The 144,179-nt window shown below is 38.2% G+C and overlaps 1 protein-coding gene and 1 long non-coding RNA gene across 3 annotated transcripts; one reads left to right on the top strand and one right to left on the bottom strand.

The window, feature by feature from the left end:
• Positions 1-1,454: 1,454 nt before the first annotated feature.
• LOC115618859 lies at positions 1,455-11,669 on the top strand. Its single transcript, XR_003994860.1, has 3 exons — positions 1,455-1,573; positions 5,732-5,736; positions 11,658-11,669. It is a non-coding gene; the product is annotated as an uncharacterized LOC115618859 (long non-coding RNA).
• A 1,560-nt stretch (positions 11,670-13,229) lies between these two features.
• HNF4G (hepatocyte nuclear factor 4 gamma) lies at positions 13,230-74,238 on the bottom strand. 2 transcript variants are annotated; one of them, XM_030485615.2, is made up of 11 exons: positions 74,171-74,238; positions 47,245-47,345; positions 30,783-30,951; positions 29,702-29,796; positions 26,065-26,171; positions 22,187-22,342; positions 19,858-19,945; positions 17,766-17,918; positions 17,349-17,585; positions 16,729-16,851; positions 13,230-16,339 (listed from the first exon to the last, which is right to left on the bottom strand). In XM_030485615.2, exons 3-11 carry the CDS (start codon positions 30,926-30,928, stop codon positions 16,221-16,223), a joined length of 1,224 nt encoding a protein of 407 aa, XP_030341475.1. In that variant the 5' UTR covers positions 30,929-30,951; positions 47,245-47,345; positions 74,171-74,238; the 3' UTR covers positions 13,230-16,220. The 2 variants fall into 2 exon arrangements, with proteins under 2 accessions (XP_030341475.1, XP_030341483.1); XM_030485623.2 differs by lacking the exon at positions 74,171-74,238 and adding an exon at positions 74,083-74,137.
• Positions 74,239-144,179: the final 69,941 nt, after the last annotated feature.

The raw sequence follows: 144,179 nt of genomic DNA on the forward strand, positions 1-144,179 counted from the left end.
CTTTATCACCATTTGGGGCACCAATACAAACCTATGCTCTGCGGAAAGATAAATAAGTGGAAAGAAAAGGATCTGTATCAAACTTTTTGTGGCACAGGTGAATACATCTAAAGAGGGAATGCCCAAATATAAAGAATCATAGAATGGTTAGGGTTGGGAAGGACGTTAGGATCATCTACTTCCAACCCCCCTGCCATGGGCACGGATGCCTCACACTAAACCATGTAATCCAAGCCTCTGTCCAGCCTGGCCCTGAACATTGCCAGGGATGGAGCATTCACCACATCTTTGGGCAACCTGTTCCAGTGCCTCACCACCCTCACAGTAAAGAACTTCCTTATATCCAGCCTGAACTTCTCCTGTTTAAGTTTGAGGCCATTACCCCCTGTTGTATCGTTACAGTCCCTGATGAAGAAGTGCTTGAATATGCATTAACTACTACCAAAAAAAAAAAAAAAAATTAAGGAAAGAAGGGATTATTTCAGTCATTATATACTTACTGGAAATTCAAGCCCACTAGTCAACTGAATATTTGTTGGAGTGATTCTGGCAGGGATGCTTTAAATCACCTTCTTGTTCCTTTTTTATCTCATCTTTCAAATATCCTTGGATTTAATAAATAATCATGAAGAAGATCATATACTGTTGTCTGCTATTTTTTCTATTACTAGCATGAGCTAGGGCATTTGAACAAGTAATTCACTGGGGAGTATTGTTCCTGGTTTGTTCTAAGTTCTGGTTTCTGCCCATTTGCATTGGTGCCCTGAAGCATATTGTAGTTTTGTTGTTTGAAAAAAATCAGCTGCAGCAGTATATTTACCTGATCACTCTCACAGAGGAAATTCAATCAGCAGAATTTATTCTGCAGCTACTTGTTTATATTTTGGTGGTGGTGGTCAATTACAGAATGACAATTGTCAGGACATGGGAACAAAACTGCGTTCCCTAACAGGGAGGTCAAATGATATTTCAGCTGGTAAGTAGTAGAAGCTCAATTAGTACATGAATCATTGAAAACCAAATTGAACACCACAGTCAATAACATTCTTTTGGGAGTAATCTTGTGCTTGCTGAGGGACCTGTCTACTTAGCAAGGTAACCTCAGGGCTGTTCTAACCTGTGCCTGAGGGCTGGCCCTGCACACAGCAGCCCCAGGATGAGGAGAGGGCTTAGGTTAGAGTTCTTCTTCCTCCCCAAACTGGACCATGCACTTAGCCATCGGACCTAGAGATCTGAACCATGCATTAGCAATTTATTCCCTAGCCACTTCACTATCCAGCTGCTTAAACCAAATGCCATGGGAACATGAAACTGAAACTATTTATTTTAATATCATTGCAAAGGCTTCCTTTTTCTTTTTTTCTCTTTTATTCTCCCCATAACTTTTGAACTGGCAGAACAAGTGCAACTGGGATGTTAACAGCAAGCTGGGACCAATTGCAGCCATCACTGCTCCAGCTTGGGTCCCTTCCATGCGGTGCAGCCCTTCAGGAACAGACTGCTCCAGTGTGGGTCCCTGCAGGGTCAGAAGTCCTGCAGCAAATCTGCTCCATGTGGACTCCTCTCTCCATAGGTCTACAGGTCCTGCCGGGAGCCTGCTCCAGTGTGGGCTTCCCATGGAGTCACAACCTCCTCTGGGCATCCCCTGATCTGATGTGAGGTCCTCCATGGGCTGCAGGTGGAGATCTGCTCCACCATGGACCTGCATGGGCTGCAGGGGCACAGCCTGCCTCACCATGGGCTGCACCACAGGCTGCAGGGGAACCTCTGCTCTGGTGCCTGGAGCACCTCCTCCCCTTGTTCTTCACTGGCCTTGGTGTCTGCAGAGCTGTTCCTCTCATATTCTCACTCCTCTCTCCAGCTGCAATAGCTCTGCACAGTAACTTTTTCTCTCTTCTTAAATATGTTATCCCACAGGCACTACCATTGTCACTGATGTGCTCAGCCTTGGCCAGTGGTGGGCCCATCTTGTAGCTGGCTGACACTGGCTCTATCAGGCATGGGGGAAGCTGCTCACAGCTTCTCACAGAAGCTGTAGTTCCCCTGTAGTTTCCCCACTCTCCAAACCTTGCCATGCAGACCCAACATATGCCTGCCCTGAAGCATAGGTGAAGAATGCCAAGTTAGCACAAACATACATGGAAATGCTAGCTTGGATCTGAAGGCAGTTTGGCCTGTTACAGGCCGCCTGATCAAGAGGACTCTGTGGATGAAGCGCTCTACAGACAGATAGGAACAGCCTCACGCTCGCAGGCCCTTGTCCTCATGGGGAACTTCAACAATCCTGACACCTGTTGGAGGGACGGTACAGCCCAGCACAAGCAATCCAGGAGGTTCCTCGATTGTGTGGAAGACAACTTCCTCTTTCAAGCAGTAGAGGAGCTGACGAGGAGAGGTGCCATGCTGGACCTCATGCTCACCAACAGGGAGGGACTGGTTGGAAATGTGACGCTCCAGGGCAGCCTTGGCTCTAGTGATCATGAGATGGTTGAGTTTGAGATCCTCAGGATAGTGAGAAGAGCGTGCAGCAAGATCTGCCCTGGACTTCAAGAAAGCAGACTTTGGCCTCTTCAGGAACCTCCTTAGTAAGGTTTCATGGGATATAGTCCTAGAGGGCAGGGGGGCCCGAGACTGCCGGTTGATATTCAAGGATCACCTGCTACGTGCTCAAGAGTGTTGCATCCCGACTAGAAGAAAGTACAGCAGGAGGGCCAGGAGACCTCCATGGATGGACAAGGAGCTGCTGAGGAAACTTAGAGGGAAAAAAAAAAGCTTATAGAAGGTGAAAGCGAGGACAGGCGGCCTGGGAAGAATGTAGGAGCATTGCCCGGGAAGCGAGGGACCAGGTTAGGAAAGCTAAGGCCCAGCTAGAATTAAGTTTGGCAAGGGATGTAAAAGATAACAGGAAAGGATTCTATAGATACGTAGCAAATAAAAGACAGACTAGGGACAACGTGGGCCCTCTCCGGAAGCTATCAGGAGAACTGGCTACTATGGATTTGGAGAAGGCTGAGGTTTTTAATGACTTCTTTGCCTCAGTCTTCACCAGCAAATGCTCTGACCACACCACCCAAGTCTTGGAAAGCAAATGCAGGGACTGTGAGAATGAAGACCTTAGGCTCACTGTAGGAGAGGATCAGGTTCGTGACCATCTTAAGAACCTGAACGTGCACAAGTCCGTGGGACCTGATGAAATCCATCCATGGGTCCTGAAGGAGCTGGCGAATGAAGTTGCTAAACCACTGTCCATCATATTCGAAAAATCCTGGCAGTCAGGTGAAGTTCCTGATGACTGGAAGAAGGGTAATATAACCCCCATTTTCAAGAAGGGGAAGGTGGAAGACCCACGGAACTACAGACCAGTCAGCCTCACCTGTGTGCCTGGCAAAATCTTGGAACAGTTTCTCCTGGAAAACATACTAAGGCACATGAAAAACAACGAGGTGGTTGGTGACAGCCAACATGGCTTCACTAAGGGGAAATCCTGCCTGACCAATTTGGTGGCCTTCTATGATGGAGCCACGGAACTGATGGACAGGGGCAGAGCAGTTGACGTCATCTACGTGGACTTGTGCAAGGCGTTTGACACTGTCCCGCACGACATCCTTGTCTCTAAATTGGCGAGACATCAATTTGATAGATGGACCACTCGGTGGATAAAAAACTGGCTCGATGGCTGCACGCAAAGAGTTGTGGCAAACGGCTCGATGTCCAGTTAGAAACCTGTAACGAGTGGTGTCTCTCAGGGATCGGTGTCGGGACCGGTCCTGTTCAACATCTTTGTCGGCGACTTGGACAGTGGGATTGAGTGCGCCCTCAGCAAGTTTGCCGACGACACCAAGCTGTGTGGTTTGGTTGATACGCTGGAGGGAAGGGATGCCATCCAGAGGGACCTGGACATGCTTCTGAGGTGGGCTGTTGCCAACCTTATGAAGTTTAACCAAGCCAAGTGTAAGGTCCTGCACCTGGGTCGGGGCAATCTCAGGCACTGCTACAGGTTGGGCAGAGAAGAGATTCAGAGCAGCCCTGCAGAGAAGGACTTGGGGGTGTTGGTTGATGAGAAGCTTAACATGAGCGGGCAGTGTGCGCTTGCAGCCCAGAAAGCCAACCGTGTCCTGGTCTGCATCAAACGACGCATGACCAGCAGGTCAAAGGAGGTGATCCTGCCCCTCTACTCTGCTCTCGTGAGACCTCACTTGGAGTACTGCGTACAGTTCTGGTGTCCTCAATGTAAAAAGGACATGGAGCTGTTGGAGCGAGTCCAGAGGAGGGCCACAAGGATGATAAGAGGGCTGGAGCACCTCCCGTATGACGACAGGCTGAGAAAGTTGGGGCTGTTCAGCCTGGAGAAGAGAAGGCTGCATGGAGACCTCATAGCAGCCTTCCAGTATCTGAAGGGGGCTTACAAGGATGCTGGGGAGGCACTCTTCCTTAGGGACTGTAGTGGTAGGACAAGGGGTAATGGCTTCAAACTTAAACAGGGGAAGTTTAGATTAGATATAAGGAAGAAGTTCTTTACAGTGAGGGTGGTGAAGCACTGGAATGAGTTGCCCAGGGAGGTTGTGGATGCTCCATCCCTGGTGGTGTTCAAGGCCAGGTTGGACAGCACCTTGGACCACGTGGTTTAGGGCAAGGTGTCCCTGCCCATGGCAGGGGGGCTGGAACTAGATGATCTTAAGGTCCTTTCCAACCCTTACGATTCTATGATTCTATATCAGTGCATTATATCTTCAAGCTTAATGTTGTGCTTGCAATAGGGCAGCTGGCATGCCAGTGAGAGCCCAGGGATGGCTCAGAGGCCACAGCATCATCCTGCATCACTGAATATAGAGAGAACCAAAGAGGAGCTGAGGTCCCAGCTGCCATCCTCAAAATTCTCCTCTGCCTAACACCAAGGCACCATAAAAAAGCTCTTACATTTTTACTTACATACACAGCCAGAAGCATCTTAGCCTCAATAGCTTTGAAATGGATCAAGTTTCCTCATGGAGATCTGCTGCCTGGTCAAGAAAAGAGGTGAAGAAAGAGGCAACGTTCTATTCTGCCTTTTAGTTGCTAGCTCAGTGGTTAGCATACTTGTGAATTCTCACGTGGTGGATATCTGGACTAGGAATGCTTAACTTTCTGGCTCACTGCTCACTGCTCAAATTCTCAGTCTTGATTTAGGGATTCTGTCCTTACCCTGCTTGGGGACATACTTTAAATGATAACTGTGGCAGTTAGTAAGCTAAATGATGAGTTGCCTGTGTTACCTAATAGTAAATGAAGACAAGAGGTTTCATGCTTGTTCCTCAATGGGTATTTGCTTAGAGAGACTGGGTATCTCTACTCAGGATGAATCCATTCCCAGGGCTGGGTGTTTGAGATAGGCCAGTCCCTTGAGCCGTGAGAGATTCTGTAGATACAAGATTGGGCTAAGGTTTCCACAAGGGAAAATATATCACTGCTACTATAAAGATCTCAGCTTACCCTTTTCAGTGATTTATATACTGCTAGTGTATAAACCTTTTTATCCCTCTATGAACTATAAATGGTAGCCACATTTTTTTCAGATATGACAGTCTGATGCAGTAGGCTATTTTTTTCCATTAGAACACGTGCCATTAAATCCATTATCCTTTCTAGTTTCTCTGTCAGTGCAATCTGTCTCTTTTCTTTGCTACAGTTAATGCCACTATTAATTAATTTTACCCTTAATTCATACTTCATATATTTTTTAAAGTAAATGTAGAGCTTGTAATGAGCTGGACTGACAGATTTTTAGATCAAAAGCACAGATCCTCAAAGATACCTGGGTACTTAATTACTATTTAGGTACCCAATTTCCATTGATTTCAGTAATATTTAGGTGCAAAAATATCTTGGAAAATTGGTGCCAAAGTTTAGATTCACATATTAGCTACAGTGTAAAGTTCCCATCGCTAGAACCATTTTGAGGAGGACTATGTCTAAAGGTGTTAGAAGATATTGCAGCCTCTCACAGTACATTCACTCACCAACCTTACTTCAAGTATGTGAGTGTAACTCTACTTGTGAGCACAGCTTTGCAATAAGACCAAAGTTTCTACACAGCTGGTGGCTGAGCAGTCATTTCCACCAACACTTCGTATGGAGGTGGACAGAGTTACTTCCTCCCTTCAAAACCAATGTCCAGGTATAAAAATCAGAATTTTCCATCTGTGATTAATTTGTATTCAAAATGATGAGATCTGTATTTTGTCTTCTTACATTGTTTCCTGTGTATAGGAGAGAGCATTCATTCTGCTGGTAGTGGTTGTGTTTTTTAAAATACTGTGGTTGAAGCAGCATTAATTTGTGTGATGGGCTGCAGCACTGCAGTATTTTCCATTCTGCAGGATGGCATGCAGCAGCATGCTGCCTTGTCCCTACGCAGCACATCATGCCAGAGTGCGTTCACATTTAAGCCTATAAGCAGCTGCAAGTCAGCCATGGCTCTGAAGTTAAGCACTGCTTAAGTGCTCTGTTGGATTGGGTCAGAGTGCTAAGCATTTTTTCAGATTGTATCTCAAATGTCTTAGCAGCCTGAGGAGATCTACCTCATGCTCGGAAGTTGCTTACTCTTACACACTGGGTTACACTAGCGAGTGATACCCAGATACTCCTACTTTATAGATGAACAGAGATAATAGAACCCCTTACTTATGCAGCAGAGTTTGAACAAACAAGCTCTTCTCTAACAAAATTTTTCTTCCATCATCATTTAACCTATGACATACTGCAATGTTTTGTATTGTGTCATAATACTACACTATAATATTTTTTATATAAAAAAGGAAAATGCCCGAGGCATGAATAAGAATCATTCCAATGGAGCAACAGCTTTAGTGGAGTCTGAGTTGTCTTGATTCCACGGAAAAAGAAGCTGAAGGTAACTCCCTTCAAGTACCGGGTGATGTAGCCCTACAGACATGCTGGAGCAGACACTCTGCTGCTGCCTTCTTATATTAGGGGTCATCTGCACCACTTAGCCTCATTACCATGGAGGACGTGAGTCACGTGGGACTGACCAAGCACTCTCAGTTGTGTTCCTCATCATCTGAAATGAAAGAATATTAAAGGAGCTTGACACTTTACTTCAAAGGTCAACAAATAGCTCTCAGTGTCTCCATATATAAAGCAAATGGCAGTGGACAATGGGCACAGCTTTGTCTCCTCTGCTGATTGTAGTTTAAAACAAAGCAACAGGAAATAATGAAGTTTAAATTGGTGAATTGGTTTGTGTGTACTGGGGATTAACCTGTAATACACATTGCACCCAAATTACAGAACTTCAGAGAAGAGCAGCTTTAAAGCATCGTAGCAGAAACTCTGACTGCAATGATGTCTCTTTTACAGATATACTGGTGTTCTTCATTACTGTCCTTCCATCACATGATGAACTTAGATTAAAATCTTAAACTACCTTGCAATAAAATTGAGTGGTAACAGAAGATGAACACTGCTGAAAGATGATTTTAGTAAAGTGAGTGGTAGAGAAAGTGCATCAGCTAAGATCTGGTCCAAATGTTACATTTTTACTAATACTTCAGGATCAGTATTTATGAATGAAATAAAGAGCAAAGAGGCAAAGGATGACTCATGCACTTCTGCTTTTTTAAAAAAAGAATGGGATAACTGTGCTGTTTACATCTTTCCAAATACTGCCCATAACAATCCAGAAGAAAATGAGTGGCAGCATATGGACCTTTTTGTCACCATATGCCTTCCTGTGATGTGAAGAACTACCATGCAGTCACTAACATGTTCAGAGGTTATAAACGGCCGGTAGTGAGTACAGCAGCAGCAAGTAACAGAAATGACAGGATGCTCTGCATCCTCCTAATTCTGCTGCTGTTTCCTCTTGCTCTTTCTAGTTATACTAGTATGTGCCTTTTTTTTGCCCCAGGAAACTCAGCCTGGGCTCACATGAAATGGGGCTAGCAGTGTGACAGCACAAGTGCTGTACGCTTGATGGGTTCGACGATTCTTACTCACAGGATTCAATACAAATTAAGCTGTAAATAAATAAGGACTCTTACTCTGGGAAAGATAAGATTCAGGTGAGAGAGGGGACAGAGCAATGCAATTAGTAGTTATTACACTAAAGAACCTTTATCACCAGCAAATTATATTATTAGGATTGAAGACAGTAATTTGAGCAAATAGTTCCATTCACATGCTTTAGTTAAAGTAGGTCCCACGAGTCTATCTAGTGTGCTGATAGAGGTGTATTCTTTGGGTCTGATAGTTCCTACTGCTTTGGCTTTTTTGTGGCCTTTTAATATCTTCATTCACTACCCTCACTCCCCCCTACCAGACAGAACATGAAGATGACATCTGACATAGCATGGTCAATTCCTAGCATTTAAAATCTGAAAAGAGCACTCAAAATACCAGTAAGATTGACTTGTATAAAAAATCAATACGCTGAATTATTTCCAAATCAAGATTATATGTCTTCTGATTTTTCTGCATGTAGGTTTCAGTGTTTGATAAGATTGTCTGTTAACCATGATGCCTTGAAGCTTGCTCTGACCATGACAAAAGAAAGATTCCTATTCACACACTCATATACCTCCAGAAGCTCAGACACTGGAAAAGGCAGTAGCACTGTGCTAGTTCCTTGGCTGACTGCCCTTCTGTGCTCATCAAGCCTTCTTGAATCTATCCTCTCTAATGAGGTACACTCAAGATTAACAACACTTTATTTTTTAAGGGATTTTTTTCCCACTATTACCCCTATCTTCAAAGTGAAAATTTCTCCTTAAGCAGGTGTTTCCTTAGCTGAAAGCTCCAACAGTGCCTTCCTCATGGTCAGGGAGATACGGATTCTTTTCCTGCCCTCTAGAAGGACTCCATCCCTATTTGCAGTTTCAAATTATTTGTTGGTTAATGAACAGTAGCTCAGGCTGTCAATCTCTGAAGAGGCACAATGTCACAGGGATGGAATATCTGCCTCTCTGTATTTAATCACACAATCCAGTTTTAATCAACCTGCAAAAAAGCCTGCATTAAAATAGAGGACAGATCATGCTACAGTTAAATTGTGATTTTGCTGTTGAGATAAAAAATGGAAATTAATGTTCATGTTGCAAAAGAAAAGTGTACTTCACAGTACATAAATTAAATATATAAGGTTTGTTATTTTATAATACATCTGTCTGCATATTTTAGAGTATTGTTCCATTTTATTACATTTCTGATCAAGTCTAATGCTCATTAAAAAATCTAATATGACAATGAAAAATTTTATATGGAAAATTCTTGTCCTCTATTACAATTGCTATCTGCTTCACTTTTTGGAAACCACAGCAAATTAGTCTAAGGCCATGGTAATCTTAATTATATCTTGGAATAGATGCTGTTGGAAATATATTGAATAAACTCTTTTGGTGAGATTGCCTTTGCCTCTTAATTCAAAATCTCTATGTTCATATGCTTACATTATTTAAATTACAAAAGGCAGGCATCTGAAAAATGGGATGCTTTGTTGGGCAGTCATATTCATGAAAATTCATTCAATTGTGAGGGAGTCAAAAAACAGCGGGGAAAAAACTGCTTGCTGATCAAAATGTAACATAAGCTGCACCATTTCATTTAGGCAGCAAAATGCGTAGACTAAACCTGAAAATTTTATATGATCTCAAAACTGTGTTTCTATGAATTTGGCATACTTTTAGTGAGCTAGAAGTTGTAACCGGGTTGTTTTATTTAAAAAAAGACATTAAATAGGGGCCATTCTAGTAAGTGACACAAGCGATTCTACAGATTGAGTAGCTGATGAGAAGGTAATAGATGAGAACATCCCAGCTCCAACACTTTTTTGTCCTCCAAAGTTGCATCAGATTGAAACGTTGCCTCTGTACCCAACTATAAACTTGACCAAATTTTTACCTCTTCTCAGTTAGCCTGTGAGAAGTATGAAATAAAGCATGAGTAATCATAACGCATCAGCTGCTACTACCACTTTGTAAGGTGGCTGACTGCAGACATCATAGCATTCACTGGGTGCTTGCTGTCCTGCAGTATTCCCAGAATAGGGGAACTTCCAGAGCTGCTCCAGGAAAAGTGGCTGGGACATGTGCGCATCTAGTGCAGGTGATGAAACTGGCAGGTTCAGCTGTGCCACATACGAGAAGACATGATGATAAAAAGGGATTGGTGACAGTAAGCACTGCCATGGGCTACGTGAAGGGTCCTATTTCACTCCCATGGCATTATAAGTTTTGTGAACTGCTCAAGAAAAATCATAAATTAATCAACTGTTCCAACTTCATTTGCTGTTTACAGTGTACACGTGATATACTGGACCACAAACCAAACTATATTGAGCAAAGCTGTTTAAACTTATACCTCCATTCCAGATGTTCTCAAACTCTCTTCATGAAACTGACAATTTTATCAGATTTTTGCAGGTCTTCCTTCCTTCCTCCTTTAGCTAAATTCCCTTCAAAGACTGTAGAACATCTTATTCTATACTCTATTAAAATATTTTTATCTAACCAATTACTGTCTTCTTAACTTCTTAAGGTAATCTCACGCTCAGAGACACATCTCCCTGCACAATCTTTGTCACTATGCTTCCTTGAAGACATTCAGGATTCTAAAACATCAACTGCTTTCTCTTTGGTCAACCTAATAACAAACTTGCAGAGGAGGTTATGTGGGAGTCCAAACCCCACAGAACCACTGAGCCTAATCAGACACCTGAGGTCCAAAACTGTTCAACTCTTGCTACAATAAGACTCAAAGAGACCAGCCAATGTTATTCAGATCCAAGCCAAAGAAATTTTAAGTGTGGATTTCTAGTCCTTCTCTAACCTTGGAGCACAGTGTCTAAGCTTTAGATGAAACTACACTTAATCAGGCTGGCTAAAGGAAAATCCTTAACATTTGCTGCTGTTCACCTGATAGAGCACACCTCATCATGTTAGACATCAGTGACATTCACCCTTGCAAAAGGAAAAAGTGGCATCACACCCCAAATCATTGGGTAATTAAGAGCTCTGTGCTGCTGCAAGGCTATGCCGCCTCAATGTGACCTGGAGCAGCTGTAACATCAGGCACTGTTAGTGAGGAGGGCACAACCCGCTCAACCCCACTAGTAAATCTAGTCTTGATGTGGCATCTCTGACTGCACTTGGCTCAGATGAACTACCAGATAATGTCAGTAATCATACCTCCCCCACAAATTAAGGAATAGAGATCATTGTCATAAGAACATTTTTTAGGCATAACATGCTTGCTCCCCCATCTTTATAAGATTCATGCCCATCCTGTTTGAAGGTAATTAAGATATTCTGGTGTTCAAAGACAATGATTTGCCTCTTTCATTTTGTGAAAGAAAATTAAGGTTCTCTTTCATTGTGTAAGCCTTTATATTTCATTTCTGCCTTTAAGTTTCTTAGCCTTTAATAGTAATGCTTCTAATTTTGAGTAGAAATCAGGCATGCATTTTAATTTTTATGGAAGATACTTTTGAAAATATATTTGCTGCAATTCAGCAGGAATTTACCTTTACTCCTTTCTGTAATCAAATTTAGATTTTGACTTCAGGCAGTGCTTCATTTACACATAGACTTTTCAATTAACAATAATATTTGGTTATGCCACAAGACAATAAGGAACCAGAAGGAAGCAGCAGTGATTGATTCCAGCCTTGATGACAACGATTACAAAAACAACAGAAGAGAGGGAAACACAATTGCAATGTTAATACAATTACTTTAAATTTGACAGTAAACTTTTTTTCATTTCTTTTTGGTTTTTTCCTATGGAGAATAAAGGGAAAGAAGAAAGCTAATGGCTCTACATCAGGGACAATATGAAAAATTTAGACATTTGCAAATCAATACAGAAGATTTTTGAAAACCTTACTGTAAAAGATGGAGCTAAATATTCTCTTACTATATAGTTTAGCATAAGTAACACAAATATAGGAGCTGAACAACTAGAAATGGTGTGTTGGAATGACATAAAAAATTTTAGTCAGTCATAGACTGACAGACATCCTTCTGGTGAAAATAAAACTGCCAGGTATATAAATATTAACCAAGAGCTGTAAGAGATTTTCGTATATTCTGAGAATGTTAAATTTTCTGTCACAGAACGTTCTTGGAGGTCATTAAATACCTTCACTCATATTCAAAATTCCTTACTTGGGAGGAATTTTGTATGGTGATTAGAACTGAAAGTTAATACATCCATCTCTCTCTTTAAAATATACACTTGTGATTCACCTACTGGAGCTAATTGTAAAGGTGATTTATGGAAATCCGTTGAGAAAAGTCTGTCAGCACTTCATACCATTGAAGATGCAGGGGGACTTCCATGTTTTCTCCATTGTAGGCTGAAAAAAACCCATCTCTTCTGTTCCTTAAAATCACAAATTTCCTTCACCCAAATCAGCATTTACAAGTAAAGGGCAAAGAAATCCTTTACCTAGAGTAATCAGCCACAAACACAAGTTCTTCAGAGGAACCTAAAGATCTCCAGCATTCAGAAGTGGAGCTCCTTCTTCCCCCCTTGGCAGCTTTGCCCTGCAGCTCCATACTCCAGAGTAGAGCATATATGAGCACATGATCAAAAGCAAACAGCCCAAGTCACCACGTGATCAAAAAATCCCCCAACTCTCCTCTATTCGAAATATACTCAAAGGAGACATACAACTGATCATAATTCTAAGATACTTGTTATCTTAAAAAAATTTATCTGAAAAAAAGTCTTTCCAAAGTTTTTGAAGTCTTTATCTACAAAATAAATAACTGCTTAGATGCAACTAAATTAACCTAAACAACAATGCACTACAGCAATGAAAGGGGATGATTTGTTAAGGTATCTCTACCTAGAAAAAAAAAAAAGGCTACGAAACATGCTTCATTTTAAACACAGATGGAATTAAGCATGTGCTTCAGTTCTTTTCTGAGTTAGAACTAAAAATTGAAAACCATAGCTATGTAATACTTTGCCGTGTTACAGTAGAATTAACTAAAATGTTGCCATCATGTTTTTTCCTATGAATTCAATATCCTGCTTGAGCAGGGGGGTAGATAAGATGACCTCCAGAGGTCCCTTCCAACCTCAGCCATTCTGTGATGCTGTGAATACTTAGAGATGAAAGCATGTTATAGTTTTATATTTATTCATAACATACACAATATAAAGCATTGTCATTGTTTATGTAAATAGTTTAAAAAAATTACCAAAAGGAAAATGTGTCATTTGGATCATTCATATTTCTTTATTCAGCTTTGATGAAAAACAGTCTATTTGAAATATTTCCAACAACCATTTCAATTCCAAATGCTCAACATAAAAACTTGGTATCAGAGCTCAAACATATAGTTACAACTCATTATAATTTAATATTTAACAAAGCTAATCACTTCTGATTTTTCATAATTAAGTTTACAAAAATAAGGTTACATTTATAAAATAAATCAGTTTTTCCCAATAAATTACAATGGTGTTATTATCCAAAAATGTAATATATCGTACAAAATAGATAACTTTTTGTCAGATAAAATACTAAAGCATATTTTCATTCAGTACATTTTGGCAGTGTTTGAAAACATTTTATTGTACACTTTATATCTAAAGTACAGTGTTAAAACTAAACCTAATAAGCTATTTATTCATATTGCTTATATTAAGCAAGAACGGCCAACTTGGGGACTACTTTTTATTTCCAGTTAAATGTTTTTGGTCAGACCAATACTGCCATGTTTATGCAACTGACTTAATTAACCTGGCCTGGTAAAGTCATGCAGATCCAACTTGAGCCCAACACTCTTTCTATGACAAGTCAATTTTTGGCCTGCTTAATATCTCTCATGCACGTTTTACCTTTGTGTTTCCCTACAAAGCTTTGGTGGCCAACTTGTAAAAATAGTACAGTACAGATTCCCCTAAAGTTAATGGCAAAATTTTCATACTCTATTCTGTCAGAAAAATGCATACTAAAAGGGACTTGTAAAAAGACAAATGAATTTATAAAAAAATAAACAGTAAACAGCAAAAAGAAAAACACTAAAAAGCAAAAGGTAAACATTAAGAGCTACTATCTGCAGACTTTACAAAAGCAACTACTTTAAAATAAGCAAGAAACAGCATCTACCTGGTGGTAGGTATATTCTCACTGAAGCCTTCTGAATGTTAAGGTCAGATCAGCATTTACTGTGTTGCATTCCCTGCCTGCAAAAATGTATCTGAAGAATCATATCAGTTTGAGCAACTTTTAAAAGCCAGAGGTTTAACTGCACCATTTTTGGATGCTGTGATTTATGCAGGTGTCTGGTTCAGGATGATCAACATCTCACCTTGCAGGATTTCTGACTCCACTATGTTTTCTCTTTGCAATAGTTCAGCAAACTGCAACATTTTATTCTCTGTTTTTCTGTTTCTCTCTTACGTATCTTCTGGGAAGAAAGTTTACTTTACAAGTATTAAAGGAAAATCAGTGCTGTCTGGAATAAATAAAATGTGCAAAGTAGTGATTTTCTTATGACATTGGTATTGTATGAACAACAGATCACTTCATATATCATAATAGATTATTTTCACAAATTGTAAATAAGTGAGTATATGCCCACGTAAGTATGTATCACAAGGTCCCCTTTGTGCAGATCCACAGAGGGTCCAAATCCAGATGGGTTATTATAGACTCCAGACACAAAACTTAGTTAATGCTGGATTCCCCCAGACTGGAAGAGGAGGAAGAAGAGGAGAAGGAAGCTTGTCATAGTAAATCAATTCACCCCAAGCTTCTGAAAACTCTTCAAAATCCAGAGGATAAGTATTTGGTGTGCTGACTGTCTTCTAGCTTGAAATACCATGGCTCAAACCAGGAAAATCTGGAGCTGAACTCAGGCACGTTTGCCACTTGAGTTAGCAAACTCTCCAGACACAGAGCTATCATATAACTACAACTTTTCTGCAGTTGAAGTCTGGAGTGATTCCAGAAACATTCTTTCACCAGCTAGTTAGACAAATAAACACAATTACTACATTTACACTAGGTAAATTAAATAGTACAAAGTCTATACTTCAGCCCTGAGGTCAAGTGACATGGTCTGGCCATATTGCTAATTATACTTTCTGTGCCCCAAATGAGAGATGGCCATATCCAAAGCACATGGTGAGAAGTCCCTCAACTGGACCTGTTCCCAACGTGTGCCCAGAAATTGTTAGGGAGAATACTAGTTAGTCCTGACCAAAAAGCATATGAGTCCTTGTTATAATCTATATTTAGCAATATAAACGTTAGCACCCATGCCTTGGCACTGTCCAATTGACTGATATAGACATTACGGTGTATACAGATTTTAAGAAGTCCTCAAACATATTTGTCCATGGTAAGCCCTCTGATTCATACAAACAAGTAAGCAGGGAGGATTCAATTCTTCCTTTGAAATTTTACTTGAAAGAGAATCAAGTCTTTTTTGTTAATGAGTTGAGTATTTCTGTCCATTAAGTATTTTCTCCTTTTTACTTAATGTGTGTATTTTGGTTGGTAGCCTACTGTTTTACTATTATTGGAATCTTGGATTTTGCCTGATTAACCTGCTTTTTAATGTCTACAATTCACAGCTAAACAAGCACTAACCAGTTCTGTCACAATGAAAAAATTATATACATATCTAAACCAATAATATTAAGACAACTAAAACAGGAAATAAAAAAGTAATCTGTGCAGTTACAAGTTCTAAAAATAATATCAACTTCTATACATATTTGTCAGACCGCAGTGTCCCACAGTTACAGGTGTATGCAGCGGTCAGAACAGTGAGTATCACTTTCCAAATCATGAGGTGTTTTAAAAAACACCCACAGTAGTGGCTGCTGAGGAATCACTTCCTTTATAATCCTGAGCTTTCAAATGTGCAAGTGTCCTACCAATTTATCTAGTGCGAAGGAAGGGAGGAAGGGAGGGAGGGAAGGAGGGAGGGAGGGAGGGAGGGAGCGAGGAGGAAGGAAGGAAGGAAGGAAGGGAGGAAGGGAGGGAGGGAGGAAGGGAGGGAGGGAGGGAGGGAGGGAGGAAGGAAGGAAGGAAGGAAGGAAGGAAGGAAGGAAGGAAGGAAGGAAGGAAGGAAGGAAGGAAGGAAGGAAGGAAGGAAGGAAGGAAGGAAGGAAGGAAGGAAGGAAGGAAGGAAGGAAGGAAGGAAGGAAGGAAGGAAGGAAGGAAGGAAGGAAGGACAAGCAAGGCAGTGACAGAAATATTATCACAATGGTTTTTGTTTCAAAATTGATTGCTGTGCAATGACTGAAGCCTGATTTGTGGACATTTTATATTCTTGCCCAGAGCCTTGAGGAGGGGAAGGTAATGGAGTTTCTGGAGTTGCTGAAAAAGAATATAGAAAGAATTACGTTTTTATATTCTGGACCACTCTGAATACACATATACATACTACTGCACTGAAATGAAGTTCTGTTACATTTAGCATGCTGGGGAAATAGGATACTTTAATTATCAAATTTTTAGTTTCTTAAAAATCATGCATGTGAAAACGATATATCAGGATGGTGCTGAATTTTTAAAATTAGATTAGATTCAGATCTAAGTGTCTTACTTAACACTGTTTATATACGCACATTCTTAATACAAAATTATTTTAATTTAGGAATGCTGATGAAATAACTCTACGAGCACTGACAGGCCACCATTCTAACTAATATTTTTAAATGTAGAAGTGAAATGTTATGACAGAAAGTTAACTTGCAATTACTTACAAATCTGTTCTGTATGTACAGGAGCAGACATGGAACTTATGAGGATAGTTTGGCCCGTTAATGGATCTTGGGCTAAGTGAGGATGTATTGGATGATGTAGATGACTGGCATCATTAGAAGTCCCTACAAAAATAACATGAGCATATAACAATTCTAAAGAGCATGTCATTGCAGAGACTTATACTTCAGTAATTACATTTCTGCGGAGCAAATATTTTGATTGGCAATTTGTATAATTGCCTCTGGGTATTCATTAAACAATTTAACCAGACTTCAACCAATTTAATCACTGTGTTTATTTTCACTGTTTTGACGGCATTAACAGTGGATTTTGTGAAGTATTTGTAACGATTCTTCCTTCTACCTGGGGGATCGTATGTCTAGATATCCAGCAATGATGGAGAAGTGCACAGTATAATCTGAGGCTGGAGGACTGAGTTAACAAGATGAGCAGCCAAGACAAGAAGGCTTTAGCTAACAGTTATAAGACCCAAAGCTCAGCCAGCAATGCAGTGGTCAAAGTGCTTGCTTACATCATGATTCCCTCAATGTCCCAGTAGGCCAAATTCAATATAATATGACATGTACAACATGGTAAATTTAACAAGTTGTTTGCTTACCTCCCAGTAACATTTCCTGAAGCAAACTGTCAATTTTAACAATTCCAAAGAGTTTAACCAGTTGTATTTGCTCAATCATTTGCCAAGTGATGCTCTGGAGTGTAGGCAGTAGGAGCAGAAGTTCTCCAAATCTTCCTCGGGAGTCATACTGACGGTCATTAATATAATCCTCTAAACTGACTTGGACTTGGAACCGCATGTTCTTAATCTTCATTGGATTACTCAGGCCTTTTGCATCTTAAAAAAATGACAAAATCTTAAAGTCAAAGCAGATTATTGTTTGGGAGGAGCATCTTACTATTTTTCATTTTATTCTTTTTCATCCATAGGTAACATGAGCAGATGCTACATCAACAAAAATTACTTTCAATATAATCACATGTAAAATAATTCTGAGACATATTTTCAAAAAGGTACCTGGATCAAAAAACACGATTGCTTTCAAGCAAGCGTATTCATTGTCGTCTATTTGAATTTCCTGGAAGGGTTGGACTAATTCATCTAGCACCCGATTTGCCACTCGGCTGATCTCTACTTCGGTACTGTTGCGATGGATTATGTAATTGTTGCCTTAAAGAGAAAGAATATCAACACATGGATTGATATAAAGACTATAATGTAATGTAGTATATGAAGCCCATTTTCAGAACATATTTTGTTTTGCTTAATCAAATCTTTTCGTATGTATCATACAAAACTGTTCTTTGTAAACAGAGTATGTGTGCAAAATATAGCTGTCACCCAGAAATAATCTGTGCATGTAAATATACCAACTCGTACAGATTCTGATTAGTCCACAGCTCTGATATCCATATTTGAATGCACAAGTATGGAGCAAGTCAGCCTTTATCTTTACATAATAGATAAATACAATGGTAAACTGATCTTAACGTTTCTTCTTTCCCCATTAAAATAATATGTTATAAGCTGAATGATCAGGATTTGTCAGTGGACAAAGAAGTCATCTTCTGGAGGAGGCATCAGAAACGCTTCTTTTCCCAACAGATGCTTCTGTTATTCCTAATCAAATTTAGAAGCACCATAAAATTTTCAGTAAAGAATGAACTTGCCCTGCTCTTTTAATTTTAAATTTCCATTTTGGAGAAGTCTCCATCATGGCATCTTAACTCACCTTCCATCCAGAAATAATCTAACATAAGTGGTGAAAACATTGAAAGCCACAGAGCTTCCAGAAGCCATCAAGCAATATTTGAAAGAAAAGCTCATGATTATATCACAAGAGATCTATGCCAAAGTGACTCATAAGCTTTACAGATATTTGCCTCTAAGTACTAGAAATTAGCCTTGGTGCCCCAAACTGTTTCTTTTGGTATAGATGCTGATGCTGGTGATACTGACTATAATTTTCTAGTTATTATTTTATCATTATTTTCCTTATTACCTACTAATCCCAATAAAACTACAAATATTTACTTTTAATTCCTGTAATTTTTGTCAGTAAAACTGTATCTAGAGAAAGACCTAGGTTAAGAAAGAAATTTGTATAGTTTTTAACTTGAAAGGATTGCTGGTGAGAGTAATATCTCCAGTTATAGTCCTGCTTGTCCTTTGAATGTTACGATATGTGTAAAAATAAAGTCAAGCTAATTTAGAGCTATAAGAAGGCGGGCCCAAAGAGAGGCCGTTTTTGGCAGGGTGTGCTTCAGCATGGCAGAGTGTTGTGTCAAACAATGCTAACAAATGCCTCATCATGTCACTATGCACACAGGCACCCATGTCATCTTATTACTGTGGCTCTCTGTTGTGTGAATGAAGGGAAGACATGTTTCTACCATGCAATGATGGCCCCTTCCCTAATAGCCATGGTCTCTTTAAATAATCCAGTGATGGAGCCATTTCAAGTGACCAAGAATATGCTTACGCAAGCATGACTCCTCACCATGCCATGGATGCACCCATCTCCCACATGGCAGGGGACAACAGGCATACTGTTTGCGTGGTGGCCATGTGGCAACTGTCAAGGCAGCAGTGAGTGGGCTCTTGGAAAAATGAGTTGCAGGGAACAGTCTATCCAGTTTTTCTAGCTAGTAGGGTCTTGTCTGACTATGTCTGAAGGGCTCTTGAGAAAACTCCAGATAAATGGTTTTTATGAAGACTGAAATTAATACATGGGCCACAGGTTGGTTGCTCCTCTCTTAAGCAAAGCAGGTTTATGTTGTTTCTTTGGTTGGTTTGTTTTGTTCTGTAGGGTGTTTTATGGGACAAAGATGCAGAAAAGATGGTAACGTAAGGAGACAATTTGGCATGAACTCCCTTAAATTATGGTTTCTGGTATCCAATAAACCTTTAGCCATAGTAACTCACAGGAAACTATCCACCTGCTTTAGCTGGAACAAGGCATGTGACATTATGTCATTAACAGCTATTTAGCATTCACAGAATGCATTGCTTCAATTGTGTCAGAACAGCTGTTCCACTTAAGTGATTACATGGTTGCTAATGTACTATAACATAATCATTATTAATTAAAACAAAAACCAATATTTACCTAAAAGTAAAATGTCCTTATACGCCATGGACCGTTTTGCTGCCCCAAGCAACAGGTGTTCCCCAGCATGTGCTCTTAGCAGGGCAACCTCAAGGAAAGAACAGCAGACTCATTAGATGATAAAGCAGTAAGTTCCAATAAGGGCAAAAGAAATAAGGATGCTTATTACCATAAGTGTATTCAGCTATAGGTATATGTTTAAAACTGTTAAGATTCTGATGTAAAATGTAAGTGAACATAAAAACCTTAACACTGGGCTTTGAGCAACCTGATCTAGTGGAAGTTGTCCCTGACCATGGCAGAGGGGTTGGAACTAGATGATCTTTAAGGTCCCTTTTGACCCAAACCATTCTGTGATTCTGTCTACTAACAGCACACTATAATTAAATTGTCAGCCTCTGTCACCTGTAGTATTTGATCTAGATTCTAAACCTACAGCTCTGCAAAATATTTCTCAATAAATACAATGCTTGTATTTATTTCCTAGTGAATTTCCTAATGACTATCCCCTTAACAAAGTTTTCTCTGGAATTTTAAGTTGATACTAAAGACTCTGGTGGGCTGGAATGAACTGTTACAGTAAATTTGGCATTATCAATGTTTCATTTTTCTCACCTTGAATAAAAAATTTATGTGGCACTTAAACCAGCTTTTTCTCCAGCAAAGCCAGATATGCTAAAACACCCACTACTGTCAACAAAGAAACCTGATTCATACAAGGAAGGCACTTAAAAATGTGGTCATTAGTTTACTCTTTGTCACCTGTTTACTTTCCTCTGTTTTTAACTTCTCTGCGAAACTTCAGCACTGACCTCTATTTCCTCAAGGAACTCCTCTCTTAGCAAGTAATTTTTTCTTACAAACCCAAGCCAATACTTTAGGATCGATGTAACGGCACACAGCACGTAGGAATACTTAATATGTTAAAGACTTTTCAGGCTCTCAGTAGGATTAACTTACCTGCTCTGGCCTGCTCTATGGTTTGTAAGTCAGGCTGATTCCCAGATCAGGAATAATTTGTTCAAAACCAGATGTTTGGTTATTTTATAACTAAATGTACAATGACTCTTAGAAACAGGCTATCAGAAATGCAGAAGTGTAATTTGTTTTAACTCCCAATACCTTTGTGACTACTCTTCCAGCGTACTTAAGGTTCTGCAGTATTTCTCAGTGCTCTCCAAGCACTGCACGGGTGTTTTCAGACTGGCTTTCTAAGCTGTTGGTTTTTTGGTTTTTTGTTTGTTTGTTTGTTTGTTTTTAATTTAAATACAGACAGGAACCTTTTAATGAAGTCTGATCCCTTCTCTTTTCTTTCATGCCATCTTAACAATAAAACCAGCAACAGTTTTGCTTGCCTTTGTTGCCCTTGAGAACATTAAGCTCCTATTTTGATGGGTCTCCTGTGGCCTGAAACACCTTCATATTCCAGAGGAAGATTACAAGAGGGAATGACTCAGTTTGAGCCTCAAATCCAACAATAACCTAAACCTCCTTTCAGGATTTTGTTCAAGAGACTGAAGGGGCAAAAGGAGAAATTAGACAATTTCACTTCAAAGAGTTGTTTTCAAGCTGAATCAGATTTTAGTGGACTGGAATCAAGAGATCCTGAACCATGAATTAACTTCCTGCCCAGGCAGCTGTTGAGAGAACCACAACATGGAGACACTAGTTTTGAGTGTGCCAGCACAACTTACTCTGAAACCCTGTGTTATATTAGGATATGTTACAGATGAGATGATAGACAAGACCTGTCATAAAAACTCTTAAGAATTTTCAAGGTTTGATGCTTTTTTCTTCTATACTCATTATATGCAACATATATGAAATATTATTTTGTATGGATTGTTATCAGTATGTTTGGCATTTGTTTGAGATTCAAACGACTTTCATATTTTACAAGTAGAGAAGATCTACTTCAAATTAAATTACATGCTGTCTTAAACCATATTCCAATGAAAGGTGAACATAAAATAAACACTTTGCAAGGTCAGAAAAAAGCGTGTTTTCTTTTACAAGTTTGGGGGTTTTTTTAATTTTTGTATGCGTGTTGCTATCTGTGCCTCCAAAACAATACAAAAAGTGCAAAACACTGAAAGACATACTGGTTTTCTGCTTCTTTTTGTTAATGTGCTGGACCCATATCAGTTTCATCTGTTTTTTAATTTTTTGTGGTGTTGCTATTTTAAAACTTTAGAAAAATTTAAGATGGTGGGTCTAGCATCTATCTCTATTTGATCAGAAAAAAAAATAAGTGTGTAATCATAACACTTAAATATCACAGAAATAACAGAACAATAATTAAAATTCTCTCTTTGGTCTCTTGTTATACCTGGTCATCCAGTGGCAATTCACAGAAGCCTGGAATATATTTAGCCCATTCCACCAGGACCAAAAGTTGTTGCTTCATAGATTCACAGACATCACTAATACCAGCAATTTTCTTAACATTTATGTCAGTGCTAGCACCGGGACTGGAGATTGAGATCTAGCCACAGTGAGAGAAAAAATTAACAATGTTAAATTTCATATAATTGCATTTTCACTGGTTAAGAGCGTATTTAAGAAAAAATCACAGCAGTAATCACACATACCCTTGAGAAATTCCTTGACATTATGGACCATTAGTCTGCATGTAAATTATAAAATTTTCTCATTATTACCAGTGTGTATTACAGTGTATTAAAAATTACACTATTCATATCATGTTACAATATCTTCTCATTCCAAAATACTATTTTAAAATATGCCAGAGTCCTCACTATTTGTAGGGAGGAGGTGAGTTTTTTAATTCCTTTGAAATGGTTGATATTTACTTCACTTCAGAAAAAAAAAGAGCTCATAGGGGCATGCAGCAACATTAAGGGCAAAGAAAGAGAGAGAGAAAGGGCTATCATCATGTTCTTCTAGTGAAAAGATAAGTATCATTAACTTTAGAAGGTAAAACAGGGTGGTTTTAGTGCCTGGAGGAGAACGGTTTCTAAGGATGAAACAGCAGTATAGGCAGAGGCCTGAGAACATTTCAGAGCAAATGTAAAGGATATGAGTGTGCATTGGATCACCTGCAGTGAACACTGTTCTGTGAAATAAGAAGAGAGCAGTATCTTTCTGGGCATGAAGCTGGGGCACTTTCACATAATCACTGAGCCAAATCCTGAAATTCTTAATGTCTTTTCAAGGAAATGAACAAAACCAAGCTTGCTCTTAAGTCAGGCAGGAAAGACAACTTAAGAGAAAACTGACTCTGAGAAGAAAGGTAAGTTTACAGCTGCTATCATACCAGGATAAAAAAGAAAAAGATACCAGAAGAAGAAGAAGAAGGAGGAGAAGAAGAAGAAAAAGAAACAGAAAAAGAAAAAGGAAAAGGAAAAGAAAAAGGAAAAGGAAAAGAAAAAGAGAAAGAAAAAGATAAGAAAAAGAAAAAGATAAAGGAAAAGGAAAAGGAAACGAAAATTTCGGGATGGTGAGTGCCATTTAGGTCGACTCCTACCAGATCCCCTTCATTCACAGATCCATGTTAAATCCCCCAGTGGGACCTGTGGTGAAACACCATTATCCTTGGGTGTTCAAAGGGAGTTGTACTTCTGAACTAAGGCTCAGTGCTTCCTATGTAATTCAGTAGTCTAAACCACTGAAAACAGCTTAGATATCAATGGCAGTTAACCACCTGAACACTAGTTCTCATGGAAATACAGCAGCTAGGCCAGTAAAAACTCCTCAGACACATAATTCAAAGACTGTCATGTAGGGAAAAGCTGAGAGCTATTGTCTCTTTGTAGACAGCTAATTTGTGAAATCCCTGCTGTAATCGTGAGTCCATTTCTGGCATGTTCTACAGATTGCTAGAAACGGCAGTTGAAAATACTGAGTGTCATTCAGGTGAGAGCTACCAGAATGATTGAGTCTAGAAAACCATCAGTACAGAAAGAGAGTAAAGAAATTCAACATACTTCTTTTTTTTCAGAAAAGTACGAGTAGTTAGACAGAGTTCTGATAGCAAGAGGCACTCTGATCTACCAGAAAAAGATACCACCATGCACCAACTAGAAATTAATTCAAGAAGGAAAAGAACAGGCAGATTGCTTAACTGTTAGACTTAATAACTCATGAACTTAATACATTGTCCTTCCTTCAATATCTTTTAATCAAAGCTATGCATCTTTATAAATTACGTGTTATAGAACAAACTATAGACTCTGTGCTGAAATTACTTAGTGAGCTTCTGCTAGGGATTCATGTGATGACTCCCATGGAGTTCATTATGAACTTCTAGGGTTGCATCTCTTTATAAGGCCATGAAGCTATGAATTTCTATTTCTTTATTGCTTTAACCTGCTTGTCATTTCAGGGGTGCAACACTGGAGTTGCTGACTTCATGGAATCATAGACTAGCCCAAGTTGGAAGAGACCTCAAAAGATCATCTCGTTCAACCTTTCGTGGTAAAAGAAGCCTATATAAGATTATCTAGCACCCTGTCCAATCACATCTTGAAAATCTCCCATAATGGAGACTTTGCCACATCCCTGGGAAGGTTGTTCTAGTGATTGATTTTTCTCACTGTAAAAAATTTCTGTCTTATATCAAGATGAAAGTGCAGCTTTCCTGGTACAACTTGTACCCATTAATGACCTGATGAACATGACAATATAACACTATATCCCTATTGTCCTGAGAACCACCAGACACACAAGTTTTCACTCCTACAAGAGTCCAGCATGTCTCTCTCATATTCACATAATCCTGGAAGCTCCTGGGTCTAAAGGAGAAAATTTGTACTTGGATAGTTTTCCCCTAGAAGGGATTTTCAGGGACAAAAGAATTCATTTTCCTTATTTCAATATGAAATTTTTAAAAGGGATGAATGCCACCTTCTTCCCCATTTCACAGCTGAAGGACATGGCCAATGATTTGTGACACTACTACATTCTCCAAGTATCTTCTCAGGACCGAACTTATCTTACAGACCCATTCGATCAAGGGACAACCAAGGACTTTTAAGTCTTTACTTTTCCATCATGTTAATGTAACCTCTTGGTCTTTAAGGCCAAGAGTGTATCTATCTTTGTATATGCTTGGCATAGCAGGAGCTATTCTCTTCTACAACAACATACCAAATAATAAGTGGAATAAACTTGTGTGTATACACAAGGTGATGTTTTAGACCAGGAATCTACCATATGAAAAGAACTTTGTGGCAGCAAGAGCTGGGGATGTGATTCTGTTTAAGGCAGCTTTTATTCCTGAATTGCATATACCAGCTGGAAATGATTAAGGGACTAACTCAAAAAAGCACAATAAGCAAGTTCAAAGAATTACTAAGGAGATAAAAATAGTTATATTTCTTATACTGTATAGGTAAGAAGGTAGGAAGGTCCATTATGTTCACCTAGTCTGCCCAGACATGAGATATGTGCCAAAGACTATCACCCAGTCATTCCTGCATCAATTCTTACAGATAGTTGCACCCAAAGAAAGATGCTGATAAAGGATGAGATTACAAAACATTTGGGGATGTATAAATCAGTCAGCACGAAATCTGACAGGTGGCAGTTAAATCCTAAGTAAGTTAGTAAGAGGTGCAAGAATGCAGAATCAATGACCATGATTTATCTGAGGTGCAGAAAAGGATTGGAGACTGTTCCATTCAGCAATTAATTGGATAGGGGGAAAAAAAAAAAAAAGAAAAAGAAAATTCAGTAATTAAGTTCAGATGAGACAAAGAAAATTTAAAAGTAAGATGTGAATAGACTTTGCAATTGGAACACTTTGTCATATTTGTAATGTCTAAGGATATTAAAAATGGGAATTTCAAAAGAATCTAAGGAAGTGAGCGTCCACACCCCTTTGACTATAACGGCTTTGGACAACTTTTTCCTTAATGTTTCATGGGAAAGCTAGCCTTAAGGATAGGCAGACGCCACCAGCTGCCTGAGACAGCAAGTCATTTAAAAGCAGTAAGAACCATAAAGCTTTATTAAGAAAGGCACCTAGAACATACTGTTCTCGACAAAACAGAACTTTTTTCTTATTGACTTTACTTTAAGAATGCATTCTATTACTGATTCTTTCATTGGGAAGAGAAAGCTGGGTACATTTTGGAAATAGGAAAAAAGTAGTCTCAATAATTACATTTAAGACAGTAAGAAACTGAAAAGTATTGAACTTTCAAAAAAATGGTCTTAAGTCTTCAAACAGTTTGATCGCAGTACCTGACGGGAGAGTGTCTCAGCTTGTGACAGTGTGCTAATAGAGGGGATGTTGCAGCCATCAAAAGTGTTTCTTCTTGTACTTATCCTGTCCCGTTCATTTTGTACAGCTGGAAAAGAATAATCATCTCATTTATTGACTTGTAGACATTGCCACACAGTATCATTTCAGAATTTTACTAAATAACTATAAGAATTGAAAGGTGTGACATTCAAAAAAGACCTTCCTTAAGCTCTGAGTAATGAGGAAGGATGACAATACATGTTTATGTTATCTGTACAGTTTGCCTATAAAAACTATGTATTACTAATTGTAGATAGATAGTGAATTATCAGCACTTTCATGACCAGGTGTATTACAATAAAACCTCTTTCTTCCCTTGAACTTGAATACATGCTGTCAGTTTTGTTATTTTAACCAATTTAATAAATGAGGTTTTATGATAAGGGTAGAAATGGACATCTCCAGACTGCTGAACAGGTCAAGTTGTACACCACCACCACTGCCAAAATGTCTCAGTCAGAGGAAGTCTGAAAGCCCTACTCCTGCTCTCCTGTGAGAAACCCTGAAACAGGAATGAATCATGAAGTTAAGCCACTAGTAAGGTAATTTTGAAACAAATCTCATGCTCCTCCTCAGTGACACTGCATTCCTAACCAGTTTACAGAACATTAAGTAAGTAATAAAAATAAATAAATGAAAAAAAAAGGCACCAAAAAAGTTTCAGGCCAGTAAGTTTTGTCTCATGGGGTCCAAAAAAAAAGGCAGTTGAAAGGGCTTTAGATAAGGAATCCTTTATGAGCACACACAAGGCTTATGAAGCAACAAGGCTAACTTTTGAACTGAAGGAAGAAGAAAAAATAAAAGTATCAATCAGATTTTTTGAAAACCTAGATCATGTCCAAGGTTAGGCCAAGGAGAAAGGAAAAAAAAAAAGAATTGTGATGATCAAATCTTTTTATTGCACAAGGAATCTCACCATCTTTTAAGAGCAGCAGCTTTATTTCCAAAGATGTTTGCTATTTTGTGGGAAACAATCTGCATTACAGAATTCAGGAGCAGTACCAAAAGCTTCAATAAAAAAAAAAAAAAAAAAAAATCTATTCACTTGATAGTTTTCACGGTTTATCTGAACAATTAACATAGTTTATTCCAGAGGTGTACTAACTTTCTGCCAAGGACACTCACTGATGGGCCTTTTACTAAGGTCACAGTAAGAAATGTTGTGCAGTGATAAACACAAAGCACTAAATGTTCATGTAGACAGAAGACAAAAAATATAACCTTTTTCAAAAGAATGGAAGAAAACCCTATTCACTGAGTCTCAGCAGCTGAAGTGCTACATAGATAATTAAAATAAGGTCAGGCCTGATTAGTATTAGAAAAAATAGTCAGCTCCTCTGACAATCACTGGTAAAAGTCACTGCTGGAGCACTTTAAAAATCATAGGGAAATGCTTCAGTTTTCTCCTGCATATGCATAATTTTGGATTATTAGACTGGATTGTCTGTCTTGCTAAAGCTCTTTTGTTGGTTCAGGCTAAAATTGCCTTAAACAGAGACTCCATGCGGAAGGGGGAATATTTGCTCAAAAGGGGTTTGCATAGCTGAAGCCTTTCTCACCTTTCTCCTGAAGAAAGCCATTTGCTAGAAACAAGCTGAGAAACTATCATATAGGCTCTGCTACACTTACACTATAAGACATCCTCTGATGGTGTAGAGAGGTATATAACAACACACAAGCAGCGAAATTTACAGTTCAGTGTTTTGAATTATTTTACCACTGGGAAGCCTTAAATAAACATTGTTTGGATGGAATGAAAAACTAAATTTATATAGGTAGTGGGACCAGAGGAGGCCATGTGGAGTATATTAGGTTAAAAGTTTTGTGCAGGATACATCTTCACTTCATAAACAAGAGTCAGCAATGTGCCTTATGGCAATGTCAGTTAGTATAAGTGATTATTTCTCTGGTTTTGAGCTCCCCAGTACATGAGGAAACTGGGCAGTGTTCAGCTGAGGGCTATGGAGATGTAACTCACAAGCTGCACAAGACAGAGGCATCTTTACTTATGTAGAAAAGACAGGACCGAGGCAAGAGGTGGGGGTCTTAATTTCTGTAGTTTACAGGAAATGGGGCCAGGTTCTTCTTAGATGCACAGTGAAAGAACCGGAGGCAATGGACACTACCCTAATTGCAGTAAGACACATTCTAATTATAAGGAAAAAAGGGTGGTCAAGCACTGGAAGAAGTTGCTGGGAGACGTTGTGGAATGTCTCCTCTCAAACAACCGTATAAATCTGGCTGGTCAGGGTCTCAAGCTACCTGACTGAACATAGAAGTTGGCCTTAAATGGGGGCCTACAGTAGATTACTTCCAGATGTCCCTTCTGAGCTAAACTATTCTTTAATCCTGGGGCTTGAAAGTCTCTGAAGCTTTGCATTTTGCAAAACTTTTAGAGCTGCTGTGCACACACAGGTTTCCCCTTTTTTTCATGTCAGATTGATAATATATATACAATATGTTACTGATTTTAATGGCTCAAATTCCAAAAGGCTAAACTGTATTCAAGAGAGTCACAAGAATTAGCAAATGCATTTCATGCATATGCAGTTTAACACTGTTTAAACTATCCCCATCCAGCTGTAAGGAGAAAATACGTTTTACCTCATACCAAAACTTGATCACTAGCAGAGCAGTACTATAGTATTGATGTAAAAGAGCATAAAGAAACAGCTTCCTTTTTCTTAGGGAAGCTATGTATAGACTAAAAATATTATAACCTAGTTACAGTACAGGAGAACTGCACACTCACATTGCAGACTGGCCTTCAGGCAGATACACCATGCTCCAAACAAAACAGGTAGCAAAGTTTATGATGAACCATTTCTGAGTGCTTATTGGAACCAGATCGGGATGTCTTTTGACTCTATATCGTAACTGCCAGTGAAGCAACAGCCCCAACAACCTGATACAAAAATCCTCTGATACTCCCACTGCCTTGCGTTCCCTATTGCTCTGCTCCGGTGGTCATCTGGTCCTTCCACTTCGACAGAAGGATCACTGTGACACTAGGAAGTAACAATCTTCCCATATTAAGTCCTAATGAGATTATAAAAATTTTTAATTAATGTGGAGAATTCACTGACAGCTACCACTACTGTTCTCACCACCACTTTTTTGCTTCCTCTGGCTTTAATGCTTCAAACATTTAAATTTGAGGCAATAACCAGTAAATTTGCACTATCATTACTTCAACTGGGTAGAAGCAAAATCCCAGACAGACATTTTATGACTCAAATTTGGTAGAAATTAAAATCTCACACTTTGAACTTTTCCGGGTGACGGCTCACCACTTCGAAATCAATTAATCTTGGTGCCAGGATTCATGGGTTAAACAATTGCAAATTTATTTTAAACCCATATATTTGCTAATGCTCAGTGTTGGAACTGCTTGCCCACCTGAAAATTAGATGATGCATATTCCACCTCAATGCAAAAGCATTTTTTCATCATGAAGGCATTATAGCAGACTTTCCATTGAATTATTCTGCTGGAGTTTTTTAGAATTTTTATTTCATTTTAAAACTAACTCAGGTTATTTCTCCTTTTATATCAAATAATAAATTACTCCATTACCTTCTTTTTTCATTCCTGCTCGAAAACACTTTTTTAAACGACAGTATCTGCATTGATTCCTTTTGTCCTTGTCAACAATACATTGCCGGTTAAATCTATCAGATACAAGAAGAGGTAAACGTATAAAGCATTAATAAAGCAGCACTCTGATTATGAAAAGGAAAAACTAAGTAGTCTCGCCTATCAGAATAATGTCTATAACCACAACTTTCTTCTTCTGTTGTTTAATTTTTTTTTTATTAATTAGTTTTGAGAGATATTTCATATCTGCTTAGTTTGCAGGAATATACGTGTGTGTATAGACACATATATGCATTGGAATGGGCAAGCATGGAAGATTTTGGAGTTATGTGCATTTACATTTAAGCTTATTTGTGAGATGTGTCGGTAACTGGCTGCATCAAATGGTGGTAGGGGAAAAAGGGAGGAAAAGCTATAAATAGAAAAAGGAAAGGACCATCAAGGAAGATGCCAAGTGTGGCTGGCATGGAGGAGCTCTAGCTGGCAAAGTTTACTCTTTCTGGGAGATATCAATGAACAAGCTACATGTTGTATCATTACAAATGACAACCTAAACAGGAAGTATTAAACTAATGCTAACATTGAACAATGAAGGAAAAGTGTAGCAAACAACATTTCCAGTCACAAGCCATTCTTACAAAAAGTTTTCTCCTGTAGTGATTTGTCTAAACTCACAGAGGTGCCCATATATTTTGTGCACAGTTTAAAACTAATGTTTTATGGACTTGTGCATGAACAGAGCAATTTGTCATAGTGCACAGACCTGTAGTGTGATAATTTGGGCAGCCAGACATCCAGAAATTAGCAGATTGCCATTCAGACTGACAGGGGGGACATCTCAACAGACATCTGGAATGTGTAATATCAAGTAGTCTTGAACAAAAGACTTTTTTTTCCCATTATAAGATCATAAGAATATACCATAAAACACATGCTCATCAAAAATGCTGGTTAGAATTCAGTAAGAAAAAAATGAATATACCCTGACATAGTTCTGAAAAGTCTGAAAGTAATATTTGCTTAAATTCATTAATTTAGTATCTCTGAACTTTTGAATTACCTGCATGTATACACGTGATTTTTCCGTATACTGCGTCTAAAGAATCCCTTGCATCCATCACAACTGGAAGCACCGTAATGTTTTCCGGTTGCTCGGTCTCCGCATATCGCACAGAGACTGCTGACCCCATTGTCAGTGGCATTCATGTTGACGGTGTCTCCTGAACTGTCTGAGGGAGGTAAGAGCAACATACGTAGTTATAGACATGACTTTCAACAACCACCCCATGAAAATTTGTACTTAAATGGAGGCTTTTTTTCTGGCCTTTTCTTTTTTAATTGCTACCTATTATTTATATAATACATTATATCCGATTACATCCAGTTCTTATCCAGATCAACACTTTCAAAGTTACAGAGATGTTAACAGAGTTTATGAAGTTCAAAATAGCAAGTAATTTTCTTCTAAATTCTTTCCAACTGAAAGGAGTTAAAAATTAAAGTGTAACTCTGCATGTATAATTACATACACATTCTTGCTAACATGAAGAGGAACTTTGGCACAAAGCAGTGCTGGCTAGTTAGCTGGCAAAGATCTCTTACATCAATTCTTATAGGAGCTGGTAATAACTGGCAACTATCATACAAAAGTACGTAGAATCATAGAATAGTTAGGGTTGGAAAGGATCTTAAGATCTCTAGTTCCAACCCCCCGCCATTGCCATGACAGAAAACAAAAAAAAAAAAAAAAAAAAAAAGACAAGACAAACCTTTTTTTTGCACAATACTTGATGAACAAAGATTGCATGTTAAAAAGACTGTTATTTCCTTGAACAAATTTTCAAAGGAACATTGGTGCAGACTTTACTTGTACAAAAGAATATTAGCTTCGTGATTAACAATTAGTCACTGAATATGGTAAACAGTACTGAAGAAATTCACCTGAAATCAAAAGAGACATATCTATTCTTCTTTGAGTCTCCGTGTTTAACAGATGAGTTCAAGGAAATAATTACAAAATAGCTTTTGCTGTTATGCTTCTGGTTTTAGAAAAGAAAAGCTGTTTGTATTATGCCCTAAACATTTGTAGTTTTTCTGTCAGGGAGAGGAAAGAGTGCCACATTAATTAGTTACTCAAACATGCATTCGAGAGTTGAGTACCTGAGTTCAGGAATAGCTGACACATCGAAAAATAAAACTGTTCACACTGATACATACTATTATTCATAAAGTACTACATCCAACTGAAATATATTATTATACAAATATATTATAAAATGTTCATTGTATCCCAAAAATCTTACAATTTAAACAGAATTCTTTAGACAAAGAGAGAAGAAGCCACATTTTTTTTTTATTTTACAAAGACATACTTGATAGGAATTATATTAAAAACTGACTAAATACAAATGAAAACTTAAAGGTAAGAATTCAGTTCTGTAAATATTTTATTTTAAACCTATGTTTTGTCATAACTAGACAATTAATTTTAAAAATGGGTTAGAGAATTACTTTAGCTAGAAAAATATAAACCCATTCTTTTGGAGTTTTGAAATTTTGATTCGTATGATACAGCAGAATAATTAAAAATACAATATATAAATTTTATGGTGAAATATTTCATAGCAACATAAGCTTGGTGTATATGTAAGGATATATTTATTTTTCTTGGCATTATTCAAAACAAAACATTTGGGAAATTCACCTGATTTTTCAAAATTCTTTGATTTCAGCAGAACTGCATAATCTGCCTGAATGTGGCTTTTTAAACTTCTCTGAATGTTAGCAGTTAATTTAGGCAGCTAGAAAAGACACATAGGAAGGTTCATAAGAGGCAGCTTTCAGTTCCAGATTAGCACTGTAGCTGCAGGACAATGTTTGTGTAAATTCTATAAGAAAATACTTAGGCTAAACTCAAAGGAAACTCTAAACAGGAAAAGGCTACACCTAATAACTAATAATTATTAAAGTAATCACTTACAGTGGATAATCACCAACATCTAATGTAAAACAGCATAATCTCCCTAATCTGCTTTCCCATTTTATGTATCAACAGATCTGAAAAAGTGATATTCAGCAAAAAAACAAATGACCAATGAATTCACCCATACTAGAAAAAAAAGCAGAGAAATAATCTAAAAGTTGCATAATCATTGTTGATAGCTTCAGAATCACTTCGGGCATAAAGGTCTGTTTTCTCTTCCTAAATCAATAATCAAATCTACCTTTCTGTTTACTAAGCTTGCTCTAAAGTAACATCAGAAATTCAGATAAAACTTCAAGCCTAACAATGAAAACAACTTAGAACGTAGGTTCTAAGTTAGGCAGGAATATGTGGAAATGCAGATAAGTATTTTCCCTGCAAATCAATAAATATTTGCTCTGCCTTTTAAAAATACCTATTACAATAGATCTATGAATTATACTTTATGATACAATAAACAAGTTTTTAAGTATGTTAGAAGTTTTGGAAAGCCATTTTAGAGTAGCTTAATTTTCCTGATACTATCTTCACTATAATAGACTGATATTTCCTTTTTTGTTTTTGGTTAGTACTTGATGGCAGAATAAAATGGTGTGCTTCCTATTTCAAGCATAATAATATTGATACAATTTCTCAAAAATGTATTGCATTAAAGATTCCACCTAAACTGTTATATTAGCTAAACACATATACTTTTTCTCAGCTAAACACTAGCCTTTAGAAAGACAATTTGATTTAAAAAAAAAAAAAATCACTGTAGTTCATATATACACATACCTAGAAAGGCTAGATTGACATTTAAATAGATAAAACATTAGTCCAACAATTAAAAACTAGACATCAAGAAACAGTAGCTAATTTTTTCCCCAAGTATCTGGATAATTTTGCGAGTCCTTCCAAGTGTTATATATGAAATATTCTTTCATGTCCAAGCTGTCAATACTAGTTATTCATTTGTCTTACAGTAAATAAAGCAACTGCTGAATACACAATTTTCTTCCTTTGATTAACTGACTAGTGACACTACAGTTCAGTTATTTTATTACCAAAAAACCCCCAAAACCCCTCTCTTTTATTTTCCTTAATGTTAAAGAATTATAATGTTATTAACTTAAAATTAGTGATGAAGTGTAAAAGAGCAGATTTGTAGTTTGAAGACAACCCCCAAATGCTTCACTAATAAAACATTTATCTAACACCATATAGCATTACTAAACTTCACTTTTTCTGTTAACTGCTTTGATTTTGCATCAGAGAGCAGAACTCACCATTGCTGTTATACAGGATCTGCATAGTTTCAAACTCCAGTGCCGTATACGTCGGATCTAAAACTTCACTGTAGTTAGCCGTTTCCATGTCTAGCATTGGTTCCGAAAGCCTCATCATTGAATGCAAAACCAGTGAAAAAGCTGCTCAAATGTATAACCCTCCCATTCTGTTTCACAGTGATTGATAATCCAAAGTTAACTATAACTGTGTCACTTTTGTGCTGCAATGGGAGGAGCTGGAAAACTGCTTCTGCATGCTATATTCTACCTGTGGGGTTTTTTTCTTTTATGATACAGTGCAACCCTTCTGATAATCTTGGAATGCTTTATGGAATAACCTTATCAGAAGTTGTACTGGTTCCAGCTCTTGAGTGAACTCAAGGACATGCAGGAAGCTTCCTATCTCCTATGCCCTGCTACACATTTTGCTGTCCATTGTGTGGTATAATCAGTCCTAAACAAAAAACTCTGCTTATTGTATGCAAGTAGGTTCAGATGCCATTTTGCTCTCTCTGTTCAGGACAATAATGAAGGGTGATAGGATTATGGACTATCCTCATACCCAAAACATCCATCATCATATTTTAAAAGACAGATGCAAGCCCTCTCATTTTTACAACTGGTAGCATTCTTTAACAGTGGCAATGAGCTGGCTGTGTAGGCACGCTTAACCAAGGCCTCGAGCAACACGAGCTCTACAGCAAGGCCAGTGTATAGATCCCCTCCACCACACACTGTATTGCTGCAATGGCTCTAGGCAGTGGACCTTGCACACTCTTAGAAGGCAGCTTCCTGCTCTAACCCTTCTTCACACAAGATGTGATAGCAGCATGTTGTTTTCAAGCACCATTCAGACACATAGGGAAAAAAAATAACATTCACCTTCTCTGAAAAGAAGAGTATCTCAGTAGGTCATCATTGTTCATCATCTGGTACACATGCCCTGTACAAATCCAGTTAAAAATGCTCCTGTAAAACTGCTTCAATCTGTGCAAAAGATAGCTGAATTTCACTTGCTAATCAGGTGCTTTTAAATGTTGGATAGCAGAACTTCAAATGTTATTACTTCTCAATAAATCGTTTACAGAAAACTACCCTTGACATTGCTGAACAACAGTTACATTAAAGTTTACATATATAGGAAAACTGCCCAGTTTATGTTTAATTAACAGGAGCTAGTAACTGTTTTTACATCATTGAAATGCGTATTTGAATGGAAAGAATGCCTGCAGTTGCTGTTCAGTGTAAGTAGCTGTAAAATGGCACAATAAAAGAACTCTTTGATTAAGAGATAGATGACAGACAAGCTACCAACGAAGAAGGAAAATTTACAGGAAGAGACCTAGAAAAAAAGCCTTTTGAAATTCATCCTTCCAATTTCCAAGTCCCCAGGGTAACCTGAGAGGCACAAATAATCCTATCTCCCTGTGGACACACAGATGCAGTCTCAGGCCAGTTCTCCTCCTGACTCCAGTGGATTCCAGTGACTTAATTATGACAACAGGGTTCTTGTCTAAGTCACAGTGGTATCCCCAAACCAAAAAGCATTTATAACCATGGTACTGCTTGCATAAATTCTCCACAGATTTTGGAGGGTTTCCACAGGGTCTGCTGTACTTTTCAACCTATTGTTATTCCCTTTCCTTTAAACCGTTCATTCATTATTATATTCAATATCAAAAAACTGAAAAACTTTGTACTTAAAAAATGACAAATCTATAAAGTTCTGCCTCCCTACGAATAGCACTTTTATTAAGAACCAATGTAACTACAAATACTTCCTATGCACTACAGAAGACATAACATGTGAATTTTATAATATACTTAAGTTTATGATTGAAATGTTAGAATATTTCATGCCTACAATCATGGAAAATATTCTACTCAGAAAGTATCATCTCACAGATCTCACAGTACTAGATATATTCAAAGTTGCCCTGTCCTTAACCATAGCTAATACTTTCTTATTTTTCTTAAGAAGCATATTAAACTAGACTGATGTAAAGTTATTTGCCAACAGCTCATATTTGTTTAGGAAATCACAGTAGCTTCATCACAAAAAGGAATAATTTTTATACTACCTAATGGCTAAGTTTGAAAAGTTTCTTCAGTAGCAGAATTTGTTGTATTTGCGACATTTTTGAATTTTTATAGTATTTGCTACAAAACTAGTTACTAATTACATGACAAAAGATTCATTGCATTAAATATGCTACTTAAAATAATATACAAATGTTTACATGTTAGAATTATCTTTTGTTTCTCAGTGCATATGGTTTGATAAGATTTTCTGTAAATAATCTCTGGCTTTTTCATACCAAAATTTTATGCTGCACAAATACAAACAAATCTAAAACTAGCTGACTTTTATTTCAAAACTCCAGTCCTGACAACATTCTGGCATATGAGTAAATTTAAGATAAGGGAATGAATGTAAGATGGAAGATATCATCTATGACATGATCAAATTCTGCTATTCCCTCTGGTCTTAGCAGAATTTCTTCAGTGCTGCCAAAACAGGCCCCTCAGTGACTACTAAAGAGAGGGAATGAATTGACTCTTCATACTTCTGTCATATAAAAACTCATTTCAATTGATTTTTTAATATGGAAAAATGTGCACTATAGGAAAGATGTTCTTTATACTATTTTTTTTCATGTTTTGCTAAGGAAATTTCTCATAGTGACATCTTACATTCATAAAAATCTGCTTTCTGGGGGATTTTTGGCACAATGATGTATATCATGAACAATTAATGTATACTAATGACTACTGCAAAGTATTAATATGCTTAATATGTATAATTAGTATTTCTGATTTAGGGGGATCAGAATGCAGTCCTGGAATTAGAGCAGTTGAAGAAAGAAGCTAATGATGAACACCTTTTGGTCCTATGTCAATCCAAGTTTTACAGTGTTCACTAGTATTCAGACCCCCCACACAGCATATTTCTCTTCATATTGGATACCTGCACTGATTTTTAAATTATGAATGATCTTGCAGCTTGTAGTATGAGACATTCTTTCAAATTCTAAGTTAAGTCATCTACTACTGGAGGCCAAGAAATATTAGACTTAGGTAAGCAGAAGTTTTAAAATTATATAATTAGTCAAACTGAGAAACATTCCTTTGAGATACGCGGTACTATAAACTCGAGTGAGAAATGATTTTTCAAAATAAATTTTTCAGTAATTGTGAAGAAAGACGAAGGTACACAATAATAGTTTTGCTCATGTTGTTTGTTGTGTTTTTTCTTTAAATCTGATGGCTTTACAATCACATACAGAAAGCATTCCTATTTTATCTGAAGACTATTAACTCTGTTAATTGCTCAGCTCTCCATAGTAAATGTAATCATTCTTTCTGGCTGTGCTATAAAACAGAACACAAGCTAATAAAATAAAGGTTATTTCCATAAAAAGTGTTCTTGTAAATAAAAACGAACCTCAAACTACTATCACTACTGAAAACAGTTTTGGTTTTCTTTTTTTTTTTCTTCTTTTAATAAGTAGCAATATGTCCTTTTACATTCCAGCTCAGTAAGAAATGTAGATCCCCAGAAGAAAGTCTTAATTTAAAGGGTTTTTTTTCTTGTTTCCATGTTTTCTAAGTGAGTAACACATCTTCACAATATTTCTTGCTTTGTAAGTACAATGAGTTAAGGTGGACATACTCAGAAGGCATCCTATTTTTGTCAGTAAACTAGCATATTTACCCAGTATGTTGATAAAACACACATTTTAATGTGTCTCCCATCCCATTTGCTGGCACATACCTGAGATGGGATACGCAGGAAGACTGTACTAACAAACCCTATTGAAACTGTATGAGCTGAGCCAGAACATCTCCTTACTAAAGTAAAAGTAGACAAAGATCTTCACATTAGAGAGTTCATTGGCCAAAAGCACAGAATCTCATCTTTGCCTTACAGAGATACACGCTCATGTAATACTAGATCAGGGATTCCTCTCCTGTAAAATACCCTCAGCACCAGGGAGAGCACTGACAGTCATCATTACATCAGCTCTGCTGCCACCCACACCCAAGTATTTCATAAATGGTCCATGAGTAATGACTGGGAAATGTTTGCTTGTATTCCAAAACATATAAAATTATGACGTTTGACATTAAAGGATTTGTAACACTGTAGTATTACTTTACTTAATAGAGATGGCTGGCTTTTTATTTTTTAAATAAAAATGTAAAAGTTGGATCAGATCTAAAAGTTAGTGATAAAATCTAACTGTCAATCACCAAATGTCTTAGAAATCTTGGAAAATAAATAGTCATTTGTGCTTAAGACCTAAATACCATGATGGAAACATGGCTACAATCCCTTACAACATTAAAACATTACAGCAAGCGTCTTAACACAGTCACTCCATGTCCACCCCACCAACACCCCCCAAAAAAAAAAAAAAAAAAATTCAGATCCAAACAAGGACAAAATTGCCTTTGAACTGGTTAATGTTAAAAGATTTTTCAGAACAATTTGTGAATCATGAGAGTAAATGTACAGCACAACTGCCTCCAGTAAGATGATCAAAGGCACCATCTCATATGCACTTCTCAAACCCAGCATCAACTATCAGCTTTACTGAGTAAATTTATGGCACTTAGAGGCTTCTGTGCCTTTTCAGTTTGCATCTTCCTTTTGACTTTTTCCTAAAAATCCAGTGGTTAAATAAAACCAGCAAAGCCAGTACCAGAACCGAGTAACAGGTTTTCATGGCACACTTATTAGGCAAGGTGGTAAGATAAGCTGCAACAAATCATGCCAGGTGGAACCTAAGTACAAACCTTTGTGGAAAGTCTAGGCTAAGCCTGTTTCTATTACACATGTTTCTAGACACTCAGACCACCTCAGGCATCCTATAAAAATGAGATTCGTACACATTGAATCTGCCCCTTTTTTCATTTGAATTGATGATTCATTATGTTGAGCTCCACTGTATCACACAGGAAAAATACATAGCTTTCTTTAATAAGTTATGATGAGGGTTGGGTTGTTTTTTTTATTTTTTCATTTTTGTATAACATGGAACAGACCAGTATTGCAAGGTCTGAATTGTCTTTATATTTATGCTTTGGGCTTCATAAAGTATCCATCTTTAAGAACACCCAGCTACAACATCAACTACCATGAATATGAATAAATGTAGAAAACAAAGAACATGCCTGGCTTCTGACTTGTCAAACACTATAGACCCACCCTATTCAGCACATTTTTCAAGCTGGAAACAGTCCCAAAATAGTTATGAAGATGTCAATAAGTAATCTACATCAGAGTTTCGAAAGGTAGTAAGAGATTTAATACTCCAAATTCTATGAAATGCAATTTACAATTTTAATCTTGTATCCACTAGGGTCTTTGCCCTGTCTGTACTTGAGGGGAAATATCAAAGGATTATGAAAGCTCTAAAATATTTTGAGCCTGAAGAATAGTTGCTGCAGGATAATTCTGAAGATAATTTACACTGGCTAAGGATATAGCCCACTTTAAGATCATCCAGCAGCTTATTCTAAAAGGATAGATGATTTATTCACTTTATATACCATACTGTCATTGAGGGGACATGCTACTAGCATAGCAACAGCAATATAACGGTGTCATATGCAAAGGGAAGATGTTACATCCAGTACTTAAGGTCAAGGTAAACAAATCTATCTGGTTTATCTGATTTTATTTATCACTTACACATGCACATATATATCAGTGAATACCTTGAGTAGCGCCTCCCAAGGTACAAGACACATACCAGTTTGCAAACTCTTAGTTGCATTCTCTCTTTAACAGAAAGGTGTGCTTTGAGGATGATTCTCATATTGCATTCATCCACTATCTGCATAGATCAAAATTATTAAGATAACATTTTCTGCAATTTCCAGATGGCTTGTGCGTGCTGTCATGAAACGAGTGGTGTAGCTATGTGCGGTGGTCCTGCAGCTGCACTCTCCAGTCCTTGATTACCTACCAGATTCAGGAAGATTTTTGCTATTTTTATTTCACATTATTATTATTATGTTGCACTGAATTTCTTCAACTAAGGAGAGCTGGATTACACCTATGAAAACTGTATGTCAGCATCTAATAACTTAAAAACTTTCTCCTGAGCTTTCTCGGCCTACAACTTAGCATAGGGCAGCCTTTCACTAATTAATACCATTGCTGAAGAATAGGAAATAGTCCAGAAAAAGACATCTCATAGTCAAGAGGTCATACACAGACCACTGTATACAGGTCACCACAAAACATCAACTAGTAGCTGTGCAAAGGCACTGATAGAGACCAGTGTGTCTCAGTGATGGAAGAGTCAAGGTTGTGATGGTGCCTACTGAAGAAACACATTTATAGAAGATTTAGAGGGATAGCTAATGGTGAAGTGGAAGCCTGATGACAGTGAGTCAAAAAGGAAGTTAAGGGGTCACCTCATTGCTCTCTACAGCTTCCTGAGGAGGGGAAGTGGAGAGATAGGGAGGTGCTGATCCACTGGGATCCACTGATAGGATGCATGGGAATGGTTCAAAGCTGCACCAGGTCATTAGGAAGCATTTATTCACTGAGAGAGTGGTCAAACACTGGAACAGGCTTCCTAGGGAGGTGGTCAATGCCCCAAGCCTGCCAGTGTTTAAAAGGCATTTGGAAAGTGCCCTTAATAACAGGCTTTAACTTGGTCAGCCCTGAAGTGGTCAGGCTGTTGGACTAGATGAAATTTGTTAAGTCCCTTCCAACAGAAATAGACTGCTCTGCTCTGCTGTGTTCTATTCTATTCAGTCAGAACACAGTACACCAGGTACAGGAGATTGGAGGTAAAGACTGAGGACACAGAGTAGATATATTCCTTTATCTAGCTGTTCCAGGAGGCTGTCTGCAGTAGACTGCAAGATACGTAGGTATCAAATGTTATGCAGATTTAAAATTTTGGTTTATGCATACATATGTATGTGTATATATGTACACACGGGAATTTATTGTGAGTGTTTTTCTGACAGCTGGATTTGCCTCCTGAATTGTCATTGAGTATACCTACAAAAACGGATTTGACAGGGGGAAACTCTCCCTTCTACATACTGGATCCTAGTAATTTTTGACACTGTATTGTCCATGTGCAGATTCTCTCCACAAGATAGTCACAAATCTGTATTTTTCCACTTCAATCCATTCCTGTGCTTGCTTTGTGTCCAGATTAACAGTAAATTTGCTAACCCTATCTGAGGTTAGCAAGCACTATTAGAAGATTGTGCATTTTCATGGAGAGGAAGCAAAAAAAATAGGATACTTCTGCTTTTTACATAGCAACAGATAAGGTATACTGTTAAGTATGTGACTTGCTATTAGGTAGACTTTAGTATTTAATATTTCTGTTTTAGCTTAATATTCTTTAGTTCATTTTATTCTTGAAAACTCACAATAGCCATGAAGTGTAGCCAGTTTAGATGGCTTAGAGGATTTTTGTAGCATAGTTTTGTAGTGACTTTTGCTGAGCTACAGTTAAATGACTGGAGTCACTTGTTACTTATTTGCTTAAATCAGGTAACTCATTATTTTCTGATATACAGAGGAAATTAACCAGACACTTGTCCTGCAGAACAGAATGAAATGAGAAGAAAAGAGGAAAGAGTCCAGGTGTAAGATAAAGCCAAACCATCGTGACACTGATAAGCAAGACTAAACACTCTTGTTCAGTCATCCCCAGGTGATTAGTAATTTCTTAATAAGATTCCTTGGCAGGTTTTTATGCAAACTTGCTCATAAACAATGTTTTATATAACCAGTTAGATAAATTTTACTTACGAATTATCTACATTTATCTTAAGAAATACCATATAATGATTTTTTTTTTCCCCCCACAGATAAACACCATTGCCTTTGTCATACACAATAAGAGTTCAAAAAAAGGTTAACCAGCATAAAGGTAAGGTTTGTTTGGCGCTTTTTTTTTTAAGTTTGCCTAGAATCTTTCTTTTCTATGTGATGAATTAACCACAGCAAGTCTTCAAATTTCTATATTCTATCCTCTTCTGAATTATATATTCTACATACTGTTTCAAAACAAACTCAGTACACTTCTGCCTGTGCTAGTGAGTATATAACTCTTGGTCCTATGTAAAAGGCTAATTAAATAACTAGGCAGAGAATTCCCATTATTTTCAGTTACTCTGTCTAAAATTAAAATTTTTAACTAGAGTCTACACTGACTCATCACATTCCTGCAGAAAGAACGTTGTGTCAACACACTTGACTTAACTCTTCTGAGACACTATCATGGTTATGCTTAGCTTGACAACTTCTCTCATTTTCATTCTTATGAAAATCAGTTAATGAGAAGTTCAGAGCATGTTAAAGTCTATGAGTTTAAACTGAAATTACAACAAAAGGACAGAAATTTCAAAATACTACCCCCACAAAGGAACAACACAAAAACATAAAGGCATGTATTCTGTTTCAATGATATTTGGGAACAGCTGTTTATAGTATTAAAATTACTCAATTTTATACATCGAATAAATATGAAGATTTTTTTAGAACAACTCATTTTCTGGGGAGCCATGCATGTTAAATACCCTGAATTTTAAAGGGATGCTTTCCCTTATGAGAACAATAATATATTATGGGATTGAGTACTGCTGGAAATACAGCTTGTAAATTATATCAAAACCAACAACCCAAAGCTTCTAAAAATCCTAAATTGGGCCAAAGAAACCATTACACTAGGTCATAAACCAAGAAATTTCATATTAAATTATATTTTCCTTAAGAGAACAACATCATTCTCGGTTTCAGCAAACATTAAATGACAACAGTATCTCCTTGGAAAATACGAACAGGGCTGTCCTGAGAATCATGGAGGACCTGGTCACTTGATACCTTTATGGAAAGAGGCATCTGCATTGTAAGTAAGTCCTATAAATTCAGATCCCAGAGCACACAGAATCTTCTGGAGGAGCTTAAGTCTGTTTTTTGCTGTGGACATACAGCTCCACTCTGCCATTGGACAGTGTTCCTCTTTATTTTAACACATTAGGTGTGTTCCCAGGCAGGAATAAAACATTAACTGTGACTTCCAAGAAATACAGACATATCTGCTCCAAACACATTTTTAACAGTGATTTCAATAGGCTCAAGATCAGTAAAAGTCCCTTTTAAAAGCTGATGATAAATATTAGAAAAATAAGGTGGGCTGCATCTCTCTGATTAATAAAGCCAGAGCACTGATCAAGCTGAGCAGGAAAAAATGCACTGGCATGGAAACTATGAAAGAAGGGGTCCTGTGAAGTTGTGCTTAGTATCTCTCTTAAAAGCAGGTAAGAGGAAACTTTGAGAAATGGACATAGGTGCAGTTATGAGTAAAACCACAATAAAAATTATCAAGATACAAACTGAAAAGTTATATGTAGCTGCAATAATGTAGGTTAAATGATCAGGTCTACCTTAAATATCATACATAACAGCTGTGTCCGAGTGGGTCTTATGGACATCAGCAATATCATGCGGACGTATTCCTTGGGTTTAATTTATTCATGTAGGTAGGCTCCATCATTTTATCAGAAAACTTTGCAGTCAGTAACATTACCTCCATATCTGTGACAGAGGGACGAACTATATTCCCCTTTGTATGAACAGAGAACCGAGGCAAAGGACAACTAAAGATAGTGTTTATGACAGTTGAGTCCACGTGTCTACAGTATAGTCATCTGCACGCAAACTAGATGTCTAAATTCCTTTGTATACTATGATCAGAAACAGGCACATCTAAACAGATTCATCATACCTATCTTTAATAGTAGGTTGAATTGAATCACCTCTCAAAGCATCCACTTCTTCTGACTGGTTGACTAACCAAAGTGCTCACACAAATGCACAGCCACCCAGAGTTAGGTGGAGTGAATCTACACAAATGACTCCCCAAAATCTGAGAGCTGAAGGTGGAGGCTCGCCTCCTGCACTTTTTGCCTGAGCACTTTCTCAAAACTGAAAGTATATCATATAGCCCCCCTGCTACAGGTTCTGAATGACAGAAAAAAACCATCCTTTATCATATTTTAAAACAAATTCAAAATATTGTTATACTCCTAGTTCACGTAATGAATGTTTGCTCCAACCTAAGATATGTTTCAGAGGGCCTGAGCTTCAGGAAAGGAGTCAGCCAAATTAACAATAGCCATGTGTACAATCATAAAATGATGAACGCTATCCCAAGTGAGGATTAACAGAATCAGGCCCAGGTAGCTCTGTGTTTATAAAAATTGAGATATATGTAGCATAATCCAAAACCAAGTTAGGTGAAGATCATTTCTCATAACAGAGAGCAACAAAGCAAATGTTAAGATACCGTGTCTAAATGTGAGACAGCTGTACTGCCTGATGCTGCCTGTAGTCCTGGTTTGTGAATGTGTACCCAAGAAAAAAAAGGAGGAAAATAATAATATAAAGAAATATTATTGTCTTGCTGTTATTTCCTGAAAGGGATCTGAATAAAAAGTTCAGTCAAGGAAGAAAAGATACAGAAGTGAAGTAAAAGGCTGGGCACCTGTATGCCACCCAATAATCAGTTTTATGAGCCCAAAACGAGGAACTATATGAAATACCACTATGGACATGAAGAATCCTGAATACATTCTTAATTACTAATTTCAAAGACATCAGAAGATCACTGAGTTCAACTTCCTTCTCAATGCAGGTCAGACTGGGTTGCTAGGGGCTTTATCCAGCCATATCTTGAACTACTTTGAAGGATGGAGACTGCCCAACCTCTCTGGGCACCCTGTTCCTTTCCTGGACATGGTCTTCCTTGCTTCTCAGAGCTTCCTTGCTTCTTCCTTACCCACAGCCTGAAATTCTCCTGTGTCAAATTACATCCACAGTCTCTTGTCCTTCCACCTGCACCACAGTGAAAAGCCTTGCTCCATCTTTTCACAAACCACCTTTAGGTAACAGAGGCTGTTATGAGGCCCCCTCCCCAAAGCCATCTCATCTCCAGGCTGAAACCGGGCAGGTGTTCAAGGCCCTGACCATCTTGATGGCCCTCCATTGGATTTGCTCCATTTTATCGATGCCTTTTCTTTAAGAAAGAAGGGGGCACAGGGGAAGGGAAGGGGCAAAACTGGATTCACTATTTTAGATGCCATCTAACAACTGCTGAGTAAAAGGGAGTAATCGCTTCCCTCAATCCTGCTAATACATCCCAGGATGCTGTCGGTCCTCTGCTCTCAGGACACACTGCTGGCTCATGCTCTGCACTCTGTCTACCAAGACCCCTTGCTTCTTCTCAGCAGAGCTTCTTTCCATCCAGCTCCCTAATTCTCCTCCCAGTACAGGATTGTTCCCCAACTGTCCCCCAGTTTTTCACTTAACTGAATTTTTATTCTTTCAGAAACGCAATACCTTTCTAGTCTGCATAAATTACTATGGCATTCCATATTTTTTTTTAGATATATACATAAATTAAATTACCATGAGGGACTTAGTTGGAAAAGACTCACTCAGCTGTCTCAAACAGTTTTAATTAAAATACTGCCATATATGTTCACTTAGCCAAAATAAGAAGTCAGCCAGTCTCTTCCACCAGTACTTCTGGACACATTTGACAGAGCCAGCAGAACTCATCTAAACCTCCTGCTGTCATTCATCCGACAATGAATGGCATTTCTGCTTCCATCTGCATGAGGGGGGAAGAGTTAAAAGCTGCCATTACAGCTGGAATTAAGGAGTACTAATGGCTTGACAGCCATGTTCAGGGCATGAGAATTTAGATCTTACAGAAGAAGACTAAAAGGAGTTGGTTTGCCCATCTCAGGGATGTAAAAAGTGAGAGGGAGTTTATTCCACAAATAAACTGTGCGTGGTCAACCTCATAGACGGGCAGGAATTATTTAGACGATAACAAAATGCTGCCATAAGAATGAAGGCATAAATTTGAGGCTGGCAAGTAGAAAGCCTCTAAACGTGGCAGGGTTACGGCACTGTAACAAACTTCCATTTAGGTATTGACGAGGAACCTAACTGGTTTTAAGACATGGAGAGAAATTTATGAAAGGGTTGGTGACATCAGCCAAATTGATGACTCAGGAGATCTTTTCTAGTCTTGCGTTGCTGAACAGTTACATCATGAGTATTTGTTTTAAAAGTGGTCAGTGAACTATATCAAGTGTGTTTTTCTAATTATGAATTAAACAAATATAAATGACAGCAAGTTAACCTTAGTGTAATAAGCAATTAAGAGAATTATGCTGTGACTGCAGCTGATACATAATTAGCAACTGCTGCAAATGATGTTATCCATCTAATTTGCCCAGATTGGAGTAGCATTATTCTTAGGCATGTTTAGCAAGTTCTGCAGTTATGTGCACTTGAGTGAAGTGCTCTTTACTAATGTGTTCAAATTCACAAAGCTGTTATTAGAATTGCAAATAAGATATACATCGGCATCATTTCCTCTGCCAATCATTTTCTCTTCTTTGGAACTATCCTTGACAGAAAATCAAACTGTAACATTTCCAAAGGATGTTTGCACGAATTGAGCAAAAGTGGTGTTATATAATTAAACAGGGAAAACGTGCAAAAACCATCCTGATAAACCAAACAGGACTGAATTCAAAACACATGAGCTGCTACTGAGTGGGAAGGAACAAGAACCATGGAGTTCACTGGGGGACTCCCAGGGAGGGAAACATTCACAACAGAATATACTTAAGAAGGTGGAAAAGGGAAAAATATTTTTTTGAAGTGTTGTATATTTAAGGCCCAGGATTGAAGTATACCTAGTCACTCAAATTCTAATGAAATCAGTAGAAAAAATCATCCCCTTTCAAGGACTGGGTCTTCAAGGTCAATACATGTTGGAGTTGCAAATCCTCAATTAGCTCATTAAAGCATTAAAAAAAAAAACAAAAAACAAAAAACAAAAAAAAGGGAACTAGCGGTTCACAGGTCTTCTGTTCATCTTTCCCAGAAGGATACTGGAAAATCTGGACAACTGGAGAAAGTCATAAGATATGATGAGGGAGCAATTGTCTGATAAGGAGCACACACAGCCTTGGGTGAATAACATAATTATACCATTTAACAAAAATCTTTGGGGTGTGCATACCTTCCAGCAAACTAGCAGGAATTTCTCCAATTTCATAGGTATTTATGTGGCTTTCAGGAGCACATGATTTTTCCAACAGCTGTGTCTCCAAATGGTCATCTTTTTCTGATAATGGCAGGTTGAAATAGGACAGCTAGCAAGCAAGGAGGTTGGTGAAGCATGCAGCAAAACTTTACTTACATTCAAAAAAGAACACAACAGAGTATAGAATCTTCAGTTCTCCACATACAGACGAGGGAAGGCTGATTTCCTAGGCTGTGTTTCCATCCTCTAGGTAATACCTGCAGCCAATAAGAGTAAAATAAATGGAATGCAAACCAACTATGCTCCTAAAGAAAATTCTTATTTGGATTATAAAGGTTGAGAACACAGTGCTTTCACTCAAGTTACAAAGGCATTTCTGAAGATTCAAGAAACTTCAAGAAAATGCTTAAGTCATCAGACAATGTTGATGCCAGATTTTCTTCCACTTGTAGAATAAAAAAGCATAGAATTTATACAATGTCTTAAAATACTATCTGGAAGGATTATATATAGGGAATAAGAGACAAAATGGTTTTTAAGACTGTGGAACTGTTGACATAGCAGCATATGAATAAAAGATTCCCTGCTCTTTGGATGACTCTAATGTTTAGGTACTGGGTAAACTACATAGTAAAACAGGAGTTGTAGTAGAACAGCCTGAAAGAAACAGAAGTTTAATTTGACTATGTGGAGAGGGTTTCAAGAAGGATGAAGGCACGAAGGACACAAAGGGACATTTTGTAGTAACCTTGAGAACTACTTTACAACTTTTGCAGCCTCATTGACTTTTCTTGGGTAAACTGCACTTTTAAATGCTAAGCTTTACCTGGGCAGTAACTATATTTCTTTTTTTACTTTATGCATATTTATGTCAATGCTACCTATTAATTCTACAGATACTGACCTGGTTTTGGCTGGGATAGAGTTAATTTTCTTCCTAAGTGAGAGGCTACGTGGTAGGTAGTTGCTGGCTGGGTTTAAACCACAACAACTCTTGTATATGTGTACTTTGTACATTTATGAGCAATTATTAAATACAAACAAAATATACACTGCCCACTCATAAAGTTCTGAAATATTTTTTTTCTGCATCCCAAATATAACTCCGTGCTATTAAGATCCAAATAAGAGCATGTAATTTTCAAGTTTTCCTATTAAAAAAATATATATCCACTAGCTTCAACTAAGACAATATTCCTTGCGTTGCTTTTTGCTTTACTAGAAACCTTTTGAGTCATACATCGTTCTTTCCCTTGGAAGAAACTGACAACACAGAAAATCACTTCTGGACACCAGGGATGAAGCTAACTCTCCTTATTTAGATACAATAGGACTTTAGTCAAGAACAAGAGATTCTTACAGTCTAAATTGTAGGTCTGCTGAGGCACTACATTCTTTATCAATCCTGTAAACTGCAGTGCATGCAAAATAGAAAGCAGTAAAATTATTAGCCCATCAGTACTTTCTATCCTCAGGAGTGATACTGCTACACCAATACACCAGATTGATTCTGGCAATATCAGAAATTAGAGTGTTTTATTTAATACTTAAATATGCATATAATTAATTCTTATCTGCATATTTTCACATGTAGACCCTGGTTAAGAAACATACTGTTTGACTAACTGTGAAGGAAAAAAGCACTACTTGTAATGACACAGCCTCTCCCACTGGGGCCACTATAAAGACACATAGAAATCATCAGGTGTACTAAAGTGAGGATGAAGCCTTGAAATGGATCTGTTCTTTAGGTCCCTGTGTGCCTCTCTCCCTACCCGTGCTTATCTATGCAAAGTAAATTAGTCTCTCCATCATCCATGATGAGGAAAAGTTGGAACGTCTATGGAAAGCACACACTTTTTTATATACCTTTTAGCTCTACATTTTCAGAACTCCCTTACACGCCTAATCCTATAGCCATTAGTAAGGCAATAAAATGACATAAAATGAGCAAAGAGCAATAAAGCAATCATATCCCAGCATGTTTATTTAGTCGTGGTCCTTAATGACAGAGACCTTCGTACCCACTGATACCTGGAGCTGCTACTAATTCTCCTGTCTCGAACCCCTGGCTGTCATTGCTCTCAGACTTCTGGCCAATGTTTTAAAGCCTGCTTCACACAAACTGTGAAGTAAAAAACCCTCACAGAAAGAAAGATTAGCTTTATAAATTCAGCCAAAATCCATTTTCTTTTAGAGCAACACTGAAAGAGTTGAATAAGGGAGGCAGAATGGTGGAAGTGGCCATCAGGTCTGCCTCACCAAGCAGGTACCAGCTGCACTTCTGCTGCCCATACGCTGACCTGCCTGGATGTGAGTTAGATGCCATGTAAAATTTGCACAGCTGCACTGAAGTTGAGTTAAAATATGTTTTAGTGTGACTTATCTTTTGAGTGTACTGTCCAAATTAGGTACATTAGATGGCTGAAACATCAAACAGAGTTTGGTGGCTATTATTAGACTGTAGAAATATGCTTAGTAGTAAGAAAGGTATTTAAAATCTAACTATGAACTTGTGAATCTGACAGCAAATCAGACTTTCCTCTCCTCCTGACAAGCAGTCAAATTTAAGTTGTACTAACTATATCATATTGTGATTATTTTTACAATAATTACTACATTGATCTGTTCCTTTACAACAGATCTTTTCAATTTAAAGAGCTATAATTATTTATCGAGTATTTAAGTAGAGTTTTCTTTGTCATTACCATTTATATTACTTTCTAAGAATCTTTAAGAAACATTGTTCCCATAAGAAGACACTGATAATCTGCACTGACTTCTGAATAACACAGAAAGGTGTAATTTGATCCAATTATTCCTAATGGGGATGGAGGATATGTGGTTGTCCTTCATAAGAACCCATTTTGATTTTGATTTAAAAATGGCCAATAACAATCTACCAAAAAAAAATCTAGGGACCAATCACAGCCCAGTGATTGGTTACAGTCACAGTTACACTCATAGCCAAAATCACAGAATTATGGAATGGTTAGGGTTAGAAAGGACCTTAAGATCATTTAGTTCCACCACCCCTTGCTATGGGCAGGGGCACCTGACTCAAGACCATGTTGCCCAAGGCTTTGTCCAACCTTGAACACTGCTGGGGATGGAGCATTTACGACTTTGGGCAACCCTTTCCAGTGCCTCACCACCCTCACAGTAAAGAATTTTTTCCTTATATCTAATCTGAACTTCTCCTGTTTAAGTTTAAACCCATTACTCCTTGTCTTATTACTACAGTCCCTGATGAAAAGTCCCTCTCCAGCACTCTTGTAGACCCCCTTCAGATATTGGAAACATTCTTCAAATAACATGCCTTAAGTAGAAAAATTGGTCAAAAAATACTCTGAGGGAAAATTTCCCCTTTACATTTGAATTTTCAAGTGTCCAAACAGTATGCAATTGTGTAAATATGTTAACTTACTTCCAGTTCAAATATTTCTACTTTCACCCTTCGACCATTCCTGGTTGATTGATTGATTTTTTCCTATTTGTGAAGAATAACCCATTTTACTTTTTTTAGGGTTGCCTCTTTATGTCATTTAAAATGTCTGCAGAGTAACTTTAGTTTCACCTCACCCATGTGCTGTCTATGTTCCAGTTTTTCTTTCCCAACATTTTTCTCTCCTTTCCTGTCCCACTTGCCCCTTTTCAGCTAATCTTTTCTCTCCTTGATTTTTTTAGTTTAATTAATTACTTGCATACAAAAATCACTTTAAAATAATTAAAATATATGTATCATGAAGCAACTAGACTTCTATTGAAATTAGAGAAATTCTTTAATGAAACCATTTTTCAGTATAAAAAAAAAATGTATCTGAACCTGAAAGAGGACATTGTTGGATTTCTTATTGCATTTACTAAAATGTCAGCAGATTTTACTTTTTCTTTTTCGAAACTTTCAGATGCTTATAAAATGCCCGTTAGTACAGTTACACATTTCCTGTGACAATTTGAATGTGACTGGTCTTTGAATCTCTTCCTTTTTAATCTGAAATAAAGATCTGGATTTTTTTTCTATTTTTTCTTCTTTCTTGTTTTTGGGTTTTTTTTTGGGGGGGAACAAAGGGGTAAACTGCATTTGCCCTGCTGTATGATACTCCTGTGGCATTACTTTGTTCTTCTTTTGCTCTCTCCATCTTCTCTAGACTTTTCCAGAGATACTCCAGTTAGCCTTTTGTCAGAGATATTTTTTTTTACTACAGATTTCAGCAGTGGTTTGTTCCTCTTCTTTTGCTCTGCGAACCTGTTATCTTTTGAATTGGGATGAGCTGCACAAATGTGAAAGCCCAGTTATAAACTAGCAACTGCTCAGAATAAACGAATTATGTCACCAAAATAACATGTGATGTTTCATTAATATTGTAAGCAAAACATACAACAGGTTGTGTTTGCACAAGCAAGGAAGTGCACACAATATACAGAAAACGCATATAGCTTGGCAACATTCTTCAAATAGCATGCTCTAAGTAGAAAAGTTGGTCAAAAACTACTCTGTGGGAAAAATTCCGCTTTTCATTTGAATTTTCAAGTGTCCAAACAGTATGCTATTGTGCAAAAAAATGGCCTGCTGAAATAAAAACACAATAAAAAAGACCTATGTATTGAATTATTTCATTGAGCTAGGAACCAAAGTAAAGCACTGTGATAAATCACACCATTTTGCTTAAAAGCAGGGGAGAACAAAACATGAACAGATACAGGAAGAAAAAAGAAAGAAGGAAATAATGGGAGAAAACCAAAACAAACCAGTGCCTGTTTCAGGATGATTGAATTTTGTTTAATACATATTTTACACTGCTACATAATTTTACACTCTTGACAAAGTGTCAGGCAATTGGAAGAGGGCAGGAAAAACATACACAGTTTTTTGTCAACTTTATGCCTCCTTAAATTTAGAAGATTTTTTTGAATAAAGAAACTAAAAATAAATCAGGAAACAGTGTCAATAATGGGGTCTGAATTATCCAGCAATAAAAAACATGAAACATTTTTAATATATTTACATAGAACTTTCACAAAATAAATAATGGCAATGAGACTTGACTGGCAATGAAAAAAAAAGAAGTGATTTGTAGCTGACTTATACAGATGACCTTTTAAAAAAAAAATTACACTGCTTATATATACTGTGGATTGTTTACTCACATGTTTAAACTACTGTAAAAACTCACAGTTAAAATGTGGCCGATGTACTTTACATAATCTTAACAGCAAAAGGTGGCACTGAAGTCTTGGGTAAGCAAATATATTCTCATTAATAGTTACAAATTTAGTTCCCAGAATGAAAATCAATGCCAACAAAATATACAGAAAAATGATTGCCTAGAGATATATATTATAATTTTATTTTTATCACACATATATGCTTTTGTTCATACAGAGAGACAGAAAGAGAAGATTATGCAGTTTGGCTTATGGACAAATTTATGATAGAGGCATGTTTAAATGCAATACCAATTATCCTTAACGAAATGTGTTTATAAGTTAAAAATTTGAAAAATTTATAAAAATCTGTTATATATAGATACAACAGATTTAAATCTGGATTTTCAAAGAAGAAAACTTTCAGAATTATGTAAACATTCACCATACTAATTCTTCGGTCATTAAAATAACACCATCAGAAAGACCTGACAATAATGATAACTACTAGGCTAAGTCAAATATTTGGTTAATATATACGAATTTTCTGAAGAAGCATCCACAAAATAATGGATGTGAAAAATGAAGAAAAAAGGAGGGAGCAAACTGGTTCTCAAATCAAGAAATTTTTCATTAATCCAATTATGAAAAATTATTAAACAAAGTTAAAGAAAGTTTTTTGAAACTTTTGCAATTTTTTTTTTTTTTTCTAACTAGCTTTAACAATAGTTAGATGCAATCCAGGTTCATATTTACATCCATTTCTGCCAATTCTTGACCTCTTCTCTACAAAATAACATATTAGGTGCACCAGCCTAACCAGCCAAGATTAATCTTTTTTCTCTTTGGGAACTTGTGACTAGTGAGCAGCAGAATGATCAACCAGCTTTTTTACAACCTCTGGATGAGATTAATCATGTTTCACCTTACAAGTCACTCAAGTCCCTGAAATTTTTCATTCTGTTACCCTTTCATGTGAGTCCTTGTGTTTCTTATCCTTTTCAGTCTTCTTCGGATTTTGTTTTCCTATGATGTTAATGAACATAGACTTTTACACTCACTTTGACAAGTTCATTAGTAAAACCACTGATTGTAAGTGGTATGTAAAAGTAAATGGCATTAATTCTACCAGAAGTGTTAGTAGACGGGTGCTTTATCAAGCCACTGTTCTTGATTTTCCAACATATCTGCATTAAGCCAAACAAATATGACCACACAATAAACTTCCAATATTTAACTGAATGTAGTCATAAAGCATACCACTCAGTAACCAAATCCACACACAAAACGTGCAAATTATTACAAAGCAGCACTACATCTGAAACAATAGCAACATGCAGTATCTCATAGATAGTACTACGGGACAAAGTACACAATTACTTTCAGTCTTAAAAAAAAGTTATATCATGTGGGATATTTGGTTCAAACAAGCCTGTGGGGAAAGCTATTTAAAACTCTTAGTAAAATGTAAAAATAGAAAATCAAATTTAAATCTAGAAATAGAAGTAAATCTAGAAATAGAAGCTCATATGAGTCTAAGGATGATCTTCACAGGAAAGTTTGATGGCAAGTCCAATAAAAGATAATTAAATTTTAGTCAGACCAAGAAAAGAAATTATGCAGTTGTTTTATGCCATAAAAGGGAAACTTTGTAATTGTTTATGCCACAAAAATATTTATTAATGTGTTTATGGGCTGCTATTGATTTTAGTTGAAACAGTCCATTAATTATTGAAAGACATGGTATAGAAAATATTGTAAAAAGCAGTAGCTAGTCTCCAGGAAACTGAATAAAATTATGAGATGAGAGGAGGTTAGATTAGATGAGACAAATAAAAACAAGGAGAAACAGTGAGAAACACCAGCCTAACAATGTTCTTTCATAGAGAACATTCTGCCCACACCAGTTCCAAACACTGAAGGTGGTAAGCAAAGAGATCTCAGAGCTGGTTAGACCTCAACAACTCATCTTTTCAACAAAATATCCGTGAACAAACTGAAATGAGAAGCACACAGAAACTATAAACCAGCAGAAGATCAAGTATCCCCATAAAAAGAAGTTGCAGAGATTTGTCAAAGTATTCAGGCACCTTACGATATAAATATGCACTCTGAGAGAACCCGTGGCTCCTGATAATGGCTGGCCTTACCCTGTTGGGAACCAGCATGCTGAAAAGCGTGATTCTCAACTGAAAGAGTGAAAAAAGGGAAGGACAAAATTGCTGGTATTCAGAAGAGGCTGAATAAGAGCAGGTATTTGTACAGTGACTTTTCCAAAGAGGATTCCCTCTTACACGTACACACACATACATGTAGCCACGATATTCACCCTTCTCAAGAGGAAAGAGAACCAGCAACCACAACTATTTACGTTGGTTTTGATCACCTCTTTTTTTTTGCTGGCAGAGAGGATAATGAATTTACAGACACCCCGTAGGATAAGGTAGGCTGTATTTCACTAGACATCTACTTGCACCTTTTGATTCATGAACCCCTTTGAAAATCTGACCCCAGCCCTAAATATTCCCTATAGAAGTATAATGATAAGACTTTGTATTGGCTAGACCTTTTTTTTGGTCTTGAGTTCATCGGTTTGCAATTAATTAACTAAATCATAAATGATAGCAGGCAAATCTTATTGCTCAGTTCCAGGTGAAAATGAAATCTGTTTTACCAAAGAAAGTCTTGGAAAGTACAAACATCAACTGAATAACCTTTAAATGGTTTTTTTGTAGTAGTCATGTCTTGAAAAAAGGGCCCAATTTTCTTTTTTTTTCTGCATGAATATGAATTTCATGGGCACTGTATGCAGATAACAAGTCTAAATAAATACATAAATTTTAATTTAAATGCCTTTAAATTAATTGAAATAACTGAAATTATTTTAAATATTTACAATTATTAATAAAACTCCTTTTTCCCCCAGATTGGTTTCCATGTATCTGAACTGCATGTGACTGTACTATCAGCCACATTCTACTATACTAAGACAACACAGCCAGTAGCAATTGAGAAAACACATTATACATAGCACTTAGTTCGCCATGAAATTCTAGATAAGTTAATGATAGATAATGGCCTACAATTCATGTGTGACTTATTTTAGCAAATCTCACTGATACAGCAATTCAAGCGCACTGCATCAAGACTGCACTAAGTATAATCAAATGGGCTTGCAGAAAAATCAGCAGAAATTACGAAACAATAAAAAAGAAAGTGACATGCTTAGAAGTCAGATGAACTCGTTCAACTATTTTAACACATCATCTGTTTTAAGATTTATGATGCGGAGTTTGTGGAAAAAAGAACTAAAGTGTCAGTGTTTGTTATTACCCTGCTCCTTATCCAAAGCTATTGAAATAGGTACAAAAATCTTTCCTGTATCCCTACAATGGCTGCCATCTTGACTGACATTAAAATGATGTGTAAAAGGCACTGATGGAATCTCTCTTTCAACTTTTTAAATGGGTTTCCAGGTCCACATCCAATACCTGAGATGCAGATGTACACTAGAGGTACCCTGTGCCAGTAGGTCTGCAGCAACAACAAATTTCACAGCCTCATGAATCAACTCTTTTAAAGAAGCCCTGATGAAGACATGGAACAACGGAAGTCTGAGGAATGTCTGTTTATCCGGACAAGTCTATGTGTGACTTCGTTAGCAATTTCCTTTCATTACGAAAGCTAACCTTAAACCTAATCCGAGCCCTACCCTTTGTTTTCTATTGAACAATCATTAATCCAGGAAAAAATCCCTCCATCTTAACCCTTGATAGCTTTGCTTCTTTAAGTGCATTTTTGAGGAAATTTGCCAAAGTCTTTTTGGAAAATTAACAATACTTTGATATGTTGTTAATTCAGATGTTAATGTCTAAAATCACAAGCAGAAAGCATTTCAAAGCTCCTGAGCCTGCCATACTCCATCCTTGCTACATATTGTATTGGGATAAGGTCTGGAAGGGCACCCCTTGTTCCCTCTCACTAGCCTTCCTGGCAGGAGAAGAGCTTTGGCGTATGCTTGCTCTTTCAAGACAGGACAATTGCAGACCAGGACAAGGGGAGCACACAACACCAGGAGGTCCACTGAGGCACACCCACCTCAATAACATATCCTTTGCCTATACCTAGTGACTCCTTGAAAAAACTGCAAGCTTATTGCTGTGTGCATTCCCACTGCAAAAAATGCTTTCTATTAGAGATTTAAACTTGTTTGGTTTATTTTTCATCAAGCTTACTCTGTATTTCCACAGATGCAGCCCTTTTTAGGAGAAAAAAAAAGATAAAAAAATTACATGGCATTTACCATTTTCCATGGCATTCTGGTCCTATGATACAGCGGTGCACGGTGACATAACAACAAAAGCCTAGCAAGACATATTAGTAAATATGAATAATTATGTAACATGATATTTGAAATAACAGTACTTGGGATCAGCATGAAAGTCCTGATTTACTAGTATTATGTGCAAGAACCAAATGTAGAAGAGCTGAACAGGTGAGACAGAAAATATTTAAGGTAGAGCAAGAAGAGTCCTGGTTTCCCACCTTCTGCTGTCCTGCAGATGGCTTCCACACCACCATAGGAAACCACCTCACTGCTGATCACTCTGAACGCAGCCCAGATGCCTTGGGCTTTAGATGGCAGCTCTCTCTGCAGCTGCTGCCAAACAGACTAGTGATAATGGACTTACTTACCTAAAACCAAAAAATCACTCTGCGATGAAAGAAACACAGGTCGCAAACAACAGATGCTGGAGCACAGTCAATAGAAACACAGCACGTCTGCATTCATTTGTGGTGGAAGGTCCATTTTTTTATATAGTGCATATTATTTAATTTGTGTTGTTTGAGGTAGTTTGGGAAACACTAAACCAAAATGAAGTAAAAATACACATGCAAAAACCTAGACAAATACTAGAGAACTTGAAACATCTTTTGCTACGAAAAATATTAATAAAAATTCAGGAAACACATAATGAGGCAGAAAAGATATTAGAATAAGATCTGTCTTAAGAGGTCTGGTGAAACTAGCCTAATTTCACAATAAAATATAGCCTGAAGCATAAATTTTCCATTATTTAGTTTTCTCAGCTATTTTTATTCACCTAACAGCAATACAAATCTGTGTAACTGTGTAGATACAGAGATCTCTTGTGTAATCATATTGCCTATGTATATGCTTTTAATTAACAAACAGCAAACAACAATTATCTAAAGCTGAATCACTGGTTTTACATGATACTACCTGTCCATCCTCTTCAACAAAAGTACACAGGAACAAGATGAATGTCTTTGCTCTTCTGCTCCTGTTTCAGTGGAAATCTAAAGATTCAGGGCTTTTTAGACTCACTTTTTAGAAGTTACATGGAGTTTGATATTATGTAGTTAATTCACATGCATGAAGATGGATCCTCTATAGACATGTCATCTTTGGTAGCAATGACTACTCCACAATAGGAAAAATGTACTTTAGATAAAGAGACTAAAACAATTCAAACTACCTTATTAGCAACAGCCCCAGCAAGTGCTATCAAAATCTAACACCAACACACTATTTCTTCCAAGACAAGACATTATTTTCACCAAAAGAAAATTATCTGTAAGGGTGTGTGTAACAGTGCCCTCTGGTGAGTATGTGCCTAAGCAAGATGCTTTCGTAATAAGGGTAGAGAGATTTCTGTGGCAGATAAATAATTTGGATAATTTTGCAAACTGAGTTAAGGTATAACTTTTCAAAACCAGCACCTAAGAGGTTAGATGTTTTGAGATTCTAATTACTTACATGCTCACTTTTTAAACATAAACTTGCATGAAGAAAAAGACAGTAGCCTTGACTAGGTGAAGATTTATGAGTGCTATAGGCAGCATAGCTACTTTTATGGTTGAGAATGTAATAGATCCTAAGCAAACACTGATAAGTCCTCTGTTCTTCTGAGAAGTATCCACCCACCAAGTGTCCTGACATTGGAAAGCCCCACAGTTTTGATAAGAATATAGGCAAACTAACTGTAGAAAACAACTTCATTTCTTAAGTCAGTAGAAAACGTTCATCAAATGTTTTGTGGGCAAGGGCTGTGTCTTCCTTCATTATTGGTCAATGACCACTGAATTTTCAATTCCACTGAAATGTGTAAATCCTCCTGAAATATGTGATATATATATATACGCACACTCCTAAAATACACTTCTATGTATATTTATACATGTATGTACATTTAAAATCAAGTTAAAATATTAGAGATACTTGTTATTGAACCAAGGAGTAAAATTCTACTTTCAAAAGGTTTGATTGTCAAACACATCAGAAGGTATGTCATTTAAAAAAAAAAAAGTAGATATGAAGTTGTGGTGGTAGTTGATGCCTGAAAATACAGTTCTTGTCTCGTTCATTACCTGCTATCTGGGGTGAAACCAAGAGTATCTTTACTGGGAATGTGATGCTCCTTCGTCAGTACCTCCCAGCGATCACATCTGCTCTGTGTCTGAAAGTACCCTGCCAGTTACTTCTAGCCTCCACAGTGCAACCTGAACTGTAACAGTGCTCTCGTAAAGACAGGAAGACCTAGGGAAATTACCAGAGCTCTTTGTATCTATGGTGTTTGTACTGTATAAGAATGAGAAAGTGAACTTAATGAAAATATCCTAGTCAACCTCTCTATATCTTACAACAATCACTCTTCTCACGCGTATTAAATATGCCTCATCACCATCTTTCTCTGATTGTGGTGACTAATTAACTTCACAGTTTGTAAGGAAGGAACTTGGCAGTCCCAGTTGGTTGTTTAACAAATAACCAGCTGTCCCCAGAGGACTCAAAGGAGTCACTTCCAGCCAAGTTCTTTTGGGCCACGTATAAACACCAAACAAAAACCCACCTCAGCAGATGGCAGCAAGAAGGAGTGGGGGACAGGATAGGTACAATGTCATCAGCAAATAAAAAATCTGACTTTTACATTTTTTCGTAATGTTTGGTCAATTTATTATAGAGACTGTGATAGCTACATTGGACACTGTAGGTCTTGATTATATCATATGGCTCATAGAATTTATGCTTTAGCCTCCTCTAATACATTTATTTAACACCTCCAAACATCCATCTATCAGATTTCCCAAAACAGCGGCAACAGGACTTTCAAAGGAGTACGAGCTAATTAATTTTAGACAAAAAAAAAAAATAGTGTGGTATGTTGTAAACAGCAACAACTAATTAAAATACTTTCAAAAAGTTAAAAGTTCTCCCTCCTTTGCAAATTGTCACACTGACAAGCAAGTAGATTGAGTAAACGCTTTCCAAAATCTAACCCAGTTTGCCAGCAAATTCTACATGTGGAAAATAAAAATTATTTGATTTATTTTGGCAAATAAAGAAGGAAATGGGCTGTGCAAGTCAGATCTGCAGTAGAAATATTAACTTTCCTAGTAATACTTTAGCAAGCACTAAAGATCCTAGAGCAAAGACTACTTTTTTATTATGGCATCAAATGGCATTCAGCCTCATGAAGCCAACAAGAATCACTGTAATATATGAAAAACATAGTAATGGTTCAAATCAGTTTAGGGTCTGCTCTGAAGCTCAGATGTAGGATAAGCTAGAAGTCAGCAAATTAAGTTACTGGCTTTTAAACCTTGCCATCGTATACTTCTGTATAGCTCAATAGATACTTCTAAATTAAGGCAGCTGTCAACAAAGGACTTTATTCAGCAGCAAAATAGAAGAGTGAAATTATAGTTTAAGATGTCATCATTTGCTTATGCAGGAGAAGTAAGAGCTCGGTAGTCACATAATGTTAAGCATTCGTCACTGGTGAAGTAATTGGTAGCTGAAAGTACTAGGATGAGAATGTGGTTACCAAGCTGATCATTTTGGTAGAGTAAAAAAAATGTATATCCAGGGTCTTTGTAAGCAATGCTGCATGGGAATCTAGAGGAAGTAATGCAGGAATTTAAAAACAAACAAACAGATATGAAACAGCACATTTCTGCAGAAAACCTTAGCAAAGTGACAAAACCTGAAAAATTTGTTACAGTTCTTGTAAATTCAAATAGATTTGACTGTAATGGACATTTGTTTCAGGTAATAAAAACAAGAACAGAATAAAGTTGGAAACACTGTCCTGCTTGGGGGTTCAGCCCAGGCTTGTTCCATTTGCTGCAAAGCTCCACTTTCCCTAAGGTGCAGCGCACTCCCTTGTGTGCCACCAAGGCTACTGACGAGCCTTTGTAAAAGAGTTAAAGGCAGCTTTACTGAAATGAACTCTTTATTAATCAAAGACAAAATAATTCTCCCTCTTCCAGCCACAGAGAGAAGGGGACTGTTATTTGGAAAGTGAAGAGCCCTGGCACTCCTGGCTTTTTTGGCTCAAAATGGTGCATCTCTCAGTGCTGTGCGGCATGATTGCATCAAGCTGGCTTTATTCTTCTGTTCACAAAGGGGTACTTCGCATGTCTTAGATCAGTCACAACTTGCCCCAGTGATTCTAAATGAAAAAAAAAAGGCAAAAAGCAAAAAGCAAAACAAACCCCAAACTTATTCTAGATAAAAAAAACAAAAAACAAAAAACAATGCCAACTGGCAGAACACATTGAGTGCTACCGATTTTCCTGTGCATTCCAATATCTCAAGGTGCTCTGAAAGCAATTTTGCATGGTAAATAAAGTAAAAAGAAATCCACTTTAATCTATTTATTCTTTCTTTAGCTGTGTTACATGGACAAAAGATGGTTTCCTTTCTTTGGGCTGTGGGATCACACCATTACTACCCTTCAACACAAAGTTATGAGAAAAAGCAGGATGAATTTTTTTTTTGTTTGTTTTATCAAGTTTTTATAGTGTCTACATTTTCCATCTCAACTGTTTTTGTTCAAACTAAATCTAGCTCAAGAAAAAAAAAGTTCCCACCTCATTTCCCTGAGAACCTAGTTATTTTATCTACCTCAACAACCAAGCTACTCTACCTTGTCATTTCAATTTTCACATATTTTCTCTTTGTGTATTTGTTCTATAATTCAATAAAATCTCATCTCTTCAGCCTACTGCCATAAACTACTGCCTGGAACAAAGCTCTCTCTCAAAATCAGTCTCAAACAAAATGAGAAAGAGAAAATCACAAATGAGAAAGTGGACCACAACCAATCCTATGGGTCCCATTCTCACAAGGTCTGCAAGTTATTTTGCTTCATCAAGTAAACCTGAACTACGGGAAGGTATTATCACCTCTCTCATTGCCGAATTAGAAAGTGTTAATAAAAACAAGACCTCCTTCCAGGGACATTGGAGTGTCAATGTTAACCACTGATTTGATTGAAATACACTTCTTGATCTTAAAAGTGATTACCAGATGAAATACAAACAGCTGATATTTTATTGTTTAAATAAATGAGGGGACAGACTGTCACACATCTGGTGGAATTACTGTTGCTAAACTATGATGACTATAAATAGTAATTATTTACTGTAATGGTAACACCTAGAAGTTCTTTGTGCTCATCCGAGTTTTCTCTCAGACATATAACAGCCCAAGTAAACAAGAAGGCAACAAAAACCTTTATGTTTATGTCATCTATACCTCTGCACAAAGCACTTAGCTGCAGAGGCTCTCACAGTTGAAAGAACTTTTAGCTAGAGATAATCTTATTTTTGTTTCAAAATTTAGGACATTTATTGCACTTTCTTATACTACCTGTTAAAAGCTTTGTAATTTCTGACTTTAAATCTCTGCATGTGTTTTTCTTCTCCTGTTCCTACAAAGCCTTGAATAGCTTTGTATAAGCCCCACATGCTAAAGCATCCCCAAGAAAGCTGTGATAGCTGTAACTCATAGGACTCCATTATGAAGCTTTCCCTTGAAACAAAAATTTGGCAAAAAAACCCAACAAAATTAAAGCACTTATATAGCAAACACAAATGCTGGAATTGAGCCACTATATGTGAAATTGTGACTTAAAAGGACTGAGCAAATAATCAACTAAGGTTCTCTACAGTTAGAAAATTCTTTGTCATATAATGGTGGCCTTAAGTAACTCCTGCAATCAAGAACAAGCAATTGTTTGTATCCATACTGTGCCATTGTTGAGATACAACCTAGGCAAGCCCATAAAATTGCTTCAATGAAACTACATGCAAAGGGAACTAGCACTGAATTAAAAAATCGGTTTCACACAGTGAAAGTGTGTTTTAATGAAAACAATGGAATTCATTTTTCCTTCTGTTACAGTGATTTTTAAATTGGTGTAACTCAATTAATTGAATTTCAGTCAGCAGAGAAATTAACGACAGAGTATGCAAAATATTCCCACATGCCATGTGATAGCAGTGACATACTAATAACAGCATATTGTTGCTGATGTTCCTAGAGTCTTCGGGACTATTAAAACAGTTTCACATTGTTGAGAAGCTGTACTTAGAATTCTTTATTCAGCTGCAAATAGGAATTCTTATTAATAAAGGTGGGTTTTAATTCTTCAGCTGAGCTTTTAGAAAGTTAGGTTGCAGTGAAAAATTGCTAGCATTTCTTCATGACTTTTCAGGTTAGTACCTCTTTCTTATCAGGTTTACCCTGATGTAATTCTGTAAGTGTGCATATGGCATACAAGGAGATATTAATGAACTTGACAAGCTGCACTATATTAAAAATAAGCCTCTGATGTGCATATGTATACACACCTTGCAAGACATGAGTATTTCTCTAACTCCTTCAACTTTCCCATTGCAATATTGCAACATAAACCTATTGCTACTATACCTGGAAAACACTAATTTTTCAAGTCTCAACATTTTGTTTTCATTTAAGTAAAGAATCCTTCCTTCGTGGACTCCTGCAAGGCTCAGTTCTGACTGCTGTTTCTCTTCTCTCCCAGGTCATCACCTTACTTCTTCCTAAGAACTGAACCTGAGGTCATCAGTCACCTATACTCTCAACCACCATGCCAACTTCAGTGGTGCTTATAGGCACTTTAATACCTGTTAGCATATTTCCTTCTTTGTCCCTGCTGTTCAAGTAAGTTCTCAGCTTCCTCTTGGCTTACAACACCAAAGCCTGAGATGTGCTCAAACAAAGCATCTCTTTCATTATTTACCCCTTCTCTCTACTCTTTCTCAACTGCTTCTATATTTCATAATTTCAGCACCAATCTGGTTCTTCTCCTCCTGCATCTCATCTGCTTGCAAACTGCCTGCTGATACCTGAAAGATGTTCTATATATAAAGATTTCCTTGGCAGACACCCAGAGTGGGGGTTGGTTTTTCGGTTGGTTTTTTTCCCTGAAAAACTGTGAGGGGAACAGCTTACTCAGACCCAGACCTAGCAATGGAAAGTTTTGCAGATTTTGTTCCTTTTCAAAGATACCTCCACGCAGAAGTCTAACTCTGTTCAGTAGTTGCTATGACTGATGTCTGAACTGTGATCTTCCTGGACATAACGACTTAGGTGCTAGAAGCCAGTCACTTCATTTCATCCCTTCCAAACGTAACATGGGAGAGCAGAGCCTTTGGAAGTATGCCCCACACACATCTTCACCAAATACCTCATCTTGACTTCCATCTGTTTTCAATTCAGCTACATCTCTTTCTGCCCTAAACCCAAGCTCTCCAGTCCTACAGATGTACAGACTGTGGTCCATCCTCTAACACACAGAATGATGTTCCTGCTCCTCACCCAAGAGTAAGTTACAAAAAAAAAAAAAACAAACCTTGCTCCCTTCCCTCTCCAAAGAATTTGCTTGGAAGAAATCTACAGCCATGCAAGAAGAACATGGTATATACAACATTTTTTCATGCTGCAACTGCCTACCAACCAGCTACATTTAATATACAGCCAACTGTTCTCCTTGTGTCCTTAGCAAAAGTTGGTGGGCTACTCAAAAGACAAACAAAACGAAAAAGAAAAGCCAAACAAACTCCCAAACACACACATACAAAACCCAGGCATATATGATCAGACTTTGTGCAGAAAAAAAGATAACTTTGAACACTATTCTTACTTATTAATACTACATCTATAACTTCCACATACTTATCTTGATTCAGCTAGGGCAAGGCAATTCAGATGGAATTGGACAGCTATAATAAACATGGAAGAAAATATACATAGTGAGAAAAATCAAGCTTTATATTCATATAGGTTAAAAAATTTACAATTTTGCTTAAATAAAAATATGCGTAATTGGTTTTTAGAGACACACTTGGAAAGTTTGAAATGAGCTGTTTGGACATAGGTATCAACAAAGACAGAATCAGCATTAAGGCTCAATAAACAGGCATCAAGACATTGCTTGGGGAATTAAAAATGTGTGGGATTCTTTCCTTCACTTCAACCAACTCCATTTCTCAACATAGCTTGATAAACCTTAATTTTTTATTTAAGTAACAGTCTACAGTAAGCTTCTTACGTGTGGGACATCATTCCAAGGTGTTCTAAGTGAAGTTCCTAGAAATTGAAAAACATGTTGGTCAAGACCTCAACTAGCCAATCAATTATTCCAATTTTATTTTGAATTTTGTATCTTGATTTTAAATATTATTTTGAGGTTCTACTACAAAAAAAACCAAAAACAAAAGCCAAAACCAGAAAACAAACAAACATTGAAATATTTATTGCTCTGGCCTTTATTTTGGTAGAGATTATTTTTTAAAAATGAATTTAAATAAACAGTTTGCTTAATTTAAAACTCCTAAACATTAGCTGCATGTTAGAAATAAATATAAATAAATATGCAAATATAAATATATATATGAAACATATATACTTTATAAAAAGTAAGAATTGTTTAATAAAGCAGCTGTTAAATTTTTTTTCTTACAAATATATCTAGTATAGCTGCATCTGCTTTGGTATTGCTGCACATTTTACTGCATGAAAAAGTAGATGTCACTCTACTTATAAGCATAGCAAATCTTATTTCTTCACACATTCATTACATACGACATTCAATATTTTTCTAACTCAAATAATGCCTATCTTCAGGTTTTTCTGTAGGTCATCATCAACCCGATCCCATTTAATTTTGTTTGGAGTAATTCCCACAGGGTTACTGCAAAGAGTTTCAAAGATTCAGTATCAGTAAAGGTTGCCAACTATGCATAAAAGTGACCCTTTCTCGCACTATAATCTGCTCAAAGAACTTCCAAAACACTCACTGGAAGTTTTATATAAAAGTCAACAATATTCTTCTATGTTATATGGTGTCTTTCCTTTCAGGAACTTAAAACCCTTTGCTTTAAATGTCGACTGTGCCTAAGTATAGGGCCTGTTTTCAAAACAATTTCTATATTTATTCACATTGACCATCCACTTTCTAGTGGGTGATTGCACAGAATCTTTAGGAGTGCATTTAATCTTTTAATCTAATTTAATTTTAGTACATTTAGTTTCCATGAAAGAAATACAGCAGATGAAAGAAAGAAGAAAGCAGTGGCCTCATACTACCTACAGCACACTGTGTATCATCACTAAGTGTCTGACGAACCACAGTTTGAGAACCACTGTTCTGTTCAACTGTAAACATAAGTATTTATAGACTAACATCTATGTTTAGTGTCATAAACATCCCCTTTGGTCGGAAAAATTAAATTACATACGCTGTTTAATATTAGGTGGCTGGTTTCTTTTCTTTTTCTTTTATTCTTTCTTAAATTACAAGGGTAATGAGGCATACAAAATGATTTTAAATGAATTTAGGAAAGGATGTAAGACTTGCTTTATAGGAAGCTTATTGATTTTCAAGTGGAATCTAACTATGTCACATAGTAATAACAGCATTAAATGTTTTGTATCAGGACAAGAATGTGAGCAACTTGCTGACTTGTATGATTCACAGATACAGAAAATACACATACATACAAATGCTGTATCTAAAGCTTGAGATACACTGTAAGTAGTTCTAGTGTTTCCAGGAAGAAGATATCCTTGTACATACCCCAGTTCTGATATAACTACACTGACTCTAGGTTCAAGGTCATCTCAAACAGCCAACATTAGGTCTGACCAAAAAATGGGTTCAAATTTTGAATTCACTGGTATTAGGATCAGTACACAGAGAAAGAGGCAAAGATGAGGATGCTTTTATTCTTTGGCACACCAAATCCAAATTGTCTATGGAAAGCATCTCAGCGGAAAGAAAGCGATTCCTGTAAACAGCAGCCACTAGCAAGCCACAGATTTTTCTTGTATCCAAAAAAGTATGTCTTGACTTACCAAGGATTACAAGAAACACTGAATTCTTTACCTAGCTAAGAGCAATGGAGCATCTTTAATTCTCCAGGATCACAACCTGCACTTGTGGTGGGTAGATATAACCTTTCCAGAGAAGTGCACCACAAATTCGTTTCAAGATTTTTAAAGCATTAGCGGGTTCATGCCAGAGCTCCCTAAAGTTTTTGTTTTGAGTTGTACTGGCCTGGCATAGAACAGAACTCTTAAACTGAAAAACAGAAATCTATTACTTTGACTACCTAAAATTACCAGACGAGGCAGACAAAGAAGCTGTTTTCATAGTGACTTCCTAAAGCAGCTTCCCCACAGCAATTTAACTATGTTACTTTGCCCAACTAATGAAATAATTCTGTACCAGGAACGTTTTTCCTTCATGACTTTCCCTATACAGCTGAGGTTTAACAGGCACTTTGTTGGCTTGAAATGCTGTACAATGCTGCTTTTCATCCTCTTATGGACAGCAACAGCTCCACCTCACAAATTCAAGGCTACTAGATGCAAAAGGAGAACATAAAGAGTTAAAAAGTTTGCTGCAACCTCATAGTTATGTTCTTAAGGCCATTCAAAGCTGTGCTCATTTTCTACCTGCCAAGGTTTTTGCAATTCATACATGTATCTTGATTTCAGAATGCTCATTTATGCTCTCTGGTACCACAGAATCTTGCGAATGGTCATTGGGAGTGCTTTTCAATTTCTACCTTCTTTCAGCTTCAAATACATCTTGGAAAATAAATTACTTCACCTATAAGCTTTAAATAAGGTAAAAACCTCACTATTAAGTTCTGTACTAATAAAATTAATGGTAAAATTTCTGTTAAAATTTCAATCCCTTTCTCAGCTAGAGCCTGCAAACTGCTTAACATTTCCTTGCTCTTGAAACGTAAACCTATTAATTGAGAGTTTCCCACTTTTGCTCCATTATTAAAAAGGCGTTTATAGGCTTGCTATTGGAAATATTACTATAGTGGAGTTGCTTGTTCTATTAACCACCAATCAATGAGATGTTAAACGTGAGAAACGAGTTACCCTCAGTCAGTTTTTTGAGCAGGCAAATCCCCTACTATTCTATGCCCCAGTCAGCTTACTCTTTTTGTCAAGAAAATAAAAAAGATATTTTGATGACAGAACAATTTATTGTGTTCTGGCTTAAATATTCTAAAACTTCAGCCTTGGTTCTCCTCAAAACTGACCATTCTTTTCAAAGGGGACAGCAGAGATAGGCACACACCCCAACCTCAGCCACGGAAGTTCAACATCCACTAGATCAATGCAAGCAACCCTGTATCTGGCAATTTAAGCAACTATCTCAACCTGGCACTTTTGTTATGGGGACAATGACCTTCAGGAAAGGTGAGAGATAAAGTGGACAAGCAAGCGGTACTAATGCCTTGAGCTGCTGCGGTTGTTCCAGCTGAGCCTGAAAATGGAAGAGAAATGCATCAGCCTGTGTCAGGGAACTTGTACTGTTTCTTCTCCACTCTTGCTTATCTGCAAACAAGGGCATCTGAATGAATCCTGAAAAATCTGGCTGAGAAGATGGACCCCAAATTAACCAAAAGCTCAAACCAGACTTGTGTTCTGTGAAGTACAGAACGTGGCTAGATTTTTAAATGTAGTATGGATTGTAAATTCCTGGGAGCTGGGGCTCTGGTTCATCCCATTTATGTTTTACTCTCAATGCTGAATAACAGTACTTAAGGAGATACAGACCCTTTAAAGTACTTTTTATGTGAGATAAGTTCTTTTCATCTTGACTCACTTTAAACCAAAAAAAGCTGTAACCAACAAATAAGCAAACAGAAAACACCCACAAAGTTAGCCTAATACACCTGCAATTAGCTTAATGCATTTTGCATTTTTACAACTAAGCTTCTTCCCCCTAATCCTGAGGCTACCTTTTGTTCTTTGGAAAAATTCCAGTGGAGACTTCCTTTTATTTTTTATTTTTGCAGATAGTGTTTTGTCTTTGGAAAAATTATCTGGTTTTCCATGAAAGCTTGGATGTCAACACCAAACTCTTAAAGGGACTTGTTTGTATCCCTGTAATTTATCTAGAAGATTCTGAAATGAAATATAGCAAGAAAAATCTGATTTTAAAACTGAATGCCTTCCTTTGCAATTTTTTTTTTTTTCTCTTACTATCATGGCCAAAGTTATTCATATTACTATGATCAAATCTAAAATTCTGCCTTAAACTTATGTCAGACCAAGTTCTGGCATTTCAAAACTTAAGTAAACTAAAAAGCACTGTCTCTAAGTGTCCCTAAACCACTTGTTAAAATTACATGTTTGATACTAATATAAAAAGTCACTGATCCCAGAAAGTCAGATAAAAAAAAAAAAGTTAAAAGCAATAATATAGAGCAAGACCCTGTAAAACGTGAACTGAAACAAGAGGCTTGAAAGACATTAAAGCCTCTTTAAAAATGTAAATCTTTTTGAAATGTTTTGGATTTGGACATTAAAGTCAGGGATACCACTGTTCTCTCAAAAAGCAAGCAGGATATTAAATAAGAATAATACATACCTGTTATACAGATTGTGTCTACCAGTAAAATCAGAACTAGTAGTAAAAGCTATGCATTGTTTTCACCGTTCGTATGTAAAAAGCCTACTTCCATTTTTGTGAGGACAAAAGAAGAAATACAGATCAAAGTGTAACTGCCCAGAAACTATATGAAACTACGTTTCATGCAGCCAACAACATACAGGATCCCACCTAAGAGGGTCACTGCATGGCTACCAAACGGTCCAGCAGAAAAGACTGTTTTCAACTTGTCTAGCAGTTGGGAGCAGGGGACTAATAAACAGGCGAAGTATTTAGCAATTTGATGAACAAAATCCTGCCCATTTACAAAATCATAATTTCACCCTTGGAAATACAATAGCAGGTGCAAGCCAACAACTGACTACACGTATGAGGTTCAGAGAGAAGACAATGAGTGTGTATTAATGTGCAATCACAGTGAGGTCACTATCTCACTTCTCTGAGCAGTGTCTAGACCTCTACTGGGGGAATTTTGTCTGCTAATATATGTCAGTCTGACATTTCCTTGCAAAAGGAGCATCATCATCCTGAAGGACATAGCAAAATACATTGTCTGCAAGACACTTTGGGGTGTGATTCTGAAACAGGTGGTATCAGTAAGAATCATTGTTCTCATCATAGTCATCAATTTATAACAAAAAAGAAAAAAAAAAAAGAAAAGGAAGAAGAAAAAGAAACTATGTAGCTGCAGAAGGCGCAAAACCTGCCTGAGATACATGACACAACAGTGATCGCAGTGAGCAATCTCAAAGCATCTGGACCATCTCTAAGGATATCAACTGGTCCCACTCAGTGCCCAGTGTTGATACTTCTTTATCTCAGCAGTCATTGGGAAAAAGAAAAAAAAAAAATTCTTATTTAACAAAGAAAAAGGGAAATTCAATCTGCATAACTTTCTGCTAGTGAGGCCCATTTTGGTTAGCAAATAGCTGGCTACTGATGGACATTGCTGTCTCAGACAAGTACAAACCAGGCTGGTGTAGCCTAGCAACCTTATGCAAAAATTATTCTTGGAAAGGGGATTCTCATTGCAACACTGACACAGATGCACTATCAATTGCAAGCTGAGTCGTATTTTTCATTTCACAGAGGCTCGATCTCCCCTCTCCCACCTGAGCCAAATCCCTGTGTTTGGGCAGGTACTGTCATACATACACATCAAGAAATCCTCTTCCATCAGAGAACTAAATACAAATAAAATAAAAATAAAAGCCTAGGGGCAAACTTTACCATGCTAGGAATAGATAGTGGAAACAGTGCTATTTGTATGTGTCTGTTGCAGTTGGATTCCCAGCTATACACGAGGCAAGGAATATCCATGCAGCATCTTGTATACTGCTGACTGTAATGTATGTCCTTGTTGCCTGGATACCTCTAGTGAATTACCGAGCAAAGGTGCGAGTCTTTTTCCTGGTAAGTATTAAATAAAAAATCCCAACCTCCTACTTCATAAGAGGCAAAAGATGCACATGCAGGCTTCCTGCGCCAGTGCCAGCCGAACGCCAGAAAGAGACAGCTCAAGCCTTGAGAATTTTAAATCTTGTGGGTTGCCGTGCCACGTTATGAACTAGATCTCATACCATTCATCACCCAAGTTGCAGAAAAATAGTTCAAGAACTCAAAATAATGAATTCTGTCATTTCCAATAGAAGTGTGCAGGGAGAATTATGAATGAACCTTTTAGAAACACGTATGTGGAGGGAGATTGCCCTTCTACAAAACGGAAGCAGCAGGCTTCTATTTAAATGGCCCAATCCTGAAAGCGAGACCTTTCATTTTCAATTAACTTAAATTGACAATTGAGAAAGGTTTGAAAATGTTGTTGGAGCCTTTCAGTTTGATAGATTTCAGCTCTGACATTACACACAGCATTCTGACCTGGTTTTCAGGGGGTGTTGTTTTAAAATTGAGAATTTGAAATGAAAAATAATTGATTCAATCAAAACTGTTGCAAGACATTCAAAATCTTAATCATTAGAAATGCATTTTCCATGTTTTTTTCATCATATGTTATATAATGCATCATTCATTAAGATATATTAGAACCTAAAAGCCATGCAACATTATGTTACGTTGCAGTGATACTTTCACTGAGAAATTAAATTCTATCACAGAACATATTACCATGTACAACAGGCAACTATCCACCACAGAAATAAAACTTTCTTTATATTCTAAAGCAGTCTACGTTACCAGCCTACATTACCAGAATTATTTAATATTACACACTCTGTACCAACATGACACGTCATAGGCAAACCAAACTAATTTTCAGGTTTTATATTCACTTTCAAACACAAAAATGGAAGACTTCAGAACAGCTGACCTACTTCATTAAATAAAAAAAGAGAATAAAAAAGTCAGAGAAAATTTCCAAGATTGCGAGCAAGAGACAAACCTTGAAATCATTGAGGAGTAAGGCAGAGAGATCCCCGCACTGAAAGAGTCAGTTTATTAATATATCAAGTACATTATCAATTAATATATCAATTACATTGCCCCAGCTACTTGACAGATATAAAAGCACAATCTGCTCTGCTCAGAACACCATTATACCAATGATACAGTCTTAAATCAGTTGTAATTATTACTGTTGTTATAACAGACTCAATTCCCAAATAAACAAAAGCAAACAGACAAAAAGTTGGTTTTTTCCATTATGTGGGTTACCACATTACTAGTTTTGATTTCTATTTTTTTTTCCCAGAAAGTCTCTTTCAATTAATGACCTGCTAAGAAGAATTAATATTTCTTAAAGTCATGTCTTGTTTCTAGTAGTCAGTGGAAATTGTTGTACATGGGGCAGATTTGTACATAACACTGATGACATGTGCTGGACCCCAGTTTTCCACCCCAGACATAAAGAACTTGAAGAGACAACATGATCAGTCTCTTGTAGTATTGAGTCCATATGCACATGATCTAAATTCTGCCACAAAGTTTGAAGCAGGAGCTGTGTCAACCACATGGAGTTGTGTTCTTGCACTACTGTAGCTGTTTGATAAAGCCAGCAGGATCAAATACGACTTGATTCAGAGACTCAAATTTGACCAAGCAATACCAGGCCATGTCTCGGGGAACAGGTGTAGCAAAGATGCGTTTATAGTAGAACACTTTTGTTAGGGAGCTGGCCTGGAGAGGATTTAATGATGTGCTCAAATCAGCAATAAACTTCAACTGGCCATCCAAGGAACTGGCTATTATAGCCAGGCCACAGGAATCCCATTTTCCTAGTTGTACGTCCTGTGTTCTTCCCTGCTGGGAGGCAGGACAGAGAGTAGTGGTAGCTCCATGCCACCTGAAGCTTTTCCCAGTACACTACCTAAGGGTACTTAAAATAGCTGTCTTGGAAATGTAAACTGGACCTCTGAATTGCTCTAGTTCCACACTACTGCTACTAAGGATAAAATTCTGAAATAGAGACATTCCTCTAGTTATATGAGAGAAGCTGCCAAGAAAGTTATGATTCCTGTTAAGGAAACACAAAGTTTGTGTTCTTGGAAATACATCTAAGAGTGTAAGCTGCTAAAATTAAATGGTAACACCATGAATAAGATAACAGCATCCTCATCTTGTCCTACACCTGATTTTTTTATATCTTCATTTTGGTTTGGTTTTTTTGGTTTTTTTTTTTTAATATATGTATGAAGTGAACCTTAGGCAGCCTGGTGCACTTCAATATGAGAGAGAGGGACGAGGAGATGAGTACTGGGCAATGGAAACAGCGCTTTTAAAATTCTTTTTTCCTCTCAGCGCTTCAAAGACTGAAAGATGAGAAGTGTGAACTGCATTACTACTGAGCATTTTGTCCCTTTTTCCCTTATCATATGACTATAAGAAGGAAAGAGGAAATGAATGAAATTACCAAAATATTGTTCATAACATTTGGAAATCACTTGCCTGTACATAAATGTTTCATAAGCCTCCTATATAAGTTGTAAAAACTTCTATTCTTAAGGAATATTGGGAATTACACAGTACGTTATAGATTTCTTCAGCACTTAAACAACTCAAGGATTTTGACAGCTGTGTAGCGTAGTAAGTCTTATTCACTAAGTCAGTTTTAATGAACTCAGCACAAGCTAACAAAGATGTTACTTTAAAGTACTCTGCTGTCCTTGATGAGAAATCACAGTAAATAAATGTATGTGCAGCACTGTACAAGAAAAGGCCTACACAAAGTAAAGTTCAATTTAACACCGCCATAGTTTACTATGGCATAGTATTCACTGTTGCAAATGTGAAAACTGGCTTTGAAATAGTGTTATCGTTGCAACCTCCTGTCCACTTCCCAAAATGCTTGACTGTACCTCCTATTTCAGTGTTCAGGAACAGATGTTCAACTCACAGGTGTGAGTGACAGCTGAAAGTTGGCTTTCATCAAAGGTACCCAATAAACAGTGCACCCGCAACAGTGCAAAAACACTGGAAACACTGCTGGGTCCACCTGCAAAACTCATCTTTTGCTTGCTTTCCTCCTTTCATGTTTGATGTTTTCTCTTTTATAATTATTTTCCCCTAAGGGAAGTATTTCAGGATTCTCTATCAAGGCTTTCAGCACTAGCCAAGTGCTATTACTACGGGCGGCCCTACAATAACAAATCTGCACAGGTGATCCTGAGGGTGGAGAAATAAATAAGGGAGGCAAAACTAAAAAGACTTTAGAAAATCCTCCTAAACCCGGTGCAAAGCCGTGACTTCGGCCGTCAAGGAGTCACAAATGCCAGCGCTGCCCCAGGCTGCAGCGCGACCGGTCGCCGGGCCGGGGGCCGGGACCGTGCCGGCCCGCGGGGGCGCAGTAGCGCGCACCGGAGTGGAGCGCAGCGGGGCTGGGCTACAGTGGGCGGCCGCGTCCGGGACACGCACCCGTGACCCCCGCCCTTGGGCCCGCGGCTGCGCCCAGCGCGGTGCGTTTCTCCCGGAGCGCCGCGGACGCCGATAACAGGGGCACGTGACCAGGCGTATTGGGGAGGAAAATATATATATATATAAAATATATATGTATTAAAAAATAAAATATGTATAACAGGAAATTCCCCCCAAAGCGGCTGCGGAACGCTTTCCCACGAACTGGGTCGACTTTCCCCACCTTGCACACTTGCCCCCTCCGGCGCGGCGGGCTGCGCGGGGCGGTGTCACTTGGCGGCCGCCGGCGCCTCCAGCCCCCGGGAACTTACCGGCGGGGCCGCCCCGTCCCTCGGCCTCCGGCGGCGCGGTCGCGCGTCAGGGCGGCGGCATCCCCCGGGGCCTCCTGCCTCCCCGCACCCCCCGGCTCCCCTCGGGCGTCCCGGCGCTGGGCTGCGTGACTTGTTTGGTGCTCCTGGCACCGTCTTTACCATATGCTGTAGCGGGAAGGAGGAGGAGGAGGAGAGAGCCTGTGTGTGTGGAGAGAGGGGAGGGGGGGAATTAACTTTGCTCAATGGCGACAGCGCAGCAGCCTCAGCCCAAGCATCAGATCGATTTACTAAACAAACTGAAACGTGGGTGGGGATGTTAAACAGTAACCAGCAGCCTCAATGAAAACTGAAAGCCGCTCCTGCCGACACCGACTGGCCCTGCACGCTGCCCGCGCCCCTCCGGCGGGCGGGACAGTCGCTCCCGGCCCGGCCCGGCTCAGCCCGGCACCGCTGGGCTGCGGCTGGCGGCACCCACGGCGTCGCGGGGGGGCTTTGCCCCCCAGGCCCGGTACCCCGGCTCCGCGGCAGCGCCCCTGGCTGCCGGGACGGGGAGCAGCCAGTCCCTTGGTACCTCGGTCCCTCGGCTGCCCGCGCCGGGTTGCCAGTGCCCCTCTGTTTCCCCAGGGGGAAAACACCTCCCGGGCCGCCCTGCGCTGCCCTCGGGGGGCAAGACCAGCCGTCCCGCAGGGCCCCAGCGAACCGCGACCCCCGGCCGTGGGGCCGCCCCCGCTGTCCTCAGCTCTCCGTGGTGTTCAGTAGCCACAGATTTACACCCAGACCTCAAGGGCTCTCCCCACCGGCTGTCGCTCTCTTTGCTGCACTGAAGCTGTTATGGGGTGCGTCGGGGGACGGGGGAGCCCCCCTATTTTAGTTAGGCGCCCGGTGGTATAAAGAAACAGGACCAAATACGGGGATATCTGCAAACTCTGGGATCCCTGCGCTAGAGAGGCTTCGTCGGCCTCGTAGGGAAGGTCGTGACACAAGGAAGTATTCATAAAATAATAATTGTCATTGTCCTCCAATATTGAACATTCACAGACTCGAAACAATAATTAACGCCTCGCCTATGGTATCACCAGCTCACACCCACGGAGGCATCAGGAAGAAAAGAAATAATTCAAGGCAGTGAAGGTGTTGTCTTGTCACTCCAAATATCTTCCGGGGGGGGCCTCCTCGGCGGCGTGAGAGGAGGGTATTTGGCAGAAGTTCCCATGTAAGAATGACTAAAGTCCCCGTGAAAAGGGACTGCCTCGCGTGGGTGCGTGAACATGCCTGGCTCCATGGCACGCCCGTGGCAGTGATTTAACGACACTCTCTCAGGAGAGCTCTACACATGAAGGAAATTGAAAAAAAAAAGAAATATGAAAAATGTTCCCTTCCTCCAGCCTCTGAACGCGGCCGGTGGCTGATTGGTTTCTCCAGTGAGATCAGCGAGTTTCCTCTACTTTCGTACCGGTGGTACCTCGCCATGCTGTAGTATCTCGTTAAGCTGGCCAATTCCTCACTGCCAGAGTTTGCCAGTGGAAAATCTGGATCCAATTTCTAGGGGCTTTCGATTGTCCTTTGAAGGGAACAAAGGGAATTTTGCTTCACAATTCCCCCCCATTACGAACCATTAGTAACCACTGGAAATAACTGCCCAGATAGCCACAAGGAAGGTGTAAATACATCCAAAGTCCTCTAGTGTTATTTCAAAGGTGGTTTTTAAAAGGCCAATAAAAGTCGCTGAGGAAGACTTGTTCCTGAGGAGTTCTTGCCCATCTCCCGCCGCAGATAAAATACTGCAGGCAAGGGCAACGCTGACAGTGAAATAAACGTTACTGCTGCTGGCTACAGCGCGCCTCGGAGCAATCCGCAGGAGCAAATACCCGGTGTAAAAAGTGACTTAAGCGGGGGTTGGTTTTTACCCCTCTTCTGAGCGTCTCGGCCATATGCCGTGGGCTAATAACCAGTTTTCTTAGGTGACTACAGAGAACTGGTAGGAGTTTCTTTGCTGTCTTAATTAGAATAAAGTTAGCATGCTAAAGACATGTGGTCATCTGCAGCCACTGCATTTCTACACTTGCGTCTGGACGCTGCAGATTTGATGCAGGGGGGCTCGGGACGTTTTTATTCCAATCACCTCAGCGTATAGAAACGTTATTATTATTCTTTCTGCGGGAAAGGTACTGCTTCGTGCCAAAAGCAAATAGCTTGCAGAATAGTAAATGGAATTTCTTTCCTGTGCGAGGAATATTTGAGCGTATTTCTCATCACATAAGGCTACGTTTGATTTAACCTTAATGTAACTAGTGGTTTTCATTTCGACTTCGGCGTTTCCTTAAATGGTTTTTATGAAGTGGTTGCCTCTTTTAGTTATCAGCAACGTTTTTGAGGAAGAGTGGGGGGCAGCATAGAGTCCCTTGACGGTCACCTCGCCGCCAGTACTACCTCTGAAGCATCATTTTCATGTGTCACCTCCACGATGAAATCATGCGACGGCCCGAAGAGCCGCAGTAGCTGTGAATTGCCCTGGCGCCCGCGCCCGGGAGCCCTTCCATCTTCCCCCAGGGGTGGGGGCTCCCGCCGCCTCCAGTCCTGCTCCCCCCCTTCATCCGCTGAGGATGGAGCACCAAGGCACTGGGGCAGCGGCGGGGACCCTCTGCCCGGGATTCCTGAAAGCACCGGCTTGGCCATCAGGGACAGGAGATGCCCCTTTTGCTTAGCACATCTCTCTCTTAACTACATCCCGGGAGGCAGGGCTGTGAGACAGGACTGAGGTTAGGGGAAGAAACCTACGTTGCCTTTTGCAGTGGAGGTAACGAATATTTCCAAGCTGTGACCTCAAGGAGGAAGTCCCAGACAGTACAGTTTCTGTGCCGATTTGGAGAAGCCCCTTTAAGCACCTGGCTGCCTCTGGTTGTGGCCGCAGTCCCCTCGTCCCCGCGGGAGCCCAGCCCGATACGCTCCCGCAGGGCAACTACCTCCCACCTCTGCCCGGGTCTGCCCTTCACTGACCTGCTCCCAGCAGCGTTTGACCCCCTCGAGCGCCAGATTATTTAGGGAGAGAAGAAGGGGAGCTGCCGGGGCTGACCTTGCGGGCGGCGGGGCCGGGGCCGGGGCTCGGGACGGGCGGCCGCCCATCGCGGCAATCCGCCCCGACTCCGCTCGCTTCATTCCGGTATCATTAACCCGCGGGTGAAGCAACTGTTTGTGTGCCCTCCCTCCCTTCGTCCCTCTCTCCCTCCCATGGGCTGCTTTTTCCCTGTTACTGATCCATCCCTTGTAAATCATTTATGGGGAACTGGGCACTTGTCTCCTCGCAGGAGCTTCCCTTGAAAAACTTTCCCATCTTCAGGCAAGCGCCTTTTCTTTGTAACACGACTGATAAAGTACCCCGATGTGCCTTCAAAAAGCATCTAAACGGCTGCCACGAACCACAGTCACTTAGGGTCACGGGCTGCTCCTGGCTTTAAAAGCGCAGTACAGGAAACGATCAGGACCAAACCGGTTTAAAGAAACAGCTAGTTTCATGCGGTTACCTGAAACCATAAATGGGAAACGCGGTCTCATTTTACAGGTTCTGGTATGGAGCGTTCGAGCTGACTTCTGCAGAGCCCTTTCCCCCTCCCCCTGATCAGATAGCACCTGGCATTCTGGTACTAACTAATGTCTCTGCGTTTCCTTGCCTCGAAAAACAAAGTGAGAGAGAAAGCGCGTTGTTCAAAAGAAAACCAGAAGCTGTAAACCCCTTAAAACTCCGAATCCTGAGATTACACCGGCACCACTCGGCTAGGAACCGATTTCAAGAGCTGCAGCATTAGAGACTCTGCTTTCTTTAGAGGTTCCCTGGCTAAACTATTAATTGCCAGGGTTTCATGAAAGATTTGCAGACTTTACAATCATTTATGATCCGTGCAATAAAAACTCGCAGATATGGGCAGACTGGTTCAAGGTGTAATGCAAAGATGTATTAGGTGCTCTTGGCAACTATCTGTGGGTGCTGTTTGTGTTCTCCGAACACGCCCTTCACTGCAATGAACATTTCTGCAAACCACGGGTTGGGTTGTTCATTTCCAGAGCTCTGAAGGTTCACACAAAAGAGCTATAGATTTCAGGCAGGGGAATCAACTGCTTGGAAACTCACTCTAGTCCCACGAAGAGTTCAAATGCAAGAGAGATAATTACCCTTGACGAAAAGTAAACTTCGAGGGAAAAGATATGCCTTTCCCCCTCGTAAATTAAAAGCCTGCGAGAGAGCAGATTTGAGTATTCAGAGCTGCTATGCTCTCCTGACCTCCGTCAAAGCGGAGATTACATTATTGTCCGCCACAGCAGAAGGCGGAGAGGTACCCCTCGAATCCGAAGAAAGACACCTCAGAGGGTATTGACGCTCCTCCAATGATACCCTATTTAGAAGCCTCACAAGCGAGCACCCCAGGCATTTTAAAGATTATCGCCCTAAAGATCTTTGAAGATTATGCTAATGACCGCAGATTACAAGAGTTTACTGAGAGCGGAGAAACAAAACCAGCCTCGTGGCGGTTGCCCATGGTAATTTTCCGCCTCTCTTTTAAGATGATTTGCGGCCCCCTCCCCGCGGCCGTTCCCCTCATTAGCGGCGGAGTGAGGAGGGAGGCGAGGGGGCGTCCCGCTGCTCCTCTGTGTCTAACGGTGTGGGGGTGCTGCGTCTGTGAGGAGGCGGCGGGCGCGCCGGGACGGGTAGAGCAGCGGAGGCGGCGGCGGCGGCGGCCGGGCGCGGGCGCCGTGCGAGACCCAGCCGTGCCACCTAGCGGCGCCGGGCCGCCCTGCCCGCCGCCGCCGCGCTGCTCCCCGCGGACCCCCGCTGCTGCCCGCCCCCTTCTGCTGCCCGCGGACCCCCGCGGCTGCCTGCCGCCCCTCGGCCCCCGCTGCCTCAGCCACCGCGGGCGGGCGCTGCAGAACCGCAGAGTGCCGGCAGCTGGAGCGAGGCGGAGCTACAGCCCCAGCCGGGAACTGCTGCCTGTAAGTGAGAAAGTGAGCAAAATCCTGCCGGCGTGTCGAAGCATTACACGCGAGGCCTCCCACGTATCGCAGGGGAAAAGGAAATGATCGGCAGCCGAAAGGCTTCACGCTGCCCGAGTGCTTCCTTCACGCACATACACCCATCTTGACCCTTTCACCCCACAAATGTTCATCATATAGATAGGTTGCTAAATAAAGTTTCCATCCTGTTTATTCCACCTGACCCATGCCAGTGATCCTATTAACTTCTTTCCCGGAAAAAGCACATCTTCTGATCATGCAAATTATAGGTGGGGGACACGTCATCATCTGGGACATTGTCATTAACATAACGGTAGTGAGCATGTGGAGGTGCAAATCGTGCTTCACCGTGTTTGTTTTTCTGATTAAAAATCCTGCTAAAGCAGGAATAAGGGCTCGGAAGCACAAATGCAGTTACTGATGTAATGAGAATATAATGAAAATGATTCCCCAGATGAAGACATTAACTGCATATTTGGAGACACTGTTTTGATCTTGTTGTTTAATACAGGCCATATTCATGGTATGCTTTATGCAAATTGCTATTAATCTATTTTCCTCCCAAAAGATAGTCAAGATGCATGCATGAACAAAAGATGAAATGAAAAATACTTCATAGTTATTGTAAGAACTTCAACATACCATATCTAAAAGCACTGGTCATAGCAGATCAGCTTTAAGGATTTGTTGCTTGGTCTATGCTTGGAAAGTGTATAGTTCTATCATTATTTGTTATCTTTAACATGATTTAGAATATACCTCATGCTTATTTATAAAAATGATCGGAAGGGTTTCTGTGCATGGCAATTTCAGTGGATAGCAGTCTGCATGCTCTGTTCAGTATGAGCTATTCTGAAATGATCCTTACTCAAATGGAGACATCTACCTTTATGTTTGAGTACACAGTAGTGGCCTTAGACTGCATCCCAGATCTTGAGAGATACCTGGGAGCTGTAGCGTAGGCAAGCAGAGGACATTGCTGCTGGAAGAGATTTGAACAATACGAGAACACCACAAAACTGCAACAAGTTGGAACAGAGATTAACAGCTCGTGCACCTGATACACAAAGTAGTGCCACCTCATTGATTCAGTTAGGGATGATTGAATTCAAAATGTAGGCAGGGCAAAAGAAAATGATCTTTTACTGATAAGTGGGTATAATTCACACTGTGTATAGTGATAAACCGAGTGTGTACACTGATATTGACAGTGTAAACATGGCATATGAAAATCGTCTTTTGCTGAGAGTTGGGAATAATCCAATCTCCATGGCATCAATTGATGAAAACTTCTGCAATATTTTCAGCTGGGCTCTGTGGATAGCAAGTGCCCTAGAAGTCTAATGAACCGTTTAACAAATTCCATTTGTCTGGTTTAATAATGATGGTTTAAAGTAAGTGGTCTATCTGGGCTATTTTTATGCTCACGCAGATGCAAAGAAGATGAGACAGTTCAACTCTGCTTAAGTCTTAAAGTTTACCAGCTTCTTTTATAGCATCCCAGAATGCCTTGTGCTTGGCACTGAATTTAAAGAACTACAGAACAGCTTCAGAGAACATTTTGGGTGTTAAATTATTTAAAAGAATGTTTTTTAACTTATTCCAGTTGTAGATTACCTTTTCTTTTTGGCAGATGTACAGATTCATGTCAATGCTTGTAGTTTTATTTACTTTTCTTAGTTACCCCTCGCATGCATACATTGCATACCATGGCAATTCACAGATCAGCAGCTGAGCAATGCTGCTTTCGGAAAATGCAAGCCAGCTCCTCCTGGCTGTTTTCAGTGGAACTGGTTGCGCTTTAATTGCTCCAACACAGTCAGCTCATGGTTCGGCTGTCTAGTGCAGAAGACAACCTGAGTGTTGGCCACAGCAGCTGAGGCTGAAGGGCCTGAGACAGGTGAGTGCTGAAGAGCCCTGCCAGTTCCACCCTTGCTCCAAGGACTTCTTCCTAGGTTGTCCATCCTCTAGCGGAAAGCTGCCACCAGCCATATCACAATAATCCAGTTTAACTTTAATTATGCTGACTTGTTTGCCTTAAAAAGCAAAAAAATCAGATGATTCTAATAATATTAGATATGCATGCAGTTATGGTAGGAGATCTAAGAGGAGATATATAATCTTCAAAATACAGATCAAAAGAGGACTGGAAGCTTGCAGCAGAAGGTGAGTGGTTGTATTCTGGGTTAATTACAGTGTTGGAGTTTCTGAAGATATAACTTTAATCACAGAGTCATCATAGAATCATAGAATGGTTTAGGTTGAAAGAGACCTTCTAGTCACAATCATCTAGTTCCAACACCCCTGCCATGGGCACGGGCACCTTCCACTAGACCAGGTTGCTCGAAGCACAATCCAACCTGGCCTTGCCTTCTTTTGAGGCATCCACAATTTCTTTGGGCAACCTGTTCCAGTGCCTCACCACCCTCACAGTAAAGAATTTCTTCGTAATGCCTAGTCTAAATCTACCCTCTAAATCATCTGTGAGAGGGAGAACCACTGTCTATCTTCAAGTTCTGAAGTCACCAGATTCAGAAGTAGGCTGTTTTATATGTACCTCAGCCTTCTACGCACTCATATAATTACCAAAGTTAGAAAGAATGCAGCTACAGCTGTGATTCTTGTATATTCCCCATACTCTGTACAGAGCACAGCAACATTCAGAACACATGATCAAACCCTAGTATGTTAATATTTATATTAATAAGTCAATTTTTATTTCTATGGTAATAAAAAAAAGAAGAATGGCATTTTAGCAAGTTTTCTTAATACTGTTATTTAACATACCTATAGTTCCAGAACTCCACATTTACATTTTCAGTAAGAACTGTGTGGTACAATGCAGTCTCCCTTATGTCTAACCTAAAACCTAATTACAGTATGGGCATTCTTATATTCTAGATGATGAACCTAAAGTTGTGATTTCTTTAAATATTTTACATAAAAGTAAAAGCTTAATAAAGAAAGCGTAAAAGCAAACATCACTTATCATTGCTAAGAGATAATATAATTACCTATAAAATAATTTGTAAATTTCAGTCACTAAGCCCAGGAAATATGTTGAGGTCACCATAAAAATAACCACACCCCATAAATCACATCACACTCCATAAATTAATACTTCCTAACTGTCAGTGTATTTTCTTATACTAATTCGTACAAATAAGCATTTTCTTTCAAGGAATGGGAGAGATCAATGCATGTTTTTGCCAGCCTGACAGCAGGATGTTTTAGTGAAGTGCTCAGATATTGTTTTTTCCTAGAAAGTTTCTATGTGCAGTTAGATAGCATGCTAACATGAGTGAATTTGTGAGTGTCCGTCTTTCCCTGAGAGAAGGAAATAAAAAGACCATTTAAGTTGGGATGACATATTAGTTAGAAGAAATTGAATGCATCAAACTTACTACAAAATAGCTGGTTTAAGAGTTATTGGTTTGCTTCTGTAATACAAAAGACATAAACCAAAACAGGCATGCTGGGAACATGAAAATGGGTACATTGAAAGGAAATTCTCTCCCTAATGTGGAATACACTGGATTCTCCAAAAATGATGTCCTTGGGGAACAGCTGCTTCTCTATTGTCTATGCTACCATTGTCATGGAACAGCTTGAGGGATGATCTCTATATATTTTTATACATTTGTATAGATCTACTACTTCCTCTGCTTTATCAATAGATTTACTTTTGCCAAGTTTTTAGGCTTTTTGTGTTCTAGTTCCTGGTTCATGTATCTGGTATAATGGGATATTCCTCACATTGGGACAAATAGAAGTTCTGGGGAGAAGGCCAGATTCATGCAATAAAAAAAAGAGGCCCCAGACTCACTAAAGATGAAGCTGCATGCTCCACAGGTCTAGCACATGTGTGTAAGTAGATCCAAGATATATTTTTCAGGTGCTTGATAGAGACCATGTGCACAAGAACCTACTTTTCCAGGACCTGTGTTGCATCAGATCCATCTTTTGATGTGCACCAGATCCATCTTTTGTTATTGCATTTGAGCCTCAGGGAGGGAGATTTGTACTAGGAAGTGAATTTCAGACTTGCTTCTCTTCTGGAGTATTGCTTCCCAATACCCTTCATCATACAATGCTGTATGAAACAGGGAAGGAGATTCGGAAACGCGAATCTCGAATGAGCCCTATGACTGAAGAAAATTTCAGATGAAGCTTCTTGAGAAATCTTGCTTTCAAAAAGTGTCTTAAACTGACTTGTGAATGAACAAAAGTGACCAAACCATTACCAGGATGGGAAAAGAAGCAATAGAAAAGCTATTTACATGTTTTAGAGTTACTGTCAGTGTTCAAACCGATTTAAATTTAAAAATTTACACCGATTCAGTTATATTCATGTTTCATCTTATTTTTTGAAACTCAAATATATGTAAAGTAAAATGTATAGCTGAAATACATTTATGCAGCCCTCTTGTGGACTTCAATTACAAGAGTTGTGCTAGTCACAGAGGCAGAACATTTCTATATGCACATAGTTATTGGAAGAGTAAACTCTTTCAGTAGACAAATCCCCTTTCCCTGCTTTCATTCAAAATCCCTAATTGTAGTTATAATGCTTCATGGAAGGAAATTTAGAGAAGAAATTAAGTATTTTCATAATTTAGTCACTGGCGAGGTTAAACTGTGACAGCATGTAACAATTTCAACAATTTGAAGTCCAACTCTCTACAGTAGTTTCTGTGGCTTATGTTTTGTAAGAGTGTAAAAAATGTAAACTATTTTATTTCTCTGTAAATGTCAGGAGAGTATAAATCAATAATAGAGTGGTAACTGCAATTAACTCATGTCAGCCCTGTACCTTCACATTAGCATCACTGAGAATGGTCTTACCCTTTCAGTGACCTCAGTAAAAGCAGTAACATCCTTTTCTGCTAACGTTAATTTTTTTAAGTGAACTTAATGCTCCTGAAGGGTGATAGATCGACAATCCTGCAAAGTGAAGTTCCTTATTTGGTCATTGACTATGGGTAGTATGTAATTCCACAAATTATCTAGTGATCCAACCCTGCCCCAGAAGGATAAAAATGGAGTCTGGTACTTCTTCTTTCACCCATTTCATTGAGGCATCAAAAGTTAGATGCCAGTTGTCCGCGTAGTTTCTGATGCAGTTGCTGCCAATTAGCCAACAGAGTTGGAATTCCAATCCATTTTCAACAAGCAACCACACATTACTGTAACCGGTATTGACAGAAGGTAGATGGCCACCACAGACCTGCAAGTGTAGGCCCTGTATTCTGTTACCAATCCCCTTAGCTGTTTTATTTGCAAAATGGCATCAAATAGCAGTTCAAAAGGCATCAGGAAATCCTTGAAACATCTAAGGAAGTTAAATGCAATGTAATAACCTGTTAAGCTGATAATAAAATTTTGAAAGCTTTATGCTTACTGGGGAATATTGAGAAAATTCAGCAAAGAGGCAAGTGAAAGATAATTTAATTACTCTCACAAGTATAATTTCATGTATGAATTTTATACTATAGTATAGTACTAATCAAGTCTGTGTGTATTTACCAGAAGTCTGAAAGTCAATGGCACTCTGGGCCTTACTACTGCGAAGATTTTTTTACCCTCTGCTATGGGTCTCAACCAAAGATGGGAATGTCTCTCTGCCTCTCTCTCCTGTCGACAAGGAAAACATGCAAATATTTCCCTATGTCAGGGTAGTATAGAGTACAGACAAATATAGAGAGGTTATGAACTGTTCTGATATAGTGGCAATAAGGGAGTCAGACATGAAGCTGAAGTAAGACCATGCCAGGATTCACTCTTTAATGATTGAAGGGTCTTTCTTTCCTTAAACACATTTGCAGGGAAACATTTGAACAACAAATAAAATGGCACCTGTCTCTGATTGATCTCTTTATAGGTGTACTTCTGCATTTCTATGTGAACATGGAGGTATTCTCATCAAAGTGCAGAGGAGGAGAACCAGAGCTGTATCTGTGGTAGGGATCTGGTGTGTTGGTGGGGTTGTTGTTTGAGTGAGAACTTGACTTCTCTGTACTTGGGTTCATACGTACACACTCCAGTGCAGTGAGGACAAATTCAAAGTAGTTTTCTTCTCAGTGTCTTGCCAGGCCGCCGTCCCCTATGCCCCAGTGGCAGTGTGGACATACGGTAGCCCAGGAGTTTGCATTTGACGTGCAGGGAATTTTGATGGCAGCAGCAAAGCACTTTGGGGTGTTGGTACGGAGATCTTCACTGCATTGCCTTTTAAGTTTAGATGTATAGACACATGTAGGACTGGCAACTGGCATGATCTTGACAGCCAGTGCTCATGCAATGTGGCCATGTGGTCCTAGAACCACATCAGACTGCACAAAACAAACTTCCCTTTTGTCCTCCATTAGTCAGTGATGTAGTTGCAGCCAGCAAAGGGCTTGTCCTCTGCTTTCTGCCCCAACCAAAGACTTTTGCCATGAACATTGTCTTCTACTGCTGTGGTTTAACCCCAGCCACCAACTAAGCACCACACAGTTGCCCCCCTGCATCAGAATGGGTGAGAGAATCGGACAAGTAAAAGTGAGAAAACTTATGGGTTGAGATAAAGATAGTTTAATAGGTAAAGCAAAAGCCACATGTGCAAGCAAAGCAAAACAAGGAATTAATTCACAATTTCCCATCAGCAGGCATGAGTTCAGCCATCTCCAGGAAAGCAGGGCTCCATCGCATGCAATGTTAACTTGAGAAGATAAACATGATGACTCCAAATGTCCCGCTTTCCTTCTTCCACCAGCTTAATATGCTGACCATGACATCATAAGGTATGGACTATCACTTTGGTCAGCTGGGGTCAGCTGTCCTGGCTGTGTCCCCTTCCAACTTCTTGTGCACCCCCAGCCTGCTCACTGGTGGGGTAGTGTGAGGAGCAGAAAAGGCCTTGGCTCTGTGTAAGCACTGCTCAGCAGTAACAAATACATTCCTGTATTATCAACACCGTATTCAGCACAAACCCAAAACATAGCCCCATACCAGCTACTATGAAGAAAATTATCTCTATCCCAGCCAAAACCAGCACATCTACTTTTACATGGAAGGTAAGGATTTTGTCTCCCATTTCAATCTTCTCTCAAAAAAGGTACAACCAAGGCAGTTTTTAGCAAGAACAAGTTTAGGGCCTTGGGCTATATACTAAAGTATCTGGGTATGACATGAGTTAAAAGTTCTACCTTTTTTTCTGTGGTTTTATGGGAAGCAAACCCAAGAGGTTAGGCTGGAAATGAGCTATGGTGATACCTGTTTTCTACACCATCCCTTATCTAGACACTGAAGCAACAAGAGCTAGAGGATATATTGGCCATGCTGCACATAGCCAGAAGTACTTTCCATCATACTCAAGCCCTACTGTTTTCTTTACAGTGAACTGTTCTTTGCAGCTCTCTTAAGGACCGAATCTGGTCTTTTGATATGTGACAGGAGTAAATATTTAGATGACAGGATGATAGAATTTTTTAATATGTTGCAGGGACTTAGACATATCTTTCACTAAATATATTGGAGGATGAGATTCCAACCTTTGAGATAGCTTTTAAAATATTTCACTTTGGCTTATCTGGGGTAAATCCGGTTACCTAGATTGCAGAACGCTGTTGTGCCAAGTTACCCTGATGTTTTTCATGTGGAATGCCTGTCTGGGCTTCCTTCAGGACATTTGCGTATGTGGAATCTCTTCTTAGATTTAAATCCAACCGCTGCTCAGTATGCCATCTCATTAATTGTACACTGAAAAAAAGAAAAGGAGAACACTGTGACCTGTTTACGTGTAGTACTTAGTGAGAACCTAGGGAATTATTTAATGAATTAAATTACCTCAGATATTTCTTCTACGTCTTCAATGGCCCACCACATCCCATATGCCTGTAGAAATTGCTATAGGGCTCAGGTGGTCCCTCATTATCTATAATCTCATTTAATTTCTTCTATCTTTATGTTGGAAGTACCTTCAAATAAAGCTTGATGACATAATTCTCAGTGGCCATAATTAACAACCGAGGCAGAGGTAGGACAAGAACCCACATTTATGAGAGCAGAAGAGATCCATATCAGTGGTAGACTTTGCAGTGTTTACCCAGTGGCAGCAAGCTAGTGAACTCAGCTGCCACTGGAAGTACCCCCTGCAGGGACAAAGGTAGCATTAATTAAAACTCACTATGCACAAAAGGGCCATTCCTAATGAACATGTACTGATGTTTAACTGTGTCTCTTAGATCTTCAGATGTATTAAAAGTAGCATGAGAGATTTCTTTTCCCAGAAAGGGTTGTGAATTTTCCTGAAGGATTTTGGTCTGCGCCATTGCTTTCTATGTGGAACCACATACAGTGACAGGCAGAGCATGCCAAAGTATAACGTGTCTATTAAAAATATCATAATTTTGTAAAAACTATTCAGCCTGAGTTTCTGAGTAATGTTGTCAGAAAGTACTCTGAAAGCATGAGAATATCTTTTCCCTTCTTTCCATCTGATTATAGGGGTCAGAAGAGATGGCCTCTGGAGGTCTCTTCCAATCTCACGTATTCTATGAGTCTATGATCATTTCTACATTTCTGTGAAGGACGGCTAATACGATGAATCTATATAAGCCACAAATTAGTTAATTTCATAAGAAATGTAATAATGATGAAGTCTAATGTAAAATTCCTTTTGCCTTCAGTGGAAACAAAATTACTTTTGTTTATGGTGGAATGTGATTATTTTTCTTTTATACTGAATGCATTATAGAATGTACAGGCAAACATTACTATACGATTATAACAATTGTTTATCATAACTCCACCCTGACACATACTGACAGCCATAAGCACGCTTCAACTTACAGATCTGCTATAAATACTTTCTCTGGTTCAGCACCAGGTCATGTTGCAGACAAAGAATCCTATTACATCTGTCTTTATCTTTTTTGCTATAGGTTTGAATCTGTCCTCAGAACAAGACCAGACCTGAGACTTGGAGCACATTCTCGGACTCCACATGCCAGGGTGTGCCTGGTGTGTTTGCACAGTGGAGTGCTGCCAGGCTGCTCGACATAACCCTCTTTCAGGGCAGACTGTATGTAGTCTTGGGTTTCAGAGAGCCTGTGCACACGAGAAGGCAAGAAATCTTTATCTGGCTTTGAATAGTAATTTTGGGCATCAGCATACCAGATGGCATGATTTATGGTCTTAGGAACTTGACTGCTACCAAAATTCAATGTATTTTCTCAGCTCCTGAGAGACACTTTGAAAATCCTAGCTGCGTGGCCCAGTATCTACGGTCCACACAGATGAGTGTGCTGCGAAAATCTAGACACAAGGATACGGTTAACAGGAAGCAACTGAAACTGAGAAATAAGCCTGTTTACTACGGTTTTCAGTGTTACAGCCAGAATTTCAGGTTTCAGCTTTGCAGAAATAGCGTGTACCCTGAAAGCGCTTTCACTGTTAAAGGAGTTTGCGAAGTCATTTGCAAATGGTTTTGATGACTTGCATTTCTCAAAGTAAACACTAGATGGCCATGTGGCCTTTTTCTTCTTGCCGTGTTAATTGCGAAAAAGCCCCTGTGGTGTTCTTGATGACTATAAATAATATCACATTAGGAAATTTCTCTAGAAAATTTAGCCCGTGTTAGACTGATTGCATGAGGGTCAGAACTACACAATTTTATACAGTACCTGATAACTACGTTCTGTTTTCTATAAGATTCAGTAAAAAACAACTTAAAAAAAAATCTTTTTATGAAGAAAAGTACTGAAGTAACTTTTCAAGGTACATGTTTGTAGCTTGCTATATTTCAACATAGCTTATTTTCACGAAGGAAAATTTCTTGGTATGATGAATCTTCACATATCCATGTATTGCTAATCCCTAAATTAATACCTGTAGTTATCAGTCTACAAGAAGATATGATAATTTACATTCCAAAAGCATAGGCATTCATGAGAAGAAAAGCTATAGTAAGCAAACAAAAAGTTCAGCATCCTCACACATTACTCTAGGATGAGGTTCACTTTATCCTTTTTGTAATACATACCTGTTTTATTTTTGCAACTATAACTTCTTATTTGTAAAACTTGAATCATTAAAAAGGATTTGATGGAAATTTTTATCCTCCTCGTATTTCTGTAGAAGTATTAAAGTATTCTTTCACTGAAAAGGCAATATTGTTCCAAAATTCTTAGTAGCAAAATAGAACACTAGTCCTTCTGTTTTTAACTTTTTAACAAGGCCTTTGACTTCCACAGGTTGAATTGCAGATTCTTTTTTCATCCCATGCTTTCATTATCTCTGATAGAAATGATAGAAATTTTCCATCATCTGTTTTTGGTCCATTTTAGAGTAAGAGGGAAACTTTATGAAAATGCTAGATCCGTTGCCCACAGAACTCTTGGCTTTTAAATGCAGAAATGATAAAAAAAGTCTTATATATAAACTGGAAATACCTGATAAGTCCTAAAATAAGTTATCTACAGAATTACATATTGACAATTTCTTTCTTTCTTACATAGGCATTCAAAAATCAACAACAGACTAGTTATTCACAGAAACCTACTGCAGACTCTGGGAAGGCCTGACGAATTTCTTTGATGTTCCCTTCATCACTGCACATTCCATAGTTGTTTAATAATGTGAATTATTAAGTTCTATGAAATTCTCTTTAAAAAGTTATCCATGCTTATGCAGAAGATGTGTACACCATCCGTGACTTCTTTGGCTGTGAATTAGATAGACCTTTATTGCCAAAGGTCAATCCTGGCATTACTTTCTGGGATGAAAAATTCATTTCTTTCTTAGGATACCACTGGATACCTATACTAAATGCCATTAAGACATGAGATCTTTATGTTCTGCCCAAAGATTTGAGATGCATATATAAAGTAGTTTTCTTCATTTTAGGCAGATGGCTTGTTCTTCGTTTATGTTAGCCTTGAGTGGCAGACCTTTATTGACCATAAATTTCTGGCACTTTTATAGTGCAGCTGCTTCACGTTTAATATTTGGATGGCAGAATGCTCAATAGTATTGAAAGCCAAGGAATTAGATTTGAGTTTAATGCACTGCTTATTACTCTCAAAGAGCTATTTATTTCAGGGGGATCAACTATGTATGAAGGCTGTTATATCAAACAGATGAGCAGTTCTCTGCTGTAGATAGGACAAATCCTTGTTTTAAAATCTTCAGGGCATATACAGTGCTACCCCAGGTAGTTCCCATTGCGTTCTAATGGGTAGGTCTGGGATTTTGTGTTTTGCTTGTTCTCAAAATGCATTTGGCAGCTGTAAGCTGCTTTCAGTCAAGATTCCAATGCACATCAGCAGGCAAACCTAACCTGCTCCTTGCTCACTGCTGACCCTGCTTACAGCAGGAGGCTAGCCTAGATGGCCTCATGAAGTCCCTTCCAACCTGATTTATTCTCTGATTCAGGAATTTAATTTGTGCTCTTGAAAAACATTTCGAGGCTTTTTATTACTTCCTACCAGTTCCTACTTTTTAAAGCTGTTTATGATTTTCTGCCTTTCTTGGGAGAAAGCAGAAGTTATGTTGGTTTTGGTTTCCAAATGATGAAGTTGGTATCTAAGCTTACATTTATCCTGTGGAATAAACCAGGTTTGGAGCATGGAGTTCAGCAGTGAATCACAACTGCCCTTGTTATTTAATTTTTAGTAAACTCATTGGCACAGCTTAGCCCCTCCCAACTAGGGCTTTGCTTTACAGCTAGCAGCCTGGACATTCTTGCACAGGTGGCCATTCTCAAAAGGTAGAGGGGATGTAGCCATCCTGTCCCTGGAGGGGAAGAGGATTTTCCATAGAAATGTGAACTGGACATGTGAGTTCTCTTCAGGGCTGACCTTCCCCAGTCTAATTTGACTATTAGGATAGATAAATTCTCATGCGTTGAGGATCATAATGAAATGTCTGCTGACCTCGGAGCAGGCACCAGACTTGATTGCAAGTGCAAAGTCATTTGCAGACATAAATTTGTAGGAGACTGTAAGTTGAGTGTCACTGATCGAAAAGTAGTGAGTCTTGGGGGAGCCCTTCATTTAGAAATTTGATTAGGCATGCAGATTTTCTACTGCTGGGTACTTTGTTCAACAGTATAAGAGTTGTGTGGAAGTTAAGGATATTCAGTAACATAGAAATAAGCTTGTCTGACAGACATTTCTCCCTGCAAAGGTTGCTGATTGAGCATAACACATGTAACTGTTTCTTAAATTTCTTACAGTAGATGACTTCATGTTGTGAACCCAGGACACTTCAATAAAGGTGGACTATGCTAGAACCTTACTAGAGCTATTGTTATTAAATCTGATGTCTGTTTGTTCTATTAGGACAGGTGTTTCCAAGGCTGCTTTATGTTGCTTTAGGAGGAAGCTCTCTAACAAGCTATGACAAGCACTACACATTCAAATATATTGACTGCTAGATGGTAGAACTGATTGCTTGCTTGCTTGCTTGCTTACAAGATCATAAGTTTTCCAACTTCATATTCATTGGGTAGCTCTCCAGACAGATGAGAATTCGTAACGAAATTTGCAAGATTCTTCATTTTGGTCTGAAGTTCTTAAGGACCTTTGGAAAGGCACTAGCATGTTCAGCAGCCTTCTGTAAGGTAATATCAGCAAGCCCTTGTTTTATCTCCTATACCGGAAAGGGTACTGAAAATATAAAGGATGTCTGACAGTTTGACATGTTTTAATAAGTTGTTTATATACATGACTTTGACAGGAATTATTTACTGGAACCTTCAAGTTCCTGATATTTATAGGATTTGGATTTACTTGCAGCAGCTTGTGAGTTTCTTGATTTGCAAAATCAATAGGTGGAACATTATGCTGACATTGCAGAGTTGGTGACCTTTGCAATGTCTTTCTTCCGTGCTTGTCAGCAGGTTTTGTTATGGTTAAGTTCCTATTTGGATTAGACTCCTCTATTTGGTAACCTACAGGAAGGAAATGAAGCCTAACACAAGTCTTCAGAAGAAACAGGAGTCAGTTTTTTGGTTATATCCTTAGAATGTTCTTAATTTACATTTCCCACGTACTGAGCAATCAGAATGTGTAAACTGACAGAAATGCCAGCTTTGGGCACTGGCTTTGTAGTAAATTGATGAATAGAGCTCTTCTAAGAACAGTCAGGCTGGTTGTAGAACAGAAGACATTCTAGTCCCATAGGCTGGAAGTTGGACCAGGGGAGAGTAGAAAACAGATCATGCATAGAGCAACACACAACATAAAGTACAATTATAGCACACTTTCCAGGTGCTGACCTAAAATGTTCCTTGGTTAACATCAAAATAAACAGGTATTGTTTTTCTGGAAAAGTCCTTAAACATACTTATTTCATCATGGGTGACATTTCCATGTTTTGTGTAAAATGGTGGCTTTTAAAATCACTGACATTGCAGTAGATGGTTTAATAAACTCACAGTGTTGTAGCCATTGATTCCACATGGAATGTCTTACAGGTGCTCCCCACATGGAGGTCACAGGTTATAAGACAATCATATTTAATTCCATAAAATGGATTACTTGGGCAGGTTTCCTGAGGTTGCAATTGTTTCACTATTCTGTAGTGAAAGGGAGCACTTGGTGGTAGTAGAATGTATATGTTCATCCTGAAGTGACTGCCTTAGCTGAGTTTTCTGAAACATCAGGAAATCAACTTTTTTGTGATCACTGACACCTCACATTTGCATTTTTTCCTCCCACTTTCTTTAGTATCTCACCATATGGTCTATATTTCACTTCAGGATGTATGGTGACAGATTTATTATCCTATCCTAGCTGAAGGACTCTGAGAATATTCCACTGTTATCAATTGTCTATGTTATAACCACATAGTTTGAAATCACTGAGCACACAAAACATCTTTTGGATATTTCTAATAAATATTATACCACTTCAGTAGTGATGATGCCAGCTGAAAATTCAAAGTTGGTAGGTTAGAAACTAAAATATAAAACAAGCATCATCTTCCATATGAAAATAGGAAGGTAAGAATTACACACTGCTGTGCCAAGGCAGGAAAATAAATCTCTTGCTTCTGAAATCCATTCCAGTTTGTTATATATTCCTCTAGTTGAAGCTGATATAGCACAGCATATATGCTTTCCCACTGCCTTTTGTGTTTGTATGTGGGATTTCATCTTTCCTGTAAAAAAAGTATTTTAAATGGTAAAATATTCTGAGGAAAAAGTTTTACTTAAATAAGAAAAATAATCTGCCTCAGTGTTGCCTGAACTGATGGTGACAGGTTTGAATGAACCAGTGTGGCAAACCCGTATTCATGTGATTATAAAATCTGAGAAGATCCAGCCATAACTATTATATCACTAAAGAGGTTGGGAAACTTCTTTTTGCTTAATGTGTACCCAAACTCTTATATAAATTAATGTAATTCTTGATATTCTGAAATGTTTGATGTATGATGTGACTTGGCTTTCTCATTTAAATAATCTTTAGCAAATTAACTCTCAAACTAGTACTGAGAACTTATTATAGACTGTCTGCTTTGCTTTATTGATTACTATCTGTGTGCCTTAAATCTCAGAAGTAAATTAAATTTTCCTGCTTCACTGTCCGATAGTCATCTGAAGATATGCACCATGGTATGCACCGTTGTCCCACAGAAGTGCCCTGTGGGCAGAGCTGGCAGACTACTACTTGTTTTTAATTGCATGTTACCAGCTAGTTACTACAAACATTGCATGACAATATGCTGTCATCTTTTATACATCCAAAGACTATACTATACCATAAACAATCAAAAATATTTTTTCTTTAAAGTAGTAAGATTCTACTTAAAATTCTGAGTCATATTCATTATATCAGTATGGAAAGTCTTTATATCCAGATTACATTTCCCCATTCAATGTTTAACGTTAAAATTAGCCAGTTAATTTTATAGTATATTGCTGATTGTAGTATTCACCTTAAAAAAATCTGGAAGTTTACCTTGTTATTTTTTAGAGGTCATGATATTTGTCAGTTATAGTAATTTAAAAACTAGAAACTCCATCTTCTCCTGTGGAAAAATAGCTTTTTTAGCTGTGGCAAGCTAAGGTCCAAAAGACTCTAATCATACATCGATGTAAGTTTATACCTAGCCATTTCTAGTAGGAAGCATATAGACACAAAATAAGGAACGAAGCAACACTGCATCATATACCTGTCTTATCTTAAAACATCCTACTGTGTTTTCTAGGAAGTAAGCTTTTCATAAACATTGTCTTCTTACAAGGTCCTCTCCTCGGTCCTTTTCTGTTACTACTGTCAGCAGTAAAGGGAAACTGCGTTCATTATTTGTACTGGATTTAAACTTATAAATTATTATTTATGCCAAATTGAAGGCTATTTCTACCAGAATAAAATCTACTAGGCTTTTTTCTACACCTTCAGATTCAGACATTCTTCCTTTGGGATCTACAGAGTTGCAGAATTTCCTCATTTATCCTCCAGAGGCTGAGACATTCATAACTGAACCACAATCAAACCTACCTTCAGAGCAGGAGGAGCACTGGAGGGAAAGGACTACAGTAGCATCACACTGTATCTCTTGCCTTATTAATTTTGCTCTTTCCTCCTCAATTATTTATCCTTCCATCCTTTACATCTTGAAACCATCTAAAATTGAAAACATGCATTAGCCACCTACTCATTCTGAAGTATTCTCAACAAACAATATATTATCCTCAGTATTTAAATTGCATGTTGGTTTTATATCTTGTGTGTTTTCTATCTTTATTAAATTAATTGCTATAGATTATGAGTGTGGATCAAATTCATCAGAGTGCCAAACATAGGATCTGGGAAAGTTCAGGCTGGAAGGAGCCTCAGGAGGCCTCTAGTCCAGTCTCTAGCTCAAAATAGGGTCAGTTGTGAGATCAGAAAAGGGCTTTAACCATTTTGGTCTTGAAAACCTGCACAACATTGCTGAGCAACCTGCTTCATAGCTTGATTGTCTACACAGTGATTTTTTTTTTTTCCTTATGGCCAGCCTGTGGCTTTCCTGTTTCGGCTTGTGCCCATTATCTCATGCTCCAGTCATGCAATGCTGCAACGGACTTTGCTCCATCTTCTTGTTTGATCTCTTTGTACATGTTGTAAGAATGCGATTAGGTTCACCTGAAAGGAAGAATCTCTTCGCCTAAGGCATGATTCCCATGCTCTAACCATGCTATATGCTGTTGTCAAAGCAAATTACATGGCAAAAAAGTTCTGTCATGGGGCAAATGAAACATTTACTGTTGGGCAGGACTGAAGAACTGAGTAAGAATATGCTGCTGTTTAGCTCAGCAGAAGAGAAAGGGCTAAACACTGAGGATTAGAAGCAGATGGAGACTGAGAGTCCTGTTGAGGAGAAAGAGAAGGCTTTTACAGAAAGGCATAGCTGCTTTGAGCATTTCTGAAAATGTCATATTATTCATAAAAACAGGTTTGAAGAAAAGGAGTGGGAAAGTTCTTAGGCTGGAGGGGATGATCTCTGCATTTTTTATGGTAGATTTGCTTTGCAGTTTCTCATATCCCTATCACACTTGCAGGAATGCATCCATGATGACTGAGGCTTTGAGCAACCTGGTCTAGTGGAAGATGTCCCTGCCCAAGGCAGATGATCTTTAAGGTACCTTCCAACCAAAACCATTCTATGATTCTATGAGTAGCAGCATATGACTGCATTTCTGTTAGCTTGGGTCATCATATAATCTTAACTGCCTTTAAATATCAGTAGGCACAGTCTGAACCTTTGATACTGCCATACAGTATCTTGATTTTGTATTTATGACCTTAGCTGACTTGTTTTTCTGTGCATTGCCTCTTCAGTCTTTCTAAAATGGTCCCTTACCACTGTTTCTGAGCTTCTGGCGGTTGGTATTTTAAAGAAAACTTGTGTGAGAGTGGGCACTGACCATCAGACTTAATAGTTACCAACTGACCTATCCTTCATGAAAGTGGTCGGTTCCTTTTTCAAAGCCATTTATAATTTTGGCCTCTGCAACATCCTCTGGTATTGGGTGCCATGGTTGAATTCTCTTCTTTATGCAAGAATTTCCTTTTGTTTGTAAAATAATTTTTTTGCATGATGCTTCCTCTTTGCCTGTAAAAGTTTTAGTTATCATTCATTTTTATGGACCTCTATCACAGCCTTCCCCAACTGTCTTTTCCTAGCTGAAGAGTCCTAGTATACATCATTTCTGTTCAGCTGGCCAACAGTACTGATTATCTTTTCTTTTCATTTTTTCTATTTCTGCTGGAACCTGTTCACAGTGGGACATGCTAGTCAATATGTTAGTCCAATGCAGACCTAAACAGTGGTATAAGAATATTCTTTGTTATATTTCTATTTTTAAGGGTTGATGAAGAACTCAGTTACACACCTTTCCTCATAAGAGATCCTTAGAACTCTCATCAGCTAAAGAATGCTTAGATATATTTTTCCCTTCCAGTAGTGTTTCAGGTTTATTCCTTTGCAGACTGCTTTGATGAATTCTATTATTTCTGACAAGTTTTGTGCCTCTTCCAAAACTTGCTTTCAGTTTGATAAGCCAAAGTGCTTAAGCATGATGAATGATTCCGTGGGAATTGGTCAATCTATCCTATTATTTTCAAAACCTCCTTCAAATTTATTTCTGTTTCAGTTATTCTAGGAAATTTGTGTGTCAGATTTTTCATAGGATTTTGTCTTTTAGTTTCTTTCATGCTACCTGAAATTAATTTCAAGAAACTTTAGAGTTTTCTTCATACTGCAAAACAAATCAGACATTTGGTAGTTTTACAGTATTTTATTCCAGATATGCCCAGAGCTACAGATACCTCTTAGAAAGCTGATAAATACTAAAGCTAAGATAAAGGTTCTTCAGCCACACTGTGAAGGCCCTCTAACTCTTAGCCATACTGCTTCCAGGCAAACAAATCTTCCCTAGCAGCCCAGCCTACAGCGATCTATTGGTAGTTTTTAGATAGATGCACCTCTCAAAAATTGAAGCATTACAATTGAACCTCCCCTACATGGTTTTCAAAATGTTACACTCTCAGGCATGGGGATGTTTAAAGCAGAACTTTTATTACCCTCAATATCTAAAAATAAATACAGTTTGTACAAACACCATCACATCTAATCCCAATGTGAGAGAGCAAACTCTCAAGCTGCAGAGGACTCCAGGGCAGGTAACAAGCTCCTTAACCTGATCACAAAAATATTAATCCAAAAAGACAGACAATTCTGACCTTGTAATCATTCAAAACTGCTGCAGATGCTCTGTGGCTGTTTTAATTAATGGGCTTACTGGGTCTTACCACATGAAATGACAAGCAGAATGTAATTTGTTGTGTCTAAAAACTGGAGGTAATTTCACTTGATTTTTTTTTCTTTTTGTTTTTTCTTTCTTAGAAAGAGTAACTCTAGATTAATTTAGGGTTTTGGGTTTTGGATTGGTTTGCGTTTTTTTTTTTTTTCTTAAATGTTAACGATTTCATTTGATCCTATATTATTTTGAGGAAGTTTGGATACAATTTTTACAGTCAATCAACTAGATATGAATTCATTTAACTTAATTCATAAAGTGACTTGCAATCACTCAGCACAATATCCAGAGATATTGTGGGAGCAGCAAGAACTATTAAAAATATCCAGCAAAACTAAAACTCGTCCTTTTCAAGGACAGAGGAAAAAAGACATTTTAGCTGACATTTGACCCACTTGCACTTGACTAATAACATTAAATGCAAAACCACTCCAAATAAAAATAGAGTGAAAAATAAGAATATGTATATAGGAAAAGGAAATTAATGAAAGGTCTTTAAAATTTCTAGCACTATGAGGGTAAACAAGACAAAAATACCAGGAGCTAAGCTCCACATTTTCGACAAGTTCTCAAGACATTAAGAAAGTAAACTCAGTGTTACAGTTGCTGGTTTATTTTTAACTAGTGTAACCAACCTATAGAGAATTCCCAAGGGATGAAATAGATTCTGCTGCACTTGTTGTTTCTTTTATAATCAGGAAAAGAAGCATTATAAAATGGCATAAATCTGGCCTCAGACTGCTCAGAGGTTTGCTGCTCTAATTAAAAAGTGAATGTTCCCAACGTTTTGCCAAATAAAACTCTTTTATAACAAATAACCTTTTGATGGGGAAACCACACTGTTTGGACACCAAAAAGTAATTTTAAGGCTTATCTTGAGTCTGTGCCATGGTAAATACAGGTTAGAGCTTCTTGAGTTTCCTCTCTTTACTGAGGAATCAAAACAGACGTATTTCAGCAGCAGCTTGTACAAATATTCTACTGTAAATGTAACTTCAGTTTGGAGTGACAAATTCTCTTCTAATGACATTTTTAGAAGGATTACACATGTTCCTACATTAGGGCAATAGTTGTATAAAATAATGTTGTGGCACTGTTTCTATTGTTAACATAAATTTGCACTGCTTTTGTTCAACTGCTACAGAAAAGCTTCTTTTGTTCTGACCTTTTCTGGACTTACTCTTATGTCTTTTTTTCTTTCTTTTTTTTTAAAAAAAAAAAGTTTGAGGTTATTCAGGCAAGTTACATTTGAACTGAGAATCTCAAAAACTTAGTAACTACAAGACATTTTGAAGACACAGAAAATGTAGATGTTGATAGCTATGGGCTCAGTACCACTCTTACTAAGATTAATTCAACATTCTTTCAAGTAAATGCAGTATGAGTCTCTAAACAGTCTCTATTTAAGAACCCACAGGCAACACACTAAAAGTGAGAGAAACTATAGCAGTCTAACTTGCAAGTTGATACAGGGAGGGGGGTGTTGGTCCTTTCCATTTATTGAAGTACCTATTAAGGTATGGCAAGTTAAGTCAAATCCCATGTGAATTAAGATGTAAAGGTGCAGCATCTCTCTTGAATGTTTTTGGTTCATATCCTCAAATTCCTTGGTTTGTTTGAGTTCAGTCATGAATACCAAACTCCCTTACAAAATCAGCCAAGTACAAAGGCAATGTAATAAAGCCAAATACAAATACAAAGACACTCAGACAAGATGCTGATGGTCTCCTTGTGGTCACTGTAAGCCAGGAACTGATGTCATATTATGAGAGACACGCAACAGCTTGCAGATTTTTCTTTTGAGCTAATAAACATGAAGTACAGCTAGGCCACTAATACAACATATCACCCCAACAGGTAGGTAACCCCAGGTCTGAGGATTGTCAACAACCCAAGATGTTAAACACTTTCTTTGGGTTTTTTTTCATGTGTTGAGGAAAACATTTATGGTCCTTGCAAGCATGTAATGTTATTCCCAGAAATTAGAAAGCAGTAGGCAGCATCACAAGTGATGGTGATTTCTCAATCTGTTATATACACAATAAAAGGGAAGAGGTTGAGGTAGAAAATATTTTGATATCCATCTATCTTTATATGTTATTGTATTTCATAGGGTGTATTGAACATTAAACTTCTCGTGTCTTATTACCTCAACAAGAGAAGAATTGCAAACAACACAGAACTGCAGGTAATCCATTTTTATGACAATTTTCCAGTGTGAATGAGCAATAGCAAGCATAAGCCATTCTCATCACTGTATCCTCATTGTCCTCCATAGATGTCACACCCAGGAAAATCAGTACAGTTATTTTATTTAAAGAATTATATTTCATATTACTAGATGTTCTTGAGCAGACCACTTATCTGTGCTGGCCACTTCCAAAATGAAATGTAAATTATCCTTGCTCAGACAGTTCAAGAAATGCACGTCAACAATGAATAATAGTTACGAGCATTTATGAAACATCTAAATGCTTCAGAAAAATTAAAGCCATTCTATAAATTCTGATTGTTCAGATTCTATTTTGATGTATATGCAAATGAGTATACAGTAGGCCGTTATGATGCACGTTTTTTTAAGGAATTGCAGAATATATATATGAGCCATAATTAGAGCTCTTGGGAGCAGCATTACCTAAATCTAATTTGTTGACATGCCATCGTAAGGTCAAGTAAGTCTTTAAATAAAAGAACTCTAGTAACCTGAGATCAGAGACTTCCAGATTTTTCTTCAGCCTTGTGCCACTGCATATTCACGTACACGTTCAGCAGAAAAATCTAACTCTTTTTGATAATAATTCACAAGGTTCTAAGCCCTGCTGTTACCATTGACTGAAACATTAGACAGTACATTATAAATTAATATGCATTTCTCATAATATGCCCTTGGTTTTACTTTGTCCTTCGCAGAAACATATTTTTGAGGATTTCAGCAAAATAAAGAAAAGAAATTCCATAAACTATTAGGTCTTCCTTGTGATTGCACTTCTTCACTGCCATCACTATATAAAATTATTCATATAGGTCAAGTCATTTGTCAGTAACTTATTCCTCATTTCCTTTAGCTGCAATTGCTGCGTATTTGAGTTCTTGTCTTACTTTCATGATAATAAGATACTGGCCCCTATCACCTTACAAATTGCTGTTCTTTACAGTGTCAATGTTTTGGTAGAAATTTATTCCCTCTCTATTATGAGAACTTTAACTTCAGAAAACAAAACAGTGAAATCTATGTTTTCGTTTCCTGTGTTTTTTCCCTAAAAAGTCTCTTGAAAAAGTCTGGTAAATTCTTGTCAGAAAACATTAAGGGAACTAGGTCAAAAGTCCTAAAAACATATGGAATTTTCTATAAACAATACTGCAGAGGTTTGTAGTTCAATTTAGGAGTTGAAAAGTGAGCTCTGAGTATAGATTACAATTATACAGATATACTGCATGTTAAAATACCAATCTCATAACTCATAATTATGTTGAAAATATGCTGAGGTGGCTAACATCTAAAAATATGCCAATAATAAAAATTTATGATTTGGGATTAGGTATGATTCCAGGCTATAACAGTGAAGAAAAATAATGGATCCTTATGTCTTACTATGGACCTATTCACAGCAGAAGGTTTTCTTGATCCTAATGTTACATAGCACAATGGGTTTATTCTGCTTTATCTGGAATACCCTGAGGAATTATTTGCCATTCATAGCTCTTTTGAAGACCTTTTAACATCAGCTTCATGGTTTTCTTTTCAATAATTTTTATTTATTTTAGAAGCTCTAGGTGAAGCTAAATTCTCACTCTGCTTAGCACTCTTTTATCAAGGAACTTGCAGTTTGAGTAGCAGACATAGAGAAAGGAGGCCAAAATAATTTAGTCCTATTTTACAGAAAGGGAAAGTATGACAGAAGTCCATGACAGTGATAGTTTTTCAATTTGATGCATCATTCCGATCATGATGAAATAAATTCCCATTTTTAAAGCTGTAGACAAAGAGTTTACTTTCCTGAATAACAAAAGCTTTTTCAAATTAATAATGTGAGTCATTAGCTTATGTAATATTCCTAAAGCTAGCAATATGATATTGCCCTTACATTTATAAAAGCATAAAGAAGAGATGTTTTTCTTTGATTTTATTTTTTTTTTTTTTTAAAGAAAGACTTTCTTAGAAAAAGAATTCATAGAATCATAGAATCATAGAATCATAGAATTGTAAGGGTTGGAAAGGACCTTAGGATCATCTAGTTCCAACCCCCCTGCCATGGGCAGGGACACCTTGCCCTAAACCACGTGGTCCAAGGCTCTGTCCAGCCTGGCCTTGAACACTGCCAGGGATGGAGCATCCACAACCTCCCTGGGCAACCCATTCTAGTGCTTCACCACCCTCACTGTAAAGAACTTCTTCCTTATATCTAGTCTAAACTTCCCCTGTTTAAGTTTGAACCCATTACCCCTTGTCCTACCACTACAGTCCCTAAGGAAGAGTCCCTCCCCAGCACCCTTATAGGCCCCCTTCAGATACTGGAAGGCTGCTATGAGATCACCACGCAGCCTTCTCTTCTCCAGGCTGAACAGCCCCAACTCTCTCAGCCTGTCTTCATATGGGAGGTGCTTCAACCCTCTTATCATCCTCGTGGCCCTCCTCTGGACTCGCTCCAGCAGCTCCATGTCCTTTTTATGTTGAGGACACCAGAACTGTACACAGTACTCCAAGTGAGGTCTCACGAGAGCAGAGTAGAGGGGCAGGATCACCTCCTTCGACCTGCTGGTCACGCTTCTTTTGATGCAGCCCAGGATGCGGTTGGCTTTCTGGGCTGCAAGCACACACTGCCCGCTCATGTTAAGCTTCTCGTCAACCAACACCCCCAAGTCCTTCTCTGCAGGGCTGCTCTGAATCTCTTCTCTGCCCAGCCTGTAGCAGTGCCTGGGATTGCCCCGACCCAGGTGCAGGACCTTACACTTGGCTTGGTTAAACTTCATAAGGTTGGCATCGGCCCACCTCACAAGCGTGTCAAGGTCCCTCTGGATGGCTATTCACTGTAGATGGAGTTGGTTTTTTGCTTTTCTTTTTAAAGTTACATAACAGTTGCTGTTTTCTGGATTTATTATTTTGTAAACTCTGTCTTGATAATATCTTTTGGTTTTAGAGATATGTCATTTCTGAAATTCATCTTGTTTGGACAACAATCATTTTTATTTTTATATTGTCAAACATGAAAAAAAATCTTTACTTAAGCAACCTTGAGAGAATATTGTGATAGGAGCTAATGTTGTGATACACTTAGTTTATGTAGAACTGTTCTTCTCACTAAATATCTGAGAAACAAATGCAAAATTTTAAGGTACATGGTGAACCTTAAATTAAGGTACATTATGAACCTTAAATTAAAACCATTAAATTTCTAAATAATCTCTTCTTTACATTTCCTTTTTACCATCATCTCTGTATTTGTCTCTTCCTTTTATGCAAACTACTTTCCTGTAAAGTATTTTCACTGCATTGGATGTCCACCTTCTTCCCTCAGGAGGTAGTCTAGTCGCTCCCAGTCCTCATACACAGAGTTCAAGCCATCACAACCACCCTTTCATCCCTGCTTTCTGTTACTCCTTTTTTTTATCATTTGTGTTTTGTTGTCTGCCCTTTAGCCCTCTCATTTTTATCTCAGCTTGTGCTGCCTCCTACTAATCAGAGGCCGTTTTTCCATTTGGGAGTCATTCATCTTCCTACAATATCAGATCTCTTCTCAAAGATCCTGTTTAACTGTCCTTTGTCCATTTTTAACTGGTTCTTAATGAATATTGTTTAAAAAAAAAAAGTACTTTGCAAATAATGCTTTTCCTAACAGAGCTTTCTCTACTTTGTGTTCTGCAGTTCTTTTCTTTCTGTTGTCTCCATTCATTTTCTGCTGTAACTTCTCATTATTTAATCTGTCTAATTCAAGGCGTGAAGTAGCTCCACCTTTGTAAGATTCTCACTGAAATTAATAATGCTTGCAAAAATAAAATATTTCTGTCTGGAAGCTCTTTCTTTTTCTCCCTGTCCTCAAAGTGTTCAGGCACAAGACAGTACAGGTTCAGTTTTAAATATGTCTGTGCAATTTGAGAACAAACAGATCAGATTGACTGACTGGTCCAATCTGTGCATGATAGCCCAAATAATTTTACCCTTCACCCCTGTTTTGGGTTCTTGAGTTGGATCTTAGAAATCTTTGAGTAATCAGTGGTTGGGTGAAGCAGGGAAACTACTCAACACAAACTTCACAAAGTACACTCTCCTCACTGGAATTTCTGCATAACTTCTTTCTATGTTCTGCAAAAAGGGGATCTGCAGGGACTGCAGGAGAAGCCCAAGTGACCAGGGCCAGGAACAGGGGCAAGCAGCACTCTACAGTTTTGCATGTTTTCTTTATAAACACCAACCATGGACAATTGCTGTCCTTTCCAGTTGTAACACTTCACAGGCTCCTTTTGCTCCATTTGCCCTAGAAAAATTCAATCAGAAGGTAGTTGGTCATTAGACTGTCTGCAATCCCATTATCTCTGAAACAGATAAAATTTCAGGTAAATATTCAAGTAAGCACTGTGTTGTGGATGTTTTCTAGACAGGTATTCAGCATATTAATGTAACAAATATCACTGTTAACTAAAAAAAAAAAATAAATATCTGCTGCACATGTATGTCTGTGTCATATCCATGACACGTGATATGTCAATATCCAACTATTGATTTAGATTTTAGGCCCAATCCAAAATCAATTGGATTAACTTAATATTCATAATCGGATCCTGAAATTGGAATTTATTAGGAGTATTTATAGGTAGAGGTATAGAATTCTGGATATAAATGGAAAAAATTATCACTCCTTAGCAGTGTTTAATAAATTATTCTGAAGAATTTTCTCTCCCGACTTCTTCACATCTCAGTCTATAAATTCAGAGCAAACCCAAAAGTATGCTTAGCACCATAATTATTTCATTATGGTTCTAAAGGCAAAGTGCTTGAATTGCTAAAAGTCTTGTGATAAGCACACTGAAAAATGAATGGAAGATTTTTCATTGCCTTCAGTAAGCTTCATGTAAGTTCCAGGATCAGGCTCATCCTTCACATATTTGTGAGTGAGTCCAGGCTCACCTGTTTGAGTGTTTTATTTAATACTTCACAGCTTCTGGTATAAAATATGTGCCTTCTTCCATCTGCAGAAATATTTCTCAGGCTATGTTTAAAATCCATAATATATATATACATACATACATATGTATGCAAACTAAAATATATACAAATGGCTGGCTGCATAAAAAATCCTTTCATGATGAATAACAGTTTGCACGTGGATGGGAAGAATTACCTGAAAACATAGTCTGGCCAATGCTTTCTCTAAAAAGACTTCTGACAGACTTAGTTTTATTAAATCATTCATTGTGAAACTAGCTGAAATGCTGAGATGATAATAGTGGTTGGTATCTCTAGGCTTTCTATGATTATTACTATCTTCTGAAGCAATAACCTAAAATGTTTAGAAAGGAATTTTTAATATGTTCTTTCACTGACCCAGCAATTTTTAAAAAACAAGAGCAATCCTGTTATTTGTCTGAACAGTCCCGATGTCTTTATTCTTAAAGTATTTACCTGATACTCATTTATGTGCAGGGGCTATGTACAAATGAGCATGACAATGGAAGCTGTCATTAGCTGCCTACAAACAGTACAAAAGCTGTTGCAAACTATATGAGTGTTGAAAAAATGTTTGACCAAACAAAGCGGCATCTGAGTTTTCCCCTGCTTATGCTATCAATCAGCCATGTAACCTCTTCTAGTAGATGTCATAGACATGGAAAGTCTCCCAGCACATGCCTCATGGCATGGATTCTTTGGCTGTCAGGGAAGTGTGGGTTTTGCTGTGTGTCAGATTTCTGGCTGCCAGAAATAGCAAAGTCTCACTCTCAAAGAGAAGGCAAGAATGCTTGACCAGCAGCCTTTCCTCAGGTATTGTGTGTTTCCAGCATTGATATGTGAAATATTTTTCAGGGCAAAATTTTAAAAGTTTGGCTTATATAATATATTATTACTGAATTAGGGAAAATAATACTTTTTAACATTTGTGTACGCATAGAGAGTTTGGGTTCTGGGGAGGAAAAAAATATTTTTTCAACACTGAAAAAACCCCATCATGTGCTGTAAAACACAACATAAAATTAGACTTAAGTTTTCCAAATTTGTATGGATGTACTTAACTTTATTACTTTGAACAGTCCCAGGCAGTCAAAGGGTGCAAAGCCTGAGAGCCAAGGAGGAAAAATTTTGCTATTATTATAATTATCATTATTTTAACTTTAAGCTCAGAATTCCATGTGTTTAGAGGTTATTTGTGTCCTTTTTAATGGTCTAATTCACCTTCAGATGTGAGCAGCAATCCATGTGAGATTTTTCTGGAACACTTTGAAGTCCCAGATTTGAAAGTGCCTTTTTTGATGGTTATCTGAGGTGAGAATCAGGTCAGATGTATTGTTTAAACAGCTTCAGTTTGAAAAAGAAGTTTGGTTAAATGAAAAAGAAAACAAAGAAAAGATTACATTTTTACTATTTAAAAGGTGAATATTTCTGAGAAACCATCCTCCTTCAAGAAAAAGAGTACCTTGTGTCTCTGATATTTGCCACATAACCTTAGAAAGAACAATATTAGATCATGCCTGGCACAACACAGCTTATTATTCTTATTACAAATTATTTGCTAAGTGCCAGCATTGTGCTGCTTCACAGAATCATGAAGATTCAGGAAGATGGAGACATAACTCCTGCCATGAGGATTTTGCAGCCTAAATAGGCAGATCAAATAAATCCATCTCAAAATGCATAGAAAGATCTATAGGAGAGACCTATGAAAGCATGTTGCTGTGTTTTCATTTGAGTAGATAACAATGTCTTTGTTGAAAGTAATCAGTGGACAGAATAAGTTAATTAAAAAAAGTTCTTTTAATTAACATAAATAGCACATGGGGCTGATTCCAGGACAAACAGGTACATAGAAGCTATGCAAAAGTAGCCCAGTGGCTGAAACAGGCTATAATGGGATGACAAAGAAGGACAAGTTGAAGGCCAAGGACAGAAGTTTAGGCTTGATATGAAAGATCAAAAAGCCAAGGAAGAGAATCAGAGGGGAGAGTGATACAGATCTTGTGCAAATAAAAGTCCTGCATAGACTGAGATACAGAATTTTCAATTAATTCATAGCAAAACTTCCAATATGCTTTGATTGTCTCTTGAAAATACCAACTTATCTAAGGAAATATGACGGCAGAATAGGAGGTAGTTGTAGATATGTTAGTAGGTGAAATGTGCTTTCAACAAAGTAAGAATATATTTGCAGAATGTATCTGAGGAAACATACCAGGAATTCCAACTTCCAACCACAATCTTGCTTAAACAATATTAAAAAATCAGAAGAAATTTTGTCTTATTTAGTTTATTTCTTCTTATGGCCTTCTGTTTCCTAAAGCTTTGCTGGTCTGTAATGTCTTTTGCCCTCTGATGCCTTGAAGTGTTGTAGCTCAATCTAGTTTAAATTAATTTCTCACTTTGGTACATACATGATAAAAGCTACTCTTCCAATTAAAAAATCTATTCTGTTGTCTTATATTAATGAGTGATTAGCTATTATCAGATATCTCAGGCTTAGATAATTAATATAGCCTTTGAAACATTATGGGTGAATGGTCAAATAAAGCCAATTAAATTAAGACAATGATCCATAATTCTCACTGTTTTAAACTGTATGGCTCTATTCTATAACGATTGTCATGTATTAAATTTCTGTGGTATAACTAAAGCATCTGTTTTAGAAAACAGAATATTCCCTGGTTATTAATAAAGCTGGGGCCACTTTAATTGTTTTTGAATGTCAGTATTGTGTTACCCAATGCCTGCTGTGTTACATTCAATTCATTTTTAGGCACAAGATCACAAAAATAATTTCACTGAAACCCACAGGGAAACTGGATGTTCAGGTTGAACCTTTGTCCTTTAACTATAATGTTTTCATCTTTAAAATTCAATCTCCAGGAGAAAAAAAAAAAAAAAAAAAAGATAGCCTAAAGTGAAATAACAAATCTCTCAGTAGTTGCTTGGGACCACATGGAGTAACACCACCACATATGTTCCTAAGGGTGATCTGAAGACCATTTTGCCAAATTTAAAGTCCAAAGCAGCTCACCTTCAGTCTCTCAGTTCTTTTGTCAGGGCTGTGATTTGTAGAAGGACTAATTCTTAGGTCCCATCTCAGTTGGATGAAGACATAAATTTTAAATATAATGGAAAGTGACATTAATCCTAAAATTCTACACATTCATCCATACACAAGATTTGTAACCCCAATTTTAGAGGCTACTTTCTAGTTCTTGGACAATTTCAGCTGCAGGACAGCCTTAGATTCTCAGACTAAGGAAATTATCTCAGTTATATTAGGATGAAACAGGAATGTTTTCTGGGCTGAGCAACAACAAAAAAGTTATACCAGGTTAGCTGTATTTGTTGCATGAACATCACAGGCTGGGTTTGCATATTTTGCATATATGTATAAAAACATGCATGCACATATTTGAAATATCCATATTCTTTCAAAGAGTTTTGAGCTACAGGATGCTAGGATAGTTGTAGTATGTTCTTTTGACTAGTTGATTTTCATTTTTCTAATTTACAGTTGTTAAGATTTGAGGAGGGTAATTCTCCATTGTTAGCTCTGAGGAACCATTTCATGAATAGTCTACTCCTGTCTCTGGTGATGGGATGCTTATATCATACACCTTTGTTGCCATAAACCACATTCCTTGATGTGATCTGTGGTCACTGATCATAGATGCTAGTTAAAAAGATGCGCTTAGCTGTAGATTGTACCAAGATGTATAATACTATTTATTAACTGCTAGTAAACCCATCTATATTAGTCCTTCAATTCTAGCTGGCATTTGACTGTCCATGTATGTGAAATTTGCTTAAGAAGAATAGTAAGTTTGTTGTCTGTTGTGAAGAAGATTTAAAGATATACGAAGATGTTGGTGAAAGGTGAAATTCTAACCTAAAGAAGAAAGGATCACATGGGTCAGTTGTATTTATGACTTGTATTTTGTCAGTTAAGGCCAAGGATGCCCTTGAATGTCTCTCAGAAGCATGGCTTCAAGAGTATAGTGTTCTATTTGAGAACTCACACAAAAAATATTATCTTCTGTTTCTGTTGTCATAGCTACTTTAACCAGTAAAATTAAAACTTGGTCTGTCCAGCTGATGTTTACAGATTGTGTTCGCTTTAGGATTGACCACTACCCTTACATCATTTACTTTGAAGGTTTTTTTTGCATATGGTCAACATCTGAACTTTGTCTTTACATAGTTTAGCCTTCTTTAAACCAGGAGAAACAAAGAGGTATTGTGGTGATGTATGACACAGTGTTACCACTTGAAACTGTAATTGAACAAAAGTTCCTATAATTTCATTCCTTTCTACACATCACGTTATTTGGAGAGAATGATGCCAATGCTTTGGAGCATGATTGGTGTGCTTAAAAGAAATGCAGATTAATTGAAATATAGTGCACTAGCTGTGCAACTAAAATATTTGCAGAATTAAAGGTGAGATAGTCAAAAGTGCATAATATTTTCTAGTTAACTCTTACAGGGGTCTTTCTTACTGATTTTAATGGGCACAAACTTAGACCCAGGCATTGGAAACTCTGTTTTCCAATGGAAATTGGAAATTTCCATTTGGAAATTCCTTTTTCCAATTTTACAAACAATTGTTCCATTTACTTGAAAAAAAAGTAATCATTTTACATTGTTAGTATATTATATATGTATCAGGCAGTGCTAGTACCACAATATGATCAATTAAACATGCTCGGTCTCTAATTGTGATGTGACAAAGGGATAACCCCAATAAGAATGTTCTATTATTTTCAATCATTTGCCTTTGGAATTAAAATCTTTCAACTTTGTACTCAACCTGAAAGTGAAATTTCTGGGGGGGAAAAAAAAAAAAAAAAAAGGGCTTATGTGCCTTTGTATTTACAGGACCTGGAGCCTAAATTTTCACGCAAGAGCTTCTCTATTGCTAAAAGGCACAATTGAATTCAGAGTAAAATGGAATGAAAGCACAAAGTTGTTTCAAAGTCAATCGCAAAGTCTTTAAGATCATAAGCAAGACACTGCATATTCAGGTACATCAAGGGGACAATACTATAAAAATTAATTCTTTTCACTCTACTGCCATCAGGCGCCAATATATATTTTCTCCTATAGTTTGTGTTAAAGTTAGTCACCATCCTCATACTTCAAGAAGAGAGCTAGACCGGAAAATCTAGTTATATGTTACCCATTAAAAACAAACAAACAAACCCCACAAACCTTCCTTCGAGAGTGAAGCAAAAACATATGCAGTCTAATGACACACCGGTACAATCTTCAGCTCATTTAATTGAGAAGGGGGTGGACATGAAGACCTTGTAGGTGTCTGGGTTATATTATCCTCAAGACATTTTTGATAATGTAGTTGGGACCAGTAGTGTGCATTCCAAAAGCAAAATAAATTACTCTTTGTTAGTTGTTTTCATGATTACCAGGGACCAATCTTTTCTAGTGGGGATGTTTTTTCTACCCAGAGAAAGTAGGAATTGCATTAGAGGCTTTAAAATTAATCTCAATTTCCCTTCAATTTAGTGACAGAATTTTAACAAGTTTCTTCCAAGAACCCTTGAGAGCCTCCCCCAGAATCTCGTTGTGTTAAAACCTTAGATATATCCCTGCAAGTACTATGGAATTTAAAATACAGTTATAAGCATTTTAAAATTGGCCTTGGTACGTCACCACTATTAAAATTTCTATTAGTTTTTTATTATATGTAATTCCCCTGTAGCAACATAGAGTTGCCTAATAACAAATTTACTCTCTCTAGTATAGTTTTTATGGGATAAAGTTGAGAACAGTAATGTAATGCAAAACTCTCTATTCAGTTTGATGCAACTTTCTCAAAAGCTTTTTTTTCTTTTCATTTGTTGCTGCTGTTAGTTTTGCTTAAATTTTCACATTGGTCTGTATCATGTGTAATATCGTACAGTTTTGTTAACCATTCTAGCTTTAATGTCATGGATAACAGCTACTTTGTCTTGTTCAGCTCCAAAGCATGAAGTTTTCCAGCACAGTATGTAAATTGTTCTCTTCAAGTCAACTGTCTTTCATGACTTTCAAGTAAAACATGGCTTCTTTCAAGCTCCAAACAGGCCATTAACTCCCTAGTTTCATCTCCTAAGCCAGAGAATTTCCATCAGGTTTTTATGCAGTTTCTTTTTCAGTGGGAAATGAGACAGATAATCTGTGTCAGATTTGGGAAATTTGTTGTAGATAGCAGTATGTTTATGGTGTTCTGTACAAACCTACAGAGATCCAATGTTCTTGAGCTGTGGGTTTTTCTATCTAGTAGTTAAGTATTTATTTCTCACTTTTGCTCAGACTAGTGTAAAAACAAATTTGCACAAAATAATTTTTATACTTATGAACTAGCAGCAAAAATCTGTAGTGCTTTCTTTCGGTTTAGTGCAGGAACATCACACAGGTTTAGTTTATGAAGGCTGAATTATTGTAGCAATCCCCTCACACTTCTTTGTAATACTAACAAATATGTGGGAGCCTGCTACGGAAAGAATATCATGCTGATTCCTGTGAGGTTAAATTTGGTTAGCAGGAAGAGAGGATCCACAACATGGATTGGTATACAATAAGAGTGGAAAAATACCCAACGAAAAGACATTGTAGGGACAAGAGTTATATACTGAGCAAAAGCCCTTGATGGATGTTTAAAGCATGGTAAAAGAAAAGACAACTCAATGCTACACTGGAAAATAAAATACAGCTTTATGATGTTGGCATAATAATCTTCCTGAGGGTAAAAGAATTTCATATTCTAGTATACTGTGAAGTCGAGGAAAAGAAGTATTTCCAAAGCTCACAGGTTTCAGTGTCATTAAAAATACAATATTTGTAAAGCAGGTATAAAAGATTGGGTATGCGAGTGGATCAAAAACCAAAGCAATTATAGTTTGGCTGGAGGATTTGAAGGATGCAGAGAGAGTTCTTACTAAAGCTTGAAAGAAAAAAAAAAAAGGACGTGTAAAGGAAATCAGATATTATTTTTTCCTGATCTCTTGCCAAACACCCCGTTGAAAAGGCAGACCTTTATTCCAGTAAAGAAAGTTTTCTTGCCAAAAATGTGGAGGTGGCTACTTTGTTCCCAGCCAAGCTAAGGATGAATTATGAAAATAAAACTTATATCTACTGGGGCCCTCAGTCATCTGAAGATCTGTTGCAACATGTTGAAAGTGACTCAATTCAGGAAGATCTGGAGTCTAGCTCAAGCTCAGAGGGAACTTGAGGACTTTATGGTTTCCTTTTTTTCTATCAAGTTTTATAGTCCACATTTGTAGTAAAATAATGTTGTTTGAAGTTTGTATGTTTCAGGGGAGTGGTGCCTTGAAGAAGTTATTTCAGTTAAATGGCACCAGATGGAGTGCTTAGTTTGTGACAGGATTCCAGTGTTTAGTTTGAAATTATGTTCTTTATTTCATGGCTTTATGGTATCAGCAGCTATACTACTGGCATATATTCTTGTTCTGCCCCTCACAGAAATTGGATAAAATGCATCTTGGACCAATTTTGGAAAAAGATAAATGCTATGCTTAGGTATTGTCGTAAAGGATTTTCTTCATGATGAGATTTCATTACTTCATATCAGAGTATGAATTAACTTTTTAATTCAGTAGTATGTCTTGGTTCTTTTTTGACTATATGACAACCCCAAAGATACATAGGTAGGACAGAACAAATCCTCAAAATCAACAATAATAATTAGTATTTAGTGTGAAATACTAATAATTAGTATTTCTGTACTAATATTGGGAGTCAGTACTTCATTTTAATTTTTATTTGCCATCTTCCTTTATGCTGGTGTCATCTATATTTTAGAACCCCCACTTTGTAGCAAAAACAGAAGGTCAAAGAATGAAGGAAGGAGATCATCAGTGATAAATGGCAAGGCAGTGAGATTGCTACTAATTTGGTCATTGACTTTTAACAACTCTTTATCCAAAAGTAATGGGGGAAAGAAGGCTGTGGAATAGAAATTACCAGCCAAAGAACAAAAATGAAAAAGATGTCACAAATTATTTTAGAGGAGAGAGGCCATCTCTATGAGGTGTGAAGCCCTTCAGAAAAAGAAAGCATAGCAGTAAAATGAGTGTGAGTGATTTTATCTTTCTTGAAGAAGACTGGGCTCCTCAGCCCACAATCTTTTAGTAACGGCAAAGGCTCTAAAGTGGGAAGATAAAAATGTGGAAGATTTTATCTTCCCTAGAAAAAACTGACAGAATCCAAAGACTTTTTATAGCAGGAAAGACTGAGGAGACCGAAATCAGGTCTCTCTTTTTGTGTGCATTAGCAAATACACTATGTTAGCAAATACACTTTCTATACTTATACTATCTAAAGAAAAGGAAAAATAAAAAAAGATAAATGAATAAAGTAACATTTTAAACTTTCAAATGATCTCCAGTGGTTAGTATAAAAGCAAACCCAGTCACAGGTGGGTGAGACATCACCAGTGTGTGAGCAGATAGAGTTGAAAAGTTAATGGGAAAGTTTGAGACATCTCCTCACTTACTTTGGGCTATAGGAGAGTTAGAACAGGTCCATACAGTAAGAGACTGTCCCATAGAGAGCATTTATCTTCTTAGACACATTGGAAATCTTTTGGTGAACCTGTCTCTAGATAGTGTGTCTAAATCACTTTTAAAACTGAGACTTAACCTAGAAGGCATTCAGACATTCCTTAAAGTTTTGCTCCAAGTCAGTCATGTCTTTAAAAAAAAAAAGAAATATCTTGATTTGTAACCAGAAACACTTTGAGAGCAAGAGGAAATTCTGGAATATACATACTCCCCGAAAGCAGAACTCTTCAGCAAGAAAACCACAGATTCCTGCCAGAGCTCAGCTCAGGTTTCCAAATAACTTGAGGTGTGACACACTGCAAAAAGTAAGATTTATAGGAATTCCTTCATACATTTTAAATATACGACTAAATTGTAAGAACAGTTAATGCATATCTTCTCCTTTGGGAAACAAAAACGATAAAGGGACATTGTCATGTCTTTTTTTTCCCCCCAATAAAATGGTTTGATCCATTATCATTAACTGCTTATTTGTATCTTTCTCAACCAATTAATTTTCATACCTCCTTCAGCTGAAAAGAAAAAAAACCACCATTGTCTTTAAAAACTTGAATGAATTACTGCTGTTAAGAACTAAAGGAAAAAGAAAGATATTTAACCTCATGAAGGAACTGCAATTGCCATAGTCTCTTGGAAAAAAGTCACACAAATAATCACAGTTATGACATGCATATAGAGACCAAGACCTTTCTATTTTTTCCTACATCAACTTTGATAGTTTTAATGTTCTGTGAAGGCCAAAGCAAATATATAATTTTTGCACTGATTTTCCCCACAGGTCTATATAAACCAATTAAAAAAAAAAAAATAAAAATCAAGTAACCAACAAACTAACAAAAAAAAAAAAAAATCCCAGCTGATGAAAAACTCTGAAGTTCCAACAAAGAAAACTCTGGGTTTCAATAATCATATCTAGGTAGTCAAAATTTTCACGTTAAAGGTATTTGACTCATTTGCTGCTCCTCTTTCCAGTGATGTCTTGGCCTTTCAATTTATTTATTCTCAAAGAGATGGGTCTTGTTAAAGCACACAGGGATCCTCATTCACTGAAATGTCATGACAAAGAATCTCTGCAGATATAATGATTAAACAGTTCAAGAAATACCCATTCTCGAATCAGTGATCACTCCAAATATTCATTGCACTGATCACATTCAACAACATGACTCGTGCAACATTCGTTGCCTCTGCCATCCGTGGTTGTGGACACCATTTGCTCTCCAGCTCATGAACCCACAGACAACTTTCCCTTTCCATCACAGACACACGACATTTGTTTGAAAAATCTAGTGAGCCATAAATCACTAGTAGCCCACAATCCACATGTAGGAGACTATTTAGATCAACCACATCATAATAATTCCAGTTATTCTAGAGGAAAAAAAGTTAACTTTTCCTAAAAGAGTTATCTGCATGTGAACATTATACCTGCTTACATAGCTTTATTTTTAAATATTACTGTGACTTTTTCCACTATTCATTCTGCTTTTTATTTCTTTACTTTTGGCAATCCAATCATACTGTATTTCCTAATCTTTTGGCTAGACCTGTATTCATGCATCCTGTAGTGTTTTCATCTTTTTGTATTGTTGGAATCTTTGTGAAATATTCAAGCTTTTCATTTGAGAAATGATTTTTCATCTTTTGGTGATGTAATGAAGCCTTCAGAGAAGTTCTTTCCTGCCAAGTCCATTATAAGCTTTTATTAGCACTTACACAACAACAGTTCATACAAATATTTATATATTTTATATATAAATGCATATATCATGCATATAAATGAAAACAGTGGAAGTGGAACAAATAACACTGCTTACTCTTTACTATTTCATCCTTAAATAGCTCAGCTGTTTTCCCTTTTTTCTTACAAGTAATCACCTTTCCCATCTGAAACAAATTAACTCCTGGGGAGGATATGTTCTGAGAGCTTTCATATGGTCCTTGTTACCAGGGAAACTACTTCTTTTGTCAGTATGTGTTCTGAAGCTCACAGACAGTGTAGATTGCTTTGTAACATCAGATGACAAGAGACAGCAAGGGCCAACTAGTTTGCATGTGGTTTCTGAGCAAAAAAATAATTAGAGGCTCTCACAGCACCGGCCAACATTACTTATCCTGGACAGCTCTTCAAAACAGAGGTGTGCAAAATAGCGTGGTTTATCTATGTATTCAGCTTCCTGTAGACTGATGAAACAAATATTGTCCTGGGGGCGCAGGAGGGTGGGGGAATGCAGCACAGAGCATTCATCGGTGCTGGGGAGTCCTCTGCTGGGGGACTGTGTGTCAGGCGTGTGCTGGGCACTGTAGGGTCTAGGTTAGCCACTAAAGCCACTTCCCTTTGAGTAGGTTATTCTTGTGTAGATGCATCTCATCTTGAAAGTGATTTGTAACATTTATTTATTTTTTGTCACTACACTCTGTATATTTTTCTATGGTATTAAGCCTAGGGCTTCCACTTCCTGATAGAATATAGCACTTGAGAGCATATCTTTCTAATGAAAAATACAATTTTTTGAATGTATGGTCTGCTTTTTTATTTTTAGCAACCAAAACTAACAGGTACAGTGGGGAAGTAAAACAGAGATGTGATTATACCTAATAACAATTACTGCTGTTTCAGAAGTTTCTCTGGTGTACACTTTTAATCTGTAATGAGCTCAATACCCACACTGGATTGAGCGAGGTATTTGAATTCAAAATGGCTAGCAAACAGGATATAAAGTTGAACCAATAGTGAGAAATACTGTGCCATTAATAGCTTCTGAACGTCTCAGCAAGGCTTCTGTTTTCAAAAATCTGTTAATAACAAGGCTCAATATATGTCATGTGTCTTTGCCAGTTTGTTTTTTTAACCACATTACTTTGTCTAGAATTTTATCCAGAGGAGCTGGTTTGTTTTAGAAGTGAAGAAAGACTAGATTAATGGATCTAGAGCATTGTTTAAAAAGGAAAAAGGAGAAAGAAAAAAGAAAAAAAATCATCTGGACAATCCATTTTCATTCTTTGGAAGACTAAAATAATAAAACCATGAACACTGGCTGCAGAATTGGAAATATCAGCTTAATTTTAATCATAATCATTCCACCATCATTGCAATAGTCCTGGCAAGCTGAAGTTCAGTCTTGAAAGCCATGTATATGAATGTAGCTGCGGCACATAAGCATGAATAGTGGTTATGTGAACAGATCACCAAAAGTGTAACACATTGACAATACATATCAAACAGTACTTGGAAACATTCTGTACTATTAATCTGAGCAGATCACCAGTTATTGGCTATTCAACAAGATGAATACAATCAGGAATGTTAAATAGTAGGCAGCAGGGCAAGCGAAATAACTGGTATTACAGAAGTGGGAGAACAAGTGATTAAAACCACTGCTCTTTCTTATGTGGAACCAGATGCGTTAGATACTAACACAAAAGTAAGATTTCTTGCCCAGAAGCATGTGATTTAAACAGAGTTTTTATGCATATGATGGGAGTTGTTAGTCCAAGAAAACCAGTGCAACTGGATAGCAAATTTATGAATGCATTTAATATAATGGGACGTAAATAATTTTCTCGTGATTGCTTATGATTTTCAATACATAACACTTTTCTGTATAAGGCTCATGTTTCTCAAAGCTACATTCAATGGGCCTGATGTAGCAAAAAATATGGATGTGTGCTTGCATTTCAGAACCATGTACACAATAATTTTAGATAAACTCATTTACATCTGATTTCAATGGGCCATAAGCATGTGCTTCAGTGTTTTGTGAAAATGAAGATTATCCCACTTCCTGCTAAAATAACAGACATATGGAGAATAAATCACAAAAGCTCTTTCCTGTGGGACACTGGGCAAAAATCCAAAGTAAAAGAGGCTAGTGCATGTGAAAAGCTCAGGTGAGCTCTTCCTTGGATTCTGCAAACATGGTATTTTCAGATTGAATTTGTAGCTAGCAGGTCCTGCAGGAGCTCTGCAAAAGCAGAGCATTTAGGCTCTGAGGGAAGAGAGAATGCCCTTCCCAATCTCTTTTAACAGTGATCTCCCTCGTCAATTAAAAGGATGCCAGCTACTGTCAGCTAGGAGTCTGTCAAGCCCTTAGTGTAAGATGCCTGAAGGGAGGATGCAGATTAAAGCAGTCTAAGAAAAACAGATGTTAGAGCATGGACTAGAGATGTTCTGAAATTCAAAGAGATTGTTCAGCCTTAATGTGCTTAATTACAGAATTCCTTGTTGCTGTCATTAAAATTGAACCCTGCTGTTAGCTCATTCATCTATGTTCCAATTTCCATTAAAAATTTTCAGTTCTCTTAGGGGTGGTAGGACCACCTAGATTTGCCAATCCCAGAGATGTTACATCAATAGGGAAAAAAATATTCTTTTTACAATTTTGAACTATTCAGTGGTAAATGTAAAAATGAAGTCTGCTGCTTAAATTCCAGGACTAGGGATTAGATGATCTAGGTTTTATGACTTTAGATAGATTTGTGATAAAAAACTAGCTCCCTTGAAAATCCTGAAAGTTTTGCTATTGACTTCAAAAGACCCACGATTTCTCCCTTGCTGTTAAAGTTGAAGTTAGTAATTCAGGTCAGCCTTTTGAAAAGGCCTCAGAACTGCAGATCTTAAGAGAATACAGAGCATCCCAAATATGAAGCATCAAGAACTGGTGAACTCGTTTATGCAAATTCTGTATCTCATTTTTGATTCCTTGATTTTCCTATGTAGAAAATAAGAGATAATTTGGGGGTTTATAGAGAAGTTTTACTTGTTGATATTGGATCATTAATCAATGAAAATAAAACAGCTTTAAAAAAAGATATTAAAAACTACATGTGATGAATCTTCTTGCTCTTCCTCTCTTCCTGATCTGAGTCAAAACTGTATTTTCAGTCTTCTACATAATCTTACAGTTTTCAAATTTGTTCATTCTAAAATAGAATGAAAAAGGGGAGCATTTTGGTGAAATACATTCTTTCTAAAATATTTGAAAACTGTGCTGAAGACTTTCTTTCAGTAAAATTAAAACTGTTTTTAAGTAATGTTAAAAAAAATCTATTTTTTTTTATGAATCTTGTAAAAACAAAAGTTTTTCACATTTTCATGAAAATATTTTAGAACCCTAGAGTCGTTTAGGTTGGAAAAGACCTTTAAGATTATTGAATCCAACCATTAACCTAGCACTGCCAAGTCCACCTTTAAACCGGGTCCCTAAGTGCCACATCTACACACCTTTTAAATACCTCCAGGGATGGGAACTCAACTGCTTCCCTGGGCAGCCTCTTCCAATGTTTGACAATCCTTTCAGTGAAAGGCTAAACAACCCCAGTTCCCTCAGCTGCTCCTCACAGGACTTGTGCTCCAGACCCTTCACCAGCTTTGCTGTTCTTTGGATGCACTTCAGTACATCAATGTCTTTCTTGAAGTGAGGGGCCAAAAACTGAACACAACATTCGAGGTGTGGCCTCACCAGTGCCAAGTAAAGGGGGATGATCACTTCCCTAGTGCTGCTGGCCACACTATTTCTGATACAAGACAGCCACCTGGGCACACGCTGGCTAATATTCAGCTGGCTGTCAATCAGCATCCCCGGGTTCTTCTCCACCAGGCAGCTTTCCAGCCACTCTTCCCCAAGCCTGTAGCATTGCATGGGTTTTTTGTGGCCCAAGTGCAAGACCCAGCATCTAGCCTTGTTGAACCTCATACCATCGATCCAGTCTAAACAGATCTCTCTGCAGAGCCTTCCTACTGTCAAGCAGGTCCCCTTGTTTAGAACATTGACAAATGTTCTAAAGAAGGCCCAAATACAGAGACCTGGGGAACACCACTTGTGGTTGGCCATCAACCAGTGGTTTCCAACCAAGGAGCATATTAGTCCTAGCCACCTCAAGTCATAAGAAAAATAAAAGAAAATCAAGGAAAATGTAAACCTCATATTTCAAATTTCCAGAAAACAGAGTAAAAACAGTCGGTATTTATTTTTGCCGCATAAGTATTTAAGTTTAATATAGAGATGAAAAGGTCGAACTTGCGCCTTCAGGAAGCCCAGGAACAATCTGAGCTTCCTTTTCAGGTTTTGAATGAAATTTGAATGAATTACATTTAGTTATGTAAAGATGCCTTCAAATGTGGTTAAGAATTGGGGAGAGCAACACCCGTTCCTGCAGAGTCACTCTGCGGAAGGAGACTGAAGCACCTGGAAAACACTTGGATAGATTTCTTCATGCCAGCAGTTATGAGTCATGTGTCTGAGACAGTGTGAACCTGAACTGGAGGAAAAAGGCTTCTAGAGCCACAGAACTGCAAGTATTTGTGTCCATTTAATATAAATACCAGCATAAAAAGGCTGGCACCAAAACTCAGCATTATATCATCGCATAAGAACTACTTTGTTGCAATGTGCTATTCACTTTTTCGTATACCCAGCTCAATATTTTTATCTAGAATTTTATTTGACTTTTTAAACATTTTGTTGTCTCTCACAGAACATTGACTCCAAAACTCTGAATAGTCTTTACACCTAATTCCTGAATGGTGCTTTATAGTTCTCAATATGTTCTCTTATTAAATACAAAGGCTGCAAGCTGTCAATCTAAAGGGATTCTGTACTTTATTCAGGAACCTAAATAACTGCCCTTAATAACCTTCACTTAAAGAGATGGGTCTCATTTGCATATACAAAAAATGTGATCAAGTTTTCATATCTTCTCTGTACTTATTATTGGGAGCAAGAACTATTTGATATACTAAATATTTCTTGAAATCGATTAGGAACCTCAATAGAAGCAAAGCACTTCTGTGAGTTGAATTTATACTGCATGAGCTGATTACTTTTGAAAATCAGCCCATCAGATTTTTTTTATCACTCTTTCAATATATCAGCCCTGGCAGTACCTGTGACTGTATTGTAAATTATATGTTTTGGTTGACATTCTTACCAGTAAACTATATATATACTAAGGTACTGCTGAATAGTGAGCACAGTAAGGTTAGGAAAGGAGTCCAAGCAGAATAATTTGAAAATGCAAATATTTGTAGAAAAGTATAAGGGACTATTTTCACAGCTTGTTATCATAACCAATGACAAATACTGCTTCAGAAAGTGTCTTCCAGTTTTAGGAACCAGGTTGCTGAAAGAAAATCCAAGTTGTTTATTTATTCTTTAGTTGAAGTATAACTTAAAATCATTTTGGCATGGACTATTTGCAGACATATGGCATATTTGGATGGCTGTGCCCCTCTCACAATGGCTGTAGTTTTTTGCTGGGAGAAAAATACACAGAACATAGAAGACAGCTTGAGAAAGATATTCACAGGATTTAGCAGGTAGCAGAGAGAAAATGGAAAGAAAAGTAGAAATCTCCATACCACCGTAAGCCTTTTTTTTAAAGGATCAATGAGTATCACTGCTAATCTATGGATTCAATTTAATACCTTTGTTCCAAGGAATTGGTAAAAAAGGAACAAAACAGAAAGGTAATGGGCAAAAATCTTCACAGACATACCCCTCTAAAAAAACCCAAAACAAAACTAAAAACAAACACCAAAAACAAATCCCTAGAACCACAGTACATAACCCCTAGTATGTTTGAGATCAAAACAGAGTCTGGACGGTACCATATTCAGCACAAAAAGAGTTTCCAGATCTGGCCTTTGGTCTGCTCGTCTGAACAAATTATTCCACTATTTCTCCGCTTTGCTGGTTTTGGCTGGGTTAGAGTTAATTTTCTTCACTGTAGCTGATATGGGGCTGTGTTTTGGATTTGTGGTGAAAACAGCATTGATAACGTGAGGATGTTTTAGTTACTGCTGAGCTCTGCTGAACACAGAGCTAAAACCTTTACTGCTCCTCATACCACCCCACCAGCAAGCAGGCTGGGGGTGTGCAAGGAGCTGGGAGGAGACACAGCTGGGACAGCTGATCCCAACTGACCAAGGGGATATTCCATGCCATATGATGTCGTGCTCAGCATGTAAAGCTGGGTGAAAAAGAAGAAAAGGGCAGCTATTCAGAGTAATGGCGTTTGTCTTCCCAAGTAACTACCATGCATGATGGAGTCCTTTCCTGGAGATGGCTGAACACCTGCCTGCTGATGGGAAGTATTGAATGAATTCCTAGTTTTGCTTTGTTAGTGTTGACAGCTTTTGCTTTGTGTATTAAACTACTTTTTCTCATTTTCTCATTTTTACCCTTCTAATTCTCTCCAATATCACACCAGAGGGGAGTAAGCTAGTGGCTGTATAGTGTTTAGTTGACAGCTGGCATTAAACCACCACTCCCACTCTGCACCAGGAGCAGTATTATAGAATCACAGAATCATAGAATAGTTACGGTTGGAAAGGAGCTTAAGATCATCTAATTCCAACACCCCTGCCATGGGCAGGGACACCTCACACTAGACCATGTCTCCCAAGGCTCTGTCCAACCTGACTTGAACACTGCCAGGGATGGAGCGTTTACCGCTTCTTTGGGCAACCTGTTCCAGTGCCTCACCACCCTCACAGTAAATTTCTTCCTTATATCTAGCCTGAACTTCCCCTGTTTAAACCCATTACCCCTTGTCCTGTCACTACCGTCCCCGATGAAGAGTCCCTCTCCAGCATTCTTGTAGACCCCCTTCAGATACTGGAAGGCTGCTCTGAGGTCTCCACACAGCTTTCTCATCTCCAGGCTGAACAGCCCCAACTTAGCCTGTCTTCATACAGGAGAAGTAGAGCATCACACTGGATCTACAAAATTGTATTAGGAAAGAAAATATTTAGGTGTTTAGAGTGATATTAAGGCCTTCAGGGCTGCTATTTTGCATCTAATCTAAAAGTGCTTTCAGTAGTAAAATATCCCACAACAGTACATCAACATATTACTCCAGAAATTATCTTGATAAGAGCAATGAAACAGCACAGGAATGTGATGCATTCTGTTCATCTCAGAAAAATCTGGGAGTCGATCTGTCTTGGTAGACATAATGCAGAATTTTTCAGCTGATCTCAGTGAGTGTTATGTTGGTATTGTACACGAAAAAAGCAATACCTTTGCTTCTTTGGTGTTTTAGAAGATTTTGCAAAGGTTAGTCAAAAGAAGGTGGGAGAAGGTGAGTCTTCTCATGCACTTCTAAAGAGACCACCAACAAAAGAGAAATCATCAAAGAAAAACATAGTTACTTTTAATTGTCCCTTCTCTGCTTAAGTGACAGCTGTAACTTTTTCATTAACAACATTAAATTTACCTTGGAAAAAAAGGAAGGGGAAAGCAGCTTTTGTAAAAATAGGGGTTATTCAAATAGAAAGTCATGTAGTTATAAAAATGTATTCTGCAAACTTGTAAATTAATTCCCACAGTCAGATGCTACTAATATTGTTCAAACTGCTAAAATGTAGGTGCAAACACTTTCAACATTAATAGAACAAGAAAAATATTTTCTTCACTTGTCTTTTTCCCACAACAACTTCTATGAATCTGCCCCAAGCGCAATGTAAAACGGAAAACAGCTTAGGAAGGGCTCTTACCTCACATCAAAATCTTTCACTTTGTATCCCATTGTTATTTCTCATAAGATGTGGCCTCTGTTAATTCAAAAACTCATTTTCCCTGTTATTTCTTTTATATCTTTCCAACAGTTAAAGATAATTTTTTACCATCTTCATTGCTAGAAGTGATTTTTCTCCTGAAAGAATATGTTCATTTTAAAAGAAAAAAGCACCCCCAAACTTTATATGGCATTTCATATTTTCAGAGTACTTCTGTAAGTACTGTACTTTCATCAGTTTAAACCAGCAAGGTTGTAATACATTTGATCAACCCTAAAAGACTGTCTTGTTATAGAGATCCATTTCTCAGTGAATAAGTATAAAATGCCTATTGTTTTGCTTAAGCTATCTGAGCACTGAGCTTTATATACTGTAGTAAATATTTCAACATCTGAAGTTTTTTCTGTAAGACATGATCATAAGGCATTAAAATTTGTGGATATTAGAGTGAGAGCAAGGTGTCTCCCCCAAGTTTCATGTCTAATCCTATGCTCCTATACTGTATCCAATAGCTGGTTTTTTTTCCTTTAAACTAGGAGTTTCTAGTCACTGACAGTTCTGCCACTTGCATTTTTTAACCTGCAGGAGCAAAGCCATTTCTTTTTCTCTCTCTCTTTCTCTCTCTCTCTCTTTTTTATTAATGGTGCAAAAACTTTGCATCTGAAGTTACAAACTAAGAGTTTCTTCAGAAATGAACAGGCCTTATAAAACCTGTAAGTACAAACCAAAAGATTTACAGATATTTTTTCAGGACCTTTAAACCTTTTCTATAGCCATCTTGAACATGCTTCACCTCTACTCCCAAAGGTTCCTCATACTCTCTGCTCTGCCTCCTTCTCCTCTCACATCCCTGCTTACCTCTGTTTTGCTGGCTACCCTGCATGGTATCTTTCTGGAGCCAACCCAGCCCTATTTCCCAGGCAGGCTCTAGCAGGGAAGAAGTGTGCCAGCGTCTCCCTTGGGGAAAGGCAGGAGGAAGCATTAAAATACTCAAATTTTCAGAAGAATTATTTGAGATTAATGTTTTTGGCAATTCTGTCCTGCTATAAAATTGGCTGAAAATACTGAATGTGTTTAGAAGCTCTCATGAGGACATGGCATATATCTACCCAGGTTTGATTCAGAGGTACAATACTCCTGTAAGTCTCCTTTGCTTCCTTAGCATGCCTCATAGTACCACAGGCTTCATAACCTCCACATATGCTGCTGGGCAGGTCTGCTTAATAATGTTCTGTCTGAATAGAAACTGCATGATAAGCTTATATAGTATTCTAATTATCATAAAGGGGGCGTTACTGTAATTGTAGAGTTCATTGCATAAAGATGTAGATCTACAAACAATGATGATATGTAAATTACTTTCTCCAAACCCAATTTTCTAACTAGGGCATCTGTCCTTTGGTTGCTGTTATCCAGCAGAGTTGCTTCTGATCTTACCTGTTCCAGCATATATAAGGCACTACTTCCATGCGATTCAATGAATATGTAATAATCAGTAAGAGCAGAATCAGACCCTGTGTATTTTATGGGGAAGTATTTGACGACAGCATCATTAAATTACTTCTGTCAGATAACTAGACTAAAGCTCAGGTTTGACCCTCTTTAACTCAAAGGCAAAATACCCTTCAAATTCACTGGGTCCCTGGATTTCATCCATAATCCATACTTATCAATTTCATCAAATGTTATTCATCTAAAAAGTCGTGTCAGAAAATGACAAGTAAAGTAATTGATTCTCTAGACAGGACTTAATGGAAAGAAGAAAACAGGTTAGAGCAGTTAGAGTAATTTTTTCAATATTTGAAACTGATTAAAGGCTGACACTATTAAGCTTTTCCTATATTGGAATCCTGAATGTAATGCACATGTCACTAAAGCCTCCAAATACATTCTACTGTATAAAGCTCTGCAGCCTGGTAAACCAGAAAAGTCATGATTTATCTGCACCCACCACAATGAAGTATCTGAGAGGGATCTCAAACTAAATGGGATATGTGTGGGTTGAGTCAGCATTTTTTCCTTAATTTTGTTAGACCATAACTTTGGTAAGAAGTGATCAACTCAGGCTATTTTCTCTGTGTGAATGAATATGTGCTCAGCTGAAATAAAACATTTTGTGTTCTACTGATGGGCTTTCTTGTTGGTTTGTAGTCCCTTCAGCGCTGCTACATCTCTCCTGGTGAGCTTCCCCATTGTTTATTCCAAAAACATTGTTTCTTCTTTCCTCAGTATGAAAATATATCTTCGTGTTCCGTATGAAAGCACACCACTGGGTGACTGGAGGTGGTGAACACATCAATTCCAAGAGTATTTCCTGCAGGTTTTGAAACAGATTTCTCAAAGATGTGTAGCTTCTGGCTTCTTTGGGATATTAACCAGCACCTGAGGGTCCACCTAAGGGTACCACTGTAGCCCAACGAGCACCACTAGGTGTCAGCGCAGTCCCACAGATAGCAATTAAGTGACGCAGTGACGACTGTGTAATTAGCAAAAAATGCATTGAAATGTGTGCTCTTTCATTTCTAATACCTTTCAACCAATTTGAGGCTTTTTTGGGGGGGGGGTGGTTTGTTTAGTGGTTTTGTTTGTTTGTTTGCTCATTTTTTTAAATTGTCTTCATTCCATTTCCTCCTTTCCTAAATTTCAGAATTTGGTAGACAAGCAACCTGGCAACCATGGTGTTTTCTGTATGTTAGCTATGATGTCAGAGCAAATGCCATGTTAACACAGGTCAGATTTTCCTGTTACTCGAACTGTATTTTATTCCATAAAACTTTCAACATTGAAAGCATGAAGCAGAAAAGTTAAGCAGACGCAACAATCCTACTTGAACATATTTCCTAAAAAATATAGGCATACGTTATTCTTTTTTGATTTGGTGTCATAATCTGTTATCTTTTGTCATGCATGTTATACTGATTTCATGCATGAGTGGAAAGGATGGATGATTTATTAGAAGAGCTCTATTCATCCTGCCGAGCAGTCTTAGGTTTGAAATTGGTACGTACTTAAAGAAATGCAGTATCTCACATCATTTTCAGTTATGAAACTACAATCCTGGTTGCAGCTTCATTAAAGGTTTTCTTTTCAGAAAATATGAGCAAAAGAAATCTTAGCTGTTGCTCTTTTTTGCATTCTACATAAAAGATTATGCTAATGAATGATTTAACCAGAATAATTTTTTACAGCTTCTGTTCCTGCCTTGTATTGATTTCCATTATTCATCCATAATTATAGTACAGAGTGTTATAAAATGAGATTTGATTTTGAAACATTGCTTGTAACTGGCTACCCTTCAAAGCTTGAAAAACCGAGGCATCAATTTAATTACATCAGTCTATCACCAAGCATTTTTTGGAAATATTTTTAGTAGGACTTAAAACCCCATTAAAATATTATTCTATTGTGAGGCCTATAGTTCTGTTCTAATTAAAATCTCCTCCCAGTAATGATAAATCACCATTCAATCTAATGGTAAGGATATTTCTAAATAGTAAGCCCTGAATAATTTGAACGTTGCTGCCAAGATGCAGACACCCATATTAATGGAAAGCTAATTAATGACACTTTCTCTGAAAAGAGTGCTGAAAGCAGGAGAAAACCTCTGTGGGTTGATGAGGTGGCCTCTCTTCCACCAAGAAAGTCTTGTAGTGCCAAAGTCAGAGTTTTTGTTTAGAGACTGGTCAAGTCGTGGTGGTGTTTTACTTTTAAAGAGCAAGTCAGTGTTAGATGCTTAGTCTGCTATTCAATTTCTTCCTCTACTTGTTTTTTATAATGTAGGCTTCACAATGAACAGCAAGCTGACATGGAAAGGCTGGACAGCTATTATGACCCACCCAAGTTATACACTTTAATTTCTCTCTGTGGCTGGTTGGAAATCCACTGTCCTGTGTCTACTGCTCTGAAATACAGCCACTGAACTAAGAAGAAACTGTATTTTCAGCTCTTGCATGCTTTCATTATTTTACATTTAACTATGGATGATTGTTGATTTTTTTTTAAAGGGAGTTGGAAATCTTGATTATTTCCAGTAAATCAAACCCAAAGGTATTTTCACTTAAAAAATTGAATTTAAATGTGAATGTCTCCAGTCCAGTTTTTCCCAACATGTAAAGATGTGGAATAAAAACTTTAGTTCACTGAAATAAAAAAATCCCTTTGATATGGTCTGCACTGATCATTATCATTTGGGAAAGAGACCTTGTGGTTATAATAGGTATTTCCAGGAAAACATCAATTCAGTGCTCAGAAACTGTGAAGAAGCAAATCAAGTGTTGAAAATTATTAGAGAAGAAGTAGAGAATAAACAATTATCATTGAAACACTCTACAAATCCATGGGGAGCTCACATCTTGAATAACAAGTATAATTCCAGTCATCCCACTGCAAAAAGAATATAGTAGAACAGAAAAAGGTATAGAAATGGGGCAATAAAGGATGGTCAAAATTATGTAATGGTTTTCATAAGAAGGGTCAACAAGCATACTTTGTCTCGTCAGCCTGAAAAGGCATCAAAGAAAACTGGCAAGGTTCTGTAAATTCATGAATAGCATTGTAAAGGTGAATAGAAGGCAACATATCACTGTCTTACAGTAAATAACTTAGGAACGTGAAAGGAAAAATACAAGACAGGTTCAAAGTAACTAAAAGAGTAAGACTTCTTCAGATAATGCTTGCTTGAACTGTGGAATTCCTTGCCATAAAGTATTATATGGATGCTGAAAGTTGTGATGGGTTGAAAAAGAATTTGGACAGTTTGATGAAACAAAAAAAGCCACTGAGTAGTCTTAAATATGTGTATCCCTGTGATTTCACATAGAGCTTTGCTCAGAGTACTGTCTGAAGCCCATCACATTCATTTCAGTGCACTGCATTTAAATTCAGTTCATTGCAAACCAAGCCACAGAATTTTTAATAACTGTGGCCAGGTCAGATTCTGCCAGAAGAAGGTCCAACCTCATGGCTGGCCATGAATGAAAGAAGTTGTTTTTGGTGGTTTTTGTCATATGGTGTAATGAGAAATGCAGAAAGATGCTGAAGCTGCTTGCCATTTTAAGAAATGAGAAATGAGAGCAGCTGTCCCTCAAGGAAAAATTTTATTACAGTCTTGGTTACTTGTCCAAAATGTTTTCCTCTGACTATCAATATTGCTTTTATTGTGCCCAAGCTTAGTTCAGCCAGCTGTTCTTAGTCATAGCACTAATCCATCTTAGGTTCCTGGGCAGCTGGAGAGGGATAGTTTACTGCAATTTGTTTTATTGGATGGCAATAAGTACAAAGTTAGTCTACTCAATGAGAAAGTGATGTAGGGCTGAATGTCACAACATATCCCTAGCATTTCTGTCTATTGAGTGTGACAGCCTCCCCACAGAAGTTGCACCTGTATGTTAAATGGAATGAGAGAAGAGAGAGAGTTTGTAGCTTTCTACATATGAAAATTTTACCAACACCGTGGCACTTCCAGTCCATCACTTTGGAACTCATATCTTACTGTTGTCCTCTGTAAAACTGACAGGCAGCAGTGAGTTTTAGATTTTTGTGATTTTTGTCATCAACATCTTATCTATTATATCCTATAGAGTAGCCTTATCTAACTGTGAGTCCTTTAGGTTTTCCTGGTCCGTAATTATCTAGGGCATCTAATACAATTAGAAAAGAATAGGATGTCATAAAGTTCTTTTTGCAACTTTCATGATAAACAACCTAACAATAATCTCTAGGAGACTATTTTTCCTCTTTCAGAAGCATCAGCTTCAGATAAGCAGAAGGACAACTACAAATCCTTAAATTGTTATAAACTTATTTCCTTGGGTTATGTTTACATCCCTTGGTGCACCAAAAGTGCTGAACTCAAGTGAGTTTTTAATTTAGCAAGGTTAATAACTATCAGTTCAGTGTGACTCTCATAATACCGCTGGCTTTCAAGGTGTGTAAGTGACCTATTGATTTCCTCAACATTTTGTGGCTTGTTCTGATATGAGTACAGATATTTGTGAAGTCATCTCAGTGCAATGACAAACAGTCAATACACTGTTATTGAAACCTTTTACCTAGTTGTTAGATAGTATTGCCTGGAAAACTACTGATTGAGATGTGTTGCCGGTTTACACTGAAGGCTTTTCAAGAAGTAAATGCTTCAGTTTGCTCTGCATTCTTTATTTGCTTAGCCTTGTTCTTCCACTTAAATCAGGCATTAAATGTAAATCTGCATCCTGATACATCACAAAGACAATGCTGTGCTTATAGCAGACGGCAGCTCAGAGACATGATGTAATGTTTTTGGACTGTCTCTGCTCCCTGGAGTGAGACTGGCTGGAATTCCCCCTGTGTCAAAGATCTGTCCCCCTGTGAGATATAAAAACAGGTTAACTTAGCCTAAGACTGGTGGCAAGCAGTGCTGCACATGTTGGCAGAACTCCTTTCTAATCTTTAAAGAGCAATAAATAAAAAGCTCCCTAGATTCTCAAAAGCACCCTATGCAGTCATCTCATGATGTGAGAAAGTGTAGACAGCTGGTTTGTCCTTTTGCAGGGCTCAGCTTTGCTGCCCTGTCAGAAGACCACTGTGTGAAGGGTGACCTCTTTTGCCTGACACTTCCCTTGCATCTGGACAAAACCATTTGCCACTTAATCTTTAGCAATGGCAGATGGGTCTCACCCATGGAGATAGCTCAGCTTTGTTTTACCTCACCTCCTTTGCTGCACATTAACCTCAACCTGCATCTGTCAGGAATTGCGTGTCCCAATATATTTCCTTTCTTTGACATAAGTGATAGAGAATGCCATTTGAATCCTACACAGTACACATCCCAAAATGTGCTACCACCAAACCTTTTTGTCCCTACTGCCCAAATTATCTAATCTAATATAGGAGGGCTGCAACCTGTCTGGGAGGTGTCAAAGACAACGTGGCACTGTGTCTTCCCTCTCCATACGTCAGCATGCTGCAACACATCTGCTTTTCAACCGCTGATCTCTAACAAGAACTCTGCTCTGGCCTCTTCTAAAGTGCAGGGAAGAGAGGGCAGAGGGAGAAGGATGGACAAATAGAATCATAGAATCATAGAATCATAGAATCGTAAGGGTTGGAAAGGACCTTAAGATCATCTAGTTCCAGCCCCCCTGCCATGGGCAGGGACACCTTGCCCTAAACCACGTGGTCCAAGGCTCTGTCCAGCCTGGCCTTGAACACTGCCAGGGATGGAGCATCCACAACCCCTGGGCAACCCATTCCAGTGCTTCACCACCCTCACTGTAAAGAACTTCTTCCTTATATCTAATCTAAACTTCCCCTGTTTAAGTTTGAAGCCATTACCCCTTGTCCTACCACTACAGTCCCTAAGGAAGAGTCCCTCCCCAGCATTGTTATAGGCCCCCTTCAAATACTGGAAGGCTGCTATGAGATCACCACGCAGCCTTCTTCTCCAGGCTGAACAGCCCCAACTCTCCCAGCCTGTCTTCATACGGGAGGTGCTTCAACCCTCTTATTATCCTCGTGGCCCTCCTCTGGACTCGCTCCAACAGCTCCATGTCCTTTTTATGTTGAGGACACCAGAACTGTATGCAGTACTCCAAGTGAGGTCTCACGAGAGCAGAGTAGAGGGGCAGGATCACCTCCTTCGACCTGCTGGTCACGCTTCTTTTGATGCAGCCCAGGATACGATTGGCTTTCTGGGCTGCAAGCACACACTGCCTGCTCATGTTAAGCTTCTCGTCAACCAACACCCCCAAGTCCTTTTCTGTAGGGCTGCTCTGAATCTCTTCTCTGCCCAACTGTAGCAGTGCCTGAGATTGCCCCGACCCAGGTGCAGGACCTTACATTTGGCTTGGTTAAACTTCATAAGGTTGGCATTGGCCCACCTCACAAGTGTGTCCAGGTCCCTCTGGATGGCATCCCTTCCCTCCAGCGTATCAACCAAACCACACAGCTTGGTGTCGTCGGCAAACTTGCTGAGGGCGCACTCAATCCCACTGTCCATGTCACCGACAAAGATGTTGAACAGGACCGGTCCCAACACCGATCCCTGAGGGACACCACTCGTTACAGGTTTCCAACTGGACATCGAGCCATTTACCACAACTCTTTGCGTGCGGCCATCGAGCCAGTTTTTTATCCACCGAGTGGTCCATCTATCAAATTGATGTCTCTCCAATTTAGAGACAAGGATGTCATGCGGGACAGTGTCGAACGCTTTGCACAAGTCCAGGTAGATGACGTCAACTGCTCTGCCCCTGTCCATCAGTTCCGTCGCTCCATCACAGAAGGCCACCAAATTGGTCAGGCAGGATTTCCCCTGAGTGAAGCCATGTTGGCTGTCACCAACCACCTCATTGTTTTTCATGTGCCTTAGCATGTTTTCCAGGAGAAACTGTTCCAAGATTTTGCCAGGCACGGAGGTGAGGCTGACTGGTCTGTAGTTCCGTGGGTCTTCCACCTTCCCCTTCTTGAAAATGGGGGTTATATTACCCTTCTTCCAGTCATCGGGAACTTCACCTGACTGCCAGGATTTTTCGAATATGATGGACAGTGGTTTAGCAACTTCATTCGCCAGCTCCTTCAGGACCCATGGATGGATTTCATCAGGTCCCACGGACTTGTGCACATTCAGATTCTTAAAATGGTCTCGAACCTGATCCTCTGCTACAGTGGGCCTCAGGTCTTCATTCTCACAGTCCCTGCATTTGCTTTCCAAGACTTTCATGGTGTGGTCAGAGCATTTGCTGGTGAAGACTGGGGCAAACAAGTCATTAAGAACCTCAGCCTTCTCCAAATCCATGGTAGCCAGTTCTCCTGATAGCTTTCGGAGAGGGCCCACGTTGTCCCTAGTCTGTCTTTTATTTTCTACGTATCTATAGAATCCTTTCCTGTTATCTTTTACATCCCTTGCCAAACTTAATTCTAGCTGGGCCTTAGCTTTCCTAACCTGGTCCCTCGCTTCCCGGGCAATGCTCCTATGTTTTTCCCAGGCTGCCTGTCCTCGCTTCCACCTTCTATAAGCCTTTTTTTCCCTCTAAGTTTCCTCAGCGGCTCCTTGTCCATCCATGGAGGTCTCCTGGCCCTCCTGCTGCACTTTCTTCTAGTCGGGATGCAACACTCTTGAGCACGTAGCAGGTGATCCTTGAATATCAACCAACAGTCTTGGGCCCCCCTGCCCTCTAGGACTGTATCCCATGAAACCTTACTAAGGAGGTTCCTGAAGAGGCCAAAGTCTGCTTTCTTGAAGTCCAGGGCAGTGAGCTTGCTGCATGCTCTTCTCACTGTCCTGAGGATCTCAAACTCAACCATCTCGTGATCACTAGAGCCAAGGCTGCCCTGGAGCGTCACATTTCCAACCGGTCCCTCCCTGTTGGTGAGCACGAGGTCCAGCATGGCACCTCTCCTCGTCAGCTCCTCTACTGCTTGAAAGGGGAAGTTGTCTTCCACACAATCGAGGAACCTCCTGGATTGCTTGTGCCGGGCCGTACCGTCCCTCCAACAGATGTCAGGATGGTTGAAGTCCCCCATGAGGACAAGGGCCTGCGAGCGTGAGGCTACTCCTATCTGTCTGTAGAGTGCTTCATCCACAGAGTCCTCTTGATCAGCCGGTCTGTAACAGATCCCCACCGTAATGTCCCCCATTGCTGTTTTCCCTTTGATCTTGACCCACAAACACTCTGTTACCTCATCATCCGTCCCCAGACAGAGTTCCATACTCTCTATCACTGACATAGATAGCAACAGCCCCTCCCCATCTGCCTGGCCTGTCTTTTCTAAACAGCCTGTAACCTTCCATTCCGACACTCCAGTCATAGGACCCATCCCACCATGTTTCTGTGATACCAATGACATCATATTCCCATAGCCTTGCACACATCTCTAATTCCTCTTGCTTGTTCCCCATACTATGGGAGTTTGTATAGAGGCACTTTAGCCGAGCTCCAAATGCAGCCAACTCAATGGCTGGGGCAGCTGGAACATCTCTACATCGCTCCAAGCACTTATTACAGGTGCTGGCAACTGACCAGGAGTGTTGGGATGGATCAATGCTCCCCTCCCCCAACACATCCAGTTTAAAGCTTTCTTGACCAGCCTGGCAAGCCTCCTACAAAATGCAGTTCACCCTCAATCCCTCTTCTCTGACATTACGCATGTGGCCCCATCTCTGGGAATCAGAAAGCAGAGAGAGGTGCTGGGCAGTACCATGCAGGGCCAGACCCCTCTGTGCAGAGGGCTTCTGGGCAATGAGCAGCACTGGCGTTAGCGATCCTGTAACATAAATGCAGACTTTATTTGGTGCTTTGCATCACAGCTCTACAAAAATGTATGTGTGTGTTTTGTATTGCTACTCCAAGGCAGATGTCCTGCCTGGGATGGATGAGGCTTCAGCTTTTGCTCTATTTCTTTTTATTGTTGAATAAGACAATAAACAGTGGTTGGAAGTAAGACTACAAGACCACCTCATCCCTCTATCCAGTCATGAAAACAGCCATATTTATGTTACTCACTATATTTTATCATAAACTCTGCAAGCATGAAGTATCATACTTCTTTCTCATGTCTGAAAGGAGTAAAACCAGCAGGCAGAAATTCAATCAAAAGCTCTTTCAGAGAAACATATAAGAATTGATTCCTCCTTTAGGATACCTCTTAACAGAAAGCCTATTGCAGAAGAATAAAAACTTCCAAAGGAGATTCCACAGACCCATTTGTGGGTATGAGTCTGAGTTTCTTACCAGCAAGGACAGTAAGGAAAGTAAGGAAATAATATGAAACGTTACTGTAGATTGCCTGACAATATGAAGTCAGTTAAAGGGGATTAAAATAACACAAATGCATGCACTGGGAATAAACCAACCTGGATCACTCCAGCTTCTCGTTACTTCTACTACACTTGCTTTTATCCACACAATACTTAAAATCTTAAGTTAAACACAGGCACACAGAAATAAAATTCTTTGCTGAATTGTCTTAACTTTCTTGAATGATCCCATACACAGTTGATCTCACAGCAAAATTGATTACAGTTTATTCACAAAATGACACTGAGGTATAAACTATGTTGTGCACTTGCTCAGAAGGCTTCTGCTCTTTGTTATTTCTACCTAGCCTAACAAACACCAGCTGAAATGAAGAGAGCCTGTCACTGAGGTGATAAGGCTGACAGACAACTTAATTATCTTGACCAAGGAGAATTTGCTTCTTTGGTGTCCTGGGTTCAGCTATAGCAGTCATTTTTCTCCTTCTTAGTAGCTAGTGAAGTGCTATGTTTTTTAACTTTCAGCCTGGGAACAACGCTGATAACACTGATGTTTTTAGTTGTTGCTAAGTAATGTTTATTCCAACCAAGGACTTTCTCAGTCTCATGCTTTGCCAGAGAGGAGGGGAAGCCGGGAGGAAGCAGAGACAGGACACCTGGCCCAAACTAGCCAAAGGAGTACTCCATACCACAGCACGTCATGCCCGGTATATAAACCGGGGGGAGTTACCCGGAAGGCCCAGATCACTGCTCGGGTCGGGCTCGGTATCGGTCGGCGGGTGGTGAGCAATTGTATCCTCTCCCCTTGTTATTTCACTAATCATTATTATCATTGGTGGTAGCAGTAGTGGTTTTGTATTATACCTTAGTTGCGGGACTGCTCTTATCTCAACCCGTGGGAGTTACATTCTTCCGATTCTCCTCCCCATCCCTCCGGGAGCAGGGGGAGGAAGGGGGAGAGTGAGCGAGCGGCTGTGTGGTTCTGAGTTACCGGCTTGACTCAAACCACGACATTTGGACAATTGAAAGGGAGAAAGCCAGCCTGCTTTTCGTATCACAGAAATAATTATGTATATTATAATATTCAGTCAGTATACAGTACTTTCCAGTCACTGTCTCTAGGAAAATGGATGTTGGGAACTGTGTTAGAAATAAATGTTATTAAATGTGTTCTCTGGAACAAGTGAATGTTTCATATTGAGAGGATAAGCTGTATAGAACTCTCTGAATCATTGAAACAAAGTGGCCCATCTGTTTGCATGCAGAGCAAATGATGACTAGGTCTGTCTCAGCTGGAAAATCAGAGCATGAGCATAGCCTACTGGATTCTAGTAAAATTGCATTAGCAATAATTGCTTTTAAAAGGGGCTTTGCTGTTTAAGCTTTTACGTGAACTACAAGAATTTTCCCTCCTTGAATCTTTTGCATGTTGTCCTAATGGAAAATCAAAACGAAACGATTGATCCCCTAATTAGTGAGTTACTAAAGCTATTGCTAACACTCCACACTGCATCCTGAATTAAATCAAAATGAATTTGTTTATTTTATTGCTTATTTCAAGAAACACCAGGAGTTATGTGTCTCCCCATGGCCTCATGAAGTTAAAGGCTTGCTCAGTTTTGCATATTAATGAGTTAGAGCAATATAGTTATCCACATACAGATATTCTGGGCAAGATGGAAAGAAGCCAGACAAATAAATATTAAAATTGTTTATTAAGGGAATTAAAATGACTAAAGAAATTCCAGTTCTACTATATGGATTTAGCTAAAACTAAATTCACCGTCTGCATGTGGGTATGAGCTATGAAATGTGGCAATAATAGCTTAAAAGTCCAGATTTTTTTTTTTTTTTTCCTTTTTTGTAACATCCTTTTATTAAGTATCATTTCTAGTCCTTCTAGCTCTGGTAGCTCTTAGTTCTTTCCTAGTGCAAGACTTGCATCGTTCATAAAGAAATCTCTTATCTTAGCAGAGAACGGATCCACCACTTCATCCCAGGCTTCTGAAGAGTGAGGGCTGCCTCATCTCAGCACTGTGGCATTGTATATCTCTCTAATACCTCACAGGAGCTCCTTGCTTCCTTTTAAACAGAGTTCACGAAGACTATTTAGTCTTTATTTTTTAGCCTTGCATGCCTGCAAATCTGTGTCACATCTCATCTACCATTGAATGAAAATAGCAGCTTCCCTGGAAACAGATAGGGCACCAAATGCACAAAGAGACAACACAGGGATGAACAGCTTGGTGGGTCAAAACATTTTTTGTCTTTTTTTTGTCAAAACAAAACAAGAAGGAGCAGACAGCAGGTGAATGAAGGAAGGAGACTGGATGCTTCCTAAAGGAGTGGGTGATTTGCCAAATCTTCTGGTTTTGGGGTGCTTCTGTAAGCACAGTCTATGAAATGTGACATACTATCAACTAATAATAATTTTGTCTATTAAAAAACAACAGAGAGATGATTTATTTTCTTTGCAAAATACTTGCTTTAACCTTAAATCATCTAAACATGTACAGCCTGTAGATATTAAAGGACAGAACTGCATGCTAACCAGAGGACCTTCAAAATTGTTATCAAATATCTCAGAGTAGAAGGGAGGCTGATAATATGCTTGTTGTCTTTGGCTTGTTTCAGTTTCCTCACCTTCAATCTCATTGTTGATCTCCAGCAGCTTCTCTGCTTGCAATTCTTATTTGACCTTTTTGTTGCAAAGTTATTCTGGAGGCTTTAAATAGTTCTTTATGAGATCTCAGTGGGTATTTCAATCTGAAATTCAGGAATAGTTCTTGTTATAATCCTAGGAATCAGCATATACAAGCTGACCTGCAGCTTAGTGTTCATTTCAGTCCCAAATGTCTATTGTCTCTCACAGTAGGTGCAGAAGAGCACAATATAAGGAAGAAAACTGTTTATTAAAACTGCTGTGAAACAAGAATTAGGGGGATTAGTGTGAAACTTCGCATTCTTAAATTGAAATGTCCTTACCAACATTTTAAACTTTTTGGCTACTGCTTATGGTACAATGATAAAAATTTATTTCTTTTGCCCAATGGAAGTAATATCATGTATTTTACTCCCAAATTGCTTCTAAACCAGTGCAGTTATGGTAACTGCAGATTATGAATAGATTCTAGTTTTTCTCCTAGAAAATTATCTGTATATTGAAAATGCATTTGTGCTTTCAGAGCTTAGATGAACTAATCATACTACCAAATTGCAAAACAAAACTGTTTCAATTTTATTGCTGAGAAAAAGAAGACAGACTGTGCAACTAGTACTTGCAACAAATGAAAATCTGAAGATCAGATAGTATTCTGATATTTTCCCTGAAGTTGATTAGCAATTTTTTTTCCCAGATGAGTTCAATAAAGTATATTAGAATTTAGTCCACTGATTTCCATATATCTTTTCCTTAGAAAACATTATTAATCATTACATGGAAGGGAAAATAAATAAGAATAATAAAAATATTTGGAAAAAAAGCCCAAATAAGAATATATGGACTTTGCTATTTTTTTTCTATTTTTTACAGCTATGAACATTAAAGTGAGAATTATGGGAGTATTTCTCTTTTAACGGAAAGATTCTGAAACCTCATACTCCTGCACAGCAAGATAGATAAGCTCTGTTATACAAATAATTATTGCTGTTGCCACTCTCCACATGGTCCCACTTTTATTTTTATTTTTAAATTGACACCTTTCCTTCTACTATTCATTCCATTTCATCACCAGCTCATGTTTTTTTCTTCCCATTTATACGAAAGAAAGAAAAGAATTATTCTCATAACCAAGAGTTAAGCTAGAGGGATTTGTATTCCTATTTTGTTTGGTGTCACTTAGGCAAAAGCTCACAGAAATAAAACACAGCTTGTATTGAAACATACAGTAGTCTGTTGACAGTTTTTGATACAGCAAATATGCTTTAAGAGTTTTCAGTTCCAGCAGCATCAGTGTGAATATTTCTTTGACTTAAAATGCTTCATCTCTAACATTTTCTACTAGACTTTTTCCTGTTCATTAAAAAAAAACAAACCCCTTTAATCACATTTCTAAGGTAATGATTTGCAATGACACAGTGACAGTGAATTAGGTGCATTGTCTGTCAGCTGTGAAATCATAGATGATTTCACAAAGAATATCATAATAGGCCAAATTAACTACAGCTCATTTTGCTAGTTAATGCATGCTAGTGCACTTTAAATAGCATTGGACTCTTTTATGGCAGCCACACCCTTTATATCCACTTTTTAGCTGGCCCAGGTAGTATTGTATAGCTACCATTTCCTTCTGTGTTCAAAGAAATTGCAACTCCCATCTCCAGGTTAAGACACTCTGATCCATATCTTGGCATTAAGGAGTATGAGATTGAAACATACACAGTGTGCTCTGTCCTTTTAGCCAAATGACACCAAGAGAATTGCTCTTGTAATTTTCTTATTTCTATCCTCAAACCTGAACGACAGCTTTAAACATTATCTGATAGAGCAGGCCTCTTATAGTCCTTAAAATCACTGTACTTCGCATTTCATTTCAATAGTGATGAGCAAAGGACTCAGGAAAAGTCTTTGTTGACCATAAATTAACATGACCTGCCCAGGTTTTGGTACAAAAATATATGACTAGTACATCTGTTCAAACTGAATGGCACAAATCCCTGGGGATGGGCTTATCAAAACAGGACCATGTGTTCTGCATTATTAACTAAGGGCTGTTTACTCAGATAAGTCAATATGTAGAAGAAATTCTAAAAGAACATTTTGTTCAACAAAAACAGTTGAGCTGAAAATATATTCAAGCTTTAGCTTTCATATTGGTCAACCTTTTGTTTTCATCTTTCCTACCAGCAGGGTGGTGGAAATCCCATTTCCCAGATAGCACAAGCTGGCTGAGAGCAATCATTTTCTTCATTTCATTTAATTTCTTGTGCAGAATGGGCTAAGGATATAGCCTGGAGGCACCCCAGGGTTCAATGTACTAAGATGCCAAAGCACTAAATTGAACAGGAAATTCAGAATAAAAACAAATAGCAACAAAATCTATGTGAAATGCTCAGACAGTAATTCTAGTACCTCAGAGTACTCAGCATTACCTTCTGACCGATAATAACATACATAGAAAATATATATCAGCAGCAGGGATGTGGAGGCAGTTTCTATAGTCAACCAGAGGACAGTTAAAGATGATTCCGACACTCATTTCTTTATTTAGGTGCACTCTCTACATATTGCTCTACGGGGAACACAATATTTCCCTCTCTTGGAGGATTTCTTTAATGAGAATAAATTTGCAGGGCAAATAGTGAGTGCCACTTTTAGCTGAAGGCCCTATTCTTTGCTGCTTTGTGCTTGTCCAAAGGGAACATAAAATACAAACACATCATAGTAGAAATGTTCTCCCCACATTTACTCATACAATTTGTAACCCATTTTTCAACTGTGAAAAGGAAGATGCAAAGTCTATGGCAATTAAAAAGCCAGTCATGAATCTACTTCTCTTACCAGTTTGCATCTAATATACTTGTATTAGAGAGCAGCTGTAGGTATGGCAATATCTCTTAGAAGGTTTCATCATATATTAGTGTCAAGAGATAAAATTTAACCATCTGGAAATTAGACATAATACTTTGGTATTAGTCCTTGGGAGTTTTGTGGGTTTGTTTGTTTGGTTGGTTTTGTGTGAGGTTTGTTTGTTTGTTTGTTTGTTTTTGTCTTTTTTCTTTTTCTAGGAGGTTTTAAGGCCAAATCAGAGGGCAATCGTCAAAAGGACAGAAAGATGGCTTCAGTAAAAAGAAGATAATGCTTACTTTTCATGAAGTCAGCTGGGCATCCGAGAATTGTCTGGGTCACTTCTTGAAGTTGTACAAAGAACTGGAAACAAACCTGCCAAGATTGAAAGCCACTGCCATGGTGATGTTTAGAGGCTCATCAGTAACATCTGCTCACATGGCAGTGTGCTGAACTGGTTAGCACTGATATGAAAGACTACAATCTTGTTACCAAGTTCAGTAAATTCACGCATGGGTTTGGGATTTTCTGTACTAGAGAGCCTTAGCTTTCTGTTCATGATTGCTGAAAGAAACTTAGAGTCAATTGAGTTTATTTATACTTATTAGAACTAACATATTTTTTTACAACATTTTTGTTAAAGGTTTTAGATTTTTAGATTTGTAAATTATGCAACTGATAAAAGCCAATTGTTTTGTTTTGTTTTGTTTTCATCAGTATTTTTCAACTGAACAAACCATTTTCCTGTTCATCTTGCCTTAGACAAAGAACTTACACATTTCAAGTACCAGAAAAGTCTCACTGACTGCTGTGCTAAATCAAACCCTTGACATGAAGTCGGGTTACAGTCCCGTGGCTATCCTACATACTATCATTCAACAACACAGTGTAATCTCAGTGAAGATATTATTCACAATTTCTTAATAAAAAATATACACACGTCTGTAAAATATTTGAAACTGATTTGTATGACAGACAGTATAGATGTTATTATAATGTGTGCATAGATGATACTAACAGCTTAGTAAAGATTTGGTCTTCTAGTATACCATAACATGAGCTCTCTTCTGGAGCTGTACCAATGCACATGCGCCCTTGTGTCCCCTCCTATGCTGGAATGTTGAAAAGGGTTTATATGCAGAAACAAGCTGTGCTGCATATGCAAGAGATTGATATAGAGATTTTTGTCAGATCTTCTACTTATCCCTTCGGCATTAAACACAAATGCTTCAGTGAAAATACAGTGAGAACACGGAGGAAGTCAGCCTTACTTCTGAATTTCCTTCCATAATACCCTTAAATTCTTTCACATGGTTTTATCTTAAGCCTGCTTTTGTTGCTTTGTAACTTTTTGGGGAGATCATTTGGGTTTTTGCTTCTGGAATGATGTCCTATCTTATTTCAAAGAAGGTGCAGAAGACAAACTTCACCAAAAAACTTCTGTTATTGGTGCCTAGAAGAACAAACACAGAAGTAAAATGAGATAATGAGGTTCTCATCACCTTTTCTGCTTATTTTCTATGCAGTCCATCAGTGCTATTGTAGCACTGAACACTGATCAATTTTTCCTTGCATGTGAAATATATATTTCAACTGACACTGGAAATCAGTATTTCTCTTTGTGTCTCTTAAGTTTTGTTCCTTGATGTTTAAATATCTAGTGAGTTACATCTCACTGTCCTTGTTGCCACTGCAGAAATCACATTAATCAGCTGTTTCAAAGGGGTTCATGATAACCGTAAAGAGAATTTTAGGAAAAGTAGGAAATAGCCAATTGTATCTCAAATAAAGAACTATTTCATGAAGAACAGCAAAAGGAAAAAGTGTAACAACAGTGATTTGTAATGAGGTTGATGTGGAGAGACTAGTAAATTATTTCATTTTGAAAGGAAACTGAAGAGAATGGCACCTGCTACACCACGGACCAGGTGGCTATGTTTATAAAGGCAGTTTTCAAGGGCTTTTTCCCATCAACCTCATACAGGCCCCAGTTATGAGAAGGTGAACTCTGCAGAGATTCTGCACCTTACTTGCACTACATATGCATTCTATAGGTTGCCTTAGGGATAATTTTTCCTTTAACATTCAGGCATGGAACCTGGTGTGCATGAAAATTTCTTCCCATGGAGACCAAAGCATCTCTACACAAAGTACATACAAAATCAAAACAAAGCACTGATTATATAGCAGACAAATTTTAAAAACTCAATATGCACTGTTGCTAAGATTAACATGTTTAATAAAAGCATTAGAATGAATTTTTGGTAATTTTCACTGAATTTTTCAGTGCAAAGGAATCATGTAGAAGTAGGTGACTGGGTCAGACTTGTGTTGTTCTCCCTCTGCTGATTTGTTAAGCTCATCTCAGCCAGAGGCAAAAGCACATTTATTTAGGAGTGGCTTTATTGAAAGCACTCAGTTCTCTTACCCACATGAATCACTTAGGGAGAAGAATTAAATCCTGGGCAGTAGTGTTTGCTGCTTTGAAAACTAAGTTAAACTAGTGAAAAACACAATTTTCAAATTTTCTTGTGTTATCATCTTTCTTTTTCTTTTAATTTTTTTCTCTTTTCCCTTTGGTTTTTTTTTTTTTTTTTTTTTTTTTTTTTTTTTTGGATAGAATACTGCTCTTCACAACAAATTTCCTCCCACCACATGCAGCTGCGTAAAGAACACTGCAATCACACTGCTCTGTTTTGCAGCTTAAGTCAGTGCCACGCAGTTTCAAGTGAATAATTTCCAAGAGTCTTCAAAATGTTAAAATTCAAACCTCATTAGACCCCACTGACAGTTTGAAAGAAGTGAAACATAATTTCCAGGTGATCAGGATGATCACAGCACTGTTGTTACTGGAGAGGGGAGTGCAGGAGCCTGTGTTTATCCAGAGGTCTCCCCAGAGAGCAGCCATGAAAAGTATTCATTGTTCAAGGCGAAAAAACACATTTCTGTGTGGAATTATAAAAGCAATCAAAGATGACAACAATAGCACACAAAACCTTTCCCTTTGTGATTTTGTAAATTTGGTTGAAGATGAAAATTTGAGATTGCCCTAGAACTTCCACTGAGGAGGACCTATGACATCTAGTACATGTAAACTAGCATCATTTCTTTTGCTATGGTAAGCTGGTTTTCCCGATGAGCTGGCCTTGTATCTTTACACACCAGAAGAAGCTACTCATCTAGTGAACCTCAGTTCTATGCTGTTGGAGTGAAACTCTTCTACTATCTTCTGAGGCAAAGGTTGAGTAGTGGAAGAAAGCAATGATGAGAAGAGCAAAAGAAGAGCCTCTCACACGTAAAATATCACACTGTACCCCCAGGGAGAATGAAGAGCAGTGGCAAACAACAGACCTTGTGGCAAGCGGTTTCCAAACAGTAATTTAGCAATAAGATACGAGTTTACCAGCAGTCTCTGTGGAACTTATAGTTCAGGTTTGCTGCTTACTCAGGGAACTGTACCTATGGAACACCATACCATACCATACATCCCAGACTTTGCAAACAAGAGTTTTTTCTCTTCTGAACTGTGTCATTTCCCTTGTAGGTAGATTTATCCTCATATTTTTTCTCAACCACTGACATACTGAGTATCTATTGAAATTACTATGCTAGTTTTCCCACAAGAAAAAGAAATAATCAGTGTTAAAATATCAGGCTTGACCAAAATTATAGTGGTTCCATTTTGTGGCAGCCTTCTGTGGAATTTAAATGTATTTTGTTCTACATTGGCATGCAGACAAAAGCTTTTGGATGTATTTTTTATCACAGGAATGGTATTGAATTATCACATTTCAAACGGACACATGAATTCCTACTTCATTATTTTGATGGGAGGTGATAGCTGGGACAGAGTCCAAAGATTCCAGTTTAAATCCCCCTTATGCCTGGTTTCCCAACACTTACAATGCTGGAGAATTTATCACTTCATTTCTCATCTCCCAGTATGATTTCTCTCAAAAGTCATGACTTTTACTGAAATATTTTTTGCTTTGACATAATAGTATATTTCAGCAAATTAAAATTTCACAGACCATGTTTCAAACAACTCTAGAAAATATAGACTTACTGATCACCACCCTCAAGGTGCTTTGAACTGCTTAAAACTTTTGGATATTATTGAAAACAACAGATTTTTGGCTAAAACTTGGAAAAAAAATTTTGCTTGCATAAATCTTTGCTCTAGAATAAGATATAATGTAATTGTACAGTGATTTAGCAGTGGCTTTGTTATAACAATTTGCTTAAACAATATGATAAATGGTGCCAAAAAGTTAAAGTGAACCTTAAACTACTTTGAAATATTCCATTGGCTTATGCAAAGGTAAAAACTTAGCAAAGCTACCCAGTCTGAATTGTTCAAGTCTGTATTTATACCTCATATGTCTGAGTGTTACATGGATGACTGACCAATAGGTATGTTAAATGATTAGTGCCAACTTCTGGATGTCTCTAATAAGAGTTCTAGAGGTACTGGAGGTTAAGAGTGGGCAATGGGGAGTATTGAGGTCTTTAGGGCTCCTTCCTGTTCTTCCAGTAGATCATGCCCCAAAACCAGGGACTGGCATTCAGAACTATCCAAGATTAGCACTGAAAATTGTTTTTATATTTCAATCACACCTATAAGCTTTAAGGGACCAGAAGAAAACTTCACTCTAAATGTCATGCCAACCAGGGAGGATTTAAAAGTTGGCTTGGCATGGGGTTAAAGATACTACCTGGCTGAAATCTTCTGCTTGACTCAGGAATCCATCTTGCCTTATGAATGACCCACATGATACATCTTCTCTACATTGTCAGTGGGTCCAGTCCCACCAATCAGGCATGTTATTCTTAGTTGCCTAGTAGTTTATAAATCGTGTGTACTTGTAAATTAGGAAAGAATGAAATTAGGGTTTGCGTTGTCAAAATCACAGAATGAAACTACCCAATTTCCAGTCAAGTGAATGGTGATGGGGGGAAATTGCATAGACAGATTTGGAAAACAAAACCTGCGTCACTCACACAAAGTCATGTAGCAAAATACCCGGCAAATTCCAATTCTTTCCTAATGCTTTATTCAAGATACTGATTTGCATGACATAGTATCTCTACATACAAAGTAGAAGATCAAATCTCAAAGCTTGTTCTAATGTTTCTTGATTTTTGTACTATGTTTCTTCAAGGGGGCCTACAAGGATTCCAGGGAGGGGCTCTTCATCA

The sequence above is a fragment of the Strigops habroptila genome, chromosome 1, assembly GCF_004027225.2.
Source record: "Strigops habroptila isolate Jane chromosome 1, bStrHab1.2.pri, whole genome shotgun sequence".
NCBI classification, from domain to species: Eukaryota; Metazoa; Chordata; class Aves; order Psittaciformes; family Psittacidae; genus Strigops; species Strigops habroptila.

What these genes read in the sequence shown, in the direction of transcription:
- HNF4G (XM_030485615.2), bottom strand. Translation starts at nt 30,928, where the DNA reads ATGAATGCCACTGACAATGGGGTCAGCAGTCTCTGTGCGATATGCGGA. An exon ending in AATCACGTGTATACATGCAG is followed by an intron (nt 29,797 to 30,782) that starts GTAATTCAAAAG and finishes TGTATCTGATAG; the next exon opens with ATTTAACCGGCAATGTATTG. An exon ending in AATTGCCACTGGATGACCAG is followed by an intron (nt 19,946 to 22,186) that starts GTATAACAAGAG and finishes TCTTTCCTTGAG; the next exon opens with GTTGCCCTGCTAAGAGCACA.